Here is a 121,896-nt window from a genome sequence, read left to right as displayed (position 1 = left end):
AAACCAAATACAGGGAACCCCACTGGTTTTGCTCCAAAATTACTAAATTGTGCCATTGGCTGAGCTCTGGCTAAGTAATACAGATAATTAAGTCATGAGTATCCAAGAGTTTTCATATTTTCCCCAAGTCCATTTTTAACAAAGTTCCAAAGCAACATGTTTTTGTCTGCACCCAACTCCCATCCTCTGAGAGCACTTCAGTAATACAGGTGGGTAGCATTTAGTTAAAATCTAACTTGTCTCATGTCAAATTAGATCATTTATTACCCCTCCACTCACAGATTTCCTGGGTATATCCCAGCATATATTCCAGGACCTGGAATGTCTTCTCTGTGGAAGAAAATCCTGCACCAGCACACACAAGAGTTTACCCAGCCACTGGAATCAAAGTGATTTCAGTACATGTCTTCTAAACACCAAAATCAACTCCTGCAGGATTTTGAAAGCCATGTTATAGACAACAATATAGACAAGTTGAGTTTAAACATGGAACTATCACACTGCAAGAGAAATTCAGGACACTTAGAGCTGAGGATTTTGATTAAGCCAGACTGAAAGTGCAGTGTGGATTCACCTGTTCAACAGGGAAAGAGACACATGGCTTCTACTACAAAATATTTTAAAGTACCACCTTAATATACATTCTATGAAAAGTGCACTCATTTATCAAGTGTTTTAACTGGACAAAAGTTATCAGAATTCAGGTGGATTACAGACAGATAATCTGAAAAAAAGAACATCTCACAGGCTAGAGAAAGGCATCAGCAGATGTGGCATTCAGAAATGAATAATTTGCTTGATAATCCATAACTCCACAAATGCTCCAGGAATCCCCTTGGTGTCTGTTCCATGCACAGCAGCACAAACCCAGGTGTTATTCTGGATTGTTTCGTGAGCTGTGGCACGATGGTTTCTTGAAACCTTTTAAAATGGGGTAGATGTTCTCAAATGCCTCATTGATTTCAGAACAGTCTTTTGCTCCTAAATGCACATTTAAGGAAAAAAAAAACAAAAAAAAAACCCCATGAATTGCCAGAGTGTTGAGAGTAACTGAATGCAGTTTAAACCCAGTAAGATTACAAACCATGAAGAAATCCAGGAGGTTGGAAGCACCTTACTATTAGAGGCAGAATTTCTATTTGCCACCTCAAAGAACAAGTTATAGCTTGCTTAGCTTTAAGACTAGTTTTGTTTAATCTGTGGAATGAAAAAAGCAATTTTCTTCTCTTGACAGGTGCAAAAATATTGGCTTTGAAGAAGGAAAAAAGCAACTGAGCACCATTATGGTGTTATCTGCTTAAGAATAACAGCTCTACCTGTTCATAAGGTGAGTGGAAAGGTAGAAACAAGAAGTGAAAGGACTTTATTTCATACTGGGAGTTGTTCCACAGCTTGAGAACTCTCCTTCTCCAGCTTTGAGAAGTTAAAATTTTAATTTTAAGCTGTATGTTAGGACACCTTTGATTTCAAGTCCTTTCCATATACAAATCTTTAGTACCAAGTCTTGCACATCAACTGCGTTGCAGTAGGCAGGAACATTCCCTGCCTGCAACACTACTCATGATGGTCCAACAAACATCAGCTACAAGAAAATTGCATTTAAATGAATTAAAAGTGAAATTAAGCCCTGCTCAGGCTGAATGTGTAAACCTTTTCTCATGTCCTCACTTGGACATGAATAATTCGTCTGCCTTACCATACCTTTTACTTTTCAAAGTAAAGTTACTTTCTTGATTAGGGAAAAAAAAAAGCTCCTCACAGCTCAGAAAATTCAGTTTTGTCATTACAGCTGGGCCCAGTACTCACAGAAAAGAACTGAGTGTGCAGGAGGCCCTGAAGCAAGGGTGTTACCATTAGTGTACCCCCAAAAATGCAAGCATCAGTGGAGTGGAACTGAGCAGTATGATTTTACTGACCAGCATCCTTTTACTGGACCTGAGAAAATTGAGAATTTAAGCTTTGTCCTGAGTGTCCCATCCTTCAGTTCTCTGAGCTCATTCCTGATTTATGTTTGTGAGCATCTCTGGCTAAGGCAGGCACTTCTCTTGCCCTCCACATGTCTCAAAGCTGTGTTGTCAATGTGAATACTGCATTCAGAGCATTGGGAACAAGCACCACTTACCTTTCAGTGCATCTGAATAGAAGCATTTTCACGAGCTTCACAAAAAGGATGTGCCAGGAGCTCAGGAATTCACCTTTTTTGACCTGGCATCTGAGGTACAGGTATCTGCTGAGCACACTGACTCAGCAAGGCTTTTGCCTCACGATTTTTTTGCCAGTCTGGAACAAGCTCTTAGATCTCCACCCTTTCCTCTGATAATCCCTACTAAATGTTGTCAGTGAAGTGTTTTAAGAAGTCTGTTTCCTGTCCAAGCAATTTTAAATTGCTTATTGTGAGGTTCCTATTTAAGTGCCTGAGTAGTTGCTGGCATGTCAGCATCCTGTTGGCATCCTCTGCATTGGCACATGGCATCAGGCTTTGGATAAAAAAAAAATACTTAACATGGAAATCTGAGACTCTATATATGAAACAATATAAGATTCTAGTGCAACAATACTGATGTTATCTGCAGAAAATACAGATAAGCTGCAGCAGCCATTAAAAAGCTCCCTGAGAGGCTTTGTTGTGGCAAAAGATACTGATTTTTAGTTAATGTTTAATTTAAATGCTCTCTCAGAAGGCAAAGTAGCAGTAGGCATCACTTACCGGTCAGTACAACTTTTCCAGACACAAAGATCAGCAGCACTACCTTTGGTTTGACCATCCTATAAACCAGGCCAGGGAATAGTTCAGGTTCATAGCTGTTCAAAGCAAGCAGGTAAGATTAGTAAAATGCAAATGCTGTTTCAGTGTTGTATGAATAAAGCGCTATTTAATTACAGTAACAATAGGGTAATTAACCACACAGATTTTATCTATCTGCCCAAAGAAAAGCAGGTCAGGTTTTGGACATCTTGAAGAGAAACCTGTTAAACCCAGCTGGAGCTGGTGGGGGATCTTCATGCTGACTTTTAAAGACTTGTGAGCCACTTCTGATTTGTCATAGCATTGGAACCTTTGTTGTGATCTTCACACAGTCCTCAAATCATGGAATGGCCTGGGTTGGAAGGAGCCTTAAAAATCTCCCAGTTTCATGGGCAGGGACAACTTCTACTGTCCCAGGCTGCTCCAAGCTTCATCCAACCTGCCCTTGGACATTTCCAGGGATCCAGGGGCAGTCACAGCTTCTCTGGGGACCCCGTGGCAGGACCTCCCACCCTCACAGTGACTCCTTCCTAGTCTGGAAAGAGCCCTTATCAGGAGGCATCTTGTGCAGCTAGGACAGGATAACAGCCAGCATAAATATTTAATGTGTATCTAGTTCCTAAATGAAATGCAAACTATTAGAGACAGTGCTAATGAAAGGCAACTGAATTTTGGTTTTGTCAGTGCTGAAATCATCCTTTCCTGATGGCAATGTCTAGTTTTGAACTAGCTGATCTCGCAGGCACAACATGCCCATCACTCAGCTACAGCTTTACTTTCAATTCTTGGTTAAAGAACACCCAAACAGAACCAAAACAATATCCCAGAAAAACACAATATAGCTGCAATTCTGTACTTTGCAAATGCAGTTTGGCTTCATGCCTGAAGGCTGGAAACCTTATCCCTGCAAACAGAGATCAGCTTTCCTGGGATTTAGAGGCCACCTTGGTATGAAAAGCCCACAGTGGAGCAAAGGCACAGACCAGGCTGGAGTGCTGCAGACCCTGCTGCAGGGTGCACAGGGTTGTACCTGATTTCCTCATACCTGCTGAACTGCTGGTGGGTGAGAGCCAAGCCTTCCAGCTGGATGGGGAACCCCACATCACAGCTCCCCACAATATTCTCGATCTTGAAGCTCAAGAACCTGGCAGGGAAGCCGAGCTTTTGCACCACCCGCGCGAATTTCCTGGCTGCCAGCCTCGACTGCTCTTCACTAAAGGAAGAAACCTTTATTGGAGTCTCCAAACAGCCCTCAAATCACAGAATACCAGGATGGCTGGGGCTGGAAGGGACCTTAAGGCCCATCTTGTTCCACCCCCTGCCATGGGCAGGGACACCTTCCACTGTTCCATGTTCTTCCAACCCCCATCCAGCCTGGCCTTGGACACTTCCAGGGATGGGGCTTTTCATTGAAGAAAGGGAAAAAAGGGGAAAATCAACTTTTATTAGTGCTTTCGTCTGCTCTTGAGGTGGAAGTCAGTTTATAGCTACCACTGTGCTGATCTGCACTCCAGAAAAAGAGATCCTGCTGCTCAAAATAGCAAGGCTCCATCCCCAGAACTGCTGCAGGGAGCTAAAAGGAGTAAGGACTTGTTGATTCACCTTCCTGTGGTCTGGTTTAACCCACTGAAGATGTGTCATCACTCAGGGGTTCCCCTTTTGAGAGGTTTCTCAGTTCCTCAAAACAGCTGCTCAGTGCTGATCTAGGAGTTAGACTGCAGGCACCAGTACAATCACCTGCCTGGGGTGGGAGTAGGGGCTGGAGAAGAGGTCTCTTAAGCATAAGTTAATTAATGCTAATTGACTGCTTTGGGGTATAAAAGCCAAGGCAGTCTCTGCTGGACTTCAGGAAAAAAGCTTCAGAGAACAGAAAGAAACTTTTGCTTTCCCCAATTCCCCTTTCCTCTAGAGGCAGATGTGTTGACTGGTGAACACAGACACTGAAGAACGACTTGACAGACACAAGTTATGTCCTAAACACTTTAAAAATCAGTGAGAAATGCAAGCAATCCCTTAACTTCTGGGAATTTTAGCAGCTTTTCTACTGACGTCTGCTCAGCTCAATCTAAATTCAGGGACAGAAGCACACAGCTCAGAAATTGCTAAGGTGCCATCATGAAGACAGCAAGATTTTCAATATCAGTGCTTCACTTTATTTTTTTTGCAATTAGTCCTTTGCTAGATGTTTTAAAGAAGACTTTTCAGACATTCTCCATCAGCATATATGCATAACTGCAAGACCCAGACCTTTAAAGGGAAGGGAAAAACCAGAAAAATACCTTTTTGCTCCTGTGCAGACCATTTTTCCTGAACTGAAGATGAGGGCTGTTGTTCGTGGTTCCCTTATTCTCATGATCACAGCATTAAACCTCTATAAATTCAAAGAAGGACCTGACAGAGATTCAGCTGTATTTCTGTTCAGTCTTGCAACAATTAACACTTTCAAAGCTTGTAGCAACACATATTTGCTTTTAAAGTATTTCTTTACCACCCTAAAGTTATTTTCCGCCCACCTAGGAGCAGGAGAGTTATGACCACAGTCACAAGACCATTGGGATCCATCAGCACTGGGAAAGGGAAGTGAGGGTAAAGCTTTGAGTCCAAGATTTACCTTTGGGTTATACTCTGCATTTCTGGCATGCAGAGCTATGTTCTTCAGATGCAGTTTACAAGCTAAGTTTACAGTTGCCACGAAGTTCCTGAGGAATGAGGGAGGATTTTTCTCATTGCAGAATCCAGCCACTGCAGAGCCACCCCCCAGCAGTACTGGCTAAATGTGGAGTCACATTCCAATTAATAATTGCCATCAACTGATTTCCTGCCTGTCTCTTCCCCACTCTAGCATTAAGCTACTTCTGGCAAAATTTAAGTAATTCAATCCCAAATCTGCACTTTAAGACAGAACAAGGTATGAAATTATTAGTCCCTGAATTATAAGTTTGTGTGTCTTCCAAAAACTGCATCACTGAAGCCTTTCACAGCTTTGGATTGAACCATTACTGACTATTTAGAGTTACTACAGCACCCAAGGATGGGTTATTTTCTACAGGTATAAACTATTCCAGAGTTGCTCTATCCTAGATAGGACAGCATCTTTTAATGAGGCCAGAGTTCCTCACACTCAGTTCTGTTTCTCCTTTTGAAAAAGCAGAGTGACATTTTTAAACCCCTAGAGTCTACTGTCATCCTTCACATTCTCCTTCCTGGAGGAAATCCTCCTTTTCAAGTCTTTTCATATTTTTATCCAATATTATCAGTTCATTTTCTCCACCTCTCCCCTTCAAGAGGAACAACTGCTCCTGTGGTTTATCCAATATTATCAGTTCATTTTCTCCACCTCTCCCCTTCAAGAGGAACAACTGCTCCTGTGATTTTTTGGCTGATTTAAGACCAAGATATTTTTGCTACATTCTTCAAGTGAAAAGTCAGAGCAACACCTTGCAGTTTGAGCCAAACTCTGACAATGGTGTGTACAACATAAATAATACAGAACTTACTGTAGCTGAGGGACTATTCCAGAACTTTCTGAAGGTGTTGCTGGGGTCGCTGGGGTCACTGGAGTCATTGGAGTCAGGGGAGGATGCACGCCAGATCCTTTAGGAGATGGCTGAGCTGCACCTGGATGTGACAAGCTGCTTCCATCCATGACAACACCACTGTCCTCGTTACTTGGTAGTGACTCATCAAGCTCTTTTGTAATTTCATGACCATCTTCAGAGAGGTTTTGTTCTTTGTTGTCTTGGGTAACATCTGGGAGAAAGCTGAGATCCACAGAGGAGAAGTCTGTGTGGAGCTCCTTGGGCTTTAACTGGGAAGCAAACACCCCATCTTCAGCTCTTTGAATTGGAAGTTCTAAATCATAAGGGCTCATAGGAGTGAACAGATGAGGTCTAGTGGAGAAGTCATCCTTGAATTAAGAAAAAGTGCCATTAAGGGTCTTGTATTAAAACAGTTACTGTAACAGGAGAGTAAATTAAGATTATCTTCAATGAGAAAGTTTCAATAATTTTTCCCCAATATATATTTTAGCAAAGACTAGTTCCAAGATTGAAATGTGTCCTTTGCTTCTCTGTGAGTGTATAAAAATCCAGATAGCTTGTACAGTGCACTTTCCCACCACAGTCCATGGGTGCTCCAGAGAACTCCTGGGACAGCACAAATTGAGAAATGCAGGTACAACACTGGCACTTCACCCTTCACACCTCAGCCACACACACAACCACATTATAACACTCATGAGATTTTCCAAGGAAGACAGGCAGCGTTTTTGGCTGTCTTTATCTCCCGTTCTGTATATTCCATTCCCTCTCCCTGCTAGCAGGGGACAGTGTCAGCGTTGCTTTGTGCAACAGAGGGCAGCAGCTCACAGAACCAGCAGCAGTTCATTCCTCAGCTCCTGGAGGCCACCAGCCTAATTGAAGCTAGAGAAGAGAAGATGGGACTAAAAAAAGCCTCACCACAGTCAGCAGAACCAGCATCCTGCCCTGCACCAGGCACACAACACACCTGCAAGGAAGCTCTTTCATACTAAAGCCCTTCTTTATCAACTATTCGTTATTAAAAGCTGTTCAAAAAGCATCATCACATCAATGAGGCAAGAGTTTCAGGACAGGATTTATTCCCTCTCCATTGGGACATAAGCCTCTGCTCAGTGGAAATCCTCTTCCTGAAGGTGGTTTCTGCCAACATCCACAGCAGGTGACAGCTTGGACTAAAGAATCCATACAAGAGGTTTTGTCTTTAATCAGGCATTTTTAGGTTCAAGAGCCAGAAGGACTTGAAAAGTCCAAGCACAAATCAGAACAGGGAATAAGTGCATAAGACTGAGGCCCTGGAGTTGGCAGCAGCTGCCTGACCTCCAGCAGGAGCAGGATTTCCAGATCAGTGCTTCCCAGCCCTGAGCTAGTGCTGCTCTCTTCTAGTCAGCTCACTTGGCAGCCCAGCCATGCACATGGGAAGATCTCTGCTCCTACTTTGCTGTATATTTGCCTGGAGACACTTGGAAAACTCTGACAAAGGGACAACTCCTCCCAGAGAGCCCTCACTAGGCTGAATACAGATGCAATCAGGAAAGCATTGCCAACACCTATGTTTAAAGTTGCTTCTAAAACTGACTTCTAAATACAGAGCCCCACAGAAGATCTGGTGGGGCAGGGTGCTTTGAATAAGTCTAGGTATTCCTTTGCTCTTTAGAAAAAAAAAGGTCAAAGATGTAATTAACAATTACAAATAAAATACTATGGAATCACAAACCCACATCTGTTTTAACCAGATATTTTTCAAGTCAGCAGCAAGGGAAGGAAGTCACAGTCTCTGCAAGAATTCCAGTGGACTAAGGATTAGCTGTACAGGAGCTCATCAGGAAGGTTTTTTTATGAACCACAATGTAGAGAAAAAGGTACAAAAAAGTTCCCTGTGAGACTACTCACATCATACTAATGGGCATCAGAGAATGATCATAACAGTGAAAAAAACCCCACCCACAAACAAACAACCAAAGCCAGTTTATGACATATCTTAAAGAAGCTGATGGAGAAATGAGCAGTACATGAGGCTGGAAGTATCACACAGCTGTAAAGTTTTCAAGAAGTAGAGCAAATTGCATAGAGCAGGTAGAAACAGAAAGCAAATTTTCCTTTCTGACTAGGTTTGCCCCTAAGAGGCCTGAGGAAAAGCCCTGATAGGGTTAAGTGCTGGGGAATATTTCCTTCATGTTAGACAGATGCTCAGAGGCTGTGAAAGGGGCACAAGACCATGTTTGCACTGGGCTGGCTGCCAGGGGTTATTGCCATAGACTCTGGGTTAATTAACTCCACCGAAGGCCCCACCACTGCATAGCTTTGGACATCTCCCAGCAGCTCCAGGAAGGAGATTCCACACACAGATCCTGTCTGAGACCCTCGCTTTGGGGCAGCTTGAGGGGAAACAGCCTTTTTCACTTCCACTGCAGAAATCCCTGCAACTCAGGTAGACATAAATCAAACCCAGCTGCCTTAAGCAACAGACTTGAATTATTTTTTCTTTTCCTCCCTGCAGTGATATCACACATCTGCTGTTATCAAGTGTACCAGCAGGTCTAAATATAAAAAGCTCACTAACATTTGTAAAAGCTGTCTTATACCATGTCACATTATATACTTTGCGAGGCCACATTCAGAGGGCTTTACCCGCTGCCACAGGAAGGTCTCTGGATTTAAACAGCTTGTGCTAAGCCTGTTTTCTGAGCTGAAAAGGACTTTATAACAGGATGGAAAGAAGTTTTATTCCCTGAGTAACAATAATGCTCATCTGTGGAGTGCAACCCTCTCCCGGTTGTTCCTACAACCACCTGAGATCAGAACGACCATTCCAAACACTGAAATAGTGAATTTTTGCCAACATTTACCAACCAGAATGAGGAGATGCGAGGCTCCTGCCCTCTCAGTGCCCACCCACACCAGCACCCGGGCTGACCCTCGCAAGCAGCATCCCACCTCAAGAGCTTAAACGCAGCCGCATCATCTCTCTTACAGGGAGTAAAAGCCACCTCCCGCTCCAGGGAGCTCCTCCATGCTCCCGGCAGCTGCAGGACAGGGAGGGATCCCCCGGGACAGTAGAAATTCGGGCTCGGCCCGGCAGGGATGCGGTAAAGATGCACTTGAGGCGCGGCTGCGAAGCTGCGTTCAGCTCAGCGTTGGTGGTATAGTGGTGAGCATAGCTGCCTTCCAAGCAGTTGACCCGGGTTCGATTCCCGGCCAACGCAGATTTCTTTTTGCTTAGGGTCGTTTTTTTTCCCCTTCCTCCCTTACCTGCCCGTCGCAGCTCTCCAGGTACCGCTCCAGCAGCGATGCGCCTTCCATGGACACAGCGGCGGACACAACCCCCCCCAGGCCTGCTCCGATCGCGTTTTTAATGCCCGGGACAGCACCGGGGCCACCTGGGGCTTGTCAGGGAGCAGAGCACATCCCAGCTGGGAGTTTTACCCTCATCAAGCAGCCTTGGAGCCTCTCGCCTGCCTGCACGGCTGTGTGAGAGGGTTTGCCCTGTCCTGCAGGACCAGAGAAATCGGGATACTCTTCTCGTGCTTTACAGGAGTCTAAAACCACAACCTGTCCCCGAGCTCCTATGAGCCTGCTTTCCTCTGCAGGGTTGAAGAGAAATGCAGTTGGACCTGTAGTTTAGACCTTGCACAGATGATGCTTTTTAGCAAGCGTCATGTGCCCCTTAATTTCTCCCAGCTGCCCCATCGAGTGCAGTGAGGCACATCTGATCCTTGGAGAGGAGATCCCCGCAGCCAAAAGTGTAAACTTCAAACTGAAGGCATTGTGATAAATTGGTTTATTCTCAGTTGTGCTAACACCGCTTAGGAGGGGCGAGGAGAAACCTTTACTCTTTACATTCGCTGTCCTCCCCGTGCAGGCATTTCCCCTCTGCAGTGTGTTTCTGCCCCCTGTAAGTGATGATTTAGGGCCACTCCCTTTTCCCATGTCCCAGTGTGAGGCAGCACATTCCCAGGAAGGATCTCATGTTTGGCTTGGGTGCTGCTTGAGTTGATGCCAGCACTTGCTGTCTGACCTGTTCCTTCTCTCCTGTCCTCCTGCTGTGTGGTGATGGACGGACGGACAGATGGATGGATGGATTTCTGTGGAGGCACAGCTGGGAACACATCCCTGTGCCTGCCTGGGCTGGATGTGCTGACTGTCGTGATCACTGCACCTGCTGCTCTGCCAGACAGGACTTTGCTGTGAGATTTGCTTACAAACAGCAAGCTGAGCTGAAGAAACCCTTTGGAAGAAGATGTCAAAGCTCAGACATGCAGCAGGTCCTTGGGAGGTGCTGCCAGGCTCTTCCCACCGCCCCAGAGGTGCAAAGGCTTAAATTAGTGCCCTTTGTCCAAGGATCAGAGCATACAAGGTTGATGAACATCCTTCTCTCCTCAGCCAGCCTGCTGGGCTTGTTTGTGGTATTTCTGAGACTCACTTTACAAGTGAGTAGTAAAAGGTGCCAAATCCTCACAGCCCCAGAAAAATCCAGCCTCAAGCAGGTCGATTTACATCACACAGCCTGTCCTGGAGCTCCTGGGAGGCAAATCAGGCAGCAAAGCAAGGAGAGGACTCAGAGAGGTTGTACTTTGGATTAGGGAGGCTGGTGGAGCTAGCTCGGGTCAGCTCAGGATGGTTAAACCTAAATAGTCCCATTTAGGGCTGGCAGGTGATTGGGGTGCTTGCAGACAGCTCCATGGTCTCAGCTGCCTTTGTGGGCACAACAGGATGGAGTACTGGGATGGACTGGGAGCAGCAGGGTACTGAGGGCTGTGGTGGGGGCTCTACTCCCACCAGCAGTGCAAGCCCAGCCCTCACAGCGTGGGCCTGCCCTGCCCACAGAAATCATTGAACTGAGCACAGGGATTGGGCTGAGTGGTGCCCTGGCAGTGACATCTCAGGGGTGCAGGAGATTGGTGGTCCCCCAGTGTGTGGCACTAGTGCTGTGCTGAAGTTGGGATGCTGGAGGTGCTCCTGGGGCTCCCCTGGTGTGGCCCTGCCTGTAGCATTGCAGCTGTAGCCCTGTGAATTCCCTCACTAATTAATTCTTCACTGCAGAACCCCCTAGAGAGGAGATATGTTCATCCTGCAGCCCCTGGGAATTGATTTGTCTGCATTTTGTGAACCTGAGGCACAGAAGGTCAAATTATGGTGTTCAAGTGAGTGAGGCTACATCAGAGAGGAACATAAATTACAAATCTCTCGATACTGGTGTTGTTTCTTGCTTTGAATAAGGACAAATGGCAGGGGCACAAGGAAGTGTTGAGATTTTGGGTGAGTCATGGAGTTTGGTGTCTAAGGTTCCATGGGTGAAGGATTGTTTACCCATTTGAAGAAGGGAAGATTTTAGAGAGCTGAGAGAGCATCTGAGGATCCAAGAGTCACACTGTGTGAGCAATTCAAGCTTTAAGGATTGCTTTGCTGTAGGGGAAAGGTCTTCTGGTTACTGCCCAAAGGAGAGCAGGTACGGCTGTGCCTCAGGAGGGCTCTGTGCTCGCAGCCTCCTCTTCCAAGCTGGGCTCTGTGAGAGGGGTGTGCAGTGATGGGGAGCCCCAGGGAGTGAAAGCCCAGGAGCTGGGAGGTGCAGAGAGTAGGAGGCACTGAATCCCCGAGCTTCTCCTTTCAGCCTTCCAACTCCTGTGTCTCTCCTCCTTAGTCAGCAGAGGCATCATTCCCTCTCTGCTCCTTCCTTCTTCAGCAGGACACTGATCCCTATCATGGGTTGGACAGATGTTAATGCAAAATGTGCCACTTAGAGCTCATGAGACCTACTTGCCTCATTTCTGATCATCCAATTCAAATAATGTTAGAAAGGGCAACTATTTTCCCATGCCAATTTAAAATAAAAGGTTATTTCTCTCTCAAGCTGCCTGGGGTTCCCCCCACTCCCTTTTTTTCCCCTCTCTATCTTTCCCCCCTCCCTCTTTTTTTTTCTCCTCTTCTCTTTGCCGCCACCTTTTAAATTCCTTTGGAGAGCAGCACCATCCGGATGCCGAGTGAGTGATGGCAGGAGCGCTCAGAGCAGGGAAGGAGGCGCTGGAGGAGCCTTCCCCACGTCCCCGGGAGGAGCCGTGACCGGCTGATGAATCACTGCAGCGCGGAGCCGCTGTAATGATGAATTGTCATGAGCCTTAATTAGCAAATTGGTTAATTTTACTTAGAAAGTGGATGATCAGCGCAACAATAAGTGCTTTGTGTATTCTTTGAGGGAGTCATTCAATATCACTCTTCCTTGGGTAACTAATTGGGGAAGACTGTTCCACAGAGCTCCTGCTAGCACACCTCGCTCAGCCTTTGAAACATTTCTGCTGCATCACCTGGACGCTGTAATCTCCTTAGGGGATGGGACTAATCACAGGAGACTTCCAAAAACCTGGAAGGGACAAGGAGCAAGTCATTAAGGAGCCTCTACCTGTTTAATTCATCAGTGCTCTGCACAGCTGCACTCTATTCTAGCATGCCCTAAATGCCTTGCTGCTTGCTTTGAAGTTGGTTAATCTGGTTTGGCTTTATCTTATCTTTTTTAGGAGCCAGTTTCAGAATTAAAAGCTTGTGACTGATAGTGTTCTGCTTTCTGCTCTCCTGAGCTTTATGCTAAACCTTTATAGCTGCAATTGTCTCAGAAGAGTGTAGATGGCCTCAGGTGTAGCTTCCACCTCCCGGTGTCCTCACTGCCTGCAGTGTTAAAGCTCTGCCTTTAGAGCACGTAGAAGAGCTGGACTGTGTTCCAAGGAAAAAAATATATTAGGCACAAGATATCTCCAAATTCAGCACCTTCTAATTAGTCCAGGAGCCAGCACTTCTCTGTCAACAGCAGAATCCAAGTCTTGTTGTGGAGGCTGTTCCTTCTGTGTGGTTTAGCCTTGTTTTGGTCCCTGTGCCTTGATTCCCATCATGTCAGGGATGTAAATAGAGAGAGGTGCTGAGGGGGACTCTGGAGAGGGTCAGGGACAGAAGCAGGTGAGCTGCAGTCAAGTCAGTGGGAGCACAGGATCTGCATGGAGCTGGAAAAGCTCTTGAGAAATGTCTGTAGCCCAAAAGGCAACTTAGAGAGAGATGCTGGAGTGCCTTTGGTGTGACAAGTGTGACACTTATCATACACACTTATCACTCTCATACTTATCTGTCCCATAATACTCCATTCCAGACCTGATCAATGCCTGGCAGTATCAGCAGATCCTGGATCTATTGCCAGGGAAGGAAAGAAGTTACCATGACTACTCACCGAGTAATAATAGTGAGTAATTTGACTTTTAATTGTGAATTATTTAATGCCATCATCAGGTTGTGCTGGTGTAAGCATGAACAGAATCAGGTCCATTAGAGTTGATGTCTGGGTCTAACTTGCACTGTGTAAATCAGGAGTAACCGTCTGGCAGAAGTGAGGTTACAGTGGTTGAAAGCTGAGCCAGAATTCAGGGTAATTTGCCAGGTTTGCTGGGAAGGGCTGTAAGTTCATATTTACCCCTAGTGCTGTGTGCCCTCCCTGGAGCAGGTGATGCAGCCCAAATCACACCATGGTAAGGCTGCCTCTTTGCCCTGGTTAAACCAGGGCTCTCTTATTCCCTGAGAAGGGCAGTACTGGGGGAATTTGATGCTCTTTGCAAACATCAGTGGACTCTGAACATTTGTGTGCTAATGCCTGTGCCTGCCATGTTCACTGGCAGAGACCAGGCTGTGTTGGCCTTTGGATCAGGAGAGAAAATCACTTCTGTCAGATGGGAAAGGGGTAAACTGGCTAGAAAAAAGACTTTCTTTTTCTGGCTTCTACAGCTCTATTATGTGCAGTGGAGACACTAACTGCCCCTATGTCAGAGAACTGCTGAGAACCAGACCCCAAGAGGATTGCCAAATTCTCCACTGAATGCCAGAGGAAGAAGCAGTGGAAGTAGAAGTCATCTGTCTCAACTGAAAGGCTGAATGGTGACTTGAAAACTGTACAGTTAATTTAATTTTCCTATCTGTGTCAGGCAACAAACTGACTAAAGGAAGGCATTCTGGGTGTTGCTTGTATAGAAATTCACTTATACTGGCCCAGCCTCATGTGGGGCAGGGGACAGCAGTCTATTTTTATTTTTCACTCTATATTGTATTTAAAATGTGGCCAGAAAAGGGGGGAATGGGATGAGGAGGGTTTTAAACATTGGCTGCCACCTTAATTTCAGCCCAGCAATGAATGGCTGCAGGATTTCTTGGACAGCTCCTCTGTGAATGTCACACACAAATCCATCTGACACCTGGGGTCAGAAGTATTCTTCCGTGCTTTTTGTTAAGTCATCTTTCCCACTTTTGTGCCAAAGGGTCTGGCTAAATTGAATTGCATTTAAATGAGGTGAGTGTGTGATGGATCATCCGAGGGCTGCTGCTTCCCTCCAAGTTTTGTGACAAATCTCTCTAATGCAAACACCGTGTCTCATACCTTGAACTCACAGCTGCAATTAAATCCTGATCCTTTAAGCCTTGTCTGGAAAAACAATAGAGTAACAGCAGTCCTGCGTGTTTGCACAGAAAAGGAGAGGTGTGCACGCAGCAGATGCTGGCAGAGCTCTGCTAATTCAGTTTGCAGGGGTCACAGTCACATTGGAGACACCAGCAGTGACATTAGCACGTCCAGACTTTCAGTGCAAGCCCTCCAGGAATTGGAGCGTGTACTGTGATGCCTTCACTGCTGGGAGAGCTGAGCAGTGACACCACCGCAGTTTTTATCAGCTTATTGTACAACAAAATGCAAATACAATGAGTCAAAGAAGGGTGCTGACCAATCACCGAATTCCCCCTAAAACTGAGTTTTGTCTGAGTGATCAGCAAGATATGATGAGTGACACTGGAATGAGTCTGCAGGGCTCATAGCTCCGTGATTAGTCAGTTCTCATTACCTCTTCCTCCAATTAACGTCAGCAAATCAGTGCTCCTGAATCATATGAGGACTTCAGGAGAAACTGAGCTTCACCAAAGCACTGCCAGATGTCAGCAGAAGCTCCAATCCCCTCGCCTTGATGGTTCTGTATTTTTAACACTCATAATTAACTGTTAACACCGTCCTGTTTCTGTCACTCCAGCCCTTCAGCCGTGGTCTGCTGATAAATGCTGTTAGTTTAGCTGTGATGGAGGAGTCTGTGCCCAGCTCTGCTGCCTCATGTCCTGCTCTTCATCTCATTTCCACGCTCATCCCAGCCAAGCAGGAGCCCAGCCTGAGATCTCTTTTGTTACAGCTTCATCACTCCATTTGGATCTTCCTCCCTCCTCCTTGCTGTCTTTGCAGTTTCCCTCCAACAGGTTATGGCATTTAGCTTTTATGGTCAGTCTCTGGAAGTGGAATATGAGTTAATTTTCCCCACAGTATCCAAGATACTAAAGGGAATATTTTTTTTTTAATATTTTGGTATCTGCAGGCTGTGGAGGAAGCTCACTTGTCACAGTGCCCTTCCTTACAAAGGTGTTATTTTTTTCCTCTTTTTTTTTCCCTGTGACTTGTCAGGAATAATTAAATGCTGTGGTTGCTTTGGCCTCCCTTCAATGGGCATTTACCCAACTTATAAATACAAGAGTAACTCCCCTGAACTCTGTTTCCACTCAGGTAGAGATCTGAAGGTTTGCTCAGTGATGCTCTGAGGAAAACGAGGAACCCAGATGGGCTCATGTTTGGGAGGATCCCAAGTTAGTTGTTCTCTAAAACCCAAATAGTGTTGCTTAAATCAATCAAGATTTGCTTATTAACATTAAAAATACATTCATCCTCAGGTATTTCCATTTGCTCCTAAATTGGCCTGGGCAGTGCTGCTGTACAAAATAAATGAAGTGTGTGAAGACAGACAGTCTGAAGGCATTGAGGAATTTCAGACCTTTTACATCTCACTCGGCTTTCACCTAATTTGTTAATGGGAATGTTTCTCCCTGTGGGAAAATAAAGCTTTTCTCGCTGACATTTTATAAAGGACCTACTAAACCTTCTTTTGCCCCTTCGGGTAAAATCAGTTGAATTGGATTTTCTGGTGCCTTTCTGTTTTCCCTAGAGAATCTGAGCTGGTTCTTAACCCTTTCTGCCCCCCAGGCCTTATGAACAGTATGACAGAAACCCTTAGGTACCTTAGAGGTCTAGGCACAATGTGGGCAGCTGTAGGTTCACTAGGGAGAGGCTTAGTGCTATGTAAAAATATTGGATATATAGGTGAAGAGAAGAATATTTGCTCATTTAAGGTGTGAGCTAAAATAGAAGCTTGCAGAGGGATGCACGGTGAATTTGCAACATCACTGGGAATTTCTGGATCTCCTGGGGCACCAGAGAACAGGATGTCTCCTCAGACATAAGAAATTGTGAACATTTTCAGGTCTCCAGCCACCCTTGGCACACAGGTGTGTGTCACCACCAGGGATGGCAAACTGGGGACCTTGGTGTGACACTCAGGCAGAAGGACACATCCCTGGTGATGCCTCAGACAAAATGCTTCAATATTAACCCACTCTGCAGTGACAAGAGCAGCTGGGATGGCTCCTGTGCTCTTTCATTTATCCAGACAGGCTACCAGGGTGTTTGCTGCACGTTTCCCTGCAAGTTTGTCCCAGCCTGCCACATGCTGTTCCCGTGATGCCTCGCAGAGCTCAATCAATGTCCTTCCCTGGCTGCAGGAGGAGAACTTGCTGAGGCAGCCTTGCCAGCTGCTCCAGCCGTGGGATACCTGATCCTCAGGCTGAAAGAGCCCTCGGAGCACAAGATCTGCCTGACTCTCCATTTCTTTTTTCTCCCCATCTCTCACTTCATATTCTGCTGTCCATCCTGCTATGTTTCAGGTGAATGACAGGTGCTGAGGAGGGAGACGTGTTGGTGTTGCAAAGGCTTTTCTTTGCAAAGGAAAACATCTTCATTCCACAGGTATTGATGAAGAAGAGTATTAATTTAAAACCTGCCCTAGATTAATGTAGAGCAACATAAATAACCAGCAGGTGCTGTGGATGATGAATGGGAGAAAAGGATTTGGACTGTCACTGCTCCACCACACAGGGAGTGTTTTACAGGAGACAAGGTGTTTTCTGTGTCATTTCTGCATTTGCTTTACTTAACAATAACCATTAACTGCCCACTCTTAAGAAATCATCTGCTAGGATGCTACCAAGAAAAGAAGACAATTTGGAACTTGCTTTGAAATAGCACTCTCATGGGAATTCAAAGCATGGTTATTATTGTGCTGCTTTCAAAGCTGCTTTTCTGTCCAGCTTCCCTGTGATCCCTTTAGCTCTATCTGATACCAAAGGCTTGAGATCTCCAGATTAGAAATTAAATTCCACCTCTGTGGCCCAGACCTGATGACCTGCTGGAGTCACAGCAAATAGGTTTTCCTTTACGGTGAGTGCTTCCAGCTAAAGCTCTTGCTTTTTGGTAAAAATCAAACTTCTTTGGAAAATAAAAAGATAATTAAAGCCCTGTGATGCAGGTGAAGGAATAATAATTGGCTTGAAATTGAGTAGGGATTATTCAGAGTGATGGCAAGCCCTGATCTTGCAGGGATTTAGGTGCTTGTTTTGTTCTGCTGGCATGTGTGAGTACACAGGACGGTCGGGAGGGCTCTGTCCTGGGGGATTTAGGGGAGGCTGTGGCATGGCCAGGAGCTGTGCAGCTGGCACAGCTGGGTGGATGTGGCACTGCAGCAATTCCTGCTGCTAAATTGGGTATAAACCACGGCATTTCAGGGGTGGGCAGCTGTGGTTTGGGTGTCTGGTACAGGAACAGCAGCCTGGGGAGGGCAGGAGAGGGATTTTCCCATTGTGATTTCTGTTTTATTTTGCAAATGTAGAAACTGGTGTCAGGCCTGTGCTGGGAGGTGGGGACTGAAGAGCCTCAAGGGAAACACAGAAATCATGATTTAAGTGTGATCACTCTGAAGATGTCAGTCACTGAGATGGGCACTCGGCTGTCTGGGGGCCTCTAATTGTGCTGCTCATAATTGGTCATATTTTGAATGTGATAAAATTGAACAGTACAGTTTTAAATCAAATTTTGAGCTTTTCAGTGCTCGATTACAATGAAATCCAGAAATGGAAGGTGAATATAGTTTATAAATAAATAAATAATTTTTTTCCAGTGAGCTCTGAAACCGTTTCAAACAATTCACTTAATTAGCTGGATTTCCAGCAGTACAAAATGTGTCCATGTCAATTTAATTAACAGCATATCTACATTGTGATAGTTTGGGGATTATGGGGAGACTGGTAGTAGCCTGATGGATTTTCATCCTGCTCACATACAATGTCATGGTTTAGATTGTTGGGTTTTTTTATTATGAGCTTTTAGTCTTCTTGCAAGAGTTTCCAGTGTCATTTCTGCTGACAGATGCTGCTTAGGATAGATTTATTTTTATTCCCTTACAGTTGAATTGGATCAAACGCCTTTTTCCATATAGCTCAAGTTTCCACAATGGAGTTACTCCTAGTTGACTACTCTGAGAAGAAAATTGTAGTCATTTTTGTGACCTTCTTTAGCAGCATTTGAAATGGTTTTTGGCACGTGTGCATATAATCTATTAATTTCCACTTCCTGTCAATTGCAGGGATTGATGATTATAAATAGTATGAAAAAATTTAATGCAAATAAAGAGAGAAAGAGAAAATCCAGCATTTGGTCTTTTTTTTCTCCTAGTTGGATTCAGTGAGGTGTTGAAACATGCAGGGCCCTGCACAGACACCCCAACAATCCCATGCTGTTCCTGAGAGCGTTGTCCAAACACTCCTGGAGCTCTGGCAGCCTTGGGGCTGTGACCATTCCCTGGGGAGCCTGGGCAGTGCCCAGCATATCAGGATATTCCTGATATCCAACCTGAACCTCCCCTGGCACAGCTCCAGCTGTTCCCTCAGGTCCTGTCACTGTCACAGGGTGCAGAGATCGGTGTCTGTCCCTTCTGTAGCAGCTGGATTTCCACTCTTTGCTTGTCCATTGCAGCTCCTCTCCTGGCAGGAGGGGAAGCTCTGTCCCTCCAATGCCTTTCCCAGGCTCATGGCTTCAATCTTTCTGTTGGCAGGACCCTCACCCACTGTCTGTGAGACAGCAAATCCCATTCCTGGGAATCTGTGCTTCACTTCTGATGCCAACTGGAAAACTCTACTGTGGACAAAAGCAACAAAACATCTGCAAGATGTTCTCTGCTGTTGCCGAGCCCTGCCACCACCACTCTTGGAAGGGTTAACATTAGGAAGATTTGGCCTTAAAATTTCACCTTGGAAGCGCGGGGTGGGGATGCTGCCTTTGGCTGGCTCGTGTGCTGCTCTCAGCAGCAGAGTGATGGCTGGGATGTGCTGAGCCAGTGAAGCTTGGGATGAAGCAGCAAAACACTGCCTGGCCAGCTGATGGCCGGTCACACATTCCGAGTGGCCTGCTTCACCTCCCAGGCCAAGGCACAGCTTCTGTCAGCATCCACCTCATGCTGCTGCCTTTGTCTGCTCCTCCAGAGGGTTTGGGAATGCGGCGGGGTTGCTGTCCGGGGAACGATGGGCTCTCCCCGCAGCTCCATGCAAATCCTCCTTTGATACCGAGTGGGTTTCTCAAGGATGCTGTGGGACAAATAAACAAATGGCCTGCTCTGAGCAACACAGCCTGGAGGTCCAACCAGGCTCCTTGTTGCCAGAGGTCAGAAGAAATGCTGGGAGGGTGCGTGCAAAGCCCAGGGGTGATGCCAGCCTCCTGCTGTGCTGGGGTCACTCCCTTTTGCCTGCTGCAGCCGGACTCTGGGGATACCTGACCAGCACCAGAACATCCCTGCAGCCACTGCTGGCGCTGCCATCCTGCTGACCCAAAACCTGTGCATTTCCTTGTGTTTTCCCTAACATGTTTGGGATCCCGGGAAGCTGGGAGTTAATGTCAGTCCTCCAGCGATGGAGCTGGACGGGTGCCCTCGGTGGCTTCTTGGGCTGTTTCGCTGTCTCCAAGTAATTGACAGAGCATCAGTTTCCATCCACGTGGGTACCCACAGATCCGTGGTCAGCCGCTGAGCTCAGGCAGGAGAGAGCAATCTGCCCTGTGAGCACTTTGGGAAAGATCCACGTCAGAGGGAAGAAGAACTTGGGGCTCTAAGAAGTCAGAGCTGAAAAAAATGCAGTTAATCTCCCTCCCTGCAGACTCCACAGCCTGCTGGAATGTCGCTGAATGAGCCCCTGTTGTCTGTGCTGCAGGCAGGGCTGCCGGGCAGTTTAAGGACATTTAAGGGAAATTGAAGGACAAGCCCTTTTCCTGGTCGTGAGGAGATGTCTGATCTCTTTCATGTCCTGGAGGAGGCTTTGGGGTGTGCTCTGTCTGCTTGCCTTGCACCCCTGGCATCCCACACCTGCCCATTGTGCCAGCTCCGGGAAAGGGGGCGGAGGAGGGATGTGGTGGGAATTGGGGGGATGGATGGGTGATCCCTGCTCCCGGTGAGTCTGGGCAGTGGCATCCCTGCATCGGGCAGGGCTGGGGAGAAGGGTCCCCACGCAGGGGTGGGGAGATCCCTGGGAGAGCTGCGTGCGGGAGGCGATTCCCACGCTTGGGTGGGGTTCGCGTGGATGTACCCGTGTTCCTGTGTGGGAAACCCGGGTGGGAGGATCCCTGCCTCCGGGAGGTCTGAGTGGGATCCCTGTCCGTGGGTGGGCTCTGGTGGGGAGATCCCTGTGCATCCCCGTCTGGGGGAACTGGGGATGTGTGATCCCTGGGGATCGTGCCTGGTGGAAGTCTAGGTGAGGTGATCCTCAGGAACAGGTGAGGGATTGCAGCGTGGGGGAGCTTGGGGGTGGTGGGATCCCCGCGTCGGGGGAGTCTCGGTGGGTGATCCCTGGGGATCTCATATGGGGGAGTCTCGGTGGGTGATCCCCGGGGATTTCATATGGGGGAGTCTGGGTGATCCCTGAATCCCCACATGGGGAGAGTCTCGGTGGGTGATCCCTGGCATCTCCGCGTGGGTGTCTCCGGGTGGGTGATCCTTGGGATTCCCATGTGGGGGGAGTGTGGGTGGGCGAACCTCAGCAGCATCTGCGGGATCCCCACGTGGGGAGCTCGGGGGGCGATCCCCCCGCGCACGGGCGGGCTCCGGCGGATGCACCCACACACGTGGCAGAGCCGGGCGGGCTCTCCCCGCTGCCGGGGCTCCCCCGCGGGTGGGCTGGGGCCGGGCCGGGTGCCGGGCAGGGCCGGGCGGCGCCGGGGGCTCCGGGCCGGGGCGGTGCCGGTGCCTTTAACGCGCGGGGGGGCGGCCGCAGGCGCGGCGGACGTGCGGGGCCGCCTCCTCCCCTTCCTGCCGCCCGCGCCGCGCAGCCCCGGCCGCTCCCGCTCCGTCCCTGCAGCCCCGGCCCGGCACGGCCCTGCCCTGCCCGCCGCCGTCTCGGTGAGTGCCGCGGGTCGCAGCGAGGCCGGGCCCTCCCGGCGAGGGGCGGCGGGCCCAGGCCGCGGCGGGCCCGGGGCCGCGGCCCGGCGTGTGGGGGGCGGGGGGGTCCGGGCGCGGCCCCGCGCCGGGAGCGGCCGCTGCCGTGGGGCCGGCGGGGCGCGGGGGCTCCGGCGCTTCCCGAGCGCATCTCCCGGAGTCGGGGGAAGCGGGGCAGACGCGGCGTGTGCGCGGCGCTCCCGCTGCGTTAACCCGCCCGCCCAGGGGCGGCGGGGCCAGAATTGATGCCCGGAATGTGATTTGGGAGCGCTCCCCGCGGCTGGCGGAGCCCCGGGTGAGCTTTGGCCAGAGGCGGGTGCTGCAGCGCCCGGGTGGCCGTGCGAGCTCTAATGAGCATTGCGCTTCATTACCGCCGTCTGGGCCGCCTTGGGTGCCTGTGCCGGTGTCAAGCGCTCGCAAATGCTGCTCCCCACCCTCGCAGGTGATGTTGTCAGTGGTGTCTCATTCCTGAGGTTGCCCGTGCCCTTTGGTACACCCCGGTACGGGCTGTGTGCAGCTCTGTTAACCCCGGAGGTGTTCGTGCCCCCATCACCTCTCCTCTATTCAAAGCTGGCTCCCTTCTTCCAGCCTGCAAGTTATGGAGAAGGAAAGAGGAGTTAAGGTGGCAAAGCTGCACCTTCTGTACCCGGCTGCCTTTAATTGATGAAGTATTTTAATTGAGTAGGTGGTTATTAAGAATAACATAGCTTAGCATCTTTTAGTCGCTGCATTAGACAGTGGTAAGTTCTGCTCTCTAGTGATGTGCATCCACCCGTGTGCTTTAGGTTTGTCATTTTATAACCTTCCCCCCCTGCCCCCCCCAAGGCTGTGCTGTGTATTGTGAGGTTAGAAAACCTCAAAGGTAATTTCTTGCTTTGTGGAAGAGGACTTGAGCTGATACCCTGCTGTAGCTCTTTTCTGTTTAAAATTCTCCATTTTTGCCCCCCTGTTCCTTTAGTGTTTCCATTGCTGCCTCTGACCACCAACACAAATGGTATTTAGTTGTCATAACTATTCTATTTGACATCTCTTTACCTATGACAAGGCAAAAATCCCTCGTTGGGCAGTCTGAACTGGTTGCTGCAAAAGTTGAGAAGGGATTCAGTTACTGTGTGCCAACTCCTTTCAGATGTTTTTCAGTCCCTTTTCCCTCGGTGGATCAGTATCATCCTCCTTTTTGGCTTGGGCTGGAAGTGTTTCTCTGCCTTGTGGACCTCTTGCCTGTAACTGTGCTGTAATTTCTGCCCATGAACAGGCCATGCAACTCGCTTTACCACATATTTTTTCTCTTGCCTCATATGCTGATGCTGCTTTCTGCATACTGTGATTAAAATAACTTTTGTGTGTAACTGCAGCAGTGAAAGGTTGGGGATTGGAGAGAAACACTAATTTGCTGGTAGAGTTATTACCAAATACCGTTTTTTGGTAGGTTTTTTTTCCTTACCACCCCCCTTTTCTAGCTGCTCTCCAGAAGATGCTTTCTACTCTCAGAAATAGCAGCAGTAGCATCTGAAGGGCGCAATGAGACTTTAATTTTCTCCTTTATCCCTCCCCGTCACAGAACCCCTGTCACAGACCTGATGACTACTTTGTTTTTGCAACCCCTTGAAGAAAAGGGAAAGACTTGCTCAAACCTGTGTGAAGCTGTGGTGTTGCTTGGTTAGCTCTGTAACAGCTTTCGTTTGCGTCATCTGCTCTTGGAGATTTGGTGGTTATGGCTCAAAAATGTCTAATCATTCTTGACCCTGTAAATCTAGGGCTAAAAAAAAATCCCTTAGGAACAGGAATTCCCTATGAATTTCAGAGGTGATGGCCAGGTCTGTGGTTAAGCTACACCCAAGGCCCTAAAGTGTGAGGGCACAGGGGACAGCACATGTGTTTTATTTTAAGCATCAAACTTGGTTGCTCCTAATCCCTTCCCCTGTTGCTGCCAAGGCACCCACCTCTCACCATTGACTTTGTGAGCCTTCAGCTCCCAAGTTTAGTTCCCTGCTCATACCCCTGTGACGTGCCTGAGTAAATAGTGTGAGTGTCCCCTGTGCTGTCCCGGAGGGATGGGGAGGAAGCAGAAGGCAGAGTGGCAGGACGAGGTAATTCTTCACGCTGCTCTTCACTCCAAAATCTGTGGCAGCAACCCAAATCAAGTTTAGTTTCCCTGTTTTTAGCAGCCATCCGTGCTGTGGATGCCTTTCATAACACAACTACTTCCACGGTGAAACTCGATCGGTTTATTCTTCCTCCATCTCTGCAGGAGAGCTCTTGGAGAACCTCCTTGAAGTCTCGAGAAGCTGCTGAATTTCCATCCTCACAGTGCTCATGGCCTGTTTGTGTAATTTGGTTTTGGTTCTAGTGTTTCCATTTGGTTGAAATGATTGTTTTCCCTCCCTGATGTAATTAGAGCAATCGGATCCCCTCTTGACCCTTTGTTTTCATAGGTTAAACAAGTCGAAGTCTTTAAGTCTCCTTGAGTTGTTCTCTTATCGATATTCTCAGGATTTCCTTGTCAGTGACAACCTTTTGCCTTTACCCATCAGAACCTTTTTAACATAAAGGGAATTTTATGCATCTGTGTTTAGCTCTTAAACTTCCTGCTCTGCATTGGCAAAGCAGCAGGATTGGGCTATTTTTAAGAGGAGGAATATTTTGGAGGGGGCTGATAGCTGCATTAAGCTCACAAACTTTTTGACATTCCTTGTGTGATTGTTTCTGGCTAATGAGACAGGGAGTTGCTGGGCTAAATCTGTCCCAGACAAATCACTTCTTGTTAATGACTGTGCATAAACCATGGAGATGATAAATTGGGAGAATTACCAGCCCATGACTCCTAGGAATCTGCTTCTCCTCTCATCATTATACAAGATGTCCAAGCAAGTAAAACACATGGAGACTTAAAAAAAAAAAGAAGTATTTATTTATGTTTTTAGAAATGTAAAAGCTTTTTCCTGTTCGCATGCCTGAACTACAGCTGGTGGTAGGAGAGAGGGTACTTGGGAGCTTTGAAAACTTCCTATTTCTTGCCAGAATGGAGCCTTTAAAGTATTTTCTTACAATGTGGACTCCTTGGCATGTTTTCCAGGCTGATGCCTGTGGTCTGCAGTTTGGGAACGCATCTGTGCCTGCTGGCGTGGGCACTGCTTTAGAGACTGATTCCTGATTTTTTTTTTTTTTCCCATTTCCAGTGATTTCAGAGCAGGAGCAGCAGCCCTTTCATGGATAAGCACCATGAATTGATCTGGACTCTGCTGCTTCCAGTTGAGGAATTGTTTTTTCCTTGGTGGAGAGAAGCAGCAGAGTGGATGCAGGTGCTGCTCTGAGATAGTGCACAGGCATCTGTAATCCTGCCATTCCTCTGCAAGAGTTTTTTTTCCCCTCTCTATGAGAACAAAGTAGCACCTGGGCTGGGTTCTGTGTGTTTGAACTCACAGGACTGCTGCATCTAATTAGATTATATTAGAATGAATAAGTGAATCTCGATAAATGAGCTTACAGGGGCACTGTCGGGTCAGCTCAGGCCCTAAATATAGGTCCTGGGCAGAGGGCAGGCTTGGTGCAGGATCTCTCCTTGCAACAAAATTAAAGAGAGATCTCCTGGGAGTGCATAAATTCCTCTGCCTTGGCCATCTTGTCAGTCTGGATGCTCCAGTGTCTCGGTATGAGAAATACCAAAGTCCACCCAAATATGAAGATTGTTTAATTGAAGCTTGGTGTGGAGTTGGAAGGGGAAGTCACAGCAGTGGAAACTCTAATAATCTGAAGTGCTAAAGAGTGCAAATCTCATGATCCTTTTTAATGCTTCCAATTTAACTAGAGGTGAGGGGTTTTTTTTAAAGTCTCTTAGATACTGTAGGAAACGGGGAAAAAGAGGAATGGTATCCATTGCATGAAAACTGGAAACAGTCTCAGACTGTACTAACATGAATAAAGATCATTATCTCCTTGCCACTCGGTGGTGCAGAGAAGTGGTTTGGGTGCTTTGAGCCTTGAGTTTTGCTGTGGAATGAGTGTGGGGTGGGAGAGGAGAGGGGCAGAAGCTGTAAGGTTTATGGGATGCTCAAGAGAGTTCATTCTTTGCACCTCTCCTCCTTCTTTGCTGCAATATTCTGTTTTTGTGAGTGCTTTGTGGCCACCCTGCTTACCAAAATCTGCAGCTCTAAATTGCAGTTACTGAAGAGAAGTAAAAGTAGCTTCTTCCCTTTTTCTTCCCATGAAGATTTATTTAGAGGAATAGCAATTGTTCTGTTTCAAATGAAAGCTCATCTTCGCTTGTGCATCACTGAGGCTGCATTGTAACTCGGAGAAAATGTCTGTAAATCATTCATGTGGACAAGCTACTCATTTTGTTGCACTAATAATCCCTCTTATAAATAGTGTTGTCCTCTGCTTGCATTTACAGGTCTTTGCTGTGCTTGCTCTCAGGTGTGCAGGATTTTCAGTGGCAGTGAAAAACAGGGAACAGCTCTTCTTGCAGGGTTTTTTTCTCTTTTTCCATTGGACACTCTTCCTTTTGGCTGATCCTTCCGCCTGGCTTCCCTGTCTGGATCTGCTCTCAGCCAGGCAATCCTGCAAATCACTGCTCTGCTGGAGCTGCTGCATCACAGCTCCCCTGCTGCAGGAAGCATCTTCAAGCCCTTTTATGCCCTGAAGTTGAGGAAATAGAGCAAAACTCCTGTTTTCCTTTGAGTTGCAGTTGACTGACTAACAGAGCATCAGGGAAGGCTCTTTTTCTCTGGGAAGAAGTGTGTTGATGTTACACAGTAAAACACAAGTTCTGATTTTGGGATTACACCCAAAATAATTGAATAGATGACCTTCTCAGCCTGCCTGTCTGGTGTCCAGCTCACCAGGCATATGTTGAATGACCCAGGGAAAATCAGAATTATATAGGTGTCAAAGGCTCTTAAAGCCTGGTGTATTTATGCCCATGATTCCAAAAACAATCCAGCTCTCATCCTGCAGAGGGAAGTACCTCAGTCCAGTGTTACCAACTTTTGCTTAGCTGCCAGAGCAATATAAACTCAACCCAAGTTATTTTGGGCTCCTTATTCTTTTGCTTCCAAATCCCACCCTGCAAATTCCTTGTAGAAGAAATGTTGGCTTAATTCTGTTTTACACTCTCCTGTATGGACTGAAAACAGTGAGCAGGATATTTTATTTCAGGGTTGTGACAAATTTTAGTACATCTCGTTCCTGTCTATGGTGTGAAAAGGTGTCTTTTGTCCGCCTGCTACCACACAGGAAGGAAATTGTTGAGTCTGGGAGATAAAAGCTTTATCTCCTTCCCTGCAAGGGACAAGCTGCCCACTCCTAGGCTGACACCACTGTGCTCTGTCCTGCCTGTAGTAGGGCGGAAGGGAAAATTTTCATGGGAAAATGTGAGTGGACTCAAAATCTGTTTGTAAGTGCGTAGCTGTCAAGGAAGATGATGACTAAGCTATTGCACAAGGTGTAGCTCTTCAGGGAGCTTGCCAGCATTGGAGCAGAGCATGACTGACTCATAAGAGAGCCTATAACATCAGTCAGCTCCTAATTTTAATTATTACTGGTTTGATCTGACCACTGGCCATGACTGCTTTTCTTTCCCAACTGGTTTGCTGTGGGGTTTTAAGTTGGAACAAATTAAAAGTCCAATTTATTGGAGGAGGTGATTGGTTTCCAGGCCTTGGGTGGGAAGTGCTGTGTGGCAGGAGTGTTTAAGCTGATGTCTTTCATTTGGCTCACATTGGTGTTTCTCCATCAGGCTCTGCCATGGCACTTACCTGACAGAAGGGAAAGCAGAGGCCAAGCACCTGCAGGTGAAGATGCCAGGAGATCACCAGCAGAGCAGCTGGTGGTGCCTTTTTCTTGGTCTCATCAGTGACCTGAACCCCTGGCAGTCAGCTGGTGGGTGAGCTGCGTTGTCAGATAGTGACAGGACAAGGAGGAATGGATTTAAACAAAGAGAGGAGAGATTTAGATTAGCTATTAAGAAGGAATTCTTTTTTGTGAGGGTAGTGAGGCCCTGGCACAGGGTACTCAGGGAAGCTGTGACTGCCGCTGGATCCCTGGAAGTGTCCAAGGGCAGCTTGGATGGGGCTTGGAGCAGCCTGGGACAGTAGAAGGTGTCCCTGCCCATGAAACGAAAAGATTTTTAAGGCTCCTTAAAAAGTTTGGTTTGAAAGGCTGCCTTGGTGTTTAGTGCTGCTTTGCCCTCTTAAGTCATCACTTAATGTTGCAAGTGGACATCCCAGCTTGGTTTTCACGTGGGCATTGCCTTTAATTCTGTGTGAGAACCTAAAAACAGGTACATGAAACCATTTACAGCATCTCTGCTGCTCCTCTCTGCTTCAGCTCCAGGTATACCTGAGAGCATCACCATGGCTACAGCAACTCGTAGCCACTGGAGCTTTTACAGGGCATTTCCAGCTCTGGGAAGGGATGGGAGTTTAGGGTGCTGTGCCAGGAAGGGCCCTTTCCCCCAGCACTAGGTGGGAACTCTTTTGCCTTCTTTAGCCTGCTGTTCTCCAAGGAGGCTCTGTCCTGTCCTTGGAGCAGGCAGTGTCTGCAGCTCTCAGGGGGTGTGGTGCTGGGAACTGGCAGAAAATGGAGTTTACAGGTCAATGCTGTATCTCCTGTCACACCTAGTGACCTTTGCTTGGTTCAACACCTGCTGGCAGCACGTGTGGCTCCAGCTGTGGTGGAGGGACAAAGGACTGTGCTGCTCCTTCTCTTCGTGCTGCCTGGGTTTGTGTTTGCAGCAGTGGTGGAGGTCCATAGAGCTTTACTTCTCCAGGCTCATGGGCAATTGTTTGCCCTGAAGTTGCTAAGAAGGTTCCTCCCAACCCTGTCCCCAGCGTGGACAATGAGCAGCGTTGTCCAGAGGAGAGGTGGAGGTGGCATCTCAAAGCCTTGGGAACCACCGAGCTGCCCAGAGGATTTATGGAGATTTTATTGCATTCTCTGGCCTTTCCCATGGCAGCTCAATGGGAGTACTGACAGTATTTCCTTCTTACCTTCACCTAAGGTCACTTCCATGTCTTCAGCCTGTGCTACACTACCTCTAGGATTGGGTTGCGTGCTAAATTTAGTGAACCCTTTTACAGCTTGGTTTGTGTATGTAAAACCAGAGAGGTTTTTAGCAGCTTTTAAGGGGTTAGAGCCTGGCTCAAGATGCCCAACAAGGCCAGGCTTTCTTTGCACAGGTAGCATCACCCCAGGCCAGGTGTGGGAGGGTTCTTCTCTGCCTCAGTGTCCTTCCACGCGGGGATTCGCTGAGGTGCAGAGCCCGTGGGTGGCAGGGAGGGCTGTGGAGGCACAATTAGAACTTGCATAACATGGGCTGCAGTCTGAGGCATGTGAGAAGTGCTGGCGAAGGGGTTGGGTTTCAGAAGTTTTAAAGGCTTGTGAAAATTCTTGATCAGATGTTTCCATTACAATCCTGCCTTTTTCGGGCCCCCCCTTCCTCCATCTCCAAGTTTCTACCTCTTTCCCTGTGCTGTTTGTGTGCCAAAAGAAGAATTTTTTGGCTTCAGGTCTGGTATACCTATTTCTAAGTAGATTTTTTAATCCCTGCTTGGCATTACAGGCTACTGGAGTAATAGTTTGAGATGTAACTTAAGTCGCAGGCAAATAAGTTTAGATCTGTGTGGTTGCAATGAAGTGTTTGTTCAATTCTTGCATGCCAAAGGAGGAGCAGATTGTGGGACAGCAAAGCAAAGGGAGTGAGAACCCAGAGAAGCGTGAGAGAAATGACCTCAATTACTCTGCATTTCTGTTGCTGAGCATTTTTAGGCCTTTTTAACAACCTGGCATTGAGTTGTTGAGGTTCCTGAGTTCAGATCAGTGCTGGGCGTGTTGGGGCGGGTGTGTGTGCCTGTGTTAGGCTGTTTTGGGACAGAACTCTGGGATATTGGGTTCTTGACTTGAGCTCAAAACTCTTCAAATATGCATTTTATTGTTGCCAGTTTCTTTAGAAGAAAGTCCTGTAGTCTTGGTCATTATGGTCACGAGTGGAAAGAACCAGGGATGTGCTTTGAACGTGCCTTTTGCAGGGCTCTCGTGTGGTGTTGCCCAGCTCTCAGAATTGCCTTGTATGTGGGGTTAGCAGTGAACTGGGACCAGTAAGGAGGGTTGGGACATCCCCTGGGCTGCTGCTGCTCAGAGGAGCATTAGCAACCCTCAGCATCCCTCACCTGGAGCACCAGCAGCTGCATGAGGGGGGTGGTGAAAGAAAAAAGCTCCTTCACCATGTGGCTCAGGTGTGATTCAAGCGTTAAGCAAGTCTGTGGAGGAGCTGGAGCCTTTTCCCTGCTGCTAAAGGAGAGTCTGGTCCCCTCCTCTGGGTGCTTTAAGAGGCAAATACTGCTGAAACACTGCACTGATTCCTGAGGACATGTGACTTTCTTAAGCTGCCTGCCAGAGCCTAAAGGATGCGGGTGATGACACCAGGAGGTGACACCGGCTGTGTGTCATTTCTTGAGCTGTGAGTGCCTTCAGCAGCCTGGTCAGTGAGGCACAGAGAGGTTAACAAGGTGAAAAGAAGCCTTGTGGTGCTGCTGGTCAGGAGCACATCTGGTGGGAGCTGAAAGGATGGCATCTCCGTGGAGCTGTAGCCAGTGGAACTCTTGTTGTAGTGCAGGAGGTGTTTTGGATGGAGGATGAGGTGAGCTCTTAGTGCTGCCCTCGATAAATGAGATATGTGCAGCGTCTCAAAGGAGAGTGGAGAAAGGCCTTAACACTTGACCTGCCTCAGCAGGGAAATGACCACAGTTCAGCAGCAATTTCTAAAACTTCATGTTGTGCTTTTAAATAGAGTTACAAGTTCCAGCTCATGATGCAATTTATACTTTGAAATGCACTGGTGTAACTTGTATGGTGCCAGTGCTGCAGGGATAGCTTCTAAAGCCTCTTTTGTTCCTAAACCATTTTGAAACTTTATTTCTAACAGTACTAACAGCACCATATTCTACAGCATGAGGGATCTGGCTTGGATATGGAAGTGCTGTCTTTATGCCTGCGTGATAACTTGCTTTAGGATAAATGTGGAAGGACAGCTTTGCTACAGGGCAGTCAAACTAACTCATATCTACTGTGAAAGTTTTCATGATGGAAGTTTGTTCATCCTTCAGCTGGTGCAAATTTCTGCTGGAGCAGAAAGTCATAATTTCAGTGCTGTAGGAAACCCCATCACCAGCACAACCTTCTGTGGTCCAAATTCAGTCCTGAGCATATCTCTAAACATTCCCTGTGTTCAGAGGGTTTGTAAATAGAGTGTGAACAATGCTTTAATCTGGCAAATGATTTTAAATTGAATGCACAGTTGAAATAAAATCCAACCCTCTTTGGAGATGTCGTTCCTAATGTGGCTATGGATTAAAACTCATTGATTGCTACCAGCAAAAGACTGAGATAAAACACAGAGCCCCTGCTCCATGCAGAGGCTGCAGATTGACCATTACAGCACTGAGCACCTTGTTGGATTGAGGATTGAGAGCTTTTTCCCGACTTGCAGCCAAAATGCTGCCCATTTGTTCCCATGCCAGCATTGTCCTCTGGCTTCAGCCCCTCCCTGCAAGGTGGGAGCAGAGGAAGCTGGGCAGGTCCTGTTCCTTGGGTGCAGTTCAGGGCAGCAGAGCTGTTCATGCACAGAGGAAGGGAGGGTAGCAAGTAATGCCTGCTCCAGCCTGGCTGTTTGGATTTTCAAGGGTTTTTGTGTCTTCCTGACCCACGACTGTGGTGTAGAGTATTAAAAGTAAAAATAGACCTGCTGATGCAGTGCTTACCAGGCTGTGTAGGCTGAAGAGGAGGCAATTCCAGCCTCGTAGTACTCCCTTAATTCTAGTTTGGTAATTGTGCATGTTGGTGTTAATTTCATTTATGATGCCTCTGTCAGCTTCCAGGAACTTTGACCTCTCTGTGTTTAGTCTCTGTTCCTCCAGTCATCCAGCCTAAATTTGAAGCTGCCCTTTTAAAATCTTGGGGTTGAGAAGCTAACTGCATGCCCCTGAGTTTTAAACTCTTGGCACATTTGAAAATTTATCATCACCCTGTGTACTGTGGTAGTTTAACTGATGGATACTTCCCCCCCATTCTTGTATTGTACTGTGTGTGGTGACAAAGAAGAAACATCTTCCCTGTTGATTCCTCTCCGTTTGCAGCTGAAGAATTATCAAGACTCAGTCTGATGATGGGGTACAGCAGTCTTGTTTCACTTGCTGCCTTCTGATGCTCTCATTTAGCTACATCTGTGCCACACTGACAGTAATTTTGATACAGCAATCGCAGGTTTTCTCTTTAGAGACGACTGAAATCACTCAACTGCTTAGACATAATGTGTGCAATAAATAATGTCTTGAGACTCCAGGTGGTTAGAAGAAACCACATGAAAGCATCTAGATCTGATATGATTCACAATCACTGAAGTTTTGATTTCCCTCTGAGCTAACAACTCTCCTCTGCCTTGCAGCCTGTTCCCAGTGCAGCTCAATTTCATTTTCCTCTAGGAATTCGGATGGATGAGAGCATCCGTCTGCTGCTGGCTCCTCCTTTTGTCCATTGCTGTTCAACAATAGGATTGTCGAGTCACTGAGAGGTTAACAAAGCTTTTTTTTTTTTTTTTGTCAGTGGTCCAACCTCTTTGTATAGCTGTGTGGAACAGCACACTGAACAGAAATAATGGGAAAATCTTGTTGCTGCAATGACTGGGGTTGTCATTTTGTGATACCAGGGTAAAGACCTCTTTAAGCTTCAGGCTTCTGGCTGTGCTACAGGGAGGCTGAGCACAAATCCCCCTGCAAGAACATTAAATATTAGTTTCTCTGTGTCTCCTTGCATGCAGCAGTGTTGGAGCAAGGGGTGGAAATCGGAACGATTATGGTTGGTTCAGCAGTAGCTCCCATTTAGTGTTCAGAATGGTTTTGTTACGAGTCTTTTGGGGTTTGGCATTGGAAGAAGAGTGAATTCTAGCCCTTAATTATGAAGTGTGGGAACAATTGGAGCTGGACAGACAGGCAGCAGTCCAGCTCCTCTTCCTGAGCGAGCAAAGCTTTTGTGCTGTGCCATCCCACTGCACAAATGACTGTGCCAGGCTGTTGCTGGATTGATTTGTTTTGATCCCCTTTAGGAGGGGGTTTGGAAGCTCTAATTTTGGGTTTATCACAGTAATCAGGCTCCTGCCCTGTTGCTCTAAGCATACCTGTCACCATGGCTGTCCCAAAGAACTTCCCATGGAGGGGTGAAGTTTGGGATTAAAAAGCAGTTGTTAAATCCAGTTGAACTGGGACATCAGTGTCTTGGCTTGTGTGGGTTCAGTGACAGAGTAGCTGCAAAGAAAGATGTGAAGGGCCGTGTTTTGCTCATGCAGGGAGTGGGGAGCTTTGAGGGGGAATTAAGCTTGGGATGGGTGGCATGTGGGTGAGCTGTGACTTGCTGGATGTCACCTGGGTCACTTTTCTTGCCCTATCTCTTATCAGCTGATGGATGAGGGCACCCAACAGAGCCATGGGATTTGCAGGAGTGTTTGCTGGTGGCAGTGCTCCAAGAAACTCTCACCTTTTCCCTCCAGAGCACCTCTCCAGGCTGGGTTTTCCCTACAGTTCAGGCAAAGTGCACCTGTTATCACTCACGCCTTGCTGCTGGCCCCAGCCGTGCCTCCTTTCCAGGCTCTCATTCCAGCAGAGCTCATGCTGAAAAATGGAAAATACAGAACTCCTCTTTGGGACACAACTTCACATTTTGTTGTTGTTGTTGGTTTTTATTATTATTATTATTATTTTTATTTTATTTTCCCCTCCCAGGAGCTGCTGAGCCTCTGTGGCAGCTGCTGTATGCATGTATGCATTCTCCTGTTGAAAATGTTATAAATACCAGCTACAATTTTCCCTTTCCACATACCAAAATATATTAATGTGCTGCTGCTTTGATTAGTCATTTCCTCTTCTTTTGTTCCTTTAGCAACGGGGTAAAGGACAGCGTGTGCACACTTGAGTAAAATCTTGTCTGGTGAAGAAGTCTGAAGCTAAATAGATTCTCTTGGTTAATACCTGTCTTTGTTGGCAGAAGAGTTCTGTTCTCATCCCTTCAATATCCATTCAAAAATAAGTCCAGATAAAGTGACTTTTATGGTGTTCAGCCTAAGAATATCTTTGTGTGATTTATTTTTGTAGTGGAAAGAAATTCTAATATGAACAAGATTAATATTCTTACCATGAATTTAATATATTCTTGCAGGAAAACCTTTGGTGATACATTGCTGTAGGAAATTTTCCAGATTCACTTATTTTGAGGTTTCTTGTCTTCCTCCTGTGCCATCACCTCCGTGCACACATTCTTCCTTCCCTGAGCTCTTTGAGACCTCCTTCAGTGTGGGTGGAAACTTGGAGAAAGCAGAAGTGTGACACTTGGGCTGTGCATGGCTCAGTTTGGGGTAGTTCTGGCAGCCTCTGCACCTTGGGGTGTGGGGGTACAAAGGTTAACAAATCCAACTTACAGCGACCTGCTAAAGCTGCTCTGAGCGACTTGCTTGCCCTTGAAGGCTGGGTATTTTTTGCTTCTCTATTGCTGTGGCTGCCTTAGTGAGAAATTTGGGAGAAAAGCTTTAGCACCAGGCGGTCTGGAGAGCTGCAGAACAAATGGTAGGTTTAAAACTTCCTTGTGTGCGTGGAGGAATTCAAGTGAATAAGCTAAAAAGTTGCCTGGAGAGTATAGTTAAGGGCAGAGCTGAGTAGAAATCCGGAGAATCAAGCAATAAATTAAGGCTGATCTCTTCTCAGTGATGTCCAAACTTTAGAAACACAACCCATAAACAACATGCCATCCTCTTTAGCAATCTGTCGTGGTTTTCCTGTGGCTCTGGCGCCGAGGGCGTCTGCTGTGCCCTGGATTCAGACGGAGCACAGCTTGTGCCTGCCTGGGGAGGTAAGGGAAAGCTTTGCTGCTGGGGATGTGCAGAGCTTGCAGGAAGGGGATTGTACCTCTGCTGGGATGCACAGGCAGGTTATACACTCCTGTCTTCTCCTTAGCTCTTTGCAGCTCTTGTATATTAAAACCTGGGTTGTTTTTTTGAATGAGCTTTAGCCTCCCAGTACTCGGATGCCATTCATACTTTCACAGAATCTGCTAAGACAAAAAAAAAAGGGAAAAAAAAAAAGCTGGACCAAAGGGCTTTGCTTCTTTTGTTTCTGTCTCCTCTTATTTTACATTTATTTTTTAAGATATTAAGAAGAATTTATGATACAGGAATGTATATTTATATAGTTGTATTTGCTATACACGCTGGGAAAGGGAAAATGTTTCATTCCAGCTGTTTTCTCTTTGCAGATTGCTGTGAAGGTATGAGAGGAATTTGGGTACTGAGAAGCTGCTGCTCATACCTGCTTTCCTCTGTTATAGAATCATGGAATGATTTGGGTTTGGAAGGGACCTTAAAAACCATCTTATTTCCACCTCAAGCCATAGGCAGGGACACTTTGCACTAGACCAGGCTGCTCTGAGCCCCATCCAAAGTGTGTTTGAACACTTCAGGAATGGGGCAGTCACAGCTTCTATGGGCAACCAGTGCCAGGGCCTCACCACCCTCACACCCAAGAATTTCCTTCCACACTTGGAATTGGATGTCAGGAGGTGAAAGGGATGTAGCAGCCCTAAATTTGTCAGGAGATGATCTTAATTTTTTTGTATTGTTTTGTTTTACTTGGAAGTTGGGGCTCTGTCTCGTTTGTGAGCAGAGGTGGGTCAACTGCATCATTCCCATGGGTGCTGCAGACCTTTTAAAATCGAGTTAGAGTAATAAAGCATGGCAGGGGTAGGTGCAGAATGAACGTACTTACACTAATGCAACTTCTTCCTGCGTCAGAAATGGATTAAACTGTGTTAGAGTGAGCAAACCCAGCTGGGCTCAGACCTGCATTGTACCTCCCCTGGCTTTTTAGGGACTGCGAGCTGCTCCCTGAGGCTTTCTGTGGGTCCAAGGTGAAGATTAAACTGTGAATGTCTATTTATACACTAGACCACAACAGCTGTCTTAAGGCCTTTGTTGAGGTGCACGGCAGCTTTAAAGCTGTGTAAATGGCTTTGTGTGTGGTAAAGCTGAGCTGCTGTGGAGTGTCACAGCAACCCAGATTGTACAAACCCCTGTGAACTTCCCAGACAGCTGATTAGAATAAAACCAGGTGTGGCCTGGTCCCTCCCTCCTGTCCAGGTGGCAGAAGCAGATTTCAGGTGTGGTTGTGTGTGTTTAATGCCTGTCTGACCCAAGAATCCTGGCTCGAATCTGTACCTGGCTTGTGCTTTTGGATGGGCTCATGCTGCAGGAGATCCCTTGATGCTCGGAAACTGCACGACATATGGAACTGCTGCTCAGACTGGGAACCTAAACTCAGCTTTGGCCATAAGTCTGCTAGATTTGGCTCTTATTTGTAGTATTATTTTGAGAAAATTCTGTGATCTTTTTTTATGCCTTCCTATTTTGAGATGTATCACTTTCCCTGTGCGTGGAAGCAGGTGGTGATTGAAGAGCAAATGTCTGATCTGGTCCCTGCCTGCGTGGAGAGCAGGGAAAGGGGAAATGCTTACCCAAAAGCCTGAGCTGGCTGCTCAGGTGTTTAAATGCCTCTCAAATAGCTCATGGTGGTGTGGGCAGAGCATGTCTGTACATGAATGTGTGAAGGAAGGAGCTGGGGAAGCCTCAGGGACTCCTTGGAAGCAGCGATGGGAAGATGCAGACTTGCTGAGTAATTCCTGCTGGAAGAAAGAAACCTTTGATTCTTTACAGGCACTTTGGAAAAAGGTAGTGTGAAGATAATTTGTTGTCTTCTTACTCTGGAGATAATAGGAGTGTGTGTGTGTGTTAGCTGCCATTGATTTCAAGGGGGAACTTGCAGTTTCTGGAGTCTGGTGAAGCCGAGGGCGTTTTTCACTGGTCTGGACGCACACTGGCTTTTATCCCAAGTAATATCCTCTCACAAATACTGCAAGAAAAGTTTCAGTTTCCTAAGACTTTCCTGTGCTGAACAATGTAGACTCATTTAGATTGGAAGAGCCCTGTAAGATCAAGTCTAACCATTCCCCTCAGCACTGTCAAGGCCACGACTAACCCACGTCCCCAAGTGCCACATCCACATGGTTTTTAAATCCCTCCAGGGATGGGGAGTCCACCACTGCCCTTGACAGCCTGTTCCAGTGCCTGACCACCCTTCCAATGAAGAAATTTTCCCTAATAACCATTCTGAACTTCCTCTGGTACAACCTGAGGCTGTTTCCTCTTGCCCTGTCTCTTGTTCCGTAGGAACAGAGCCTGAGCCCTCCTGTCAGGGAGTTGTGGAGACTGAGAAGGTCCCCCCTGAACCTTCTTTTCTCCAGACTGAACCCCCTCAGCTGTCCCTGGTGCTCCAAACCCTTCCCCAGCTTTGTTCCCTTTTCTGGACAAGCTCCAGAAAAGGGAACAGCTCCAACATTTTTATTTTCGTGAGGTGCCCAAAACTGCCCCTAGGAGCTGGAGGTGGAACAAGGGACAATCCCTGCCCTGGTCCTGCTGCCACCCTGTTCCTGATATCAGTGCACTTGTGCCCGTGCTTTGGTGAACCCAGTGAGGTGCTGCTGTGACAGGGTCTGTGCAGTTTGAGGACATTTGTGTGAGCTGCCAGGCAGGAACACAGAGCGTGGTTTCCCTGTGCCAGCAGCAGGTGTGTGTGTGTTTATCCCCGGCTAAACGCGAGGCTGCTCGCTCCACTTTCACTGAGGCTAATTCCAGTTCTGGGCTTTATCCTGCAGCCCAGGTGGTTTCAGGGCGTCAGCTGCTGCCTGCTGAATCCCTGCCCTGCTTTATCTTGCTGGAACTTGCCCGGGCTGTGGTGGAACCTCAGGTACCCGGCTGCCGGCACTGGGACGAGATCAAGGACGTGTGCCGGGTGCTGGTGCAGCCGTGCTGCCCTCCCGGCTTCCTCTCAGCACTGCTGGGGTTTGTCAGGTGTTGGCTCTGAAGCTGTATTTAAAAAAAAAAAACCCCTGAAAGTAAAGGCTTTTGTTGAAGCAAAGCTACTCTTTCTGGAATTTAATAAAGAGCTTGTCTGTGTTAACTAACATCAAGCGACTGAGAGCAGACAGAGCCCAGCAGATGGTACAAACAGCGGCATGTTTGGAATGGAAAATATTTACCTAGAGGGTATTTGAAGCACTGAGCTGGTGCTCTGCAAATGGCTTAATTGTATCAGTGAAATAAAGCGGGAGAGCAAGATTTATTGACAAGTTTTGCTCTGCTCTTGCTGTCAGCACCTTGGAGGGGGTGTCAAGCACTGCTGAGCTTCCCTTGAACAGGTCTCCTTCCTAGGAAGAGTAGTTTTAACACCTGAATTACTCAGATGGTGTTTTTGAGTGTCTACAGCTTTCTCCTGTGGCTGCACAAATCATGCTGTCAGGGCAAGTATTGAAATGAAAAATTCCGAGCTTGAAATGCTGTTTATTATGCTTCCCCCCCAAGTCTTGAGTTTGGGAGGATTGGTGTAAACAGAGCATAGAAATACAGATATAAAACTAAAACGTTATTGTTTAAAAAGAATACAAATATGTAAGTTAAATTTTCCCAGTTTGGATGCCACAATATAAGAAGGTTATAAAGGTATTGGAGAGTACCCAAGGGCTGTGGAAGTGAAGGTTCCAGAGGAGAAGCCATGAGAGGAGTGGCCAAGGTCACCTGGCTTGTTCACCTGGAGAGGATGAGACTGAGGACAGACTTCATCCTGGTCTGCAGCTTCCTCCAAGGGGAAGTGGAGGGGCAGATGCTGCTCTCTTCTCCCTGGTGACCAGCAGCAGGACCTGAGGGAACAGCTGGAGCTGTGTCAGGGCAGGTTTAGGTGGATATCAGGAAAGGTTCTTCCCCCAGCAGCACTGCCCAGGCTCCCCAGGGAATGGGCACAGCCCCAAGGCTGCCAGAGCTCCAGGAGTGTTTGGACAGTGCTCTCAGGCACAGGGTGGGATTATTGGGGTGTCTGTGCAGGGCCAGGAGCTGAACTCTGATCCTTGTGAGTCTCTTCCAACTCAGAATATTCTGTGACTCTCCTCTGTGATTTTCTGATTTGCCACTGGGATCAGAACTCATTGAGTCCATTTAGACCTTCAGCTTTTCTGGCTGCTGAGTGCCTCATGCATGACTTCAAACCGTGTCATTTTAAAAGTGACCCATGAGAAGATTGTGTGTGATCTTACTGGAAGCTGTGCCTTTTCTTTATGTAGGTGTCAGGTGGGCTTTATGTGCAATTCCTTAATTCTCCTGTGGAAAACCTGCTCAGGTGCAGTCAGCTCCCTGCTGGTGTTCTCTGGACCGGGGGTTTTTGGAAGGCTGAGGACTGCAGGGGCTCCTTCCTTCCCAGTGTGGCTCCCCTGCTGAAGTTAGCCAGGTATTATTGAACTCAGACAAGTTGGATGGGCTGAAATCCCTGCCTGCTCTGACAGCTTTTGTGTCACCTTGCTGCAGCTCTGCTGCCTTTTGTGTCTTGTCTTGGGACATGAAAAACCCATCTTGTTTTTTCAGTAACACACAGCGCTGCTTAAAAACCCCCAAATAAACCAACCTAAGCTGTAACTCTGCAGTTTTCCCATATGCTGTACCAACATTGATATTAAATGAAGTACCCTGAGGTTTTTCTAGCAGCCCTGCTTCCTAGAGCTTGAGCCCAGCAATGCTGTAGTCAGGTAATACTCATGAACAAATCACAGAGAGCTGGTTGCTCTTACTGTATGAATGTGGAATAGGCACAGAGTGGCTAAACTTCTTATTTAATTTCATACCTTGCTCGTGGCAGATCTGGGTTTAGTTGCCCAATTCACTGGGCATCATCTCTGGAGAAGCTCAGGGGGAGGATGAACTTGGGAGTGAAGCTGTTTTCAAGAGGATCCTCTTTGCAGCTGGCTGATACAGAGCGTGTTCCAAACTGCGTGCAGATTAGGGAGAACAAAAATAGTGTTATCTGTTTGAGGAACTTATTGAATCCAGATACTGCTCTGAGACTTCTTGCTGTGTTCTAGTGGCTGTTGGATGTGAGTCTGCTTGCCAGCTTGAGAAAATCCCAGGCAAATATCCCAATTAAAGGAGCTGTTGCCTTGGCTAAATCATATGTGGTATCTCTTAAACTGCTTAGAATTTCAAAAAAAGCACCTTGGTACCTGTATTTTCCCCCTTTAATGTTAGTTTTTCAAAGAGGCACAAATCCCTGCAGATTATGTGCATTTTGGGACCCAAGCATTTATAGAAGCCGTGCTTCTCGTGTGCTGGGGCTAAGCTATGAGTGACTCATTAGCCAGATGGAGCCATAATTTATTTCTAGCTTCTCAAGTAAGTTAATCCCCTGGACCTAAACTGAATAAATATCCTGTGAAATGTGGTATCTGTGCAGGGTGAAACTTGAGATTTAAATTCAAAAAGGCAGAGGGTGGGTTAGAAAATCCAGGGCAGTGTGAACTGGCAGGGGAAGTCAGGTGCAGGCAGTAATAGTGCACTGGAGTTCAGAAATAGTTATTTTTCTGTGGCACGGGCTCTGTCGAGGGAACAAAAGTGCAATTCTTTTGTTAAAGGCGGGATGGGAACAGTAAGTGGGTCTGTGCACGGCCTGGGACAGATGCAGCTTGTTCCCCTTTTTCAGAATGACTAAAGGGATGTTGTGAGGTCTGGAATTTACGGGTGAGACGGGAGCATGTCCGCAAGGGGGGAGCCTGGCACGGGTGCTGGACTCTAAGAAACGTGCTCAAGAGCAGGTTGAATATCAAATACGGATGAAAGGTGAGTATTTAACCAAATACTTGGAAATTTGAATGGAGCTGAAGTTGCTGTGCCTCTGTAGGCAGCAGGGAGGGGGAGTGCAGTGTGATTGCTGCTGGGAGTGCCTTGCCTGAGATTGTGGGTTTGGGTGGGTGGGGAGCTGGTGCAGCCACCCTGGAGAGTTCTCTGAAGGAGCTGCAAGTGATAAAAGTCCCATTGCAGCACTTCTGGGGGAGAAATGCCCTTTTTTTTTTTTTTAAATTTTTTTGTGACAGTGTCTCCTAACCAGGATGGTAAAACTAAATAGAGCAGTTAAGCTGGTAGGTGAAGGTGTGTCAATGTAGCATTTGCTTTATTCTGCTTTAATACAATGGGTTTCTTCATCCTATTCTTTCTGCATGGCACAGAATTTTCCCCCCCATAGATTGGTTCTGTTTTTGCTAGATGGGTTGTCGGTGTAATACAGAAAAATAAATGGAAATGATGGAACTGTTTCAGTAATTGTAGATTGTCAGAGGACAACTGGAAACTGTGCGGGAGCCAAAACACTGCCAATTTACCCCATGGCAAGGATGCCACTTTATAAAGACATTTTGACAGGGGGTGGTGTGATGGATGTTGTTTTGCCATTCTGCATAGAGCCAGCAGCAGTGGGATCCTCCTAGAGTGAGTTTTAAATACTCTTGCTGGGTTGAGATGAGAAATTAGTGTATGGCCATCAGAGAAGAGCTTTTGCTTGCGGTTTCTGTGTGCTTAATCAATTCTAGTTACACCCTGAGACTTTTATTTAGATTTAGGGTTTTTTTTTAACTATGCGTCCATGTGAAAAACTGGATTTGTGTATGGAGTTCAGAGATCAGCTCCACCTTCCTCTGATCAGTGTTTGGGGTGGGAGGGTCTGTGTGGCTTGTGTTTGGCTTTGCCCTGATGAGCAGGAGGGGGACAGGAGCAGGAGTGGAGCCTGGGGAGGCTCTGGACCCCATCCCTGCAGTGTCATGCTCAGATCTGGGAGATGATCCTGGTTTGGTGAAGTGCAGGGAGGGGGAGCAGGGCGGGGGCTGGAGGCTCCACAGAGCTTGTCCAGCTCTGAGGTCAGACCTCAGCTAGTCCAGCACACATTCCCCACCCGGACTAGCTGCTGTAATGATGTATTTATGGCTCCTCTGGAAGCAGCTGTAGCTCTTAAGTGTATCTCTGCTCTCTCAACAATCTGTGCAGCACGTCCTGCCTCGATGGCCATCGTGCCCTCCTGACCCTCGAGCCTTGGTCCTCTTTACCAGCACACGTTACCCTGAGCCTGTGGTTACCCTGAGCCTGTGGTTTGCCCTGGTGTCAGGTTCTGGGGGATGCTCAGGGGCTGACAGGGTGGGACTGTCCATCCCATGAGCTCATGGCTGGCTCTGTGCTGCTGTCATCAGCTGGGGCTCCTTGTGCTGGGGCAGTGTAACTGTTGCAGTAATGTATTGTAATGATCAACTTAATTACACTTGTGAAAAAATCTGCTTAATTACATATTTACTTTGGGGATTAGCTTTTCCCCGTAAGCATTCAATATTGACTTTGGCTGAGACAAATTTTCAAGATCTGCTTCCTTCAAGAGATGACTAATATTAGATCACTTAGTGCAGGGAGCTGGGTTTATCAAGTAGCTGTAATTAATCATTTTGAAAGCTCCAGCTTAGTTTTGAGCATCTGTGCTTTTTCTCCCCAAAAGACAAGCTTTTCTTCCCATCCCTCTGAGCCCTTCCAAAACTTTCAGTGCTGGATGTAATTTTAGACCCTGTAATTGTCAGTGAGCTGTGTGCATGCAGAAAATAAATACAAACTGGGAGGAGACTTAATGTTAAGACAACTGATGAATAATTAGTGTATTGAAGTCTTAGTCTTTTATTTGGATAACTTAATAGCCAAATTAGTGTTCCCAAGCCTTGCTTTCTGTGCTACTCAATGCACTGTACAAATATATTATCACAGTAACTCCTTTCTGTCCAGAAATTATTCTATATAACAACTATTCCCTCTGGAGCCAGAGCCAGACTCCACACGGAGCTCACTGCAGTGTGGCAGGATGGCACAAGCCAGTTTGTGATAGCAGCTTCCAAAACAGTCAGGAATTGAGGTAAAACAACTTTAAATGAGTAAATCTTCTGCCCAGAGGCAAGGAGAGCCTGTCCTCTCCCTGCACCATGCAGCTTCTGTGTGGACTTTATTCCCTGTGCCCTCGGTAGACACATCTGTTTTCATTTTTCAGGCAGCACTGGAAATATTCCCAGCAACCTGGGTTAAATCCCTTGCCTTTCATTCCCAAGAGGATGGGTGTCCCAAGGGACACTTGAGTTAAAAGTAATTTTTTCTTGTGCACAGGAAAATGCAGTTGTGGCATGTGCTTCCCATGATGGGTTTTAAACTGAGTTAGTGGATTGGGAATTGCACTTGCCTAATTAGTTTGGATTATGTCTGGATTTTTTTTTCAATATTGGGCGATGGTTGGTGTTTTTTGGTTTATTTTCCTTCTTGGAACAAACAGTCTGGAGAAGATTTGGATTCTTCCTGCAAAAATCCAGGTCTGTTCATAGCAGTCAGCTGTGAAATGGGAAAATCTGGCTTGTTTTGACACCCAAGTTAGGTTCTTTAACATAGTTTTGACTTTTTTTTTTTTTAACTCTGTGGTTCCTGCTTTTTTAGAAAGAAAATAAATATAATGTTGGGGACAAAAATATTGTTTTGAGCAAATTATCCTGGAATCATCTGGTCTGTATAAATACCCTGGAAGTTTTAATTTTTGAACATCACATGCTCAAAATAAGTAACAGATCTTCCTGTTTCCCCATAAATGTATGGAATTTTTGTGAGTGTAAAGCTGGGGTTTAGACTTCAAAAACAGTTTTGAAAATACCTGATTCTTTATGGCTGACTAAAATTCAGGTCTCTCTCCTGTATTCTCCTCATTCCACTTCTGAAGCTGTCATAAATCTGGGAACAAAAGGAAGGTGAAATTTAACTCCTGCTTGCCAGGATAAAAATCTTTATTCATTGTGTTTGATTCATGAAAAAAAAAAAGAAAAAATTGATGTTCTGCATATACTGGTCCGTACTTTTCACAGCTTCTGGAAGTGCTGTCTCATGTATCTGTGAAACCAAAAGCTTTAACTTTATGAAAGTCATGTGGGAAGGAAGAGTGAGGAAGATGAAGAAAAGCAAGGGAAAGGAATTATTCTCTCCCCAGATCAGCAGTCTGGCAAACTGCACTTCTTCCTATGCAGGCCAACAACTTTGGAGCAAGTGGTAAATGGTTCCAGGAGCTGTTCCATGGCTGGTGTAGTTTGGTAATTTTATTAAAGCTACTTTGAGGCTACTCTATAACAATGAGAAATCTTCTCCTATTATTATAATTGGTAGGTAAATAACACTGAGGGAAAACCTGTTCAAAACCTAATTTTTCTCTTTTTTTCCCCTTTCTCCTGTAGGTTTTTTAAAGAAATCATAGCTAAGAAAAAGCACAATGGAGTTTTACGAGTCTACCTACTTCATCATCCTCATTCCTTCTGTGGTTATCACAGTCATCTTCCTCTTCTTCTGGCTTTTCATGAAAGAGACTTTATACGACGAAGTCCTCGCCAAACAGAAACGCGACCTGAAGTTCCCGCCCACCAAGGCCGACAAGAAGAAAACCGAGAAGAAGAAGAACAAGAAGAAAGAGGCTCAGAATGGGAATATCCACGAGTCTGACTCGGAAACCCCTCGGGACTTTAAGCTGTCTGATGCCCTGAGCACGGATGAGGAGCACGTCACCGTCGTCCCCGCGGGCGTCGCCGAGGGCGCCACCGGCCTCAGGGAGCGCAAGAAGAAGGAGAAGAAGCACAAGGCCAACCAGGATGATCACGTAACTAAGGACTCGGAAGGATCCAAGTCTTCAGGCAAGAAAGTAGATCCAGTCCCTGTTACAAAACAGCCCACTCCACCATCTGAACCAGCAGCAGCTAAGAAGAAGCCTGGGCAGAAGAAGCAGAAAAATGGAATGGGTATCTGATGTTGCATATGCTTCTTGCACAGAACGCCAAAACCGTGTTCTGCTTTTTGCAAGGCCACAGAGTGTCTCTCTCAACTGTTCTGCCTGGTCTCTACAGGGCAAAGCTCCCTTCTAACCTTCTCCTTTTTTACGAGCTATTGCTTTTTTCCCCCCTCTTTTTCATCTGGCAGCAGTGCTCTGGTTTTCCTCCTCCCTTCTTGCTTTTGTCTGCTAAAGATGAAGTGAAACAGAGTAGCTTGTTCCTCTGCTTTGCTCTGTGGTTTGGCTGCTTTGCTCTCAATCAAAATTTTGATTACCTAAGAGAAGTCAGTAGATATTTTTGCTGTGTGCATTCTGAGCCAAGCTGTGAAAAAGTGGAGTCCTGAGAGTGGTTGCTCTGATAGGGGAGGGCATCTCAAGAAACCTCATAGCAGTCTGCAAAATAAATCACTGTTTAAGTGCAGGCTTAATGCACAGAGGTGTTTGGTGGCTGATTCATGGATTGGTGGTTGATTCATTGCTGCCCACCTGCTATACCTCTTTAACTGAATGGAACTGATGCTAAAACTGCTCTGGCTGTTGTGACTGAAATATCCAACCTAGAACAGACCAAAAACTCATCTGAATCACCTCAGACTGTCTTGACCGTGTCCTCAGCAGCTGACATGTCTCACTGTGGTTGTCTTGACTAGGAATAGAAGTGAAAAAAGAACAAAAATACCCAGTCCTAGAAATAAATGAAGCCCAAGATATTTGCAGATTTGCAGGCACAGCAGGTCTGCACAGGGAGTGAGGAAAAAGAATGACATTGCTGCTTGATGTGGTAGATTTTTTTTCTCTTTCAAAAAAAAAAAAAAAGAGGAGAAAAAAGACCCACCCACTACCAACAGAGAAAGTATCCAATCTTGTTTGTGGGTGTTCTCCAAAAATCTCTGTGGCACAGTTAAAATGTGGTCTGCAAGCACAGTGCTGAGGGCAGCCACAAGGAACTCTTATCCTTGATTACAGGAGCTGACACCAGAGCCCTGTGCTGTGTGTGTCACCTCTGACAAGAATCTTAATATAGCACAGGCTGTCCAAAATGATAAAAAAAATTCTCACTAGAAACTGCTTTTAAAGAGAACAGTTCCCTAATGGGAAACACTTATTTTCTGCTTCTCACAGTCCCAGTAGCTATTGGGGGTGTGTGTTTAAAGTGCCCAAGTGGGTTCATGGAGGGGAAAAGTACATTTCTGAATAAGAAACTAATATGGGTAATATGTGCTGTCTGCTCTGTCACAGTGAAATCTGGATTGGAGCTGTTAAACTGTTCCTTGCATTGCCTTGTGTTCTGTTTGTACCTGAGATTCCTGTCTCAAAAATCCCTGGGTGCTGTGGCTCTTGACTCTGCTAAACCTTCCTGTGGCTTTGGGGTCTCACCTGATCTGGGAATTGTGTGTGTGTATGTATATGGGGATAAATTTGTGTTCTGATTTAAAAGATGTGAGTTTGTTTTCCTGGGAGTGGGGAATGTGGTTATTACAGGTCTGCTGGTTGAAAAGTAATGCTGAGTATACACAGAAGAGCATATATTGTCTTAATTGTCTGTTGCAGATGATCAAGACAGTAAGACTGATTCTGTTATATCTCCTGCCAAAAAGCAAGAACCAGTGCTGCTCCACCAGGAGATAAAGCAAGAAAATGTGTCGGGGAAGAAGAAGGTCTCTGCAAAGAAGCAGAAAGTTGATAATGGTAAGAATTCAGTTTGTGATATTGCTCGGGTGAACCTGGTTGTTAAACCTTTTTGCCATTCATGCTTTAGTTTCTCTTCCTTTGGAGAAGGAACTCATAGAATAGTAACTCTTCTGATTTGAAAAAGCAGGAATTCCAGGTAGGAAAGATTGCTGAGCTTGAGATCCTGTTAAATTTTATGAACATCTGGTACCACTGGAGCACAGGATAATGAATGTTGTGAACTTCTCTGAGCTCTCTTGGATCCAAACATCCACGCTTGAGTGAGGAGTAATGTGCAGATTTAGAGTATAAGCTCAGCAGGCTCGAAGTTGCTCTGAGCAAGGCATGTCTGGAGCTGCTGCAGTCATCTGCCCCAAACAAGATTGCAGTTTTTTCAGCCAGTTGCTTTGACCACATTCCTCTCTTATTGTCCTTTTGTTGGCTGGCTCTTGCTCCAACATAAACTGTTCATCTTTGCTGTCAAGGCCTTCACTGTTCGTCATCCCTTGTTCTCTGCCAAGATGCTGCTTCTTGTGTCCTCTTGGCTCACTGTGCCTCTGTGTGTGTGTTTTTTCTCTTTTTTTTTGTTTTAGTTTTTTACAATGAGTGCTGTTGTGTCTGGCTTTTGGGCACAGTGTGACCATGAAGTTCTGTGAGGCCACCTTGTTAGCTTCTCAAGGCTCTTCTCTGCTGGGGCAGCTCTCAGGTTGGAAGCTGATGGGCTGCTCCTGGAGGAGACACTGTTGCCCACTGTTCCCTTTATATTTTGGTCTGGTTATCAGAGTGCAGATCTGTGGTGGGCCCTGTTCAGTCCAGGATGGAGTTCCAAGCACTGTAGGGTTCCTGTAGAACTGAAAAACTCGTAAATGATTCCTGGAAAAAGCCTACTGATTGGGAACTTAGCATGTGATCACCTTTTGTGGATGTTCTTTTGCTTTTTCTGATGGAAATGTGTGCATTACACTTTTTTAGGGGTCACGAACTTGTCTGTACGTGGCAATAAATGTCAGTACCAGCTCAGCCAGCAGCAAAGCTGAGCTGTCAGTGCTATAGGGTAATAGCTCATGCATTATTTGAATGCAGTGTTTTCTTTTCAAGCCACTTCTCCAAAATTAAGGAGTAAAAATGAGCTGTGGTGGACACTAGAATTAGCCAAAACGTGACTGTGGGGATTTCATACTGCAAAATGTCTCATTGATATAAACAAGGTTTTGAAAGGAGGGGAAGTTAATAAGGAGAGGAAGGGAAAATATCAGGAGGGCATCTGGAGTAGCTGGTGGTTGTTCCTGCTGGAGGAGAGCTCTCCTCTCTTCTGAGCTGCAGTGTACCTGCAGGTGTTTGCTGGCTGCTGAAGTGGAGAGACACCAGGTGACACAAACAGGTCCATCTGGCCTGTTCTCCTCCTTTGACAGCAGCCAGAATTTGAGTGTTTTACAGCTGGCTCTCAGGCAGCCAGGGGTGCATGCTTGTTTTGCACTGATGCCCAAAACCCTGCATCCCACCCAGTTCCTCCTCTCTCTGTGCTCCTGCCTGGCATCTGTTGTCCATCAGCCCTGCAGTCTGGGCTGGCTGGGGCAGTGATTTTCCTGCTGGCCTGTGCACAACCTCTGGCATCCTGCAGGCAGAGTGGAGCAGGAGCTGGGCAAGCTGCAGCTGCAGCTCTGCCTGTGCCTCTTGCCCCAGGTCTGTCACTCCTGCTCTCCTCTTGCCTGCGTTTGTCTCTGCTGAAGAGTTCTTTGGGCAGAGGCTGCTGCTCACCGTGGTGATCCAGCAGTGTGGGAGTGGGGACCTGGGGTTGGACAGTACCTCTGGTACCTCTCTGCATGTTAATGATGCCCAAAGCCTGCTCTGACAGATGAGAGATCTTCATTAGGTGCAGTGGAGTCTGCATGCAAAACAAGCTCGATTGCTGCCCTTGCTGCATGTTCTGCCTAAGTGGTTGTGTTCAGGTGATGTAATCCATGAAAATGCTGGCAGTGAAGTGCCAGCTTTTAACTGAACAGGGACAAAAGGCTTTGCTCATGTTTTAGGGATGCTGAGTGATTTCCTGCACAGCCATGAGTAAAAGCATAGCATTGATGCCATGTGCAACTTTCTTACTAAAGTGAAATGGAAGTCAAATGTGAAGATTCTTCTCTTCCTGTTAAAATGCTAAAAGACAGTATTGGAAGTAGAAATTTAATTGAAGCTATTAAGTGACTATGCATCAGAGACCTTTATTTAATGGACTTACCTGAAGACCTTTAATGAATTAAACTGTGAAGGATAATAGAAAGGGAGAGTATAACTAACTATTGAGGTTAGAGATGCTTTACATCAACCCTTAATATGTTAGGCACCTTCTCTAAAAATGTTGGTGTCAATTATTACAAAGCTTTAACCCATCCTGTGGATTTATGATTACAGTTTTGGTGGATGAACCTCTTATTCAAGCAACTACTTACATTCCTTTGATGGATAATTCTGACTCAGGCACTTTGGAAAAGCGTGAGCCGGTTGAAGTTGTAAAACACAATGTGAATGAGGGCATCCAGAAGAGCAGTGGCAAGAAACTGAAGAATGAAACAGATAAAGGTAAGAAAGTGATAATTCAGAAACTGATAATTCTGTTTCTGGCACAGCCTGCTTGCAAACTTCAACAGGGGAGAGGGGAGGGGGATCCTCTCTGATATAATGTGAGGAAGGGATTTGAGGAAAACATTTGTGGCTGCAGGATGCTCTTCTTGTGTGTGCTCATTTCTGCCTTGTCTTTGGCACTGTGGAAAGGGCTCTGTGCCATCTGAATCCTTTCAGCTCTGACTGGGCTTTTGTGTCCCCAGTGAGCAAAGGGGTGATCACAGACCACACAGATGCAGCGAGGGAGTTCACAGTGGAGAGTTCAGACATTGCTCACTCCAAACCCAGGGCGTTCAGCACAAGCTCTTGGAGTCTGCTGGAGGCTGGGAGGGCAGCCTGCATGCTCTGGGCTGTTCATGGAGCTATCTCAGGCTTATCCAGTGCCATACAGAGTGACCTGAAGCAGGTTGTCAGTGGAGAGAGTCTGGCAATTTCCAGGGAGACTCTGAATTTTCCCTTCAGTGCAGCTGGAATTGGTTTGGACAGGGAACTTCCTTCATACTCTCCCACAAATGCCTGGAGTGATTAATGAGCATTGTGTTCCACTCTGAGGCTTTAAATAGGCCTCTGACCATTTCAAAGCCTGGCAAACTTACTGAGCCATGAGGTGAGACCTCAAATTTGTGAGCAGTCAGAGAGAAGCCAGGCAGCTGAGCAGTGACACCAGCTCAGGTTTGGGCAGAAGGCTGATCCTTCAGCATTGTCTGGTCACTCACTTCACTCCTTGGAACCTCTCTTTGTAGTCTTGTCTTCTAAAATGCCCCCTGGAAAGCTTCCTGGCAGCTCTTTAATTGGATTCCCACATTCCTGAGGCTCCTCTGGCTCAGTGGCTGCACGTTACTGTCCTGCAGCATCAAAGCCTCTCACGTGCAGCCTCCCTCCTCATCTCCCCTGCACGCTGTGACCTTCTCCGTGAACTCCTAATTCTCCTGTGTCAGCTGGGATTTGCCCTCCCGATATAGAAATCTTGCCCTCTGTAATTGTAAGCTCCTTGGATGCAAGGGCAAGTTCCCTGTGCCTCCAGGGAGCTCAGGGCTGGGGCTGCTCCTGGCCCTGCTGTCATCAGTTCAGGCTCACCGGGCCGTGGTCGCAGGATCTTGGAGTATTCCTGGTAACAGCATCACTGGTGATGTCAGCACTGATGTGAGCTCAAGTGAAGACTAAGTTGGATTTAGGACTACTTTCTTTAGGAGAGGGTGTGCTAGAATTCCTCAGCACTGCTTCCCCATGCTCTGTCATTCAGTGGTTTTGTGTTTGATAATTTCTCTCAGGGCATAGTGTCACTGCGATGTCTTTCTTCTTCATTTATTTCTCAGACAGATCTTTTGGTGTGATGTGTAACTTGATTTCAGGGGCACGTTTAGCACCTATGGTGAGAAACCCAGACCTGTCTCCATGATCTATGGGACAATTTTTGACCAAGCACCACTTCTAAGCTTGTGCTTTTTTTAATTCTTCCCATCCCTTCACATTCTTTTGGGCACTGGTGAATATTTGGCAGGGATATGGGGTGCCTTGGTCTTGTGCTCCCATTTCCTGGAGTCAGAGGGCCACCTAATGACCTGTCTATGAGCAGGCTGTTTGTGAGCAGTGTTTTTTGTTAGAGAATAGTTCAGTTGAATTGTCTGTCCTTGTGTATGTCTTTTTAAACACTTGGTCAGCCATTAAGAGGGATCTCACTGATTTATCTTCCTACTGCTGAACTCTTCTTGCAGCAGTTCTCTCAATCTAAATTTGGAAGTTAATATTTTTGTCCTCCATATATTGTAATCAAAAATGTGCCAGTTTTTAAATTAATTAACTTGTCATGTGCATATTGCTTGTGCAGCCAGGCTGTCCTCCAAATTGAGAGCTCAGTTTAAATTACTGTCATGATACACTGGAAAGGACTCTTCAATTTTTCACATTTAGGCTATTTTTCTCCTCCAAAATCTGTGTTATGCTTTGTCTTCTTGCTAGCAACACTATAAACGTTACCAACTGTGCAAACAAAGTGGTGGGATTTTCTCTTTTCCCAAAACTATCAGCTGGCAGATCGTTATCGGGTTTAAATTGGAGAGATGTTGTTTTTGCTGAATGTTCATGACCTCTTGCTTCTTGGCATTTCAGACTGGAATTAAACATAATGCATAATGATACCCCATCACATGCTGTTTCAAGGCAAAATAAATAATTCTGTATGGAGTCCAAAGTAAATAAATCCTCCCTTCTGTGTTGCAGAGAATGCTGAAGTAAAATTCAAGGATTTTGTAACATCCATGAAGAATATGATCTTCTCTGAAGACGAGGCCCGCTGTGTAGTGGAGGTGTTAAAGGAAAAGTCTGGTGCAATTCATGATTTCTTGCAAAAGGTGAATGCCTGTGGAGTGTGGGGGGAAGAGAAAACTTATTAAACAAGCAGAAATTGGAAGAGGTGCTGTCAGATGAGCTCTGTTTGTGGTCTGGGCAGTCTGGCTTTGGAAGGCTCTCTCCAGCTGCTCCATGCTTGCCTTGCATGCAGGAATGGGCTGGCAGATGCCTTTGTGCTGCCATCTGCCATGCCAGGGCTGGCTCTGGCCACTTGCAAAGAGCAGGCATGGCCATGGAGAACCAGGAGTGAAGCAGGAATGCTGCTGACACGTGTGTGTTGGCACAGGCTGGTGACTTTTGGGAGTGATCTTTCCCAAATGTGTACATAGGATAAGCTGTGGGAGGAATTCAGAACAAGCTGCTGTGGCTGTGCACTTCACCAGCTAATTCTTTGCAATGTAGTTTGAGTTCTTTGGATATTTTTCATAGGATGGTAGGGCAGTTCAGGTTTGGAGTGCAGCCTCCTGTTTGAAGCAGGACCAGCTCTGAGCTGCTCAGGGCTTTATCCAGTCTGGATATCTTGGAGCCTTCAGGGAATGGGACTGCAAAACCCCTCTGGGCAGCTTGTGCCAGTGCTTGGCAGTCGAGACAGAAGAGAATGGTGTCCACCAATATCTTATCAATACAGAATCTCACAATCCTTGGGCTGGAAGGGAGCTCTGGAGACCACCCAGTCCAAACCCCTGGCCAAGGCAGGGCAGCTGGAGCAGGTGACACAGGAATGTGTCCAGGTGGATTTGGAATGTCTCCAGAGAGGGAAACTCCATCCCTTCCCTGGGCAGCTGGTCCAGCTCTCTGCCATCCTCCGGGGAAAGCAGCTCTTCCTCATGTTGAGATGAAACTTGTGGTTTAGTTTGTGACCACTGCTCCTCATCCTGTGGCTGGGCACACACTGCTCCTCCCTGCCATGACTCACTGTGGGTGTCCCTTGGTGCTTGTCACATCCTGTGTGTCACACTCGAGCTCTTGCAATCCTGTGTTCCTCTGCAGACACGGTACCAGAGCAGAAATGCAGAACTGCCCAGGTGTCAGTCCAGTTAATGCAATATATCAGCATAACAACTCAGTTTGGGCTGGCAGGGCCTTCAGGAGCCTGAAATAAAACAGGCCCAGCACTGATTTCTGAGCAAGTTGCTCAGGGATTTGTCCAGTTGCATCTTGAAAACCTCCCAGGACAAAACCCAGCAGTGTTACCCCTTGGAATGGTGTTGCCTGTTTAAGCAGCCACCCTGCTTGCTGTGGGTTTTTTTTCTCTATTAAAGGAAGGTTTGGTGTTAAAGCTGAACCTTTAGGATGAAAACGAGTTCCTGGGTTTGTATACAACAAAAAAATGTGGGTTTCTGTAGGTGGAAGTGTGAATTGTTCTCTCTCTGGCTCATACAAGTCACTGACAGTGTGTTTGTACTGCAGGCATGCACATTACCACTAAAGGAGAATTTCCAAACAAGTTCAGGTTCTGTTTATGGGACTGACACTTCTGTCCTTCTGCAGTTGTCAGACTGAAATGAATGAAGTCCAAGTAGTCCAACCTCCTCCTGAAAGCAGCACCAGGCTACTCAGGGCTTCATCCAGTCTGGGCTTGAAACCTTCAAGGGCTGAGACTCCACAACCACTCTGGGCAGCCATCACACTTCACTGAGTCAAATCTGAGCACAAACACATAGAATTTGTGCTCTTTATTACGTTTATTTCATTTGTAGGACCAGTATGCAAGTGGCAAGACCATGGAGGTTGTTCCTCTAGGTCTGTTCCCTGGAGGATCTCTGAAACTTTGTCAGTGTGCCAGCAGAAATGTAATTACATCAGCTAGAGGCTCTCCTGGGAATTGGAGAGAGACACCAGATCAGTGTTTTCTTTTCCCTTTGTGGTGAGATATTTCAAGCAATTACATTTGTTGGATTATACCTGCTCTGAGTGTGGGCTGCACCAGCTGATCTTGGAGGTCCTTCCAACCGCAGCTATTGACTGATTCAGCATCTCTGCATCTTTTCCCATTATTTCTCTTAATGGCTGTTCTTGATTTTCCCCCCTGCCACCACAGCAGCTCTCTTCCAATGGGAAGCACCTTAAGAGCCCATTTACTCCCTTAATTGCTTTCCATGCTTTGAAAATGCATTTCTTTGCCTGGTGGAACAGGATCCATTAGCAGCAGAAGTGGGTACCGGTGGTGCCACGTGCACCGTGCAGATGGAAAATTTAGGGCCAGGAGGGGGAGTTTCCTCCTCTCAGGTTTGCTCTGCTGCCTTTTAATGTGCTATTTCACTACTTGTGGTTATTTTTATGTCATCCTGCTGCAGGCCAGCAAGGCTGAGACAGCTGCAGCTCTGCACCAGCTCCAGGACAAGGAGAAGATGCTGGTGGCCATGAAGGAGGAGGCAGCTGTTGCAAAGGAGCAGTGCAAGCAGCTCTCCCAGGTAAACATTGAGGTATTTGTGGCTATAGAGAGGAGCAGGGGTTTGTAGGACTAGCAGCCAGCAAATGCTGGTTTACTGAGCTTAGTATAAGCCACAAGGTGGAATATTTTTATTGCAAATCTTACCAAGACACTGCGTTTGGTTTTACAGTGTATTTATGCAGTTACTTTCCAGTAGTTTTTCCAGGGAGCTCATTTGCTGAGACTTGTAAACTGAGCCCGTTTTTCTTTTCAAATGGTTACTTTTAAAGCACTTATTTCACTGCTGTGAGACTGTGAAGGAAGATACAGAAAATGCAGACTGCCTGCTTAGCCCCTGGAGGTGCAGCTCTGATTGCTTTGGACTTGGATGCTAATGCATCACTGTCAAAACTAGTTCATGAAAATTTACTTTTTTTATGAATGTTTCAGAGGAAATCAGTTACAGTAGACCAAATATTGAAGCAGATACAGACTGAATTTTGGGGTCTTGGGAGAGAGATTTGTGTGTTTTGGCTGGTCTGGAAGCACATGAGCATTAGACTTGGGAAGGCCACGTTGTGGGGGATAATTTGGGCACAGAAAGCTGCGTGGCCAAAGGTGGGAGCAGAGGATGCAGGAGTTGGGAGCCTTGGGAGATGAGAAGGGCAGAAGGGAGTGGGTATTGTGTGAGCTCCTGGAGGACACAGCTGTTTACAAGTGGGATCAAGAGCTTTGGGATTGTGCAACTACAGAGAGAAAGGGCTTGTGATGTGTTTGGAGGGAAAATAGAAACTGTTTCAGGACTGCAGAATCAAATTGGAGAGAGGGATCTGCTGCTGAAGGAGCAGAGGGAGTGGATGAAGGAATCAGAGTGGGAAATGCTGATGTGGTTGGGGGAAAAACATCTGTAAGGTGGTGCTGGTAAAGGAGAGGCAGGAGCTGTAGAGAGGCAGGAGTCATCGGGATTTTTCCTATCTGGACTGGGGAAGGGAAAAGCTGGGAGAAAATGGATAAAAGCAAAGTTTCTGCATTGCTGAAGTATCAGGATAAACAAGGGATAAAGCTCAGCTTGACTGATAAAAGCTCTTATCTTCCAGTTCATGTGTTTCTCTGAAAACACTGTCAAAAGCTAAAGGTGCTTTAGGGTGCAGAATGATTCCTGCAGGGATCTTGATAAAGATAGTACCTGGAGAGGATAAATGAGAGCAGGAGCTGAGTACCTCAAGAGTCAGAGGTATTTGGCAAAACACAAACTGAGGAAAAGTTAATCATCCCAGGATCTCTGGTTCTGCCCTGGTTCTGGTTCTGTTCTGGTTCTGAGTTACTGAGAGCTGCAAGTGAATGGTGGGATTGGTGTAGGGATGCAGGAAGCTTCAGTGTCCTGGTGCCTTTCTTTTAATTGCATCTTAGTTAAAAAAAAAAAAATGGAGAAAGATTTGTTTCAGGCTGTCTGTATTGTATTTGCAGAAGTGGCTTAAAACCTGGAGTTTGATCTATAAGACAGAATAGCTTTTATTTAAACAAAAAGGTGAAAAATACTATAATTACTCCAAAGAGATGGAGGATGTTCAGGCTAATAATTTAGAGCACTTAAATTGTTTCAGAGCTCCCTGGCAGTGTTGGGAGATGTGTGGCTGAAGCTTGGGTGGTACAAATTCCTATTTGTGTGATGGGAGCAGTGAAAGCTGCACTTAAATGTTTTTGCTTACTACAGCAAGTGCATTTATATTGCAGAGGAGCAGCTCTCTTGATCTCTCAGGTGTCTGGGTTGAATTACTGGCTAATAAAAGATTAAAAGGCAATGTGTATTTTCATCTGAAAGCTGTAATATGGCATCATGCTGGTGGGATTCAGGGCTTCTCTGGCCTTTGTAGTGCACTAATAGCCCATCTCCTGTGGCAAAGCTGTTGGCTTTGCAACCTGCTACAGCAATTATTTTGCTCTAAAGTGCTCTATTTTGCCACAGTGCTTTCTTTGCCTGTGTTCTTCCATTTTACTAAACTGGGGATAAAAATCTAAGCTTTGTCCTCTGTGATATCAGTGGTTTTAGTTGTTAGGACTCTGTCATTTGGCCAGACCTGATGGAAATAAGACTCCCATCTCTTCTGAGACAACACAAGATCAGTGTTTAAATTGCTAAAGTTTTTTATAAATGTAACATTTATGATGATGCAGGATCAGCATAAAGTGTTGGAAGTTTGGTCTGGTTCTGTAAATCTGCTGAAGGAAGATTTGATGCTGACTTCAGTTTGATGCACACTTGCTGTGTTTTTAGCTCTCTTAAAGCCTCTTAGCCTTCAGGAGGCAGCAGTGGGTGACCTGTTTCCCTTTTCCTGCCCTTTCCCACCCCAGGAGCTGGTTGCAGAGAAGGAGAGGAATGGTTTGCTCACGGCCAAGATGCGCGAGCGCATCAACGCGCTGGAGAAGGAGCACGGCACCTTCCAGAGCAAAATCCACGTCAGCTACCAGGAGTCTCAGCAGATGAAGATGAAGGTAAATGCTCTGCCAAAACTGCTGCAGGTGATGCTCATGCACAAGCAGATGGGTGCTGAGAAATCACTACAAAACTTGGTGGCAGCTTCCTGATTTAAAGGCAAGGCAGGGAATTCTCACAGGTGACTTCTGTGGTGTGTAAAGCCCCGTGCTGGCCAGGCAGCTGCTCCCTGATCTAGTTATTTTTCCTTCCTGGTGTTCTGCTGAAATGTTATTCAATTAAATGTAAAGTCTAATTGAAATACTCGGCTTAAGGGAGCCACTAATGCTGATGATCATTTACCAGCAGATAAATGGCTCTAAGATTATAGTACAGAGTGAGAACATAGCATAATACACATGAAATATCATTGCCTCAGGGAGTGCTTTGCTGGAAATATTTGAAGAGCAGCCACTTGTATTTTTTTAAGACCCTTGTTACTTTCTATTGTAATTGCTTTATGGAGTGACCTTAGGAGGGTTTGTTTCTTCAGATTAAAAAGTTTAACTTAGGATTTTCCAAGGAAAATGGCCCATCTTATGCTTAGATTTCATTCTAATCATTCTTTCCTGTATGGATATCACAGGGTTAAGCCCAACACGTGAACTTCTCAACTTCAAAATTGTGTTTTGTGTCTTGGCCCTTTGGAGAGGAGCATCTCTGCAGTTTTGGAGCAGAGGAAACCTCCTTGGAACCTGTGTAGATAACTGGACAAGGAGAGGGTCTTGCTGCTGGCTGGGGAAGGAGACCTGGGCACACCTGGGAGACTTTAGCAAGTGCTGCTGCCTGAGGCTGAGCTGGAGAAAGGAAATATAAAAGATCCAGTCTGGTCCTGCTCCCTCTGCTGATGTGCTGCAGCATGGCAGAGGAACTGAAAAAGGTCACAGCTTCCAATTGGGTGGGGTTTGTGCCCCTGCTTCTCTTGGTATCTTGTTGGCATTAAAAAACAAAAGAGGCAAAGAAAACCCCCCCAATAAATGTCCAAGGCTCAGCTTGTTATGTTTGGTGGGGCAAAACTGAAGTTGGCTGCCCTACAAGGGACTGCTCCCTGCTGCTGTGGTTGTTACACAAACATTTGTTTGGATTTTCCAGTGTAAGAAATGCTCACTGATGAATCAGCCACTTGATGAAGCTGGGTTTTGGAATGGTGTCAGCCGTATCTACAGACTGGCACTGATAAAGAAAGAGTGTTGTGTGTGCTTGAGGATTTTCAGAGCAGACTTTTGGGCTCCAGGACCAGCTCTGCTGTGTGTGCATATGCAGAGTCCATTTTTTCCTCTTTGAATCCTGTGTTTTGATTTTGTTCACACTATTCTGAACCTTGAGTTATCAGGGTTTCTTTCTATCTCATTTTGGAACCTTGCTGAAAATCAGAATATTCAATGAGGACTAGCCTTTTGCAGTTTGCATGCTATGATCTGTGTATTGTCAGTTATTTGTTGCTTTTCCTGGTTTGTTGAAAGGAACAGCAAATGAGGATTATGTAATGATAATTCACAGCACGTTTGTTTTATTTCCCTTTGGAAAAGTAATATATTGGCATCCAGTTATTGAGAGATATCTCAGGTTATGTAGCTGAGCAATTGGTATTCTGAGTAACACTTACCTAGTCTTTTAAACAATAAAAAAGGTTGCCTTGCTAAATAGGTTGATGCACTGATATTAAAGGAAATTTGTGCTTTGATTTGAGCACAAGGGTCTCAGCAGCACAATTTAATTTAAGAATTGGTGTGTGAGGAAAGAGCCAAGTTTCCCCTCTCCCAAAAAATCCACTTAGTATTATTTATTGAAACTATTGTAATAGCTTACCTACTTCTACAAGCTTTTTTTGGTTTTATTGCTCCTTAGCCTAATCTTTTATGGAATTGGTATTTCTCTCCCCATCAGTTCCAGCAGCTCCGGGAGCAGATGGAGGCAGAAATAAGCCACCTGAAGCAGGAGAATGGGATCCTGAGAGATGCTGTCAGCACTTCCACCAATCAAATGGAGAGCAAGTATGTTGGCAGCTATTTGGGGCCCTGGGTGTTTTTGAGCCTCCCCTGAAGAGTTGTTCTGCCTTCTTCTTTATTCTCAAGTCCTTGGCTGTCTCTGAATTAGTGGTTAAACTGGGAACACAGATATTTTGGGCTGGACTGGTAGCTGGTGCTTTCAGAACAAATGATTACCTTTTTGTTTTCAACTTGAAGCCTGAGCTTTTAGGCTGTGGTGCTGAGGCTTTAAGAGAAAGAAGTGCTCAGGCACCTCTGGTGTTTTTGGCAGGCTGTGTATCCTTCCCCTGGGGCTTTGGGAGAGGAGCTGGTTGTGGCCTCCTGGGAGAACAGCAGCTCTAAACTTGCAGTGTCAATACCCTGCAGTTACTGATACTGCTGGGGTGGCACTTGGATTTATCTGCTGGTGGTGCACATGTTTGGAGAAACAAAAATTGTCTTTTGTGAGTTATGACTTGGGCTGCCCTTGAGCTGGCAGGGAGGATTTTGTGCCTTGTGCAGGTAAAAGCTGAGCACCGTGGTTAAGATGTGTAGAAGACAAAACTGACAGAATATCCTCTCTCAGATATTTATTACTGAGTGTCAAGTGCTCAGAGAAGGATGTGGAACCCTCATTTTATGTGTCCTGGTAATTTAAATGAAGCATCACTATCTTTCAGACAGTTATCCTGAAAAAGCTTTGATTCAAGCAAACTTGAGATAAAAATGAAATGCTTTTCACTTGCTTAGGCACAAAGGGGAGCCTCTTAAAATTCTCCCCTTGGGCTGAACAAATGCATCTTCTCTCCCAGCTGAGAAAGTGTATCAGATACTCCATAAGTTGATAGTCAGGTCAAGGCCAGGAGGCAACAAATAGTCTGAATAAAAATGTGTTCAGTGAGTAGTCCAGGAGGAGCAGTCCTGAGCAAGCCTGAGATGGATAATCCTTTATGGCAAGAGGAAAAGAATGGGAATTTCGATTTCCTTATGCTGAGCCTCTTTAGTTTACATCAGCCTGCCCAAATCTTTCCAGCCAGCTTGCAGAGCTCTTCAAGGAGCTGATGCTTGTGGCTCATTGCTGACCTTTTGTTCCTGACCCTGGTTTGGAGCTACCAACTTGATCAGGAGTGATGGTTTTGCTGCTGTGGCCAGGAGTACCTGACCCTCATCCCATTCCTAGGATAAAACAGCTCTAAAACCCCCCAAATCCACCCAGTGCAGCCCTTTGGTTGCAGACACAGGGCTTGGTGTTGCCATTTGAGTAGCAAACCCCTGTGGAAACGTTTGCTTGCAGGCAGTCTGCCGAGCTGAACAAGCTGCGCCAGGACTACGCCAGGCTGATGAACGAGCTGGGGGAGAAGAGCAGCAAACTGCAGCAGGAGGAGCTCCAGAAGAAGAATGCAGAGCAGGCAGTGGCTCAGCTGAAGGTGCCTGGGGTTTTCTCTGCCTGTCAGGTTGTGCTCAGGGTTTTATCTGAGCCGGGACGTGAGGCGTGTGGGAATTGCTTTGGCTGCTTGTTTCAGATGGGCTCAGCCAGCCTAGGGGTTTGTTTAATGTTTTTATTCAGTGCACTGGGTTTTGAGTGATTACAGACCTCCCTGGGAAGTGAAACTTACCTTCCAGGTAAATATCTTTTCAACATCACCAGTTAAGCTTTTTATTTTGCTTTCTGTGAGAGTACAATTGCAACAGGAGCTGATACTTCAGAGCCATTCATCCAGATGGCACTGTCCTTGTGTGGTTTTTATTTGAAGCTGCATGCTTTTGCTGAAATGTATGCTTAATTTTTAAAATAAATATACTTTTTAAAGAGTTAAAATGTAAGTGGACAGGCTTCTGGATGAATCTCTCTCTGTTTCTTTGGAAGAAAAACTCTTTTGCTTTTTTTTTTTTAAAGAAGAGAAAGTGTATTCAAGTGAGAATGTCAATCCAGAGTTCATGATTTCTTTAATATTTGCAATTAAATCTTACATACCAGAAGTTCTCCCTGCCTTTTGCCCTGGCAGGTGGAGAATTGGTATCTGGAGTTGAGATGTTTTAATTACTGGATGCAGATTTATGTGATGCTTGGCTGGTCTGGCTTCTGGTGTTAATTCTGAACTATCAGGGCAAAGATGCTACATTTTCATATTACAGAAACCATTCTGTTAAGAGCCTATAATAAAATCCTGTTCACAATTTGCCTTTCAAATTAATAGGCTAAACTAGTCTAGGAGGAGGATTACAGAGCACTCTGTCTCTCTGATGTGCCCTAATGGAAACAAGAAACAATTTCACTTCATTGCCATATGTTTGGGGAATAGCACTGAGGAGATGCACTCTGAATGCTTCAAAATAAATTAAAGGTTAGACTTCTTTTCATCAACTCTTTCTTCATTGTGAAGGTCCAACAGCAGGAAGCAGAGAGGAGATGGGAAGAAATCCAGGCTTATCTCGGGAAAAGAACAGCAGAACTCGAGGCAGCACAACAAGGCACGTACCACAGAATTCCCAAATAATGCTTACTGCAGGGCACTGGCTGTTCCCATTTGGGAAAAGAAAAGGGCATTATTGAGTCAGTGTCTTAAATAAAGCTCAGGTGAAGTCAGCCCTGCCTCAGCAGCCCTGGGGAAAAGGGTTTTGGGATCCCAGGTAGTCTGAATGCTGATGGGGGAGCTGAACCTTGTTGGAGTGAAGCTCTGAATCAGCCTCCCTGTTTACAGTGAAAATGATTTCCCCCAAAGTTAAATGTTGACTTCTGAATTAAAATCCTGACATTTCTGCTGCAGATGTGCAGAATAAGCTTGTGGCCAAAGACAATGAAATCCAGAGCTTGCACAGTAAACTTACTGATACAATGGTGTCAAAACAGCAGCTGGAGCAGAGGATGCTGCAGTTATTGGAGGCTGAGCAAAAGAGAGCTACCGAGGAGGACTCCATGCAAATGCAGGTGCAGGTAGTACTGCTCAAGTGTTTTAAGGGGTTTTTGGGGTTTTTCCTTTCATTTTGTGCCTGTGGAAACACAGAACTATCCCTGGAGTATCCCTGAAGCTGCTTTAGTAAAGCTTCCCCACTGAGTAAAGGATGAAAAATCCCTGCTTATGAAGTGAGACCCTGTGTGTGGTGCTTTGAGGAGGTGTGAGGCCACCTCACACATGAGAAGCACTTGGGGCAAGTCAGGAAAAGGTGCTGACCCCATTTCCCAAGCTGTGAAATGCTCCATGGTCTGGGGAACACCCTGGGAGAGCAGCCAGGAGCCTTTGGTGTTTGTGTGATCTCCCTGCTCCTGGCATCAGGTGCTGAGAGGCAGCGTGGACATAACTCTTGTGGGCTTCAGGAAAACCAGATGGATTGTGGTGGAGCAGGGAGCGTTTTTCCTTGATACAGAAGAGGTTCTGGGTGCTTCTACCTCAACTGGTTGGTTGTAGTGGGGAGAAAAAAACCAGCATCTTTTATAAAGTGTCTGACATGTAAATGCTGAACTGTTCTTACTAACATAATCATGGCTAAAAGCTAATCCTAGCAAAAGTGGAGTAGCTGCAGATCTCAGCCTGCTTTTCTTTCTGTGCTCTCTTACAAGGAGCTGATAGAGCAGAATGATGCTTTGAATGCTCAGCTTCAGAAGTTTCACTCACAAATGGCAGCCCAGGTACAGCATGTTCTCAGACTTTCTTTTGTAGTCATGACTTGTGAACTTTCATTAAAAATAAGACTTTTTGTAGCTGGGTGTGAGGTGTAATGCTGAAAGCAGAGACTTGTTAGCATCCTCTTTTCTAATGTTTCTTAAACTGTTTTAAAACTTCACGCATTTTTTTTGGGGGGGTGGGGATCCCCTTATTTCCTCCCATAGTGGCTTTCATTTATAACTAAGGGGTATAGTACCTTTTCAATGTTTTTTTTTCCTGTAGCTTTGCATGTCTACAATTCTGTCCTTTGGTTCTTTTGGTCTTTCTGCAGTCCCCCTGTGAACCACCTGATTGTGCTTTTTCCCTTGTGGTAACTCTGTCAAGCTGTCTGTTCATTTTAGTGCTGATTTCTGTGCAGAAGCAAAAACAAAATCACACCAAAACACCACCAAACCTGCACAGTGCCTTTCTCAGTTATTTTAATCTTTGAAATTTGGGGTTGACTAGTTTATTTGAGACATCATTTCTGTTGTGAACACTGTGTAAAGCCTCAGGATCACTGGAGTTGCCTCCATGTAGAGGAAGGTCACAGAAATCAGCTCAGAAAGGCTTTGGGAGCACAAGTGGAGGCTGTTCCTATGCAGTTGGGTGCTGCCTTCTTTTAATCATGGATGTGCTTGATGGAATTTGATTAAATTCAACATCAGGCTGAGAATCTGGTTTTGCTTGAAGTGCTTTAACCCATTGGGTGGGCAGAGTAGTGAGGGAAGAGCCACTCGAGATTCACAGCATCTTCATGGCCTGCTCCTCTCATCCCTTTAAGGGCTTTGGAAATAAATTCCTGGGGAATTTTTACTTTTTAGCTCTGAGTTACACAGGGAGGGTGCTGGAGGTTTGTGCTTTCCCCAGGTAGCCTCAACTGGCCATGAAAATTCAGGGATGTTTTTCCACCATGGACAGTGGGTGTGAAAATAACACTTTGGAGAAGTGAGCTGGGGCCATATCCTGCTCTTGGATATCAGGGGTGATGAAACTCTTTTAGTTATTAAGAGGGACTGGAATTGTGAACGTGGAAGTTCTGCCACAGTCTGCAGAGGTCCCAAACCCAGTGGGGTGGGTCTCTGTTGCCCTGTTGTGTGTGACAGCCTAGGGACAGGCTTCTTCCAGAGGGAAGAATGCCACCTGCTGATTTTTGTGGTGCTGTTTCTGTTCACAACACAACTCCTGATGCACTGGGTGGTGTTGCCTGGAACGCAATAATAAACAACATGGAGGCAGAGTCTTTAGTGAAAGCTGCTCTCCCCCGAGAAAAGAGGGCCCAGCCTGTTTATTTCTTTCCTTTTATAATTTTGTGGGTCTGGGAGCACACTGGTTCTTGGGGTTACTACCCCTTCACCCTACTGGCCATGCCAGCTGTCAACTAACATTGTTTTCAGGCTGGAAATATGTAAGCAAAGGACAGTGAACAAAAACAAGAAAGGTTGTTTATGTTCCAAAGCGTGAGAAAGTGAAAGACTGACCCTTAATATTGCAACAGTAGCTAAAAAACTGACTCCATCTTATAAGCAGGTAGAAGGCTTTAAAAAAATCTCAGAAAAACCAGGGCAACAGGGTGGGGTTTTCTTCTTTATTTATTTCATTTTATTTTCATTTGGGTGATTTATCAGCAGAATAAAGCACTTAGTTCCTGGGAGAGAAGTGCTGGTGATTCCTGTGACTTGTTTGAATCTAGTGAAGGGCAAATACTAGGGGTCTTTTTTCCCTTCATGTTGCATCAGGCCAGAGGGGAAGGGACATTGGTATGTGCTGGTATTCCTTCAATGTTCCTTAGCCAGGAAATAGTTGGAAGCATCCTGTGCCAGTTTAAAATAACCAGACAAATGCTATTCCTGGCTCAGTGCAGATGAGGATTCTTTGACTTGCTTTACTTCCAGTTATTTGTTTTTTGTTTTTTTTTTCCTCCTGCAGACCTCGGCTTCAGTCCTGGCAGAAGAACTTCACAAAGTGTGAGCATCCATTTCCTCTGGGATTTGGGAGGTGCTGCTGCCTTTTAGTGCCTGCCACCTTCCCTCTGCTCACGTGCAGAGTTTGGGAGGGACTGCTGAGGGAAATGTTGCTGTCTGTGCTTTTAACTTCTCATGAGATCAACTTGGGAGCTGGAAAACCACTTCCTACGGATTTCCCTTCCGTGTCAGGCCTCAGGTTTGGGCTCTGCTGTGGCTCTGAGCTGCAGAGAAAGCAGCATCTCCTCTGTTGTTTGTCCCTGCCTGTGTGCAGGAATGTGCGTGACTGTGAGAATTGTTGTCATTTGGGCTCTGGGGCTGTGCCAGGAGGTTTCTCCCTCTGGGAGATGGGCTGCTAGTTGTGTTTCAGAGCTAGGGAATGTCTCATAAATTTTTTGGCAAGCAGACAGCATTTAAAATGGAAAAGCTTTTGGACTCAGAGTGTACAGTCAGCAGGATTTGGAGTAGGAGCAGGACTGAAGGGCCAAGGGTGTATTTTGGGTTTAGCCTGATGCTTCCTGCACCTCTTCCATCCACATCTTCTGAGCTGATCTGTCACTGTTTCCCCCTTGTGCAGGATTGCAGAGAAGGACAAACAGATAAAGCAGATGGAGGACTCATTAGGCAATGAACATGCCAACTTAACCAGCAAGGAGGAAGAGCTCAAGGTATAATAAAAGCTTGTCAAATGCCAGCTGACCCAGGGAGAGGCTCTCTGGCTGTGTGCACAAAATGAAGCCCCCAAGGCTGCTGTCTTTGGGGCTAGAAAGAGCCTTTTCAGCTACAGGTCTGCTCTTCTAGGCAAGGCCAGTACTAGATGCTGGGAAAGCTGATAAGGAAACCTGAGGATTGTCCTTTAAAAAAATCCCCTGAAATTTCACCCTGGAGAGTGAAAGACTATCTCTGTATGAACTGCAAATACATTTCTTTTTTTCCTCTCTTCAGGTCTTACAGAATATGAACCTGTCCCTGAAATCAGAAGTACAGAAGTTACAGGCTCTGACAAATGAACAGGTAAAGCAGTTGTTTTGATTTTCCTCCCTTCCCAGTACCTATTCTGTTATAAATGCAAATGCAGATCTGTTGGCTTTAAGCAAGCCCTGCTTAAGCACATTAATGGTGTGAGGCTTCCGGATTGGGCTAATATCTGATCCCCTGAAGTTCTTAGAGCTGCTGTGAGGCCAAATTCTTCCCCCTCCTTCACCAGCAAAGTCTGGTACTTGGATATCCAAGTTCCTGAAGCATTTTGCGTGGTTGGTTTAGATTTTCAGGCACTCAGAATTCAGGACACTTGACAGGAGTGAGCACAGCTCTCTGTGAATGTGCAGACCTGGCATTTGCATGAAAGGTTCATAAACATCCCCCCAAAAAAGCCCCCAAAGCCCACAACTCCCCTACCACACCACAGAGATATTTCTAGAGCCCAACAAATTGCTGTCCCTGTGTTGCTGCTGTGTGGCCTGTTCATTACAGAAGTGGAAATGAAGTGTTTAATTAGAGATAATCCCAGTTGTCAAATGAATCTCTTGGAGATCGTCTTCCCTTTATATAATTGCATGCTTGTAGATTGGTGTTGTAAAAGTGCATGGAGACAAGCTTACCCCTTGCACTCTTGATTTCAGTCATGTGCTGAGAGGCCAAATGACTTGTTCTAGCTTTTTAATATTGGGGAATGAAAGGTTGATTGAATCATGTGATGTATCCTAAGTCTGTGTTAATCCTCTTTATATCTAGGCTGCTGCTGCACATGAGCTGGAAAGGATGCAGAAAAGGTAAATAGCTCTGGGATTTGATAAACAATGTTTATCAGTCTCTTATGTTCTTTTCAATGATGCTTTTAGTAAGACTTGGATGGGGAAATGTGTTTAACTGTTCTGCTGTGTCTCAGCATTCACATAAAAGATGACAAAATAAGAACTCTGGAAGATCAGCTTCGAGAAGAACTCACTCAGATTTCAAACACAAAAGAAGAATTCAAGGTAAGATACAGAACAGGTGTTTTTGTGCTTATTTTCAGTAAGTTTTTCCAGTCTCCCGAGGTTGTGGAGCAACTGTAGAACAGTGATATAAAACTGACCTTTGGGTGCTAAGGTAAATTACAGTACTGTGTTTGTCAGGCAGGAGCAATATGGGATGTCACAGTAGCAGCAGCAGCCTGTGCAGCACAGTGAGAGGTGAGGTAGCACAAGTTAAATGCAGTGTCTGGAGCTGTGGAGAGAGAGGGCTTTGAATTCTGCAAGAGGAGGTTGTACAGTAAGAGCTGTTGTGATTTCCCTGCATTCCACCTGCAAATGTGCTTTTCAAGGCCTTGGTGCTGTTTTTTGGAGCCTTTGTTGCTTGGATGATCATGCCAAGCCTCTGTTTTCTGTCAGGCAGTTGTAAAAATGCTTCTTTTAACTCTGCCTCTTTCCACGTTTTCTCATAAGGCTGCAGCTAAACTGCTGAGGCTTTTGTTCTGACATCTGGGCTCTGCACAGCAAAGCTGCTGCTTGTTTCTGGGTGGTGTGTGCAGAGAGCTGCTTAATTCCTCCTTGCCTTTTGCCACCCTGGACTTCTTCTTGTGAACCTGGGCTGTTGGAAACAGCCCTGCATCCTGAGAGAGGTGCTGACTCCATCCTTTGACTCCCTGAAAGCCTGTGGTGGGTGCTGCTGCTCCTCTGATGTTTGTGGTGTGAGGTCAGTCCCTCTGAACCTCCCCCTGTCACCTTGGTGAGTTTGCTGGGGAGGAACAGAGCGAGTGGGCAGTGGCAGAGGCAGGATGCTTTTGTAGGAGAAGCCTCTGGAGTCTCCTGGAGCTCTTTGAAGCAGGTAGTAAACTTGATTCTTGTATTAAAGTGACACTTTCAAAGAGATTTTGATGACAGCCCCTTGCCAAGCCTGTAGTTTCTCTAAGCCGTCAGAGGGTAAGAGGGAAGAAGTTTGTTCAATTAATGGAATAGGAAACAAAGTACAGTTTCAGTTGATTTTTGGAATAAAGCTGTTGACTGAATCTTCAGTGAAGCATGTGCTGGGTCACAGGGGCATAAAGAGTGGAAAGGGGAGTGGGAAGAGGTGGCAGGCTGGGCTAAGTGGGCAAGTCTCAAGTTAGTGACACTCTCAGGGCTTTCAGTGTGGTGGAACATTATAAAGTAGTAGGTGAGGTGAAAATGAATGTGAGAAGGAATATGAGCATCTTTTAGTGATGGTTTCTGTAGTAACTGTTACCCAGGAAAAAGGCCTTAGAAGGGTTGTGAATGGTTGTGTGCTGTAATCAGTGCTAAGTTATGGCAAAAATCACCTGCAGGCAGATCCAGCAGTTCTGGGGAAGTGAGCAGAGAGCTGAATGCAGATCATCATCATCATGATGGTGCAGAAATGCACGGTGTGCTCCCAGCATGAATATTCTGTGCACTGCTGCTCTCCCCTTCCTGCTCTCTTTGATCCCAAACAGAAACCAGAGCAGTGCTGCTCTAAATGCTTCCACCTAAGGAAGTGCTGCTTTTTTCCCAGGCACATGAAAGAGGGAGAAGCCAGGTTCAAAACAGAGCATCACTGTTGCTGTCCCTTGCTGCTTGTGCTTTCCCTGTAAGGCTTTGGGGCTGGGGCACAGAGCACATGTCCTGCTTTTCACTTCTGTAAAGCACCAAGCAAATCTTCAAAACACAAAGCAATAACAGAGGAGGATTTTAAAATCCTGTCTGTTAAGGGCTGCTGTGACCATTGTGTGCAGCAGGGATGCAGGAGGAGAGGCAAAGTCTGTTTGTCCTCCCCACCCTCCTCTTCCCAGCCTTCAGTGGGACCTCTCTGCTGCTGCACTGCCAATTCCTTGCTGTGCAAGGGGATCTTGGACCATTTGCTTGGCCAGAGGAGGGTTTTGTAAGAGGCAGTTATCAAATCTTGATGCTGATGCTGCTTTAGGAGGAAAATGCATTTTTTTTTTCTGAGCTTCTCACATTTGGTGCTGTCTGATTTTCTGCCAGGGAATGAAGATGGTAACAGCTGAATTTCTCATGGGAACGTAAGGACAATACTTTTGTCCTTAATACAGAAAAGCAAGACAGAGAAGGAAAGGACTCTTTGTAGTCCTGTAGCTTCCAAAGAGCTCTCTGTAATGACTTCTGTGCTATTTAATTGCCTCTTTGCCATTATGGAAGAGCTGTATTTAGGCTCTGCAGTTCTGAACTGATAAAATGCCTCAATTTTCTTCCAGGTTCTGAAGGATCAAAACACGGCTCTGCAGGCTGAAGTTCAGAAGCTGCAGACTCTCCTGTCTGAGCAGGTACAGCCAGTGTTTGCCGAGCTTTTATCAAATATCTTCTGTGCTTTTAATTTCTTCAGTATTTTTTCTTAACCTGGCTGTAGGCTGAGCTGGTTGATGTCAAAACCTGATTTTTTTTAGATATTTTCTCTTCTATCGTGGGTCAAGTAAGGCAGTTGTGACTGTCTTGTAGACCTAGTCAAGAGTGTCTGAATGAAATCTGGATTTTTTTTCCCCACTTCTGAAGACTCATACAGCTTAAAACAAGCAAGAACTTATTTCTACAACCACTCTGACTCTTAGAAATGGAAAACTCTTTACATTGTGATGTCTTTTGCCTCCTGCTGTGTATTTTTGCCCATGGCTCACCTGCTGCAGCCAGACTGGTGCTCACAGGATGCTGCACGTTCAAAGCTGTTGTTCAGCTCCATCTCTTTGGGATGTTCTATGGGAGAGTCTATGTGAACATCCCTGACTTTGCACCATTGTGGAATGAGAGAACTTCCTGAAACACTGGAAAAAACCTGGCAGGACAGGAAACTTTCCCTGTATTCCTGCTAGTCAGGAGCTCCCTGTCTGGAACTGCACCTTTTCCTCTGGTGGAGAACCAGATTTGCAGCCACTGCTCCCCTGGCTCTGGCTGATGTGGTGTCCTGCCTGAAAGAATGCAGGTGTTTTTTCTTGGGAGATGCTTTATGCTTCCCATCTGCTCACTCACAATGTGGTGATGTTGAAAAATCATTGATGTTCTGCTAAATGGGTGGAGCTTGTTGTTCTGATAAATGCTCAAAAGAGATTCCTCAGGTACTGAGCTGGCTGCAGGTTCATCAGTGTAAAACCATTGAGGCATTTGGGCTGGCTGTGTCCCTCCCCTGAAAGATTGACTTCTTTCCAACATCAGTTTTAGACACATCTGCCATGAGGACTTTCTCCCCCTACTTTGTTTTCCTTTCTTTATTAGTGTTACAACCAAGCTTCTGATTAAGTTGGTGCTTTCCAATAATTTGTTTTTTAAATCCCAAACCATTATCGATCCAATTAATGATGGCCCTATTTTTTTTTTCTTCATAGACAAACAAAGACTTGATAGAGCAGATGGAAAAAAGGTAAGAAACTTTGTTTTGAATCAGAGGCTAAAATAAAGATTTTGGTGGCAGTAAGGTTACTGTTGGTAGCTAAGCTGCCTTCAAAGTTTAATTCCCTTTTTTATTGATTTTCACTCTTGCTTTTTTCAGCATGAGAGAGAGGGATGATAAAATCAAGACAGTTGAAGAGCTGCTGGAGGCAGGGCTCATCCAGGTGGCTACTAAAGAGGAGGAGCTGAAGGTAAAATCCCTCCTATTCCTTTGGATGGGGAAACAGGGATTAGGTGCTCTTGTGCAAAGTGAATGTTGGAGTGCTCACAGTTCAGCCTGAATTCCTTCTGAACAGGAAAAGATGAGGTTAAACCCTTTTCTGTAAGATAGACTAAGCATGAGCATCAGTGGGGCACAGTAAGTGCTTCTCTCTGCTTAGTCTAGGGCAGATTTTACTAGGATGCCCTTTGGAATAATGGGAATATATTTCCAGAGCTGTACATTTGGTTTAATCTCCAACAAATCTCCCTTTAGGAAAGGGTGTTTTGTAAAACTTGGTATTGCGAAACTTTTTTGTTGTTGTTGTTGTTTTTGGCTTAGTTGATAATCTGAAGGGTTAAGTGCATTATAAACTAGTGACATTTCTGGGATGGTGATAAAGTTATTTCCTTTATTTATAAAGAAGGTAGTGATGAGAAGCCTGGAGAGCCAGTACAGAAGTGCCAGTTTGTTTTGAGCTGGTTCTTGCTGGAAAGCTGTGCATAGCCAGGACAAAGTGCCCTTTCTTAAGGTGCCTGAATTGCAGGGGCACTGCTGACACCCCTGTGCTGGGGAGGGGCTGCAAACCCTGAGGTCACTGAGCAGCCAAAGCTGTGAACACATCATGGACTCCTTCAGGCTGAAAAGGCCTCTGAGATTGAGTCCAGCCATTCCCCAGCACTAAACCACATCCCCAAGTGCCACATCTACGTATCCCTCCAGGGCTGATGGTGTTTTGCAAGTTATTTGTTTGAAATAATATTTTACAATTTTTTAATAATGCTGACAGTGATGTTTAGGTTAGGTGATTGTAATTCTTATTGTGCCTTTCTGTACAAATGCATCTTTGAATTCTGACATATTTTGGATGTTATTATTGACTCCAGAGTAGGCTCTAGACTGTTAAAGCCCATGGTGTTGTGTAATTTCTATTTGTATTCCCAAAGAGATGAGAAGCCTGTCTGTGGGAGAATCCCAGTATTATGTAAATACATATAAATAACTGGGCTGTCCAAAAGATGGGCTGTAACAGGATTGGTTACATTTGTTTTTTCTGACCTCTCTGCTCAGTTCCAGCCCTCCCACCTTGCTCTGTAGCTGGGCTCTAATTTCCTATAAATTGATGTCCACTCCAAGTTATCCATGGTGAATAATTACTCCGTTGAATACTTTGGCTCCAACAGCTGCAGGAGGGGGGTCTCTTTCAGACTTTCAAAGTCTTTCACTTATTCTAAAAGAAATTACTTTCCTGTCATGCTTAACACTTTTTTCCCCCCACAAATGAGGCTTTCATTATCTGTGTGTCTGCTTTCAAAGGCCCTGCGCACAGAAAATTCATCTCTGAGAAAAGAACTTCAAAGCCTGCAAATTCAGCAATCGGAGCAGGTAGGACTTTTCATCTAAAACTTTTATTACACCTAAACTAAATCTGAAAGAATCTTGCTGTGGTTGCAAAAGTCAAGGGAAGAAGGTGGAGATGCCTTTGAAGCCTGTTGGCAAAGCATCCTGTTTTCTTTCAGCGCTGGTCTGGGAGCTGATTCCTCTGTCAAATATTTCCTTTGCAGGAGTGTCAGAAGCAGGGCAGATGTGCAGGATCCAGTCAGTGCTGCCTGGGGGTTGGGCTGAGTTTGCCATGCTCTGAAATGGCTGTGGGTCTCCTTTTCCAGGAGCCTGGAGCAGCAGGCATGGCTGGCAGGCAGCTTGTGCTGCCTCAGCTTCGTGATGAGTGTTGGAGCTTGCTGGTGTCAAGCCACACTCTGCAGGTGTCACTTATCCCCCTTCTCCTTGTGTGTGATCAGTGACACTGTCACAGTGTTGTCACTTCTGATGTGCTGATCAGGAAGTGCTTGGACACCTCAGGAGGGCAATTAGTTCCTAGAAAATCATTAATGGAAGAGGGGAGGCACAGTGACCCCGAAGAGATGTACAGCAGTGTCAGTATTAAAGGGTAGCTGATGAAATGCTGGTGCTGAACCTCACCCTCTCCTGGTAAAGGTGGTGTGGGTTTGCTCTTGTTTTCCTGGAACTTGCAGCAAGCTTAGTATTATTGGTCTGCCAGGAACTGGAGACTGACAGCTAATTTTCTCAGGAGCAGCCAGATAAATAAAATCATTAGGCTGCTACATAGTTCATCCAGTGCCAGAGAGCTCCAGCTCTGTCCTCACCCCTCAACATTCACAGATTGTTTTGCTCTGTTCTGTTTTTCCTAAGATGAAGCTCTGTTTTTAACAGGTTTCCTTCCAGCCACTGGTGGAGGAACTGCAGAAAGTGTAAGCTACTGCACAAATTTAATTTCTGATTGTTAATTCTCTCTGTCTTTATTCTATAACTACAAGTGTGTTGCTTCCCTGAAATGATTGGCTTTTAGCTGGGTGAAGTGTGTGAGTGGCAGGAAGCATTTTCTTTTTTGAAACGTGTCATGCCAGATCAATACCTGCTGAAAATCCAGTTGCTTTTCTGCTAAGCAGTTAATTTCATAAACCTGCCTTTGACTAGGTGAGGAATTGCTCTGATTTGTCAGATAATCATTTTTGTTCAGTAGGCACTTTAAAAAGAGTGGGATTGTCCCCTGTGTGTGTGTGTTTTAAGCTGATAAATACTTTCCTGGAATGTCCAGTGAAGGCTGATTTTAAGTGTGTGTCATTCCAGGCACTCCTGATGTCTTAATTTGCATTTTTTGACTGTGGTAGTATTGATCTAGCATGTGAACTACTGCTTATATAAAGCCAGCTGGTTCTGCATTAGTCCCAGTCTTACTCTTCCTATTTGTTCCTCCTGTCTGGTCCCACTGTGGACCCCTGAGGCTGGTGATGGGATGTGATGTGATAGCAGAACCAAATTTTAACGAGTTTCCTTGAGTAGCACATATTTTTCAGCCAGCTAATGTTGTTTCTCTGCTCTTTTTAAGGATCCATGAGAAGGATGGAAAAATAAAATCAGTGGAAGAACTCCTACAAGCTGAAATCCTCAAAGTAGCAAACAAAGAGAAGACTGTTCAGGTATTTCTGTGCAATCCCTGCCTTCCTTCCTGTGTTGATGCCACGACCACATTTGTTTGTTACTGCTTGGCATTCTACAGTGATCAATTTGTAGCATCCATTTTTGTGGCGTTTTTGTGTTTCCATTGTCCAACCCTGTCTTGTTTTGTCATTGAAAAGGCTTTGACACAGGAAATAGAGGCTCTGAAAGAAGAAGTAGGAAATTCCCAGCTTGAGATGGAAAAACAGGTAAAATACTTTAGTGCCAGCAGTGTGAACCAGCCTTGCCTTGGGTGTGCTGCTCACTCGTTTCTGTTCTAGTGTGTTCTCTTTCACTGATGAATGTCATTGGGCAAGGAACTCTTTGATGCTGGAGCTACACTGTTCTTGGCTTTAAAGCCATAGAAATGGAGGATAACTAGTGCTGTCCTTCAAAAACCACACACCTCTGAAGCCTGAGCTTTTTGGACTGTCAGTATGAAATTTGGCAAGAATTGCTATAGCTCAGTGCGTTGCAACATTAGCTCTGCCTGGGCACACTGTCCCTGCAGCAAACATGAAACCTGGGACATCCTTGGGGGCTGGCAACTTGGAAATTTCAATTCAGTTTCAATTTTGCTGAAGTTACTGCTCCTATTTTTGGCCTTTCTGTGTTGCTGAAGCAATACTGCAGGCCCAGATAGGATCTGGTTTTCAGGTAAACCCAAGACTGTTTTTTTTTCCCCAGTGCCCAAAAAGAGTTCAGTCTTGGCACAGCTTTCCTTTAGCTATCAGGAATGCAGGGATGGAGGAGTATGGGCTTTTTTGGCACGATTGCTGTCTGGCATCCAAAACAAGGGAAGCCTACGTTTCCTCAGGGAGCCCATTCTGCAGGCAGCTTAATCCATCGTGCTGTCAGGAAGTTTGCTTGTTTGTGTGGGTTGTGTTTTTGGTCTGCACTCCTTTCAGTCCCTTTAGCTGCATTCCAACATGTCACCCCCTCCTCAGTGCTGGAGCTTTGTCCTTTTTAGGCAAAGCTTCACAGAAAACGTTTCCGTCTTGGGCTTTTCCTCCAAAGCAAATTTCCAGGAGCTGAGGGAGTTATTTGTATGTATTTCCTTCCCTGGAACTGTCAGAGCCCAGAAAAAAAATGCAGTTTAGGTTTGCTGTTTCTGGAATGCTCTGTGAGGGCTGCTTGCTCCAAAGGTGATGTATCTGTGAACCTTTTGGTCTCCTGCAAGCAGAAGTGAGATTTTTGGCAATGTCTGAAACTCCTGCTGTGTTGTGGTAGAGGATTGACAGGTAACCACTGTCAGGCTTTTACACAACGTTCAAAAGTAACATTCCCACTAAATCTTGTGTCTTCCATCCATATTCAGCCTTAGAATGGGAATTTCAGGGAGTGCTGACTTTTGAGAGAGCACCCAAAAATCTCCTCCTTATGAAGGTCTCAGTGGCCAGGGATGATCTCTGTGGTTGGAGCTGCAGTGAGATGATGGTCACAGCCACTCTCTGCTTCTTCCCCTGTGTCTCCTGTGGGCCTGCTTGTTGTTCCATTTGCACTGTTTCCTTTGCTGCTCTGGGAGTCACATTTTAAATTTTAAAAGTGGGCAATGTCAATAGTTGGAGACACTTGGTGCCTTGTAATTAAAAAACGTGCATTTATGCTTACTGCAGTAAATGGTGCCTGTTTTGGTGATGTCTGATAGCTTTTCCCCATGTTTCTTCATAGAGCAATATTTAGCATTTATGTGCCTTTTCCATGTGCATTGAACTGAAATGCTGATTGTTTTCTTTAGGTGACAATAACATCACAAGTCAAAGAGCTTCAAACTCTGTAAGTGCAGCTGTTAATGTCTGATCTGCCCCTCTCTGACCCCTTAAATCCAACTCAGGATGGAGGGATGTAGGCAGGGCATAGTGGAAAACCCACTTTGGTAATACCTGAGCTGCAGGGGTGGGGAAATGATCAGTCAGTCCCTTGTATCCCCAGCTGGGGAGGGGCAAGGAAGTATTTTTGGATGAGGAGAGCACACGTTTGTGAAACCCCTGCAATGTGTCAGCACAGAGTTTGCTTTCCCCTAATGAGCAGTGCCATTGATCAAGGGCATCTCCTGCTAACCCAGGCTGAAGTGGAAGTGTTCACACATTGATTTTTAGTAGGTGAATTGTGCTTGTGCCTTTGATCACAGATGCTGCTTTTGTTAGGTGCTGCAAAGCATGGGATGTTTTATTTTCAGATGGATGAAAGAGCAGAGGGTTTATGCTGTGTGTCTGTGTTCAATGGCACAGGTTGAAGGGGAAGGAAAAGCAGATGAAAACCATGGAGGCCTTACTGGAAGAGAAGGAGAAAGAGATTGTTAAGAAAGGAGAATGTCTGCAGGTAAGCTGCTTTAATATTCTGAAGGGAAATAAGTTGCAGCATTTCTGGCTGGGAAAAATAAATTCATGCTTTTAACCTTGCTTTTTTTATCTATCCAAAGGGTCAGAAGGATACAATTGCACAATTAACCAGCAAAGTTCAGGAGCTGGAACAACAGAACCTGCAACAACTCCAACAGGTACAGCCTGCAGAGTGGATGTGGTTTGAGAGTGCTGCTTGCTTGAACAGGAAGCTGTTTTTTTCTCCTCTACCTCACACAGAGGATTTGCATTGGCTTCAACTTAGAGATGTTTTAAATCCAACTTGACTAAGCTGTTTCTAATGCAGAGAGCCCACTAGTTCAGCTGTGTTCATCCAAAACAGGTTTTACATGGATAGCAAGTTCTGGGAGGTTTTAACTGGGGTGATACTGGGCATAAAGAGGAGCCTTGGTGGGTTGAAAGCCTTGGAGCTCACAGACAGTCCCAGCTGTGTCCCAGCCACCTCCTTGCAGGCTGAAGCAGTATCTCTGCAGGGCTCTGGGCATGCAGGAACTTTGGCTGTAACTGAGCATAGAAGCATCTCTTGAAGTGGTCAGGCTGTGCTGTGATCCCTTCCTGCCTTTCCCTGGGGCTGCAATATTTTGACTTTTGATTTCCTGCACTGGACTTGAGAGGAGACCACTGGACAACTCAAAGCCAGGTGTTACCTAATGGAAGAATTTTTCCAATAAGGTGGTATTCTGGCTCAGTTTGGATTCTTGTTGATGGTAAAAGTAAGAGACTGAGTTGAACTTTTATTTTGGGTGGATGTCTAGACACAGGCATTTATCCCAGGGGAAAGATGGAATGGAGAGCAATTGGCTGGTGTGAAGTTTGGGATGCTTGGTGTAAGCTCTGTTCCTGAAATCCATTATGTGTTTAGATATTCTTGGAGCAATTCCTGGTATTTCTTTGGCAAGTATCTTGCAAGCTGTGTGTTGCCCCTTCTCGTGCAAAGAGCTGCTGTTAATTTGAAAACCGTGCCATCAAAATGAGACCGGGAATTACTTTTTCAGGTACCTGCTACATGCCAAGTCCAGGACGTGGAGAACCTGTGAGTATGCAGAGTAGCAGTTCCTCAAGTGCCTGCTGGGAATATGCATTGAGTTCATCTTCAGCTGGAATGTTTGAATTGGTGGCAGGAATTTCGTGGGCTTTGCTAAAATGAGCTGTTGGTGCCGTGCCTGCTGTCCCTGCCCTGAGCTGTGCTGCTCTCACACTGGGAATGTGCACCCAGGGCTCTGTTAACCACTGCAAGTGCTGCTGCTTTTCATGCCTAGTGCTAATTTCTCCTTCTGTTCAGCGTGTTTAAGGGCTGCAGTGCCTGTGGCTCAGTCGGTAGCAGCAGTGAGCAGATCCAGTTTGTGCCATTTTCGGGCTGAGGTGCAGTAGCCAATTCTCCAGCTCCTGTTTTATGGAGAAGTGCTGCCAGGCTTTCCTCTGTTGTGACTCTGCTTTGTCTGGCTGCTCCAAGTCAGAGGAAGGTTGAATTAGACTGCCAGAAAGGGCTCTGTCTTCAAAGCAGCTCCTGTGATGTCCTGCTCTCCCAGCAGAGCTCTGGTACAGCTGGTGTGCGCTACCTGAGGCAGCCTCAACACACAAAATGTATTTGACTTCTGCTGCACAAACTGGCCCAGTGTCACCCTGGTTTTGAAGACTTTTTTAAGCCTTCTGTTATATTCTTCATACTAGAGTCAGAAATTTCACCTTATCACATTTTCTACTATAAACACTGGCCATGTTTTGCTGTCTTTTATTGTTTACATATTTCTAGGTAGGAAGAGAAATGTGATTGACAGTTAGCTCGACCAACGTGGATTGAGAAGTAGAATTCCATCCTCCAATCCACGAGCACCATAGGAAATGTATAAAACTGGGTTTTGTAAATAAACTGGCCCTTTTTCCTGCTTCGCTCACCAGCGTGTCCTCATGTAGTTCTTCCCGTGTCCACTGTGACAGCCCAGTTTGAATGTCTGTCCCTTTTTAGCATAAATTCTTACTTTAACTTTTTTTTTCTTACTTTAACCCTTTTTCCTTACTTTCTAAACCATCTCTGCAGGTTGAAAGGGGAAGAAGAACAAATGAAGAAGTTGAAAGCTTTGGTGGAAGAAAAAGAGAGAGAAATTGCAAACCAAGTAAAACAGTTACAGGTAAAGTTCTGATGGAAACAAACAACTTGTGTTGAGGAGTGTGTATATTGTGAGTGTATATCTCTATTTATACATGAGTATATATTGCCTTTTTTTCTTCCAACAGGATGTGCAAAAAGAAAATGAATCTTTCAAAGCTCAAATACAGGAATTAAAGCAGGAGAACTGCAAACAGGTACAGCTTCCAATTGGAGTGGAAGTCAAAAGTGGGTGGTGGTAGCTTGCAGGGATGGCATGGGAATCCAGGAGTTGTCTGCCTGTAGAAATCCAGGGGCACCTTTGGGGTTGGGTTGCACTGAGCCAGCTCTTCTGCCTGTTGCATATCTGTTCCTGCTTTTTTTATCACATGGATTTGCAGCCTTGTGCTCTTTCTTCTGCCTGCTGTGTTCCTGGCCAGAGGAGGCTGCTCAGGATTCCCTCCAAGGCCCAGAGTGCAGCTTTGTGCTGCTGCAGCAGTGCCTGGTTAACAAGGCAGATCCTGGTCTTTGCTGCTGCCCTGCTCCTAACACACCTCTGGTCTCTTTGTAGGCATCTCTGGCTGTCCAAAGCGAGGAGCTTCTGCAAGTGTGAGTACTGCCAGGAGAGGAATGCATTAGAGAATTGATTCAGTTCACTTAATTGCTCAGGAACTTTAGAAATAAATGTCAAATGCACAATATCAGAGTATGTGAAGTGGCCAGTAGAAAAAAAAATTAAATTACTGCTTAATAAAAGTTGAGCATGGGAGATTGTGCTCACACTGCTAATCCTCAGGTGTAATCTCCTGCAGACAGACAGTGCTGGCACTATGTTGTGCCCACCAGAGAAGCAAGCCTTGATTGATGTAGTTTTGAATGCATGCCAGCTCAGCTGTATGGCTGAAGATTTAAATGTTGGTGTTTCAAGCAAAAGTGACAGGCTTTTTTCTTGGAACTTCAGCTTAGCAGAGGGTTGTTCCTATTATAAAATCATCTGGAAATCTCTTCCAGGGAAAATCTCGGGTAAAACTGTGTTATCATGTGAGGCTGAAGCACATTAAATAACTATGTGGAGGCTAATGCTATATTGTGCAAAGCAAATTGCCACTGTCATACATTTTTGGCTGGCTGAATTATTTGTCTTTCAAGCTAAATGACTTACAAATTGTGGATTTGGTGAAATGAACGCTCCCATCCAGCAGGCAGTGCCTCTTCTGTGGTGTTGCACTGGCGTGGGCTGGCTGACTCTACCCTCAGCTAATGTGTTGCCTTCTCATGGCCTCGATAAATGTGTGCAGATGCCTGTTGTAGGCAAACAACAGCTTTACAATGGGTTTGCTCAGGCTGAGTGGTGCAGGGAGCAGTGGGAAGCAGGCGATGCTGCCAAGGCAGTGGAAACAGCTTTTCAGAGGGAGCGTGTTGCTGGAAGGGAAGGCAAGTTAATGTGTGGGAAAGGGTGTCAGTGCTTCACTGGGAATTTCTTCAATGTCTCCTGAGTTGTTTGTGCTCCCCTTTGTTCATTCAGGGTTGCAGGCAAAGAGAAGGAGATCGCCAGTCTGCAGAGCGAGCTCGCCTCCCAGAGAAATGCTTTTGAGCAGCAGAGGAAAAAGAACAACGTAAGAAAATTCTTCCCCCACCGCCCCAGAAAACCCCTCAAAACAACCCAACCTGTGTTCCCAGCACTCCTTGAGGCCTGGGGCATTTTGCAGAGGGTGTTTCTGACAGCTGTGCTGTGTCCCTGGGCACTCCTGTCCTCTGGGAGGGACTCAGCACACTCTGCCCTGCTCGGAGTTGTGTCAGCTCCTGCACAGTTTGTTGGTTGGATGAGAGGAGGGAGACTTGCTAGGGGACACATCCCACAGCAGGTTCCTGGGGTTGGATTCAAGCCTGGTTAACCCTGTTCAGAAACATGTCCTTTGCCAAGGGGAGGGAGGGTGGGAGGAGGAAAGGGGCTGTGCTCTGACAGAGTTCTGGTCCCTGTGTGTGGACATGGGGGCAGGGATTACCTTCAGAGGGCTCAGATCTGGCTGTTCCCATTCCTAAGAGTGACTAATCCTGATATTCCAGAGGAAGTGAAGGGCTTAGCCTCCCAACAGCTGCTGATGGTGCAGTCTGGGTTGTCTGTAGGTGGAATTAAAGATTGTATCTTCCATCACAGAGCTGTGGAGTTACTTCCTTGTAATGCATTGCCTGTGCAGGGCAGGGGAGTGTTATCTTTTAAGTTTTATGGAAGAAAGTTAAAGTACAAGGTGTTTGTCTCACCTGTCTCTCCTTGATACCTTGTAAAATCCAATGAATACCAGGCAATGAGCTTTATTTCTTAATAGTCAGACAATCTAAGGAAAATGCACAAGGAGAATACTGAGAACTTTTGAGCAAGGAGTGCTGTTTAAGAGCTGAAATAGAGAGAAAGAGGCTGAGTAGTCTCAGAAGACAGATGAGCTGGAAAAGTAGAACAGAGGGTCTGTTTCCTGTGGATTCACAAGGTCTGAATACCCTTTGTGCTGCAGGCAGAAGTCTGGCTGCTGCTAAAGGCAGACCAGACCTGTGGGTCCCAGCTTTTTCTCATTTTTATCCAATGTTGTGTTTATATCCTGTGAAAAGCCCTTAGGATTGTGGGCAAACAGAAATGGTGAAGTAAAACTAGTGTAGGTGCTTGCTAGGCTTTTGATGAATTTAAAATGCAACCTTTCCAAAACAGCCCTTTGCTAAAGGAGATTTGCTCTGAGGAAAAAACTTAAATCTATTTCCCAAGCACTGTAATCTCCTTGCTGCAAGGCCCCACCATCCTTCCTAGAGAAGAGCTGTGAGGCTGCTCTTAGAAGAGCTCTCAGCCTCTCACTGAGTTCTGTTGACACCTTGTGGAGTACACGTTTGATGACCTCGCCAAGAAAGACACAGGAGCACGGCACCGTGGCCTTCCCACGTGGATCTGGGATGTGCTCACCACTGCTGAGATCCCAGAGCCTCCCAGGAGGGCTGCTGAGCACCAAAGCAGTTTTCTGTGGGTGCACTGGAGAGAGCTGCAGACCCTGAGCTGTGTGTTCCCAAAATCAGCCCCGGTGCAGCAGCGGGTCTGGGCTGGGGGCTGCCTGCAGGATCAGGGTAAATGTGCACCTCCATTCTCCTGGGCTCTGCACTGCAACATTCCTAACACTCTGTTGTGTAATCTGTGGTTTGGTGTCTGTGTTCCTCACTACTTTTGAAAACTTCCCTCTTTCCTCTTACAAGTGCAGTCAAAGTGTGGGGTCGCCGTAGTGACAAGGCTCTGCAGTAACTCTTGCATCACTTTTGGACACGGGGGCAGGATGGGCAGAAATTGGCTTTTTTTTCCCCCCTACTTTTCATTCACACTCTTTGAACATCACACTTGTTTTTGCTAGTGTATGTCATACTCCCCAGCAAAATCACCTTGCAGTAACCAGCATTTGAATGCAAGTGGTGGAATGTAATGCGAAATATTTCTCTGAAGTAAAAGCGAAAACAGTTTGAGTATTGGCTGAACTGAAATCATTCTTTCTAAAAATGATTAGGACCTTCGGGAGAAAAACTGGGAAGCAATGGAAGCATTGGCATCAACTGAAAAATTGCTGCAGGACAAAGTGAACAAGACTGCCAAGGTTGTAATGTTGACTGCTAGAAATGATGCGTTAAGCTAGAAGCAGATCTGCAGCTGGTTTTTTAAGTGAAATGGAGACATTGAACTTTTACTGCAGTTTAAGTATAATCTCTTCTGAGTGATCATTCATATACTTTCACCTCTGCTTCTTCCTGTTGTCTTTAGGTTGTTTGTTTTTCTTTTTTAATGGTTAGTTTGTGGGCATGCTGACTTTTGATTTCTGTTTGCATAATTGTTAGAGCTGTCGTGAATTGTTTCTGGTTTGTGGGGAGCTCCAGATTAAAAGCTGTGCTGGTGAGCAACCTGCTTTCTTCTACTGGGCTTTGGCTGTGCTTGAACAAATCTGTTGGACCTGGGAAGAACCAGAACTAAATCATTATTAAGAAATCTGGGAGCTTCTTAGAAAAATGGTGTGACCATGGCTTTGAATTTTGTCCTTGAAGGCACCTGAAGCTCGACAGGGGCTATTGGACCAATGTTGTGTGAATTGCCCTGAAAGTAGCTTGTGTTGGCTGTGGGCCTGATTCAGTGTTCATTACCACTGTGCAGAACTCAAAAAAACCCCAAAGCACCCAGCTAAGTGTAGGAACACCAGTCAGGCAGGCAGGAGCAGAGGAGCTCTGCTCTGGGGCTGTGTCTGTGTCCCCGCTCTGCAGGGAGGAGCCTGGCCCTGCTCTGGCTGTGTGCTAACCCTTGCCTGCTTTCTCTTGCAGCTGGAAAACTTCAGCAAAAACAGCCTTTTACCCCTTCATGGTGCTCCCAAATCACTGCCAACCAAAGCACTTAGCACAGCCTCACCACCTGATGTCTCCTGTCTGTCTCTCTCTGAATCTGCTCACGCCACCCATCCCTTGCAGCAGAGGAGCTCAGAGCAGCCAGGCAGCACCACTGATGTCAAAGGGAAGAACAATCCCAAACAGCAGTGAAGGATTTTGGCTGAAAGCTGCCCTTCTGTGCAGTGCTTCAGGCTTTCTGCCTTTAAATGGGAGCCTGAGTGTGTTGTATGGCTAAACTAACCCAGTCTGCCATGAGCACAGCAAGCACGTGGCTACTCTGCTTTTAATGTTAAATATGTGGAAGGACAGCTCTGTGGTGCCTGTGGCTCTGGGGATTTATATTTGCAGAGCACTAACAAAAAAAAACCTGGAAATCATCACACAGCTCTAATAATTATCTCCCATTGCATCCAGGGTTGGGAAAAGAGGATGTAAGTGGCTTCCTCCTAAGTATTTAAAAGTTATGTTTAAAAGTCTTACTTTCTTGGCCTGGTTCAAATGTGCATTAACACAAAGTTTCCTTTTGATTTTAATTCTCTGATTTGGATATGATGGCATTACCTTACGGTGATTTTTTTCACACCTAAAGTTATTTTAAAAGTACGGATTTAAAAAAAAAAAATAGAAATAGTTGATTGACCAAACTATTTGATTTTGAGCTAATCTGAGTGGCAGTTCGGTGTGATCTGTGGATGCAGTTGCTCAGCACAGTGCAGTTTGTGTTGTGGACAAGTGAACAGTGGTGTAATTTCTGTACAAACAGGCTAGATTGGAGGAGAACTTCAGAAAATAAAAGCTGAAGCAAGAGCAAACTCAAAGGCCAAATTCTGAAGCAATTCAGTGTCCATTACTGAAGCAATTTACTGGCAATTTTAGGGACTACAGTGCCTTTCTCACTTAGAAAAAGAGTTCCTGGGTTAAGTAAGCTGCTGTAGGCAGAGGAGAGGCTGTTGCCAGGTGGGTGAGCCTGGTGCCCAATCTCACCTGTGCCCTCCTCTTGCTTTAGGAGAAGCAGCAGCATTTGGAAGCTGCCGAGGTGGAGACGCGCCAGCTCCTGCAGAAGCTCTTCCCCAAAGTCTCTCTCCCTTCCAACATGGTAAGAGAAGCAGAGAAGTGGCTCCTCCTCACCTCCTGCGAGCAGTCTGGGAGCTCTGGTGCTGCTGTCTGGGCAGTCCTGGGATGTTTCCTCACAAATTCTCTGTCCCAGGGTTTTTGTAGTGGGATGAGAGTGTCTCTTGCTGGTGATTCCTGTACTTGCACAGGAAAGCAAAGCTGCAGACGAGTTGCTTCTAGAAGAGCAAAATAAAAGTTATTATCTTGTGGTTTTTATGCCCCAGCATCTGATTTACCTGTTGGTGTTATCTTGTGTCTCACTGAGATAGTAAATTTTCAGGGGTGGATAATGCCTGCTGTGTTTGCTCACTGTCTGGCATGATGGGGATCTATAAATTCCCAACCTCTCCAGAGGAGCTGCAGTGCCTCAGTGACAGTTCATACAATATAGGGGATTTTTATTTTGTTCCCGAGCACTGATTTCTAATTTTATATTTCTGGTGGCTTTCAGTGGTTTGCAGGGAAAATGCCCTTGGGTTCATGGGGTTCAGATGGGCTGAATAACATCAAGTGAGTCTGGAAAAATGGGTACATTTCATTTATAACCTCTAGAGGTTTTGAATATTCACATTTAAAATAGTCCCCAAATGTGCTAAAGCAAAACCAGTCTTTAAAAAGACTTTCTGTAAGGTTATAAAACAACCTTCTTAGAATTACACAGCATCTGCTTGAAGTGCTCAGGGATTTTGGGAAAGGTTCCTTTGAATCTTCAAATGCTTATGTGACGTGCAGGGAGTCCTGTGTCACCCAGCTGTGTTTCAGCTCATCCAGGCCCCCCTGAGCTGTGTGTGTGTCACCACCTCGTGCTCCTGGGGTGCTGCCAGCCGTGTGTGGCACTGGCTGAACAACAACCACGGGGCTGTGTGTGAGCTCCAGGGACTGGGGGCACAGAGACCCTGCAAATGTCCTGAGGAGAGTTCTGAGGTCGTTCTCAGCCTTAACTGAGTGATTTCTCAACAGAGCCACAGCGAATGGATATGTGGGTTTGAAAAAATGGCTAAAGAATACATAAGAGAGGCTTCAGGATCTGAAGATGTCAAGGTAGGCACAAAAGATGGACAGCTGGTGTGTGGCAGAATGTGTTTGTCCAGTATAAACCTTAAAAATTGTGCTGTGTTCAGGTTCTCAGACAAGACACAAGAGAATTGTTTTATGTTAATTCTAGAGTGGTTTTGGGTTAAAGATCATCCAGTTCCACCCCCCTGCCTTGGCCAGGGATGCCACTCACTAGACCAGGTTATTCCAAGCCTCATCCAGCCTGGCTTTAACACTTGCAGAGATGAGTCAGCCACAGCCTCTCTGGGCAGCCTGCTGTTTAGATACTTGGAGAAATGTATTTGCATCTTTGATCAGTACCTTGTGGAACTGTGAGTTCATGAAATTGAAAATCCCCATTCTCCTTTTTTAAGTAACAGGATTTTTCAGTAACTCAAGTTTCTGACTGGGCATTGAGAGCTGCAGGTGAACACTGCACTTGCTGTTGTCTTTTCATGGGTTGGGAAGACAGACCTGTCCAGCAGTGATACCAGCTTGTTGAAATAAGATGAATAAAACTGAAATCCATCCACTGGGATGTGACTCTTGTGGTGCCTTTCGTCCTTTGCCAGGCTATGGAGCAGAAGCTGAAGGAGGCTGAGGAAATGCACATCCTGCTGCAGCTGGAGTGTGAGAAATACAAATCTGTTCTGGCAGAGACAGTAAGTGGGATGCCTGGTCACCTCTGTGATGTTCCAGCTGCCTTTCTTCTGCTGTGAGCTTTCAAATCCCTCTCTCTTCCTAGGAGGGGATTTTACAAAGGCTACAGAGGAGTGTGGAAGAGGAAGAAAGCAAATGGAAGATAAAAGTTGAAGAATCACAGAAGGAACTTAAACAGGTATTTCTGAAGTTGGTTTTTTTTTCCTCAGCAGCCAGGCAGGTTGTGCTTGAAGTCACAGAGGGTGTCTGAGCTCTGTGAAGGCAGGTGTGGAACAGCCCTGGCTGCCTGGTTTGATGTGTGTATGACCAGGGGATGAAAAAGGTGAAGCCTGCAACAAGTCTAACAGGAATGATTCCTCATATCAATGATATTTTGGTGCTCTGATACTTAGCTCCATGTGAACTTTTCATTTTTGAAGGAATGTATTTCCACTAAAGAGATTGAAAATGGAGAATTTTTTCATATCTTTTGATTTGTGTCACTGTTTCTGTTGCCATTTTTACAGAAGCAAGAAAAATGAGCAGCACAGGTATAAAGTCTTTGACATTATGATAAATCTGTATCACAATCACAGAATCACTGTGGTTTGGGTTGGAAGGACCTTAAAGCTCATCCAATTCCAACCCCTGCCATGGCAGAGACTCCTTCCATTATCCCAGGTTGCTCCAAACCCCATCCAGCCTGGCCTTGGACAATTCCAGGGATGGGGAATCCGCTGCAGAAAGCAGACAAATAATAAATAATAATATTAATGCTGATGGGATAGGAAGCCAAAGATTGAATGTACAAGTGTCCCAGTAATGTGCCCAGGAATAGATATTTTTCTGATCCTGGTAACTTGGACTCTGTTTTTATTCAGCACATAGGGTTTTTTCCAAGTATATTTGTCAGCAGATATGCACTCCTTGTACTAAAACTGAAGCATCATAGAATCATAACCATTTTCTGAAAGCTGTTAAAATACTGCTCAATCCATTATGGTCAACTAATTACACTTGAAATTGCCTGCAAAGCTTTCCTTTTAGGAAGGCTCTGTTGCTAGCAAAAGTGGGAAGAAAAAAGCTTTTATGTTTCTTTTCTAATCTAGAATTCAAGTAGGTCAAACTGCTTTTTTGAAAAGTAATTTCTAAAGTATCTGTGCCTGGTAAATTTGAGTGCCACTGTGTGAGCCTGGCAGCAAACAGATGATTTATAAACATCTTGTTTGAGGGGCTTATAAAGGCTGTCAGATCTGGAACTATAGATGTGCTGCCATCTGCTGCACTTACACAGCCCCAAATAAGGCTGAAAATGTTGGGTTTGGGTATGTGGATGATGGCTGTTCCCAGTCTGGGAAGGATATGTTCCTTACCATGGCTAATGGACAACTGGATTAGTGCTTATATTCCAAATCTTCCAGGCATGTGGGCTCTAAATATGTCAAAGAACTTGGGCTCGGAATAGGTAGGAATGGTGTAGACTCAGTATATTGAATTATGTGAGTCAACATCTTACTCTATTCAACCACTCTGATTTCATCCTTAACATTCTTAGATGGTTTCTACAATCTTGTGTATTTATGCAGAGTTTGTCTTAGAGCAACCCAACCAAATATCTTTATTTTTCCCCCAAACTGCAGATGCGTTCCGTGGTCACGTCTTTGCAGCACGAGGTGGAGAGGTTAAAGGAGGAGAACAAAGAAGTTGAAACTGTACGTGCAGGTGGTTTTCACTTCTTGTCCTTGAAGCTTTATGTTGTTCAAACACAATTTAGGCTCGTGCTGTAAATCTGAACTCCTCTCCTGCCAGTGGCACAGCCTGTGCTGTGGTTTGAGCTGAGCCTTTTTGGGGCAGTGTTTTTAAAAGGCAGAGAAGCTGGAAAGTTGTTCCTGGTTTTTACTTCTGTACTCACCCACTGGGGCTCTTTCTTGTGAGACTGAGCAGTTCTCTGCTTGTTGACAATCATGGGCTTGATTCTTTCTCTTTTTATCTTATTTTTGATGTTTAAATCTGCACTGTGCAATCACTGGGTTTGAAATGCTCTCTGAACGTCATGGACTATTTGACAGAAATTTACAGCCAATTATAAATCAAGCAAATGATAACTGCAAGAAAGCACTGAAAACATCTGTTTTAATTCTGTTTTTCTGTTTCTAGCTTAAAAAAGAGAGAGAACATTTGGAAAGTGAACTAGAAAAGGCAGAAATAGAACGATCTACTTATGTTTCAGAAGTCAGAGAGGTAAACATAATTGTCCAAGCTGTACTTTTTTGTTGTTCCCTTTTGGTTAGCAGTTGGCTGGCAAACTAACCTAGTGCTTAGCCCCTGTGGCTGAGGAGTTTGTATGTTTGTGACCTTAGAGTAGAGCAGCACACTAATAACTGAGCAGAAGGGAACGGGCGTCCTAAGGAGACAAATCCTAAAACTCTAAACTTCATTTCAGCTCAAAGATCTCTTGACTGAATTGCAGAAAAAACTTGATGATTCATATTCTGAAGCAGTAAGACAGAATGAAGAGTTAAATTTGGTAAGAAGCTTGTTCTCCGTTGGGCATAAACGAGGCTCCCAGCATTCGTACGAAGCGGAGACTTATTTCAAATCCTGTCTGTTCTGCTAACCTCTTCAGCTTGATATTTTTGTCCATTGAAATCATTTATGTAGTCTGACTTTTACAATTTGTCTCTTTTCTCTGCTCCTAACAATAGCATGTCTGGTTCTTAAGACTTTTTTCCCAAAGTCTGTAAGGCTTTCATTCCTGAAACTTCTTGAGAAGATTTGCAGTGTAGGCATATGCAGCAGCAAATGTAATGTCCTTGGAGCAGCAAAAGTGGTGCTCTCAGTGGTTTAACTGGAGGATTATTCTCTGGTGGGGTTTGGTTTTTTTTCCCAAAGGTTTTTGAGGATGCAGCAGTGCTGTCCGTGCTCTGCCTGTGCAGAGCCTGCTCTGTATGAACAGGAATTGGCCAGACCCAAAGTGAGATGAATTCAGAGCATTCAGGCATTCAGCTGCTGACACCCTGCTGTGGATGAATGGCTGTGCTGGCCTGGTGCTTGCATGTGTTCCAGCGTGTTTGGCTGGAAATGCTTCCAGCCAATAATGCTCCTCCAGCAGCTCTCTCAAGAAGGACCTGGATTAACAGCATAGACCTAAGGATGCATGGTTTTCCATTTTGAGCCCTTTCCCTTCTCACTTGTTTCGGTGACCTGTGTTTTAAGGCTGCGGGAGCAGTCAGAGCCTTCCTCTGCTTGTGTTTGGCCAGTGCTTTCCTGCTTTTGGGCCAGAATTGGGGAGGGTTGTCTCTGTCACCATGTCTGTGGGATGATGGCACAGCCTGGCTACTGCCACTGATGAAACTGGGTTAAAATAGTTGATTTAGAAAAAACACCACCACGACAGTAACAATCTGCTCAAGTTAACAGCACCCTAGCCTCAGCAAGCAAAGCCTCTCATTCTGAGGGAATTGAATGCATATCTTGGAGTTAATCAGTAAACACCAACGTCTTTGAGGCAACAATTTATTATGTCTGTGCACAACAAGAGCTTAAAAAGCTGAGCCAGGGCAGCTTGAGTGCAGTGTGATGGTGCTGTGCTGGTGGGAGGGGGAGGATGTGTTAAACAAACACCTCCACGCAGCTGGCTCAGGAATGCTGTCCTGAGTGTGGCTTTTGGAGGCTGAGGAATAGAAATGATGGGATTTCAGAATCCTTTAAAAGGTAAGTGAGGAGAAGCTGAAACTGCAGAGGAGCTTCCCCAAAATGTGTAAGCCCAGCATTCCCCAGGCCAGGTGCTGCAAAGGGGAAAGCCTTCCAAGGGTGAGACAAATAAAGTGTGTAGGTTTGGAGTCTGTGAGAATTCAGGGCTCTGAGTAGCCCCTTGTTCCCTCCTTTAATCCTCCTGCTGGCTTCCAGGAAGATTGACAGCAGGAACAGTGAACATTAGCACAGCACACTTCAGAGGCACAAATCCAACAAAATTGGCACTCGAGCTCCTTGTTAGCACTTCTGTTTGAGGCTCAGGCCTCAAGTGCTGTGGCTGGTTCTGTGTGCTGTGTTGAAGAGCAATCAAAATATCCTTTAAAAAACTGTGTATCTTTTGGAAGGCTGCAGTTTAAGTACTGACTGCAGCCAGTACGAAGTATTCATCCCTCTTGACTGAAACAGTTTCACTTTTTTGGATTGGATTTAAATACAATCGACAACTTAATATCCCCCTGTCAGTGATTCATGCCTTGATGTGCCATTAACAGACTGTTAAGTCAACATAGTTGTAGTAAGTGGTGCTTCATTAAGATGACAAGTAGAGCTTTTTAGTTTATTCAGCAGTAGAGAGACTGTTTAGCCTGCTCTAGGAAGATGACAATCTTAATTTTTGCATATTTGCTGTGAATTAAGTTGGAGTCTGGGCTGGCTCCTGTGATAAGGGTGATGCTCCCCCTGGAATGGAGTTGCAAAGTTGAAACCACTCGTAAGGAAGCCAATGCCAGCCACGTTTTTGTCTTCTGTAGTTTCCATTCTTTACCTTGGTCTTTACAGATGGAGTCTCTCTCCCTTGGCTGTCCTAGTAAACCTCATCATACATGTCAACTAATCCAGTGTGTGCAGTAATTGCTAGCAAATCTTCCTCCCTTTGCAGTCCATGTGCACTGGGTTAATCCCTGGGACAGGCAGATGAGAGCTCTGTGTGTGAGGGATGCTGATTTGCTTTGTTACTGTTTTGCAGCTGAAAACGCAGCTAAACGAAACACTATCAAAACTCAAACTGGATCAAAACGAGAGAGAAAAGGTAGCTGGTGACTTGCCCAAGGTAAGCAGAGACCCTTAGCAGTTGCAAATATAAATGTTAGCAAAACCCCTCAGTGTCTTTAGTTTTGCAGTGCTGGAAATGATGATTTGAAGGAACTGCTTGCCTGGTGTGGGGTGTCTTGCTCCACTGTCTGGGGCTGTAAGAGCTTTACCTGAATGTCTGCAGAAATGATAAATCTGCCACTAAAAGCTCTGTTTGTTTAATCATCCTTCTTGAAAGACTCCCCTGATCGTGATAATTTTATGCCAATAGGAACAAGTGGTGATTTGGGGCTGACAAATAATTCTTTATTTAAAAGAAACCCCAGCCTAACAAAAAGCCCATCCCACAGCCCTCCACCCACACTGCAGCTTGAGGCTTTTTAATCCAGTTTCAAATGGCAGAGGCTGCAAGCAGGTTTACAAAGCACCTGCCCTTTTGCACGTGGTGACATCCACTGTAAGCCAGGAGACTGCAAATCCCCAAAGTTAGATCTGTGCAAGTGTGGTGGGACAAACAGGTGGGTTTACTTTGCTTTTCCTCAATGACTGCTCTTACAGGATGGGTTGGAGTGGAAAATCTTGAAGCATGAGAGGTCTCAGTGCTGTTTGTCACTGCAGAAACAAAGCTGTCATGGGAGAATTGCTAAATGGAGACAGGAATGGCCTGTGGAGTGCCTGAGCTCTGGCTCCAGACTCTGCAACACCTTGTTCCTTCAGCACCATAAGCAGATTAGGCTGAGTTCTTCCAGGATTGGAGGGGAAATGCTGTTGGGGGAGCATGGACAGGGATAGATGATCACAAAAGCACTGGAGGAGGTGAGAAGCTAAAGGAAACCTGCTATAATAAAGAATTTAAAACATTTTTCTCTGGACATTTCTCTGTTGGCTGTTGACATACAAAGCCAGCTATGCTGATGCCTGTGGCTCATGGTGTATTCTACATAAATACAGAGCTGGGGTTAGCATTTTGGAGACCTGCACTCCTGCTCTTGTGACATTTACTGCACGATTTTTACCTGATAACTTGATGTGAGACTATTAAAGCTTCCCTGTAGGATTGCTCTCAGATGCAGACAGGCTGACATGCAACATGCTGCTTGTGAGGAGACATGTCAGTCTTGGCAAATGGGCTGGTCCCTGGAGCAAATGTGGCATAAAACAGATTTCCTCCTGAACAGAGATTCCCTGTGTCTGTGGTGCTCTCAGGGAGATGGGGGTTTGCTAATTGTTGTGCCTTCCCTGTGTCTTCCTTTCTTTTTTTTTTTAATAACGTCTTTCCCTGACAGGCCCAGGAGTCTTTAGCAGCTCTGGAGAGAGAGATTGGGAAGGTTTTTGGGGATGCCAATGTTATTGAGAACAGCGACGTTTGCACAGACTCGGTGAGTGTTTCCTGCAGCCCCTGCTTGGAGCCACACACACCTCAGCAAAGTGGCAGCTTTGGGAAGTGAGGTCCAGCAAAGGAACAGGATGTTTGCTGCTGGGGGTGATGGGGGCTTTATGGAGATTCCAGTGCTACAGCTTGCCAGGATGTCCAGGATTCCCTGGGAATTTTGCTGCTGTCTGGATCGTGACCTCCTCCCTGTGGCTCAGATTTGCAAGAGGGGAGGGGAGAGATTCTGGGCTTTTCATGGGTTTTTGGCTTGGTTTGGGCAAGAGTGGGGAGATCCCCAGACTTGTCCCTTCAAGAAGGGAAAAGGGAAGCTAAAAGTGACTCTGCTGATTGTTAAGTGGGCTGAAAACACTGTTGGGTTGGCCCTTGCTGACATCAGTAATGCCAAAGAAAGGCAGTCTTGCACAACCTGTAACACCTCAGGCAGAGATTCTCTTGCCAGAAATGGTTCCTTCTGCTCCTCTGCAGCTGTGGCCAAGAGCCAGGACTTGATTTCAGCTGGTCTTGGCTCCTGGGAATTGGTGTTGACCTTGATGTGGCCCAGCAGCAAAACCTTGCTGAGATGAGCTTCAGCAGGGAGCAGCCCTGGGTGCTGTGGGTGGGTGACTGCAGACTGCTGGTGTTCCTGTGTCCTCCAGCAGTGGCATTCCAGTTTTTTAGGTCGTGGGACTGGGTGGGCAGTGCTTTGCACTTGCAGGTGCCTCCCCTGGGCCTGTGGGTTGCTGTTGGCACGCCTGGCTGTGGAGCTGGTAGTCAGTGTTGCCCTAAAGGCACCGCCAGCACAGGGGCTTGGGGCTGGGGCTTTGTCAGGGCTTTTTCCATCTCTGGGTAAAAGAGCTTTCACCCCAGCCCTGGAATAGCTTTCCAGAAGGCAGCTGGGAAGGGGAAGGCTGAAGGAGATTCTCTCCCAGCTCAGTGGTGTCAGTGGAACTCATTTCCCATTTTCTTCTGAGGGACAGAGTGGAAGGAGCCGCTGTCATTGGAGGAGGAGCAGCTCTTGCTGACAGGACAGATAATTTCTATCGACTCCTTTTAGTGCTGAACCTAAGTGGCTTCATCAGCTGCAAGAGGAAGCTGGGGGTCCTCTGAGGAGAGCTGCAGAGCAGCCTTTGCAGTCATTAGCAGGAATAAAATGGCTTTTCCAGGCCAATCAGTCGTGGCTCTGAGGGACCCCTGCACGGGGCTCGCCATGTCTGAGCCGGAGATGCAGCTGGGCTGGGGCACTGAGATGTGCCAGCCCTGGGAGCTGAATCCTGGAGGATGGAGGGGCTGCTGAGCCTCCCTGTGCTCCCAGGGGGAGCTTCTGGTGCCAGTCAGGTGCTGTGTCCCTGCAGCAGCTGGAGAAACCCCCCTCAAGCCAATGCCCAGCTCTCCCTGCTGTGCCCTGTGCCTTGTCCGTGTGGTGCATGGGCACAGAGATGCCATCAGCCATGCCCTTGGTGGCTCTGGGCAGCCCCCCTGAGCTGGGCTGGCACCAGATGTGCCCTGTGGTGGCCAAAAATTCATGAGTGAACTCACAACACTCTCCCAGCTCTCACATTGCTCTGCTCTTGCTGCACATGGTGGAGCCCAGGTTTCTGCCAGAATATCCATGGCTTTATTCTGAAGAGGAGTGTGGAAAAACAGTCCTAATAAACCTGCAATTAAGCTTTCATTAGTAAAAATACATTAATTGTCTAAGCAGCACTCTTGACAGGTAGCCATTGGCAGAGGCTGGAATTAGAACATTATCTTTTCTCCAAGCCTTTTCTGCTGCCTTTTTTTTTCCCCCTCATTTTGAGGGGAGAAAAGGAAACTGTCTCCCCAGAAGCCTAAAAACCCAGCTCAAAATAGCTCTCAGATCAAAAAAGAAAGTCTTCCAGCCACTTCCACCTAGCAACAGTGCCTCTTTTTTTTTTTTTTTTTAACGAAGGACCTGAAAACACATGCTCAAAAATGAACATATTTGTTCCTTCTGGGTGCTGGAACCAACCCACAAAATTGAGAAATGATACTTGCATAAACCCTCAAACACACTCAGAGTGTTTTCTTTAGACTCCTTCTCTTTCTGTTTAAAAATAGACCATTTGGGGTTTCTAATCAGCTGCTTTGTCACTTTTGGGCCCAGCTGATGACTAAAGGGGGCTTTTTAGTGTGCTTTAAGGAAGTCATTTATATTCAGCAGCTTGCTTAGGCATTGAGCTTATTTTGAGGCTTGTGTGAAGCCTAATGTGCTTTTCCCCCCAAAGCTCAGTGCAGAACACTCCATCACTGGAAACTGGGGATGCCATATGTGTGAAACAGCAGAGGGGAATCTGCCCAGACTGCTCAGCTCCTGCTTCAGCTGCTGGCTCTGAAATCACAGGGGTTCCCCACTGCCATCCTCTTCCTCTCTTCACCCTCATGTCCCAAAGAAGTGAAGTCACACACTGCCAAAATTTGGGTTGGACCTTAAGGATCATCCAGTTCCATCCCCTGCTGAGGGTGGGGACACCTCCCACTATCCCAGGGGTCTCCAAGCCCATCCAACCTGGCCTTGGACACTTCCAGGGATGGGACAGCCACAGCTTCTCTGTGCCAGGGCCTTCCCACCCTCACAGGGAAGGATTTTTTCTATCTGACCTAAATTTCCCCCCTTGCCCCTGAGTGGTGGGGAGCACAGGGCTGGGGCTCAGCAGGGGCTGTGCAGGGAGCTGTGCACTCCTGGGTGAGCAGGAGCTGCAGGAGGACTGTGCTGAGCTCAGATCCTTTGGGATCTGCTCAGGATTGGCCCTGGGAGGATTGGGGATGTGTCTATAATTCATGAGTGAACACAGCTTGAGATGAGTGAGGTCACAAACCAGAAGGGAGATGCAGTAAATGAGGGAGGGAGGGAGGAGCTGTTCCCAGAGAGGGGCTGGGAGTGGACTGGAGGCTCCTGCCTGGCTCCTGCTGCTTCTGTGCTGCTGCCCAGGCAGCCTTACTGCTGGTCACTGCTGGATTAATTCATCTGCTGGGCTGCTAATTGCCTTTGCCTTCCCACTTCCATCAGTCTGTATGAGACTGCTAAGCCAAGTCTCAGACTTGACAGACCTGATTTTCTGCTTTAATAAGGGTAAAACAGGTTAAGGCTACCCTAATACAGATCCCAATGATTTCTTTTACAGTGGAAAAATGTTTACCAGTTGCTCAGGAGCTTTGCTGGAGATTTTGTTCTCTTGTCTGAGCCCGGAGTCGTTTCTGTAATGGTGCAGGTGCTTGAGTTTGATTTAGTGCTCATTCTGCATTTCCAGCTGAATGGGAGCAGGGAAAATGGCCTTCTCTGAACTCCCTCTAATTTCCCTGGAGCTCTGGGGAGAGATTTGCACCCTCATTATGCATCAGTCTCATTCTGTGGGTAACACCAGAGTGGGGCTGACGGATGCTGGGTGCCTGGAAACACCTCTGTGTCCCTGTGGAGAGCTGGGCACGTCTGCATTGCTCACACCATGGCAGAGTTACTTATTTTTAGCTGTTAGGTTTCAAGGAAAGGCTCTCCTGCAGGTGATCTGCATGTCTGTGCTCTGAGCTGAATAAGGAGCAGTAAGGGGTGTGTTAGATGTGGAGTGCTCTGTGCGTCTCCAGAGGAGTTAATCAATGAAGATAATAAAACAGGGATTACACAGCACTGTTAGCCAGCAAGGCTGACAGGCAGGGAGGCAGGAGGGGCTGAGTCCATCCTCAGCTGTGACACTTCCACATTAATAAATGTCGAATTCCTAGAAAAAAACCACATTTATTTTTGTTTCAAAACACAAGCTCAGCATTTTCATTTCAGCACAGGAAACTTTCTAGCTCATGGTAGGTTTCATTTTTCCTTTTCTCTGTGTTTTCTGGTGCTTGGACTGCTTTGTGAAGCCCTGATCCAAGTCCAGGTGCTGCTGGCAAGTGGGAATTTCCCCAGGGTTTGGAGCAGAGGGTGAATCCATGGGCTGGCTGTGGGTGGGGAAGGCTGTGGATCTCCAGGCTGCTGTTCCAAGTGCTGCTTCACAGCTGGAGCTGACCTGGGCTGGGTTTTGGGTGCTGCTGAGGGCACCATCCCCCAGATCCTCACTCACTCCAGTCCCTGGTGGCCCAGGAGTTTTGCTGTTCCAGCTGTGGGGTCAGGAGTGGTCCCTGTGCACCCCAACCTGTGTTACAAACCACAGGCTGGGGGGGAAATAACCTGTGAGGCTGCTGTGGGTACCAGCACAACTCCTGGAAGCAGGGAGTGCTGGAGTCCCAGGCAGGGAGGGAAGGAGCTGTGCAGGTGATTCCCTGCAGCAGGAAAGGGCTCCTTGACTTTGAACCATGTTCTCCTTCAATGTGCCCATAGCCCTCTGATTTTTCACCTCCAGAATTGTTCCCATCTGCACCACAAGTTGTAATTTTATACAGAGGATCTAATTCTAGGCTTTCTTGGTAATTAGATTGTAAATGAGTTTTTAACGATTCCCTTTTTTATTTTTACCCCCTTCTTCCAGGAACTGAGCGATAAAAGGCGGAATGTGGCGGTGAATCTCAGCCAGGACGTGGGGCATCTCAAGAAGCTGCTGGTGTCCATAAGCCAAATGCTGTCCAAGGGATGAGGGTACTACAGCCAGGTGGGTGTGGACAGGGACTCCTGTTGGGCTGGGACTTTGTAGGAAATGGGTTTGTAGAGAATCCTCAAAAATTGGCAGAAAACTCACACAGTCTTGTGCGTCTGTGTGCAAACTCTGAGATAAAGTGTGCTGACTGAGAAGGGCCATGGGATAGGGGAGACATTGCTGAGAGAGAAATGGAACTGGAAACAAATTTCAAATTATGACCTTGCAAATAAACGAGATATTTTGGAGAAACAGAACTATAAAAGATGTATTGTAGCAAGACCCACGTGGTTTTTTTTTTAATTATTAGCTTAGAAGCATTAGTAGCATTGTGTGGCAAAAACGAATAAGCCAAAAAACACTTATAATATATTGTAATTAGGAAATAGTTTGGCTTCTGACTGTGATGGTGTGATTTGTAACGTGTACCATCTCACCCTTTTCATGAGACTGAAAATAGAATAAAGGTCCTTAAAGTGCCTCTCAGGAGCCCCATCTCTGGGTCAGAAAAGGAGTTTTTCTGACAGGACTTTGTTCAAATTAACAACTCTCCTGTCAGAATATGAGACTTTTTAGAATCTGATCACAGAATCAGTGAATTATTAAGGCTGGAAAAACCTTCTAAGACTGTGAGTCCCCCAGCACTGCCAAGGCCAGCACTGACCATGTCCCCAGTGCCACATCCACACAGCTTTTAAATCCAGGGATGGAGATTCCATCACTGCCCTGTTCTAATGCCTGACCCTGATAGCACTTTCAGTGAAGAATCCTAACACTGATCCAAATTCCACATGCAAATCATCATAAGCTTCTGGCAGGCACTGGCTTTGTTCCCCTCTGGATGCAGATGTCAATTAGCTGAGACTAATCCTGAGTCTCCCTGTCCCTCTGTGTGTGATTCTACCCCCTGCTCCTTCCTGCAGCATGCTGCCCCAAGTTTGGTTCTCCCAGAGCCTTTTTTTTCTTCTTTGTTTGCAAACTGTCTGCACTTCCATGCTCTGATTGCTCTGGGAGGGAGGATATAAAATCAGCCCTGGGCTTTCAGTGAGCTGCCAGCAGTGGCATCAGCCTGGCATGAGCTCTTCATGCAGGTACAGACACGTGGACAGGGCTTTCATTTTCATACACAGCCAGGAAACCTGGAGCCTTGTGCTGATAAAGTGACCCAGAGTTAGCTGGGGCTTGGGTAAGCTCAAGACATTGAACTTTTCAAGGAAGCTGATGCAGATTTGGGTCTGAACTGGGAACTGTTCGTGCTGGGAGGCAGCAGAACAAGGAGTGTCAGGGCTCCCTTTCCTCTGCTGAGGATGGGGGTCGTATTCCTCATTCAGGTGCATTTTATGCTCCTGATTTGGTAATACAGGGACAGCAGAGCTGGTAGGGGGTGCCTGGGTGTGAGGGAGGTGCTGCTGCTCCTTTGCCTCTGCTCTGCTCAGCCCCCAGACTCATTCCCCTGGGCTTGCTGGGGAGCTGACAGCACGGAAAGGCAGGAGAGGGGCTGGATTTTCCCATGGGAGGCTCCTCCTCTGACCTGGTGATTTGTGTTTCTCTTGCAGAGTGAAGTCACGGGGGAATCGTTCATTTGAGGATAGCAGAAGGCATTGTATTATATTTTGCCAAATTAAAGCCTTATTTATGTTTTCACCCTTTCTACTTCGTCAGAAACACTGAACAGAGTTTTGTCTTTTCTAATCCTTGTTAGACTACTGATTTAAAGAACAAACCCAACTCTCTAGACACCTCCAGAGTTTAGTTTTATACTAAAAACAAACCTGTTTGGATAATTAGACCTTTACATTCCTGGAGAGACAATAAACACATAATCTTTTATCTTATTTTGCTCAATAAAACTTGTTCAGAAAACTCCAACGTGGTAAAGTCACCAATGGGAAATGACATTTTAATACTGATGTTGTACACTGTTATACTTAATTACATTTTTGGGATTAGCTGCCTCTGACTTCAACCTCAAGTAAACACTTTTTTTTTTTTCTTTTTTTTCTTTTTTTTTTTTTTTTTTGGTTGCTAATGTAATCAGTTTTTGTAATGGTGTCAGCAAATAAAGGGATGCTATTATTCAAGGTGTTCCTGCTCTCTTCTTTCAAGTGAATTTGGATGACTCAGGTGAGGTTTCTACCTCTCCCCTCCCTGAAATGAGCATCAGGCTGCACCCACTGTGTTTGTTTTTGGGCAGAGAGGCAAACTGGGGAGGTTTGGCAACTCCAGAGCGAGTTTTTGTCCTGAAGAAAAGGCATTAGGGTTTTAAAAACCACAGGAAATCCCCATCAAAGTGCCATGGTAATTCTGATATGTGTCATGTGTTGTCTTTGGGAAAGATGAGGGGGTGCCAGGAGGGGGAACAGCTGGAAACAGCTGGATGTGGTGAAGCCAGTGGTGAGCAGTGTGTCCCTTTGCACCAGCTCCACCCCTGCATGGGAGTGCTGGGGGAGCGTTTGGATGCTCTGCTGCCTTGTGCTGCTTCCCTTTTCTTGAGGGAAGGCAATAAAGCAGGGGTCAGTCGTTAATTGGGGGTTAATTGCAGAGGTGAAACACATCAAACTGCTCACCCTGAGCTGTTCACACTCCCCTCTGTGCTGTTTTTTTGTTGATATTTGGCCTTCACCAGATAGGAGATAAAGAAACTTCTTGCTTTCATGGTTCCAGGGATCTGGATCATGCCAAGTCCTGCTGAGAGCTGTGAAACAGCTCAGAAGAGGGAGAAAAACCTGGAAAATGTGGTTTCCTCACAGCAGGAGCTACCCCTGGGCTCCAGCTATGGCCACTGAAGTGTTGTGTTCCATGGAGATGTTACTCCATGGAGTTAAAACCCAAGTGCCATGAGCCTGACTTGTACAGGTGTTTGGTGTAGGAGGTACAAAGACACCCCTGCAGCTGCAGATCCAAGGAAAACCTGGACCCTGGAGGGTCTCCACACTTGCCCAGGTTGGAGTCAGAGACTGTAGCAGGTTCTCTAAGCACCTGTTTTGGGGTGTAAGTGGCAGTTTAGTAGATCCATGCAGGATTGACTGGTTTAAAATGATTTAAGAGCATAACCCAGGAGCATCAGTGATTGATGGTTTGGGCTGGGGGTGTCCCTGTGGCTCTGATTCTTTCCTGCCCCTCAGGGGAGTCCCCTTGGCCACCCATGCTGGGGAGCTCCTCTGAAGCATCATCCCAATGGGAACTGGGCTCTGCAGGTACAGTGATGTCCTTTCTTCCTTAAAAAGTTGGGTTTGCAAAGGCTGGAGGTGCCTCATTCAATAAATAAATGCTTTTGGAAGGGACAGCAGTGCCTGGAGAGCCTCTGGGTGCAGCCCTTGGAGCCCGGCTGTGGCTCCAGGCTTTGTTGAGGTGCAGAGCAGGGGGGGAAGGTGCTGCTGCAGTGCTCAGCTGGAAGGGGGAGATGTGTGCAGCACCATTCCCTTTCCCTCTCGGCAGGAATCCTCTCTGGAGAGGGCGGGAGAGCTTTTCTGTTTGAAATTTAAGCGCAGGGTTTTATTTGGCTTTAGGGGATGAACAGAGGTGTGGAAAGATCCCCTGGAAAGCTCAGCTGAGCAAAGGCTGACCCCTCCCTGAGGGGTGAGGAGAGGTCAGGCAGGTTCCCCAGGAGCCCTGGGGGGAGGAGGGAAGGATGCTGCTCCCTCTCCAGCCCTGCATAAAACACCGCTCATCCCCAGCTTGGAGAGTTTTGGTCCCTGAGAAATCCCTCCTGCTCTGAGCACCTGCCGGGAGAAAACGGGGTGAGAAAAAACCAGTTTAAAACGCGTGGGGAGCTGATTCCTCAGCGCAGAGGTCGGGCTGGTGCTTGGCGTGTTCCCGGGGCCGGGATGCCCGCGGAGGAGGCGGGATGGAGCCTGCCCGCGCTAGAGGGAGACAATAGCTAATGGATACACGGATGCTCTCCTTGGAAAAAAGCCCAAAGCGGGATGTTCGGATGCTGGCAAATGGATCGTTTTGGTGTTTATTTATTTATTTCTTCGGCGGTGATTTGCCCGGGTTTGCCCGTGCCGTGCCTGGCTCCTGCACCAGCCCCGTTCCTCTCGCCTTCAGCTCATCCTCATCATCCCTCAGAAGGGCGATGGGAGGAGCAGGGGGAGGCTCTGAGCTGTCTCCCTCGAGTTGTGCTGCCTCTCCCGAGTGCCCAGCACGTCCCTCCCGCCCTTTCCCGGCTGTCCCCGGCACTGTTGTTTACCCGGGAGCTGCTGCCGGCTTCTCTCAGGCAGTGACTCACTCAGCTATTTATTCCTGCCATTAAAAAAGGAAAGCTCACGCAGCTTTAATTCATCCCCAAATAATTCAGCTGATTTCGCCATCAGAGCCCTCTGCAGTGACAGCTGGGTGTTCTCCTGGGGGTCCCTGTGTCCCCCTTGCTCCCTGTGTGACCTTGGCTTTGTCCTGCAGCTCTCCCAGGGATGATTTTTAGTTTGGTGGTCACCAAGGATCTTGCCAGGCTGGTTTGGGCTGGGCTCTGCCACGGGGGTTGTGCTGGGGGGGCTTTTGGTGGAAGCTGAGTGGGAATTCCCAGGGGAGCATCCAGAAGATGAAAAGCATCATTTTTCTGCCAGACTTCAAGGTTAAACATCACCTTCCAGCAAGAACTCTCCTCTGTGGGCCCAAACTGTGCTTGTGCCCCAGCTGGAGAGGAAGGGTTTTGGGGAGAAAGCCCCTGGTGATGCTGTGGGATGAAAAGTCTCCAAAAGCTTTAAGACAAGTTGGAGAAGATCACTGCTTTTCCAGCATTCAGGGTTTCTCTCCCATCCTCCTGGAGATGCATCTTGCTCTCACAAATCCCTGTGGATCCCTGGCTGGGCAGTGGCTGTGGGGGGAGCAATGGGCAAGGGGTGGCCCCTTGGAGGGAGATTTACCCCAATATCTTCACGGAAGGGGTCTTCTCTCCCAGACTTGTTTAAAGTAAGGCCAGGCTTATTCCTGAAGACACAGATTTGTCTGGGAGCTCTGCCTGTCACAGGGGCAGGATGAGAGCCCACAGGGACCCCTCTGAGCTGGATATCAGCCCCAGATCTCCAGAAATTCATGGGGTGAAATTTAAAGCTCTTTTAGGCCCCCAGCCCTTCTCCACTCAGGGGGTCACAGTGGGGCTGCAGTTCAGGCTCTGGGGGGTCAGAGCTGCACAAAAACAAAGCATTGATGCCCAAACACCCAGGTGCAAACCTGCCCTTCCCACAGAGGAAGGACAAACCTCTGGCCCTTGCCCAGGCAGTGCAAGAGGAACACAGATCGCTGCAAAGGCCTCCTCTGGAGCTCCACCTGGATGCTTTGCTCTGTGAGACTGCCAAAGCAAAGGTCAGTAAGGATCTGGAGGAGTTTCCCAATCTGTGTGAATGAGCAGAGGTACAGTAGAACCCCGGGAATGCCAAGGCTCGCTCAGGTGCTCACTGGGGGGGTCACTCGTGGTGTTTCCCTTTGCAAACCCCACCTGTGACACAGGAGGGATGTGCAGAAGGTTGTGAGGAGACAGAGAGGGCTAAAGGCAACCTTGCCTCTGATAATTGCAGCTGTGTTAATTACCCAGGAGTGGGAACAGCCTTGCCCTCACAGCTAGGGGTGTGATAAAGATGAGTTTGCTGGCTGGAGTTAATTGGGATCTGCTGGTGGTGCTGTGAGGAGGGAGGGACAGAAAGGGACAGACATTGTACAGGGGACAGACAGGGTGAGGTGGCCGTGCTGGGGACAGCAAGGAGCCAGCTGGAACTGCTGAAGGAAGAGAGAAGAAGGAGAGAAAGAGCCAGAGCTATGTGGAGCTGCCCATGGGAGGCTGCCTAGAAAAGGTAAGAGAGACTTTCAGATAACCAGGAGCTGATGCTTGAAGCCTTCTGAGATTTTACCCAAGCACTCTGAGTGTCGTGGCTGCCTCTACAACCACAGAATGCCTCGTTGCTGTCTGATTTTCTGAGCTTCTGACTTTCCAAGGGTGTGTTGGGAGGGTGCTGAGGTGGCTGCTAGAGGTGTCCCTGCTCTGGTGTCCCCTGTGTTGGGTTCTGAGCTAGTTCTGCTCTCAGCTCCCCCATCCGCACGTGGCTCCTCTGTGGCTGTTTGCAGCTTCCTGTGGGGATGCTGCTATTTTTGGAGTGGTTGCACCTAAAAATACAACTCCAGGCTCCTGGGGAAGCTGGCTCTGCATCATTGAGGAGCTAATTAAACTGGGGGAAACGCAGGCCCTCGAGCAGGGCTTATTCCACGTTGTTGAAAATGTTGTGGGTGTGTTTTTTCCCCCTGCCTTTGCAGCAATCCCTGTTCCTCTTGTAGTGTGTGGGCAAGGTCTGGAGGTTTGTCCTTCCTCTGTGGGAAGGGCAGGTTTGCACCTGGGTGTTTGGACATTAATGCTTTGTTTTTGTGCAGCTCTGACCCCCCAGACCCTGAGCTGCAGCCCCACTGTGACCGTCACAGGACCCCCTGAGCATCCCCTCACGGGGCCTAAAAGAGCTTTAAATTTTACCCCGTGAATTTCTGGAGATCTGGGGTTAATATCCAGCTCAGAGGGGTCCCAGTGGGCTTTGGATCTCCAGCTTGGCCATCAGCAATTCTCTATATTAACAAAACCACTGTCAAATGTGGCTGTGGGACCTTTTTGTGTCACTGTGGGACCAACAGCCATGAGAGGATGGAGGCTCTGAAGGTTCATGGCCTTTGTGATGTTCTCACAGGATTTATTTGGGTAAAACTCCCCTCACCACCTCAACCAGGCTTAAAGCAGAGAAAAGAAAGACCCCAAGACCATTTCAAAGCTCATATTCAGAGCCAGAGTGTTCCTGCAGCACATCAGTGCTGCCCAGGGCCATCCTGGAAGAACCTGACCTCCTGCTTAAGCAAATGGGCTCCTCCTAATCCAACCCTACTGAAAACAACCTGAGCTGCACCAGGCTCGGGATGTAATTCTTTAAAATCAATAAATATTTCAGGAGCAGAGGGAGCTGGTCTGTATCAGCAGTGCTGGTCCTGGCTGGTCATTATTAATTCAATGGATGCAGTTGTAAATGGGCTGAGGAAGCAACAACAGCTGAAATTTCAAGTGCTGCTTCCAACCCCACATGGCTGAGGTGGTTTGCTGGATGTTCAGTGACTCAGAATGGGGCTCCCAGCCTTCACCCAGGTGTTAAATACAGAAAAAAGAAGGTTTTTTTGCACATGCCTCAGTGTGTGTCCTCGGTCCCTGGGTGTGTGACACTGTGGCAGCAGAACTTGGACTCCCAAACACTCACCTGTGCTTTCTAGGATGTCTGTCCTAAATCTCCTGCTTTTGGGGCCCTGTGATGGAGTGAAAATCTCGGATTAAGGAGACTCCAGGATGATGGCTGCCCTGGCAGACTGGGATCAGTCCCAGTTCCCCAGCCCAACCAGGGATTTTGTTACTCAGCTGAAACAAAGAGAAACTGATACCTCTGTCCCCTGAAAGGGCTTCTGAAAGCTGAGGAGGAAAACCAGCAAGAGCAGCCTGTTTGTTGGTGTGTGTGAGAACACAAGTGCTCTCTTGAGAATAAATGTTTGTAGGGAAAAAGCCTGAAAATGGGACACTCAGGGAACAGGAGCTTCTAAATCTCACGGAATCACAGAATGGTTTGGGTAGGAAGGGACCTTAAAGATCGTCCCTGCCATGGGCAAGGACACTTTTTTCCCCTATCCCAGGGTGCTCCAAGCCCTGTCCAGCCTGGCCTTGGACACTTCAGGGATCCAGGGGCAGCCACAGCTTCTGTGGGAACCCTGTGCCAGGGCCTCACCACCCTCCCAGCCAGGAATTCCTTCCTAATATCTGATCTTCTTATATTTTATATATTATGTATTTTTAAACATATATAGAATGTGAAAGTAGCCTCCCCTCTCCCCTGACCTTGCTGTGGGGGCAGGGACAGTGGGCTCTGTGTTGCTTTTGGGGGATGTGGGGTTGTCCTGTGGCTCTGCAGCTGTGTCCCCACGTGGCAGAGTGCCCTTGGTCTGCCCCCCTGGAGGTTTCTCTTGAAGAGCTTTGCAGCACTCAGGTGTATTTATTTTAAATACACCTGTATGTGGTGCTGGGGGGCTGTGCAGGCAGAAACACAAACTCTCCCCAAGCTTTCTTTGCCCTGGGATCCCTGCTCTTGCTGGTCAGGGTGAGTTTATTGCAAATCTTGTGGTGTTTGCCAGCTGAGATCTCTCTCTGCAGGGTCCTTTTGGAAGCTGAGGCCATTTCCCTCCTGTGGCTGGGTGAAGGGTGAATCCTACAGGACTGAGGGCAGGGAGGACCCCCAGCACTGCAGGTTTAGCTTATCTTGTGCCAATAAAAGGGCTCTGATCCCACATAAACATCATGTCCTTATATGTTTTATATGTTACATATAAATATCTCTATTTGTGTGTGTGTGTTTCACCAGCAAGGGGAGGAGTTCTGTGCTTCCAGGCCAGATTGGATGGGGCTTGGAGCAACCTGGGATAGTGAAAAGTGTCCCTGCACATGGCAGGGGGTGGAATGAGATGATCTTTAACCAACCCAAACCATTCTGTGACTGTAAGTCCTAATTTGCAGTTAAATCTTGCCTGAGGATGGCTAAATCCAAGCATATATTTTTTTGTCACCTTTTGCTTAAAATCCGTGTTCCAGGCTAATCTTTTACTAACTAAATCCACCTTTCAGCATTAGCCTTTGCCACCAGCCTGGTTCCCCGGGCCCTGCAGCTGACAATAAGCTGCTGTAACAGCAACCAGCATTAACACAAGGGCTACTCTTAATTACAGGAGCTGCTGTTTATCTCCCCAGCTCTGTTTGCTGCTGACAAAAGCCTGCTCAGGAGGGGGGTCTCTTGTTAATAAGCTGCGTGTGCACCCCAGCAGCGAGATATTGATGTATTCTTAATAAATATTCTCCTTTAAAGGGCCACATATGTGTTCTGGGCTAATCCTCTCATTACAAGAGCGCGGGGCGGCTCCGGGGTCGGTGAGAGTGCGCCTGGCAAAGCTGGATTTCCTCCTCGTGGCTGCTGCCTTAGATCTGGTGCTTCCTGAAGGGGAGAGATGATGAGAGCAATAACGACTCGCTGTGCTAATTATTGGCATCCTTGAAGTTTAGAGGATGGAGGTGCAGCGCCTCAATTAAGAGAAACGGGGAGCGATAACCCGATAATAGAGGAGCCTTTCATTAATCAGCCCCCGTGGAAATGGGAGGCTCTGCCGAGGCTTCTCCCTGTCCACACTCACCAAACGCCTCTGTTAGGGTGGGATAATGGGGAGGGAAATGGGGATTAAGTGTCGGGATGGTGGCAAAGGCTTGTCCTTGGCAGGAACCCTTCCAGCTTTGCTCCTGCTGGGTGGGTGCAGGGGCTGTGTCCTTTTGCTGCCTAAGCTGGAGCAAACCTGGACTTGGTGGGGTGGAAAGGCACATTTAAGCCTTCCCTCTCTGCTGTTTGCCCTGCTCTCCCACTCGGGTTGCAGGGGCTTTAATTTTGTTAAAATCCGATTAAAATATTCGGTTACCATTTGCTCAGAGGTGTCTCTGTGTACTCTGGACATCTCAGGAAAGGGAGGAAAGGCTCAGATTAAAGCAGCTGAGCCTGCACGGGCCAGCAACCACACAGGCTTTGGGCTGCTGCACCCTGATTTTAGCCAGTGTTTTCCACTCATATTTTCCCCATTTTCATCCTTTTTCTCCCATGGAAATGTCTCCTTTTATGTGAAACCTCCCAATCTTCTGCTGACTGGGGAGAATGAGGCATCCTGGAGGTCGAGAGACTTTAAAATCTGGTTGATTATTTCCAGGATCGGACATTCCTGGCTCTGTAACAGTGTTGTTCCTTTCCGTGGTGGCTCTGGATGGACCCCAAGGTGCAGGTTGATAAAGCAGCACCACAAATGCACAATTTTTTACCTCTGTCTCCCCAAACTGGAGTGCAGACACTTAGTGAAGAGCATCCTCTTCAATTTCCTGAAATGTTCACACATTGCATGGAGCAGTGGTAGGGCTGGTGAGAGTCCCCTGGTGGTTTTAAGAGGGTTTGTGCAGTTCTCATCTCTTCCTAGTGGGGTTTAAACTCCTTGGCCACCAGACATGGGAGCAAGTGGTGAAGGCAGCCTTGGCTTTGCAGGAGGATTCTGCCTGTGGGGAGTTGCAAGATGGGACCAGCATCAGCCTGGAAGGGAATTTAGGGAGGTGTGAGCTGTCCCTCTCCCCTCTCCCAAGGCAGGAGTGAGGAGCAGAACCCCTGGGGGAGGTGTGGAGCTGCCTTTTGCCTTTCCCCAGTTGTTTTGGTAATGAGACAGAAGTTTTCCTCACCATCAGCTGGAGGTGCATCACATTTCCAGAGCCTGTCCTGGGGGATGCTGCAGCATCCACATCTCCATGGAGCTCGTTTGGGGATGGGAACAGGCAGGATTGTCCCCACCACCCTCTTGTCTTGGGATGCTGTTGAGGGGGAAACCCTGGGCAGGGAAATCACATTTTTGGGTGCCAGTGGTGCTCTGAGAGCGTTTTCACCACTGCTGTGGGGTGTGGGGGGCTCACACCTCCTGTAGGGACGGGCTTTGGGCAGCGCTCATGGTTGGTTTTATTTTTTCCTTCCTCTCAGGGAGCGTGGAGGGGAAGGATTTCCTGCTGCTGCTCGCTGAGGGAAGGAGCTCAGCCCTGGGGAGGAGGTGGGAATGACTCACCCGTCTGGCGGGTCCCTTCTCCCCAGCGCTGCTCCCACGCAGGGAGGGGATGGTTCCCTCCTCCTCAGGGGAACAACGAGGCTGTGGGAGCTGTTCCCTCTGCAGCCAGGGGCTCCAGAGATGCCTTCAGGGGGGAGCAGGATGGAACTCTGGGGTGTCAGCGTGACCCTCACACACCTCTCGGCTCCCTGAGGGATTTGTGCTTTTGTCACCTAAGGGAAAATAAAAAGGGGTTTTGGGCAGGGTGAGGACAAAACTCTTCAAGTCCTCTCCAGCTGCCCTCAGCCCAGGGGCTGGGCAGGGTGCAGAGATGCTCTCCCAGCTGCTGGTGGTCTGCAGCACGGGGTATCCCGAGCCACGGGTGCTTTCCATGTGTTTAAGATCCATCCATGAGTTTATCCTGTCCCTGCTGGAGCTCCCCTAACTGCGGTGCCCTGAGGCAAGGAGATCCCCTGATCAAACACCCACACTCGTGGGGATCCACTGGTAAACCCTGCTGGCCCTGTGCTTGCAACCCCAAACGTGAACAAAGCTCTTAAAGCCTGCAGGATTTGTTCCACAAATTCCTGTCGCGTTTCAGCAGCTCCTGGGAGCTGATTTCATATTTTGTACAAATGTTTCCCTGGCCCCAGTGAGCAGAAGGTGAGCGAGCACCTCGTGCAGCAGCTGTTGGTGTCACAGCTGATTTTAGCCCAAATTTGGCAGCTCTAAGTTCAGAGCTTGCCCAAAGGCTTCAGCTTCTCCATCCCTCCCAGCAGCAGGGTTTGATTTTTCTGTGAGTTCAGACACCAGAATGAGTCCCAGGAGTTTGGAGCAAGTTGTCACCAGCAGAGAAATCAGCTTCAGCCTCTCCTCAGGGCTCCTGTGTGCTGCTCCAATCCACTGTCCCAGAGGTCACAGGTGCTGGGTGAAGCAGCAAAGCCTGGATGCTTTCCATGAGCTGTGGGAAAGCCCCCCAAAGCTCTGGATGTGGGGAGAGATGCAACAGGACGGGCAATCACAGCTGAGCCAGTGGTGCTTGGCCTTGGGAGAACCCATTTCCCTGATGTTTCTCCGTACCTGAATTCCCAAGCAGTGCTAGTGGTGGCTCCTGCCCTCCTCCAGTGTCTGCTGATGCCTTGGCAGCATCCAGGCAGCTTTTTATCTCTGGCACTTTGCCAGGGACATTTTCGGATTAGAGGGAAACTCCTGCCCCTGAACATGGCTAAATCCCATCAACACTGCGAGAGTGCAGGCCACAGTGATCTGCTTCCCACATCCATCCGTGCCTCCATCCGTGCCTCATCCATCCATCCCTCCGTCCATCCATCCCTCCGTCCATCCATCCCTCCGTCCATCCATCCCTCCGTCCATCCATCCTTCCGTCCATCCATCCCTCCCTCTTCCATCCCTCCCTCTTCCATCCCTCCACCTTCCATCCCTCCACCTTCCATCCCTCCACCTTCCATCCCTCCACCTTCCATCCCTCCACCTTCCATCCCTCCACCTTCCATCCCTCCACCTTCCATCCCTCCACCTTCCATCCCTCCACCTTCCATCCCTCCACCTTCCATCCCTCCACCTTCCATCCCTCCACCTTCCATCCCTCCACCTTCCATCCCTCCACCTTCCATCCCTCCACCTTCCATCCCTCCACCTTCCATCCCTCCACCTTCCATCCCTCCACCTTCCATCCCTCCACCTTCCATCCCTCCACCTTCCATCCCTCCACCTTCCATCCCTCCACCTTCCATCCATCCCTCCACCTTCCATCCACCCCTCCACCTTCCATCCACCCCTCTTCCCTCCATCATCCCTCTTCCCTCCATCATCCCTCTTCCCTCCATCATCCCTCTTCCCTCCATCATCCCTCTTCCCTCCATCATCCCTCTTCCCTCCATCATCCCTCTTCCCTCCATCATCCCTCTTCCCTCCATCATCCCTCTTCCCTCCATCATCCCTCTTCCCTCCATCATCCCTCTTCCCTCCATCATCCCTCTTCCCTCCATCATCCCTCTTCCCTCCATCATCCCTCTTCCCTCCATCATCCCTCTTCCCTCCATCATCCCTCTTCCCTCCATCATCCCTCTTCCCTCCATCATCCCTCTTCCCTCCATCATCCCTCTTCCCTCCATCATCCCTCTTCCCTCCATCATCCCTCTTCCCTCCATCATCCCTCTTCCCTCCATCATCCCTCTTCCCTCCTTCCCTCCTTCCCTCCTTCCCTCCTTCCCTCCTTCCCTCCTTCATCTATGGATCCATCCATCCCTCCATCATCCATCCCTCCATCTATGGATCCATCCCTCCATCTATGGATCCATCCATCCCTCCATCAATCCATCCATCCCTCCATCTATGGATCCATCCATCCCTCCATCTATGGATCCATCCATCCCTCCATCTATGGATCCATCCATCCCTCCATCTATGGATCCATCCATCCCTCCATCAATCCATCCATCCCTCCATCTATGGATCCATCCATCCCTCCATCAATCCATCCATCCCTCCATCTATGGATCCATCCATCCCTCCATCTATGGATCCATCCATCCCTCCATCAATCCATCCATCCCTCCATCTATGGATCCATCCATCCCTCCATCATCCATCCACCCATCCATCCCTCCATCATCCATCCATCTATGGATCCATCCATCCCTCTATCCATCCATCCCTCCATCATCCATCCATCTATGGATCCATCCCTCCCCGTGCTCTCAGCCCTTTCCCCAGCCCCGCTGCCCTCTGCCCTTTTGGCTGTGTTGTGCCAGGAAAGGTGAGCACAGGCTGCTCTCATTCTCCAGATTAATTTTTTGGGGGGCTGTCTATCAACCGTGCCTGGAGCTCAGGAGCCTGTTGTGGCCAGTCGTGTGCTGCCTGTGTGGCATCCCTGAGCTGGAGGGGTGTTATCCCGTCCCCATGACAACCAGCATTTGAATTAAGAGCCTCTACTCCAACAATTTGCCATCACATGGTTCGGGGGAAGCACTTTGAAACCCTTGTGGTTCTCTTCAATAGCCTTGATTGTTAGCGTCTCCAAAACTTCATCATTAGCAGGGCTCTGCAGCAGATCATTACTGGGGTTTGCATTTTTCTGCCCTACACGTGACTGGTGCAGCCCGGGGCTCCTTCTCCTCCTGGAGGGGGTTGGACGAGGGGATTTTTGGAGGTTGGGTGAGGGAAGTGGGTGATGGATTTTTGGCCTGCAGGAAAAATTTGGACAGTTTGGGCAGTGGCTGCAGTGCTCAGGGAAGGCGGGTTTGGAGGGGGAGAGGCTGAGCCCTGCTCCAGAGCAAAGTCCGTGGAGTGACCATGGGATATTTGGGATTTTGTCCCCTTCCCTGGAAATATCCAACACCCCTGCCACCTTTCCTTGACCTCGCAGAGACATGAAAAAGGGGTTTAAAACAGATCCTGGTGCTTTGCCTGGTTGTAGGGTTTGGTGAGGGCCAGCTGGGTGCTGACTGTGCTGCTCAGTGCCTGGAGGAGCCAACCTTGGCTGCTCTGACATCAGCAAGAGAAATTGAATATAGAAAACATAAATATGTTTTATGTTATGTTTAACCCCTTTTGGGGTTTTGTTTGAATTTTGGGGGTAGCTTTGGGTTTTTGGGATGTTTTTTGCTGCTCAGTTTGTATTATACACTTGAGAAGGAGACTCCTTTTGCATCCCACCTGTGGGATGCTCCCGGCAGGACCCGGCATCCCTGAGGGCAGCGCTCTCCCCCCAGCCCCAGAGGTGAACTGGGAGCACTGGTGTGGCTCTGGCTCAGCCGAGGGGCTCCCGGCAGCAGCTCCCTGTCCCGAATGAACGGGATTTGCATTGTGCAGGAGCAGGTGGCCACGGCCTCATTTGCAATTTCTGTGCCTGCCACATGTCCCTGCAGCGGCGGGTTTTAGCAGCAGGTTCAAAGAGACGGGGCCTGGCTGCAGGACAAAGAGAAGCAGGCTCAAAAGGGCCTCCCACACCTCCAAAATCTGCTTGGTGGATGCAACATCCCCTTCCCGTCCTTCCCTTGGCCGATGGGAATGAGGCAGCCCGGACTCAGCAGGTCAATAAAGCAATTTGCACCCTCGCACAGGGCCATCCATCAAGTGACGTGATTACATCTCCCCTGGTTCCAGGGTTTAATGTAAATTATGTCACAGTGATAGAAGAACCCGAGGATCCATTTCTTCTGCCTCTGGAAATACCTTGCCCCTCCTTGCATTTATGGGTAGCATTATCTCATGCTTACTGTATTTCTGTTTCACGTTATTGTTTGATTAAGGAACATTTGTGGCTTGTTTTGCCTTTAGAAGGGGAGCCCTGATGGTTTTTGGCTGGATGAGTGATGTGTGGAGGCAGTGCAGGGCCGTGTGGCAGCAGGGTGAGCGTCCTGTCCTGTGCCAGAACTGCCACATCCTGTCCCTGCCTGCTGCTGCTGTGACATTTCCCTGGGTTATCACTGAATGGTTTGGGTTGGGAGGGACCATTAAAGACCAAACCCCATGACAAGAACAGCTCTAGATCGAATCTGTGTCCAGCAGAGGAGCTGGCAGGGAATTTGGTCCCTATTAATTTAGAGAGTTTTTTTCCTGGCTAAAAGGATGTTGGTGCCTCCTCTCTCCTTTGTTTCTTGATCTCAGTTTCCAGCAATCCTGCTCCTGGGTTATATCTCACCCACACACCTGGGTTACTCACCCTGGCAGCACCAAGGAATTTACAGAAATTCCCTTCCCAGAAAGGTCCTGATGCCCTGACAGGTCCATGTGTTGCTCCTTCCCAGAGCCCAGATTAGTTCAGTGGATTGGCTTGTAGGGCATTGGTGGGGTGATTCTTTGCTTACCTCAGGTCTGGAGAAAGCAGAAGCTTTATTTTCTTGGCTCTTTTCCTAGAATTATTGAATGGTTTGTGTTGGAAGGGACCTTAAAGCTCATCCAGTTCCACCCTGCCATGGGCAGGGACATCTTCCACAATTCCAGGTTTCTCCAAGTCCCATCCAACCTGGCCTGGGACACTTCCAGGGATGGAGCAGCCACAAATTCTCTGGGCAACCTTTAATCTTGTCAGCCTGTACTTTCCTCCCCAGCTGGGGAAAGGGCCTCTAAACCATGTGGCAGAAGATTTGGGATGGAACATCCATGGTTTTTTTTGGCTGAGCAGGTCGGGGTCTCCATGCCCTGGGAAGGGGATGGTCCTGGGATGACCCTGCTGTCCCCAGTGAGTGGCTCTGGGTGTGGCCAGTGTCCCCAGTCTCCTGAAGGTTCATCCTCCAGCCCTCCTGATGGGGAGGAGTGCAGCCAGATGAGCCAGCTCTTCCTCTGGGTGTGTATTTTGGGGTGAGAGGGGGCAGAGGAATTCTCTTCTCACTCCCCAGGGACTGGAAGGAGGTCATTTCAGACCACTGGGAGAAGTCAGGCCTGCAAATCCTCCCATGGTTTCACCTTCAGTGGGGACTGGAGAGGGTTTGGCTGGGGGAGAGGGGTCAGAACCTTGGCTCTGTGTTTATCTCCAAGCAGCAGGTGCCTCCTCTCTGCCCTGTGCTCTGCAGCAGGGATGGGATCTGCCAGCAGCAGGGGCAGCCTCCCTGCAGCCCAGCCTCTGGCCGAGTGGCTGCTATGAAATTAAAAGATTTTGCCAGTGAGAGGCTTAATTAGCCCTGGATTTCTAGGGCTAATTTCACGTGTGTGTCCTGCAGCCAGGCCTTTCTGTTGGATGAGCTGGAGTTTTGCCCTGGCTGCACGAAATTCCTCGTGGGATTTGTTTGGGTCATGGCACCTGGAGGAGTTCTGGGCTGGCTGGGGAGATCCAAACCCTGTGAATGAAGCAATTCCATGGGGAGAAGGTGAATGCAATGGAAGTGCAGCATTTTAGGGACTTGAGAACTCCAAAGCACCGGTGATGGTGATCCCACCACCCCCTGGACAACCTGAACCAGTGGTTATCATAAGGGAAGGTCTCACATTGAGCCCTGGCTGTCCTATCCATCTCCTGTCTTTACTAAATATCTCCTTTATTCTTAGTCCTTCATGATTTCAGCCAGCCAACCCCAGCCCTGCACTTTTCAGGGTGTTTGAAGGTGTCTGGTGGAAGGGAATGGATGTTGGGCTGGCTGTGGCAGCCTAACAGGAAAAAAAACAGTGCAAAGACTTGGGGTGGTTGTAACATTTCTCTCGTTTTCACTCACAAGGCACTGGCAGAGCTTTTCCTTGCACATCCTGCTCTCCAGGCTGGTCAGGAGACCACCTGCAGGAAGACTTTTGCCTCTTCAGCTGGAGTTTTAGGGTCATTAGGGCCATAAAGCTGCTCCTGGAAACACACGGCTCTCCCTTCCATGGCACCCGATGTTTTTAAGAGGCTCAGCTGAAAACAAACCCCCTTTCCCCCTCCAGTTTTGTTTTGTGGCACTGTGGCATTTTTTTATTTTCTTTTTTTTTTTGGTTGAAACAGCTATCCTTGGGAAGAGCTGTAACCCACTGACCTGGGGGGATGCAGTAACACCCGTGGAGCACCCTGCTGTGGGAAGGAGTGAAGCAGGGTCAGCAGCCTGCTGTTTCCCCCTGCCCCCTGCAGCTGATAAGGAAAAGGAAGTTGATATTCGTGTCCCTGGGACAGCCTCGTTACATAGGAAAATAACAAATGGAAAAACAGCACGTTTCCAATGGCACCCCACTTCCCTGAGCTCCAAAGCACCAGCTTGGGCTGCCTCTCCTGCCTCTCCTGCCATGCAAGAGTGAGTGCTGCTCATCTGTTTTGTGGGGATGTGGGGTTTTCCTGGTGAACAGGCTCACCATGTGCTCTGGGAACACCCCAGTCTTGAGCTAAATGCACTTAAATCTCTTTGTTTTGTTGGCTTTTTGTGGTACCAGGTCAAAGCTTTAATGAGATTCATGGGGTTCCCAGCCCGTTGTTCTCTCTTCCCTCTGTCCCCCGAGCCTTGGGCAGCTCCTCCAGCTCCTTCTTCCTGCACCAGTGATGCCAAACTCTGTCCTCACCTGCAGGAGTGCTGCTCATGAGGGATGGTGTGTGCTCCAATCACTCTGGATTTACCCTACTGTGACTGAAAATCAACACTGAACTTGTCCCCTGCAGCTGGAGAAACTTCCTTTGCTCTTAAAATCACAGAATCCCAGAATGGCTTGGGTTGGAAAGGAGCTTAAAGCTCATCCAGTTCCAACCCCTCCCATGGGCAGGGACACCTTGCACTACCCCAGGTTGCTCCAGGCTCCATCCAACCCGGCCTTGAACAATTCCAGGGATCCAGGGGCAGCCACAGCTTCTCTGGGCACCCTGTGCCAGGTTCTCACCATCCTCCCAGCCAGGAATTCCCAATATCCCATCTAACCCTGCCCTCTGGCAGTGGGAGCCATTCCCTGTGTCCTGTCCCCCCATCCCTTGTCCCCAGTCCCTCTCCAGCTCTCCTGGAGCCCCTCCAGGCCCAGGCAGGGGCTCTGAGCTCTCCCAGGGGTGTTTAGGAGGATGCTCAGGTGAGAGTTGTTGGCTCTGGGTGCCCAAATTCCCCTACAACAAACCCTGGAAGCTGCTTTGCTCCCTGCCCCTGTGTGCCCTGGCAGGCAATGGCTTGTGGCAGCCCCTCCCCAGGCAGCACAAGCCACCAGGGCTCCGTGCCTCAAACCTGCAGCTCTGCTGGAGAGAGAAATGAGAGTTCCCGCTGACAGCAGCACGGGAGGGGGTTGTTAACATCCCCCAGGATTTATTTCAGCCACCTCCACACTCTCATCATTACCTGCACGTAACAGATAAATGAGCATTTCCACGTGGTCAGAGCAGGTATTGATCAGGGCCGGGCAGGGCGTGATTGATCCGTGGGATGCTGTTTTCCCTGGCTGGAGCCTGTCCCAGCCCCGGGGGACTTTGCCCATCATTAACAGCCATGTGCACTCAGACAACAAGGCCCTGTTCTGTTATCCTAATGCCAGGCCAATCTGGGAATTAATCGGGATATTTGGAAGCACCTTAACTGCCGGTGCTGAGTTTCCCTCTCCTGATCTCCCCCAGGTCCTGGCACTGGATAATGTCCCTAAGCTGGTTACAGTGAATTTCCATGAATAAACAGGCCTGAAAGCGACTTCATTAAGGCCCAGCGACAATTTGAGCTTGCTTATTGCCTGTCCTTTGAACCCTAAAAAGGGAAGATTTTGAGCAGCAATTGACTTTGTGTTTGGGGTCATGGACTGCTCCGGCTCCCAGGCAGAATTTCCCTCTCCAGAAATGTCTTTTCCTCTCTGCTTTCCTCCACAATCACTCTGCCAAGGTGAATAATTGCCCTGGAATGTTTTGTTTGTGGAAAAAAAGGTTAACTGTGCTCAGCAGAACGCTGGCTGGCTGAAAGGGGGCACACAGTGATTTACTGGGGGTTCTCAGCACAAGGGGCTGGAAACCCAGAGGGAGCTGGCACGGGGAGATTGCTGTGGGGAGAATGCTCAGGTGGGGCTGGGGATGCAGGAGGGGGAAATGGGCCAGGGAATATTGGGAGGGAGGGGATGAACATCCCTGCCTGGCTCGGAGGGGAAGGGGAGCAAGCAGGACAGGGATGAGCCTGGGAAAGCTTTCCCACCTTGCCTTGTGCAACCATGAAAATGCAAACACAGAAAATGAGTTTTGGGGAGTGAAAGAGGAGGGGCAGGGCAGGGTGGGGACCCCCGAGGGATGGAGGACACAGTGGGCAGGGTGAGCTTGGGGACACTGGGGACAAACTCAGCTCCCTGCTGCACGTTCCCTGGATTAATTAACTCTCGTGGATGTCTGGGCTCTGCTCCACTGCTGTTTCCCAGCTGTGCCAGGGCTGCCAGCTCGGGCTGGGTGCTGCTCAGAGCCACGTGTGGCATTTACCCTGTGGACCCCCTGAGCTCAGACAGGGCATCCTGGGCTGGGCAAACACTGGGATTGGGAGAGACATCAATGGTTTACCTGGATACAAGCAGCATAGGTGAAGAAAGCAACGAGTGCTGCCTGCTTTGGGAATTTTAGCACGGGCTCACCCCTTCAGCAGGAAATTTATTACTCTGTGAACAAATTGGCCTGGCATTGGTGGCTTTCAGCCTCGCACCCAGCCCTCCAAACCTCCAGCCAGGAGCATCCATGCAGTGTCTGGGCAGTGTCCTGGCATGAGCAAGGGCAGAAACACCCACTGAATTCCCAGAGGAAGCTCAGTCACTTAAGGAAAACGTTATTTTTTTAACTCTGAGGCTCTTGGGTGTGTGTTCTTGCACCCCCTAGGTATCTCAGTAGCACTTTTGGGAAAGCTCCTGTGTTTGAGAGCAGGCACTGAGCCTCGTTTTAAGGGTTTTGGGATGGCTCTCAGACCCCAACACATTCTGGTTTTGACCAGGTGCTGGCAAAATGCCCATGGGGACATTCCCAGGAGAGCTGCCTGTGCCAAAGAGGTGCCAAAGCACCGTGGGGGCATGGAAAAATCCTGAGCTCTGAGGTGAGGCTCAGGTTTCTGGCTGAGGTGCAGAGAGGCTGTGCAGTGAGGGCACAAGGAGGGTCCTGCTGCCCTTTGCTCCGCTCAGCCCTGCCCCAGCCTGTGCAAATTGTAATAAATATTGTATATTAATTCGTGTTTTTGGTGTATGTAGAATGTTAATATGTTCTGTAAAATAAAATACAAACAGGTCGGGCACGAAGGAAAGAAATTAACACTCATCCTTTCACAGGGAAACCCCATTCAGCAGACCCAAGGGTGGAGATGAATTTGAAGAAACCACCCCAAAAACAAAGAACTGTGGGGAAATCCTCTGCTGCTGGCCAAATAAACTGTATAAAACAAGGACCCCAAAGGAGCCAATTCATGAATGAGGGGGTTGCAGTGTGATAGAGGCTGTAACTGGTTCACCCAATGTCGATCCCGGCCATCGGCACTGTGCTTCCCATTGTTGGTTTAGCCTAAAATATTGTCTTGTAATTCTTTAGTTAATAAAATTCTATTTTATTAATTGGAATTGGATTGGTGTTTGTAACAACATCAACCCCGCCTCGCCGCTCACACCAAACCCAGGGCACAAGGAGCCTGGCCCAGAGCAGGGAAAAGCCAGAGGGATTGCTCAGGAGGAGGCCAGCACCCGTGAGGGTCTGCCCTTGCAGGGGAAGCTGCTTCACCAGCTGTTGTGCACATCTGTAAGGCCTGACCGAGTGGAAGAGAGAGGCTGGAGCTTGTCCTCAGCTACCCTGCAGTGATCCTGGCCTGGCAGCCGAGGCGTTCCCCTGGATTGAAACATCCTGGCAGCTCCATGGGGTATCCCCTGCCAGCAGAAGAAAAACCAGGTTTGGGTTGGAGTTGGTCACGTGTCTTTGTTCTGGGTGTTATAAATGCCATTCCAATTCCAATTAATAAAATAGAATTTTATTAATTAAAGAATTACAGGACAAAAATTTTGGGCAAACCAACAATGGGAAGCACAGTGCTGATGTCTGGGATCGACACTGGGTGAACCAGTTACAGCCTCTATCACACTGCAACCCCCTTGTTCATGAATTGGCTCCTTTGGGGTCCCAGTTTTATACAGTTTATTTGGCTGGTGGCAGAGGATTTCCCCACAGTTCTTTGTTTTTGGGGTGGTTTCTTCATATTCATCTCTGCTGCCCTGAATGGGGTTTCCCAGCAGAAAGGTGAGTGTGAAGTTCATTCCTCAGGTGTGTGAATGGGAGACGAAGTTCTGAATGAGAGGCATTCTCCTGATTGTACCTTTCGTGGTGGCTGGGCATTTCACAGTTCTGCTGCCCCTGGAGGACTGATTTTGATCTTGATTTGTCTTTTATTGTGGTGTCAATAGCAGGATCCCAATTCCTGGCATTGTCCTTCCTGGAATAGCAGGTCCTGGGTGTTGCCCATCCAGAAATCAGTTGGTTTCATGCCTGACCTGCTTGTATTTTATTTCACAAAACATATTTACATTCTACATATACCAAAACCACGAATTAATATACAACATTTATCACACGGGGGTGCCCAGCACAGCCTGGGAGGGGGAGGAAGAGGAGGAGGAGGAGGAGGAGGGTGATGCTGGGCTGTGGCTCCCATCTGGCTCCCTTATCAGGGCAGGCACAGCCTCCCGTGTCACATTGGGATGTAAATCGCATTAATTGAATTCACTTCGGCTGCGCTTTTGGGAGCAGACAATGACTGAGTCAAAACCTCATTTGCATACTGATAAGACACAGTTGAAAAATGATGCCTTCTAATGAATAAAATGTGTGTAACTGGTCCAGCTTGATATTAGCATTAAAGTGTTAATCACTTTGGCATACAAGTTTATAGTGCTGAGTAAATTTGCCTTCAAAGGGTCCTGAAACAGGAATCTGTGTTTCTGGACTGCCATAGCAACATATAGACGTCTTCATTGTATTTCTTGGTCAGAAAGCAGGTGCCAGCTTCTAATTAAAGCCTAATTTGCAATTTGTGTCCCATTCAGTGTTTTCATGGGAACTTTGATGGCTGGTGCAGTGGTGAGCAATAACCAGCAGCACGGCTTGAAAGCAGTGATGGAAATTCATCCTTCCCTGGAGGCTGCAGGGCTGAGCCAGCACAGGAGGGTCAGGAGCAGGCTGTGACCGTGTGTCCCTGCTCCGGGAGGCTGCTGGCAGAGAGGGGACATGGAGCTCATTCCACGAGCCACCAGGCCTGTGGTCACCCTGCTCCAGCCTCCTCCAGGCAGCTCTGGCCCTCCTCCTTTGCAGACAGATGGAAAAGGCTCCTTCCAAAGGCCCAATTAGAGGCTCCAGATTGATGATGCTCATGCAGGTCCCTCGTTGCACATGTTCTCCAGCCCGCCTGCTGACCTGGAGCAGCTCTTGCTTCCCAGTCCTCCCCCTGCCACCGATCCATCTCCTCCTTTTGCTTCTAATTACGGGCTCAGGAGCTCCAGTATCAAGGGTAATTAGCAGCAGCAGGTCTGTGGGTGCCTGGATCCACGGTGGAAAGGTGTCCTGAGGAGCTGGCTGCCCTGGGAGCAGCAGTGTGAGGCGCCAGCCCCAGCCTGTGGGAGGTGATGCTCCCGATAAATGCTGCCCAGGGGTTTGGAAAGGGCCCTTAGGGGAACGGGGCTCAGATCCCACTGAAATCCAACCTCCTTCGGATTCCTTTCCCTATTGCAGCCTCGGGCACTGGCTGAGGAGCTGAGCCTCCCAAAACACTTCAGAGCCAGAGCCCTGATCTCTGCTGGAGCTGTTCCCAGCTGCAGGGGCCGAGTGCCTGCAGACCCTGGCTGTGCTGGGCTTCCCACTGTCCAGAACAGGAGACCCCAGCCCTGAAAAGGGGGTGGAAGTCCCTTGGTGTGTTTTGGCCACCCCTCAGCCCCGTGCAGGGTCTGTTCCCCACAGTGGTTGCTGTGGCAGCAGCTGCAGGGTCACTGTCACTGCAGGGACAGACCCTCAAGGACCGCAGGGGTCTCTGCCTTGGCAAGGGGGCAGCTGGCACGGTTTTCCCTGGATGTGCCAACGGGCTGGGTGTCCCCCCACCATCCTGGGACAGCTGGGGACAAGCCAGCAGCGAGAAAGTGACACCTGTGTCCTTCAGGAGCAAAGCACACACCCTGGATCAGGAACCCCAGCAGCGCAGCAGGGGCGGTGTGTCGGGATCTGTGATCCCCTGCGCCATGAAAGGGGATTTTCCTGGTTCCTGTTGACTGAATGAGCCCTGGAAACCCCTGGAGACAGAGATGCCACCCTGGGCCCAAGCTCCAAAGCTGCACCAGCCTCCAGCAGGGATGTCTGTCCATGCCTCTCTTCTGGCTGCTCCTTCCCACCTGGGCTCAGATTTTCAGCTGCAATAAATCAGCACAGATCCACCAAAGAAAGCCAACCTCATGTCAGCCAGAGCTCTGACTCCTGGTACTCAACCTTCCCACTGAATTTATTCCCTCCATAGGGTCTGTGTGCTTGTTTAAGTCCTATCATCCATCATGGAATGTCCCTGTTTTTAGAGCAGGAAAAAACGGAGGGAAGGGAAGGGAAGGGAAGGGAAGGGAAGGGAAGGGAAGGGAAGGGAAGGGAAGGGAAGGGAAGGGAAGGGAAGGGAAGGGAAGGGAAGGGAAGGGATCAGTGGCTTAGCCCAGACTTCAGTGTGTGCTGCTCCTGGAGAGGCTGATCCACATGCACCTCATGTGGCTAAATAGGACAGATTATATTCAATTCAGTTCTGTAAATATTGCATCCTTCTGCCCTCAGCCCTGTAATTCCCCCCTGCAGCCCCTCCTGGCTCAGGTACCACTTGGGTTGTTGAGCTTGAAGAACAGAAGGCTCCAGGGAGAGCTCAGAGCCCCTGGCAGGGCCGGAAGGGGCTCCAGGAGAGCTGGAGAGGGACTGGGGACAAGGGCTGGAGGGACTGGACACAGGGAATGGCTCCCACTGCCAGAGGGCAGGGATGGATGGGAGATTGGGAAGGAATTCCTGGCTGTGAAGATGGTGAGGCCCTGGCACAGGGTGCCCAGAGAAGCTGTGGCTGCCCCTGGATCCCTGGAAGTGTCCAAGGCCAGGCTGGAGGGGGCTTGGAGGAACCTGGGACAGTGGAAGGTGTCCCTGCTATGGCAGGGGCTGGGATGAGATGGACTTTGAGGCCCCTTCCAACCATTTTATTATTCCACAAAGTGAACATTTAAATCACTGCTGGACTATTTTACCAGCTGTGAATCTCCTTCCAGAGGGATTTGGGCACCCCAGGACAGGCTCCAACCACTGAGTCCTGGCAGGGTGAACACCTGAGAAGTTCCTTCTCCCGTGGCCTTGCAGCTCCTGCTCCTGAGCAGTGCAGTGTGCTTCACTGCTCCAGCCCCTCACTGGTATTTCCTCCACCACATGGACCTACTCTGACATTTTTGATGGGAATCCTTTCCAACCATTTTTACACTTTTCAAGCAGTGTGAAAATCACCCTGGGCTGATGCAGGTGTGCAAGGAGACATAACAACATCACACATCCTGCAGCCAGGGTGAAAACCCCGATGAATTGGTGTGGCACAGTCAGCTGTTTGACTAAACCAACAAAATAAATCTGGAATAAATGGAAAAAGAAAAAAAGGAAAAGAGCAACCCACCTAAAACTTTGCTCACATAACAGGAAAAGCGCAGCCTGGGGCTCTGTCCACCTATTCCTACCAGTGAGTGGAAAATACCCTGCTCCAGGAATCCACCTCTTTCCTGCATACTGGAGGATGTGAGTTTTCCCTGCAGGGAATATCCTGTTTACCTAAAGCCCTGTTTCCCACCATCCCAACAGGCACCACACAGGAGTGACATCCCCCAGGGAGCTGAAATCATCCTTTTCATAAGGAATTTATTAATATCAGGCTTCTTTTTTGCAAGGTGCTGGCAGGGTAAGAAGTCCTCAGGGCCTGGAGCAGGGGCTTGGTGTGTGGGGTGGTGGAATCCAGGGCTCTGATGGTTCCTCTGAACCCAACACCTCCTCTCTATCCCCCTCAGTCCCTTCTCCAGGTGATGCTACTGGAGCTGCTGCAAGTTTTTCTGCCGTGTAATTCCCTGGGGCTCTGCCTGAACCCCCATGGGAACATGCGCTGGAATTGCTCTGAATCACCTGGCCCCAAGCCTCCCTGGCTTTGTGTGGCCTAAGTCACTGAGGACATTAAAAATCTTTTTCTCCAAGGGCTTTGTGCTGCTCTCCCATCCCTGAGGCCAGCCTGGGAAGGGTGTGAGTGAGGGACATCAGCTCACAGCCCAGGACAGGAGCTGTTGGGGTTCCTGGGGCTCCTGCCAGCTGGAGTTAGGGCTTATTCCAGCCCAAGCAACCCCTAACCACATGATAAACATTATCAGGGTTATTAAAATGTTTTTACCAGAGCCAGAAATGTTTGAAAAACCTGTTGCAACACTAAGCTGAGCGTTTAATGCTGCCTGAGGAACAGGCTCTCTCTGTTCTTTGCACAAACTGGGGGATTTTTGTTATTCCTAAAGCAATCTGCCATGGGTGGGGGACGTGCTGGTGCTCAGTGGGCCTGGGCCAGCCCTGCCAGAGGGTCTGAGATGGCAGCAGACCCTGTCTGGGTTGTTTCCCAGCTTCTTGTTGTTGGTATTTTGGATTGAGGGCACTCTGCAGATCTGAGCATTCCCGGGAAGGAAAGGGCAGCTCTGGGTTTGGAGGGGTAGGGCTGCTTGTGAAGGGAGAGCAGGGCACCCTGGCAGGACAGCACTGCATCCAGCCTTTCCCATGGAGCCAAGAGCTGATCCAGCCAGGAACTGTGCCTTCAGCTCATCCCCCTGGCAGCTCACAGTGCTGAAACATCCAGGCTGGGAGCTCCTGGTTTCATGGAGCAGTTGCTTCCCCAAGCTCTTCAGTGCCTAAACCAGGATCAGACAAGGGATGACATAATGGGTTGGGTTGGAAGGGACCTTAAGGATCAGCTGGGCAGGGAATCCTGGGATTCTTGGGGCCTTGAATCTCAACATCTTGGGATCCATGCCTGGAATATCCCGGGGGCTCCTCTTCTCTTCTCTTCTCTTCTCTTCTCTTCTCTCTTCTCTTCTCTTCTCTTCTCTTCTCTCTTCTCTTCTCTTCTCTTCTCTTCTCTTCTCTTCTCTTCTCTTCTCTTCTCTCTCTTCTCTTCTCTTCTCTTCTCTTCTCTTCTCTTCTCTTCTCTTCTCTTCTCTTCTCTTCTCTTCTCTTCTCTTCTCTTCTCTTCTCTTCTCTTCTCTTCTCTTCTCTTCTCTTCTCTCCTCTCCTCTCCTCCTCTCCTCTCCTCTCCTCTCCTCTCCTCTCCTCTCCTCTCCTCTCCTCTCCTCTCCTCTCCTCTCCTCTCCTCTCCTCTCTCCCTCCTCTCCTCTCCTCTCCTCTCCTCTCCTCTCCTCTCCTCTCCTCTCCTCTCCTCTCCTCTCCTCTCCTCTCCTCTCCTCTCCTCTCCTCTCCTCTCCTCTCCTCTCCTCTCCTCTCCTCTCCTCTCCTCTCCTCTCCTCTCCTCTCTCTCCTCTCCTCTCCTCTCCTCTCCTCTCCTCTCCTCTCCTCTCCTCTCCTCTCCTCTCCTCTCCTCTCCTCTCCTCTCCTCTCCTCTCCTCTCCTCTCCTCTCCTCTCTCTCCTCTCCTCTCCTCTCCTCTCCTCTCCTCTCCTCTCCTCTCCTCTCCTCTCCTCTCCTCTCCTCTCCTCTCCTCTCCTCTCCTCTCCTCTCCTCTCCTCTCCTCCTCTCCTCTCCTCTCCTCTCCTCTCCTCTCCTCTCCTCTCCTCTCCTCTCCTCCTATAAAACCAGGAACATTCCATGGTGGATTTAGGACTTCTAGGTTCCACAATTGGATCTGGTGCAGATGGAGTCACCCTCTCCTCCTTTCTGATGCCAGAACAGAGCTGGTGCACCAAGGCTGGACAGACAGCAGTGATTAACTCACCTGATTAAAACCTGAGCTGACAGAAGGTCTCCAGAGGGAGAGGGGCAGCTCTCAGGAGTTTTGCTTGTTGTGGGTTTGTGCCAGGACTCGGTGCCTGATTTTGAGCTGGAGCAGCACATCCTGGACCATTTTACCTGTGCAGTCACTCACTGAGCTCTTCTGGACACCCCCATCTCCTTGCACACACACAGACACTGCTCTGCAGGCACCACAAAAGTTCTGGCACTGCCCCACAGCAGCAAATATTGGCAAAATAGAGAGAAAAAGGCTCATGATGGAGCTGTGACTCACTCGGTTCCTCTTTGGGCTCAGAAAGAATAATTTCTGTGTGGTGCTGAGTGTGCAGCTCAGCAGCAGATGTCTCTGGGTTTGCTGAAGAGAGAGGATTTGGGAGTGAGTGTATCAATACCATTTTATGGGTATTGATACACTCCCATATGGGATTTTTTTTGCTTGTTGTCTCTACTACATGGCTGTAGCAATAAATATAATATCTCCTTCTGTCTGCTAAAGCAATA

At 47.4% G+C, this 121,896-nt stretch overlaps 2 protein-coding genes and 1 non-coding gene across 11 annotated transcripts; 2 read left to right on the top strand and 1 right to left on the bottom strand.

The window, feature by feature from the left end:
• Positions 1–255: 255 nt before the first annotated feature.
• On the bottom strand, positions 256–9,585 carry TBPL2 (TATA-box binding protein like 2). The gene is made up of 7 exons (XM_063397387.1): positions 9,535–9,585; positions 6,244–6,653; positions 5,358–5,445; positions 5,026–5,117; positions 3,792–3,959; positions 2,708–2,802; positions 256–981 (listed from the first exon to the last, which is right to left on the bottom strand). The coding sequence occupies exons 1-7, from the start codon at positions 9,583–9,585 to the stop codon at positions 875–877; spliced, it is 1,011 nt and encodes a 336-aa protein (XP_063253457.1). The 3' UTR covers positions 256–874.
• On the top strand, positions 9,417–9,488 carry TRNAG-UCC (transfer RNA glycine (anticodon UCC)). Its single transcript has one exon. It is a non-coding gene; the product is annotated as a tRNA-Gly (tRNA).
• An 11,827-nt stretch (positions 9,586–21,412) lies between the features above and the next one.
• KTN1 (kinectin 1) lies at positions 21,413–96,303 on the top strand. Of its 9 annotated transcripts, none has more exons than XM_063399632.1 (44): positions 21,414–21,605; positions 43,833–44,387; positions 45,968–46,105; positions 48,560–48,661; positions 50,924–51,054; positions 53,350–53,466; positions 55,779–55,919; positions 57,787–57,893; positions 59,161–59,293; positions 60,251–60,338; positions 60,635–60,801; positions 61,426–61,494; positions 63,440–63,477; positions 64,052–64,142; positions 64,420–64,488; positions 65,209–65,246; positions 65,363–65,453; positions 67,664–67,732; positions 68,783–68,817; positions 68,947–69,037; positions 70,363–70,431; positions 71,278–71,315; positions 71,954–72,044; positions 72,204–72,272; positions 73,802–73,839; positions 74,295–74,385; positions 74,486–74,563; positions 75,422–75,459; positions 76,465–76,555; positions 76,662–76,730; positions 77,084–77,121; positions 78,038–78,128; positions 80,046–80,132; positions 81,914–82,003; positions 82,981–83,061; positions 83,628–83,717; positions 83,801–83,893; positions 85,335–85,406; positions 85,852–85,935; positions 86,138–86,221; positions 88,415–88,498; positions 89,766–89,858; positions 94,330–94,449; positions 95,991–96,303. In XM_063399632.1, the coding sequence occupies exons 2-43, from the start codon at positions 43,868–43,870 to the stop codon at positions 94,432–94,434; spliced, it is 3,999 nt and encodes a 1,332-aa protein (XP_063255702.1). In that variant the 5' UTR covers positions 21,414–21,605; positions 43,833–43,867; the 3' UTR covers positions 94,435–94,449; positions 95,991–96,303. The 9 variants fall into 9 exon arrangements, with proteins under 9 accessions (XP_063255709.1, XP_063255702.1, XP_063255703.1 ...); XM_063399630.1 differs by having other exon boundaries at positions 21,415–21,605; positions 48,494–48,661; XM_063399631.1 differs by lacking the exon at positions 21,414–21,605 and adding an exon at positions 40,242–40,386 and having other exon boundaries at positions 48,494–48,661.
• The last annotated feature ends 25,593 nt before the right edge of the window (positions 96,304–121,896 follow it).

Source organism: Prinia subflava, chromosome 5, assembly GCF_021018805.1.
Source record: "Prinia subflava isolate CZ2003 ecotype Zambia chromosome 5, Cam_Psub_1.2, whole genome shotgun sequence".
Lineage (NCBI taxonomy): Eukaryota > Metazoa > Chordata > Aves > Passeriformes > Cisticolidae > Prinia > Prinia subflava.
This window is presented reverse-complemented; position numbering and strand designations above follow the sequence as displayed.

Bases quoted from the DNA above. Each gene is read 5' to 3' on its own strand.
- TBPL2 (XM_063397387.1), bottom strand. From the start codon at position 9,585: ATGGAAGGCGCATCGCTGCTGGAGCGGTACCTGGAGAGCTGCGACGGG. The intron at 3,960-5,025 runs GTATTTTTCTGG...TTCTTCCTTTAG, and splicing joins GTCTGCACAGGAGCAAAAAG to TGAAGAGCAGTCGAGGCTGG. The intron at 982-2,707 runs GTAAGTGATGCC...ATGTGCATTTAG, and splicing joins TGGAAAAGTTGTACTGACCG to GAGCAAAAGACTGTTCTGAA.
- KTN1 (XM_063399630.1), top strand. From the start codon at position 43,868: ATGGAGTTTTACGAGTCTACCTACTTCATCATCCTCATTCCTTCTGTG. The intron at 64,143-64,419 runs GTATAATAAAAG...TCCTCTCTTCAG, and splicing joins GCAAGGAGGAAGAGCTCAAG to GTCTTACAGAATATGAACCT. The intron at 82,004-82,980 runs GTAAGAGAAGCA...ATTTCTCAACAG, and splicing joins TCTCTCTCCCTTCCAACATG to AGCCACAGCGAATGGATATG.